The sequence below is a fragment of the Pimephales promelas genome, chromosome 15, assembly GCF_988280905.1.
Source record: "Pimephales promelas chromosome 15, fPimPro1.hap1.1, whole genome shotgun sequence".
NCBI lineage: Eukaryota > Metazoa > Chordata > Actinopteri > Cypriniformes > Leuciscidae > Pimephales > Pimephales promelas.
Genome location: NC_142783.1, coordinates 26,287,757 through 26,431,935, shown reverse-complemented (window position 1 = coordinate 26,431,935; position 144,179 = coordinate 26,287,757). Strand labels below are relative to the sequence as shown.

Below are 144,179 nucleotides of genomic sequence, written 5' to 3'. Positions count from 1 at the left end.
CTCTAAGCACCATAGCACACAAATAAACACATCAGCAGCCGGCTATAACAGCAGGGGAGGTACGAACAGCGGTGAGAGTCCCTGATAGGCTGTCACTTCGTATCAAAGCATATTTCTGCTTTGACTCCAAGGTGTTTGATTACGATGATAATTCAGCCATTTGATTAATGCCCGTGTAGCAAGTGGGAAAATTTTAGTGACTACGCCACCCCAGATTAATGGGCAAAAACAACCCAAATAAAGCACGCATGTACGTTCCAACTAGAAAGGCAAGAGGCACGGGCTTCCGTACAAAAGTCTTACATCATCACCCAGTTACTCTAAAAAACATGCTACATTTGAAAGCCCAATAAATGTTATTTTAACGCATTTTAAGAATAGACTAATGTTTAGATTGAGCACTTTAATTTACACATTAATTCGTTGTGGTGGTTAACCTTAATTGAAATAAATTTCTTGCATACAGCTCCTTTAAAGAAAGCTTATTTTTCAGGCTGGAGCAGCCAATGCACATGTCCAGCTCTAAGCACGCAAGTGGTACAGTAGGTCATCCGGGTACTCTTTTATGATTACTGTGACTTTGGACATCCTTCTTTTCATACTTCACATTCTGTTTTTCACCAATACGCTATATTAAGGAATGTGATTTTGGATGTAACATGACTGTTTTGAGAATGAATAATGGCGATTGACTCTTTTATTTAGAAGGCCAGACTTATTCCGCCATATTGCGTGTTGCACTTATTGTAATATATGAGTGCACTATCTTTATAAACTACTCCCTAGCTCCCTATGATGTGAATCATATTGTGAATACAAATGTCGGCACTATTAAGGACAATGTTTGAACTACACTGGTTGCTGTTTTAATTTCCCTAACGGATCTATGATTAATTTGTTCGTGAGTTTAGACTACACTGCACTGTATCTTTTTGATTCACTGAAAAAACTAAAGAAATAAAGAAAGTTACTAGGCATGAAGCTTTTGCCCTGACAAAATTCCCAATGGATTCCTGTTGAAATTAATGGATTTCACCCATGAATATTTACTCAACAACACTAAATCTGACTCCACCTTTAGACTAATCTTTTAGTAATTGGATTTCCAAATGAATGATTTTGGGGCCGTTCACATATCGCGCCTAAAAACGCGTAGAAAACGCTAGGCGCACGCGTTCTCCTTTTTCCAAAGAAGCGCTAGGGCGGTTGCACTCCGGAGGCGTCTGTCGACAACCATCAGCTGCGCTCTCCATTACATGAAGGAAATTTCAGCAATGGATTTCCACCACCGAAAAACCCTTGCTGTAACTCTGTTACAAGATTTATTTACTCAGAAAAGTAAAAAAAAAAAAAAAACGCCGCAGTGTTTGGGTGCACCCCATACTACAAAATCGCAAGAACCATGGGGAATTTCACCAGCTGATTCAGGAACTCCGCCTGGACAATGGGAGGTTCAAAGCCTATTTCAGAGAGGACAAGGACCAGTTTGATTATATTTTAAGAAGAGGTAACAAAAATGGCGAAGAAGCTGACTGGTTGGTTCGTGTCACGTGACCTACGGTGCGCTTGCGGCATTCTGAAAAGTTGAGATGTTTTTATCTCGATGCGGCGCGGACGCGCCTGGAAAAAACGAGCGCGTCGCACCGCGACCGCGTCGCTTCCATTATGAGCGCGCATACCGCGCGCCTACATTTGAAATAACGAACTTGAGCGCGCAAAAGACGCGATATGTGAACCGGCCCTTAGTTTGTTACTGATTCACTAAAATTAACCAGCTTAAAGGGTTAGTTCACCCAAAAATAAAAATTCTGTCAGTATTTACTCACCCTCATGATGTTGTTCCAAACCTCTGTGTGTTTATTAGTTCTGCTGAACACAAAGGAAGATATTTGGAAGAGTGTTTTAATCAAACAGATCTCATTCCCCATATGGTAGTCAATGGGGAATGAGATCTGTTTGATTAAAACATTCTTCCAAATATCTTCCTTTGTGTTCAGCAGAACAAATAAACACATAGAGGTTTGGAACAACATGAGGGTGAGTAAATACTGAGAGAATTTTCATTTTTGGGTGAACTAACCCTTTAAGAGTCATTAGTTTGGTAATTAGACTAGGTTAGTAGTAGTGTTGCAACTCTGTTAAATCTAAAATCTTTAATGGAACTGAATGTCACTGGTTCTGAATAAAACTGAGGAAGCAGATTGAGACTCACCTAGTCACATTTAAATCTGTGACACATAAGATATCAGGGGAAATGTGCTGAGGGTGGAAATAAGTCTTCCAGATATTCTCAGTTTATTTCAATAGGCTTTAAGTATTCTGAATAATTCAGTCAAATGCTGCTTTAAAAGTCTAATACTAAATCACTTGATCAGTTAATCTGCTGGAAGGGCAGATCAACACATTTAGAAGTCTCCATTCTGAGGCTCAAAACAGAAATTGACTTCCACTGATCCTTCAGTTCAAGCCAGATATTTTTGTACTTTTATTTTTGCTTCATAAACATGTCCATCTGCAAGAGGAAAAGCTTTTAAACCAAAGCTTAATGCTTTGATGCAATACAAATCAAGAATTGTAAATGCGTAATCGTCAAAGTCTTCTGTGTTGAATCTCTACATTCTTATTGTATTTACTTTTTCATTTGTTTTTTAATTCCTTTAGCTCAACTGCTAACATGTGCTATTGTAGCAATGCCAAGATAAAGGGAAAACAACAACAAAAAATATTAGGCAACCCAAACCTCAACTCAATCTTAGTTTTCTACTGTTTTTCTACAACATCTTAACATTAAATCATCAACCAATTAATTATCAGGTCCCTAATGTCACCATAGATCACCATCATCATCTCCACATTCCACCATATGCTTAGAGGACCAGGGTAATTAATGCATTTACAAGGACTAATGACCACATGTCATATTGGAGAGAAACAGTAACTGGCCGTGGTAAAAATCATGGAGTTGTTTTTTGTGAGGAAGTTCAACAGGTGTACCACAAAACAGAGCACATTCAAGGGAGGGATATCTACCAGCTGAAAAAATGTGCTTTATGCCCACAGTCTCATAATCCCTTGACAGAAGGGGGTGTGATATTTATGTAACGATTCTAGGAAAGTTGTGAATAGTGGATTTAGATCCACTTTGCATGTATGTCTTAAGTCAGCTCAGGCAGTGATTCTTTTTTTTCTTCTTTTTTTTACCAGCAGTTCATATTAAAAGGCATTTTACAGGGACTTTAAATAAGTTACATATATCCATTTGATTATTTAGGTAAAGAAACCTACACAATATTTTGATAGTGTATGCCAGAAACATTACTACAATTGCTTCTCATCAAATAGTTTTGCGGATTATAGTGACGGGGACACTATGCTTTCAAAAAGCACAGTCTTTCGGATGAGACATTAAACCGAGGTCCTGACTCTCTGTGGTCATTAAAAACTCTAGGATGTCCTTCCATCCCCGGCATCCAGACCACATTTGCCCATTGGCCTCTGTCCATCAGGTCCTCCTTTAAAGAAGACAGTGGGGCTTGACAGCCTTAGTCAAACGGGTTGGCGCGTATGGTTGGGTTGCAGAGATTGTGGTTAGGTCACATGTGAACTACGAGGAAGGAGCCCTCTGTGTCTTTCTTTCATTAATATTAATATTTTTAGATAAAAATAACCATCAATTCACCAAAATGTAGAAAAAAATTACCATTAGATTGTGTTGCTACACCTGATTCAGAGATGCTACAGATTTACAGCTCTCTTGCTTAGTGAAAGCCACGCCATTCCCACTCATTTTTTCTCTCCTTTCTTTTTTTTTTTTTTTTGTCAAAGTGTCTCCATTTCTTCAGCTCCTTTCAGTCTGTGAGTTTCTCAGTCTTCCTGTGTGGGCACCTCTCAGCCTATTCTCCACATCCCAGGGGAGCTGGCTGATTTGCTATAGCCCAGCCTGAAAGGTTTGCTCACTACTTAGAGATATACTGTAGCACTGCTCATCAGAGCACTCTGTCTCACTGTAACTCTCACAAGGGCTGATGGACCCACTGCTGTGCTGAGCCCATTCCGTATATGTCCAGGCTCATTTGTAGATGAAAAGGACTTTCCAGCAAGAAAGCTCTGAAATGTAAAATTAAATAAACCCTCTGGAGATCTCCTGTCCTTCACAGGCTTGTTTTCTCTCCCATCTTAATCCCTGGAGATCTCATTCTGAACACATTCTGCCCTGTGAGTCTTTCTTAGGTGAGGTTGGTGCCGTTCTGCCTGTTGCTGCTTCACGGTGGGAATCATTCCCAGGCAAAGGATCAGATATTAAAAGTGTACCGTTTCACCCCCCCTTCATTGCACAGCTGTAACTTGTTCATAAGTCTAGGCCTAGGGTATCTGTGATGGCTGATGACGTGGCCACACAAAAGTACGGTAACTTAGAATACACATGCATACATGCTTGATTCTTTCTGGGATGTTTACACAATATTTTTAGTATTTCATGATTAAACGTGTTGTAGATACCTTGGTTATATACATAACCTATATACATATTTCAACATTATGACAGACACAGATTTGGTTAATTTTCACTGTTTTAATTTGTTATTATTTGTTATTTGTTACTGTTTTTGTTGTTTATTTCAATTTGTTTTCTGCCAATAAATTACTAGTTTGGGTGCACACTTTCTAGTTATTATTGGTATATTGTTAATATTTATTTCTTTTGAGTTTAAGTTGTGAACAAGGTATTCCAGTTAAGGTCCGTTCTGATAAAAGACCGGGTGGTGAAGTGATGAGGCCCAGCTTAGGACCCAAGCAATCGGATTGGTTCAAAGCACATTTCATGGCTAATCGCTTTAGTGCCTGGTTACAAATCAGATATCACTTTATTATATAAGTCATTCGAATGACCATTAATGTCTTTTAACTTATATGTTTCATATACTAGTATATAACTGAATATATAGATTGTGAAATGAAACATTTCTCGTTCTTTGTGTTTTTTAGTTAGCTTAGATAGTAGCATAGCATACATCCAAAATGCTATACGAAATGAATAGAAATAAAAAAAAAATTAAAAATCGCAATCTATGATATTTTTAGATAAAAAAACTTTGATAACAAATATGATAACACAATTCTGTTTAAGAATTAATTATGACATGGCATTCTTGTAATTAAAAAATATATATGCCTTATTGTGTAACAAAAATTAATAATGTCGCAAAACATGCCTAAAAATTCTATTTCTTTCACTTTAACTACATAAATAATCAGGATAAAAATAAAATATGTAGTTTTTACACGAATTAAAGTTTGATTGATTAAATTAAGAATCGCAAGAACAGCTTTAGATCGGGCGACTCTTCTCTTCACCAGTTGCTGCCATTTTATTCTTTGGGGCTAATCCATCCATTTCTTTGTTTATTATATTTTTTTGTATGTTTTGTTGACTACATCTTTAGGTATATTACTTTGTTTATGGCACATTTCTTAATATTTCTGACATAAATTACTTTATTTATTTTAATTGTGTTAAGTGATGTTTGTTATTCCCTGTGTATGTGTAATGGACTAGTCCTTTGTAGTTCCCCATGTGTGTCATTTGGGAGGTCAGTTTTAATTTTGTTTGGCATTTAAAAAGTAATTTTCTTAGTTTGGAAATCCTGCATTCTGTGCCCTTGACTGCTCAAATAAATGTTATTTGTTGCTGTACAGTAAGAACTGACTGTGTATATTTGCCTGTGTTTGGGTTTTACTGTCCTTGTTTAGATAAATGATGAGAAGTAAACCAATACAAATTTGCATAATGTCTAGAACATACTAAATGTTTCATCCTATTTCAGTCTTTCATTATGTAACACTGCTGAGAAAGTTTTATAGTGCAGACAATTTAGCTGAGTTTTCACATAAGAGAAGAATGGGTTCACCTATCCTGTTAAGTGGGAAGCTGTGAAAGACCATTGCATTTTTGCTGACAGCTAAAGGTAAATTTAGGTCCTGTTCTCTGAGATGAACCAAAATTTAGTACAGCAATTTGCTAATTAATTATTTCTATGCAACCTCATACTTGAATGACCTTGAACTCATTCTTTGAATGCCAAATGTTGTCATTATTATAAAGGAGGTAAGTGAATCCACACAACCTTTATTGAACACACAAGCTGAAGCAGATTTTAACAGGTGAGTAGTTATAGATTGAATAAAGATATTAATGAAATGTCTCTCTTACGTGCGATTGACGAAAGGAGTGGATGGCAGACGGACTGTTGAAGCACACACCCCAGTTGGGTAGACGTGAGATATGAGCACAGGTAAGTACCACTTGGAAATCCACAAGAGAAGAATCACCAGCTGTTTGAGGAGGTGGGAGAGGAAGGCTGGGTGACATTCAGAAGATAGGTCACTGGAGACACAGGGACACTGGGTATTACCTCCCCAAACCAGTAAATTAAATCCTCCTGAAATATGTCTAAATAATAAGGCTAACTCACACACAACTGCAGGAGCGTGGACATGGCCATCCTCCAAACCCTCAAATTCCACTATAACTCCCTTTGTCCTCTCCTGTCCTCTCTTTTGAATCAGTCTTGTCGTTTGAGGCAGGCTGGTCTCCCTTGTCTGCGGTGGGCTCTAAAATAATTTCTGTTGGGTCGTTCACTGGTAGTGGATGGCTGGTCTCTGGCCGTGCTGGAGTCGGAATCGTTTTTTAGTTTTCAACATAGTTGTATTGCTCTTGTTAAGATTTGATTTGGTCTGAGAGAACACTTGGTTTCTTCTCAAATCCTCTGAATTTCTCATAGAAATATGTCTCATATGCCATCTATATAGAAAACATTGTTATTTCAATACTTGTGGTTTGGCAGATCCCATTTAAAATCATGATTGAGAATTACAACTGCACTGGAGGATTCTCTAACTTTCAGGCAGCTCGCCCATGGTGTTTTAAATAATTAAACATTTAATTTAAAGAGGTTAACTTATAAATGGCCTGCAGAAGCAGTTTGTATTGCTCTCTGCAGAGTAAAGTATAAATTAGATTGCCCATTTATTCCACTTGGTATCTGGAGGGATGGTAGGCCATCCATCCAATCAAAAGTCCATGTGTCTTTCGATGAGATAAAGTAACGGACAATCTATATGGAGTTCCTGAGCACTTTCTGATGGTTCCTACGCAGTTATGCATGTGGCATGTTGTATACAGTATTTAAAACGTAATTTAATTTTTTTGTTGCTTTACTGACTGACAATTCAGTGGGCTTAACACAGCAAAAATACTTTAAAACCAAGAAGTCAAAAGAAGCCTTCAAAAAATGCCCAAATACAGGACTAAAAAAACATTAGTGAAGCCATGCAGTAAATTAAATAATTTGTAGGAAATAATTGGCTCTTTTTTTCCTGATCATGGGTTTCTGTGGAGGTGTGTGTGCAGACTTTTGGATTTACTAAATAATTTTTACTGTCTACGACTACGGCAGGGGTCTCCAAAATCAGTTCTGGAGGGCTATTGTCCTGCAGAGTTTAGCTACAACCTCATTTAAACACTCCTAAACCAGCTAATCAGTGACTTACTAGGCCCTAGAAATCAAAATATAATATATTTGCAACAATTTGCCCTAACATCCATCCATCCATCCAAGAAACATTTCTTATTATCAATGTTGATAACAGTTGTGCTGCTTAATATCTTTGTGGAAACATTGATGAATTTTTTTTATGATTCTTTGATGAAAATAAAGTTAAAAAGAACAGCATTTATTTGAAAAATTTGTATGAATGCAAATGTATTTCACTTTTAACTGTAATTTTATTTATAGTGTTTTAACATGAGTCCATTATTGATCCTTTACCATTAAGAAATTTTAAAAAACTACAATTTGTGTTCACAGAGATCTGTCCCTTTGTCTCAAGACACTTGTATGTTGGTCACCTCTGACCTAATCATCAAGAAAATGGCGATTACAAATCAACAACCACATCTATTTCTCTCCTGTAGCTCAAACAGTAGAGCATTGGTGCTTGCAATGCCAATGTCATGGAATTCCCAGGGAAAGCAAGAACTGATAAGAATGTAAATGTCTACCTTGAAATGCAATGTAAGTCACTTTGGATGAAAGCGTCTGCCAAATGCATAAATGTAAGTGTAAATGTACATTAGCATGACCTCGTTACATGACCCATGTATGCTCTACATAAAGCGCCCTATAGTGAGAAGTCATGTCATGACTCATGACTGACTGCTCTTTTGTCAGTGGTTTGGCTAAAAAATAGATGATCTAGTTTTTCAAGTCCGCTCTGATTGAGTTGTTTAAGGAAGATCTGGCAGGTGGTGGTGCTTTGGGCATTCAGCCTGTGCATCACTGACCTTTATCATTGTTCTCGCTTTACTTTTTAACACACTTCAGAAGATTTTCACTATAGATTTTGTCAGAATGCAGGGCCGAAGATTGGTATTGTATATTGTTATGCCCCATGTATATTGTACTGGGCCCATTTTGATTTATTTGACTCATGTGTAAACTTTATTAAATTGGTTGATTTCGATATTCATTTGCTATTGATTTGTTCTAGTAGCAAACCTGTTCCTGCTCTGTGCTACAGTTTTAACACTGTTAATATGACTTAATTGCATGGCAAACTTCAATTTCATAGAAAAAAAAAATGGTTTTGTATTGTGCTCCTACACTCATTCTGGCCTCTTGAACTTCCTTTCCTTTCTTTCATGCTACAGATTTTTGTTTCCTTTTTGTCAACATGATTCACCCACTGCATTAACCTCTGTCATTTCAGTTTTTAGAATGAAAAGAAAAAGAAGAATCCTTTTTTCCTACATTAATTATACATAAACTGTTGTGAGCCGCTATTCCTTCTCACCTCTTAGCTATGGCCCTGGTGCCATCTTGTACATTCTTTCCACAAGTATCTAACGTTTAATCCAACTTCCACATTAATGGCATATGTTCCAATGTATCAGTATGACCTATGCAAGGGCCAATGATATAGATTCTTCTGTCCCCCCTCTTCTCCACCCAGAGGTTGTGACAGATGTTCATCAAATTTATGGCTGTGCAGAGACCCAGTTATTCAATTCTCCATCTGGTCATTAGGAAAATGATATAGGTAAACTATTAATAGTTTTGCCAGATGCAAAATATATATATATATATATATATATATATATATATATATATATATATATATGTTTTAATTCCACTCTCACTTTGGATCCATTTTTCTTTAACCCCAAATATCGAAGCTGGAGTCATTAATCTTTTGTGATTCTCAGTTTGTCCAGATCAAATAAAAGTGTGATGTTTTAACGTGAGGTGAATGTTAAACAACAATAATCTGGGGCCATCGGCAATCTTTGAAACTAAAGGGGTTAAAATCTGGTTCTTCTACACTCACCTTGTGAGCAAATTGCTTTTAAGATTGATTTAGTCTACTGCTTTAAAAGATAATGAAGTCAGATCAAATGGTGACAATCACTCTTATTTTTCATTGACCCAAATTCACTAAAAAATAAACTATTATCATTTGTTACACCACTGTTTTTCAGACTGTGAGAATCAGACTCTTGGCACGAAGTATAATGAGTATACTCTTCACAACAGCACCAACAGTGTGATTAGCTTGATAAGCTCTACGTGTGCCCAGTCCTGTTAAACAAATACATATTACTCTAGAGCCGTTCAGTGTCCACTGATTTCTGAATGAAATACATTCAAGTGTGGATGATATATGAGATCTCGTCACTATTCTCTTGAATAACGAGGTCAATGTCTCCTTGTTCTGACCAGTAGTAACTGATCAAAGACAGCCCTCCTTTATTCATTGCTGACAGCTGCTATGAGAACCAGTACAAGGATTCCTCACTGTTTCATCCTTTTACTGCAGCTAGCATCCTTTGACTTAATAAAGAAAGAATTGGGTGACAACTTTAAAACTTGTAGTTCTTCAACAGATGATGTATCTGGGTCCCATTTTGTCTTTGATCTATTAGGTTTTTCAAGAAACCACTCAGTCGTGACCGATTCGACTTGTTGGACAAGGGTTTGGATTAATTCATTGAGATGTTTTAGATCTAGGCTATCATGTTTTAATGGATGTGCCATTGTTTCCCCTCCATCATGTTATAAAAGAGTGATTTGAAGATGGGCTGTCTGTGATTTGATGTTGTAGTGGGGAAAAGGAACAGATCCAACCGTGTTTGAAATCCGGAAAGAAAAAAAAAATGCGCTACACAACAACCCATTTATTCTAATTGGTCTGTGTTACTGGATAATTTCTCCTCAGTTCTTATTCTTGGTACAAGCTATTTGCTCTTTCTGGGAGATTTTCCCAATATGAAAAAATAACTAAAAATAAAATCAGGGAACAAAAAAAAGAAACTTGTTTTTAATGCTTAACTACAGGCCTCTAATCTCTGCCTGTCTGTAAGCTATGTGTGAAACCTCAAAATAATATAAATCTGAAGTTCTACTGATGTCCTGTTCATTATTATTATCAACGTTCCTTCTGACAATTGTGCAAGATTATCGACTTCTTAAAATACCTCTGTAACAAAGTTTAAAGGAAAAGAAGTCAGGGTGGCTAGTAAAACAAGTTTAAGCCTATATCAGCCTACTCATCAAAATCAAGAAATTAACAAAATAAATCCCATCAGGCTCTCTGCCTCCACAGTAACAAAAACAGACACACTCAATCACATCAGGGTAATCAGTCACTCTTTCCCTGTCCCAGGTCTGCGGAGCGCTTATATCTCGTTTCCCCGCCAATCATTGGAATTAAAGACAGATGTTAGTTATTGTTCACTTTACCTCCTTATCACCGCTCATCCCCGCACTCGTTCCCCCGCAGACCTCGCTTTACCACGGCCCCCTCGCCACAACCTCCACCTTCTATTTCAAGTTCAATATAATGTTGGACTGCCTCTGAGCTGGGACAGATGGGTTCTGTAGATTAAAGCATCAAACATTGGCAGGTTGATTGATGGAGGCATTATTTTATGATTTTCACTCACTGTTTTAACTTGGAAGCATAAAGTCACATACATAATTCACTACAAATAACATTTTTATATAAAATAATATTGTGTTTTGACAAGATGTCTCTTTGACAGTATTGAAGCGAGTTCCTATAGACAAAAAAGTATCACATTGCATTCTTTAACTGCATGTCAATGCACTGCCAAAGTCCTAGTCCCAAAGTGCTAGTGCTAGCATCAGGTGTCTGTATTTGCTGCATACTGAGCATGTTGTGTTTTAATGAGTTTGTTGTGAATGTGACAGAGAACGAAGACCGGCTCTCCTCCACTGTAATTGGTTAACCTACCGCCTACCACCATTAATTTAAGGACATTCACTCTCGAAAATGGTTCTGTTGTTATTTTCTGTCTTGTTACATTAAGTTACCACCACATAAATGATAGTTCATATTTTCAATTCAAAACAATTAAATTTGACCATAAAATAAGTGGTAGGCATCACTGGATATTACTCTCAGTCATTGATCATTGTAAAAGTATATTAAATGATTAGCTACCTCATGTTCTTTTACTATTAAAACGGAAGTGTGCTTGGCTTCTGTGAACAGTCAAGGCTGCTTTCTTTTATTTGATTGGCCATCTCAATAATTTTGACTTGACTTGTTCAAACTGTGAGTCAAGGTCTAATTTTTGTTTTTCCTTAAAACGCATTTATCTGCAGTATAATCAACCTTGAACTGGTGAGGTGTAGGCTACATTATATAGCGTCATAACCTGGCTTTGTTCCCCAGGCCTTTTGTAGTGCTGAAAAATTGGCTGTAAAAGGATTCATGTCTGGGTCGGACACTTTGAGATGGAGTGCTGACTGTGTCAGATGTTAAGTAGACTGGGTTGCCAAAAGTACTACCTTGATAGCCTCAGGTAGAGTATTGATTTTAAAACAGCCACAGTGAAGATGCCAAGCTTTCAAACTTTCCATAAGGCCTGTTCTTCGGTTGCCCTCGGGGGTTTGGATGTAATCAGGGAGACCTTGACAGAAAAATAAGGAGGTATTAATGTCTATTTGTGAATATGTCTCTTTATCTCTATAAAGACCAGTCTAAAGAGTTCCCAGTGGGACTGTCATCATAGAGCATTCACCTAGACTCAGTAAAATGACTTGAAAGCACAGTGAATATTATTTTGCTGTGTATACAGCTTGTATAATTTCTGAATGGGTTCTGAGTTGTCCAATAAAAAGGCTGACAATATTTTTGTTTCACACTTTTTAGGTGTCAAACATATCGAGACATACAGATTCAAAACAATCCAATATTTTATTATTATTATTATTCATACAGTGATGTTCAAAAGTCTGAGACCACATTGGAAATCTGTATTTCAGCATTAAAATAGAAATAATGTTTTGAGATGTATATATTTTTTTAACCAACATAAACAAACACATAATTTATATTACAGTGCACTATGACTAATCAAATAAGTAAATCCTTGACATTGGCCATGTGGACTCATTTAATTTCCTTGCTTCCGATGAAGCCCACAAAATGCTCTTGGGAAAATTGTTATGCTGATAACATAATTTGTGATGGCGGAAAAGCAAAATAGCAGTATATTCACTATTGGTCTTGCACTTTTGGGCTTGATGTATGAATACGAAACGGTGTATTCAAGAGGAGAATTTTCTTCCAAATAAACCCACCGTATCCTTGCTAAGCCAATAATTATCACTGAGCTGGAATATTATAAATTATTTTAAATTGCTTATTATTTCTCTCTGTTTACAAATAGAACATTTAAATTTAATTATTGCCTTCATTCAAAACTCATGGATGGGAAGCCCTGGGTGAAGAGCTGCCTGAGTTGCTCCTGCTGGCTTTTCGCCTCGTCTGTATTTAGCTAATTAGATTGGCTCCTTTCCTTTAGTTTATCAACATGGAAAAATGTCGCCAATTCTTCCAGGTCCACCGCAGAGCCAGAGCACTTGACATTTGTTATTTGAGTATAATATTATGCAGATAGAACTGGGTAATTTCATGGAGGAATTTCAGAGGGTAAATTGCAAATATTATTCCATTATCATTTGCGGCAAGAGACAAGAGTTTGGTGTTCAGCAAATGCAGAGAATTCTGTCATTTTAATGCTGTTACATAAGTAGTTTCCACAGAAAATGCTCTTTAGACATTAGTCAAGGTGTTCCCATCAAAAAGGTGCAAGATTTTATTATTTTACCGCTGGGTATTGATATAATATGCCTCCCGCATGACACTATCAATTTCAAGCTCAAGCAGCAAGCTGAGCGATTACATTCGGTATTGTTAAAGAATTGTCTTTTATCATCTAGCCAACTGGAACATCCTTTCTTTTCATCATCAGAGAATTTCAACACTCTCCTCAGAAACAATGTTGTGCGTTTTGCCTCTCTATATTCCTCAAATGGGGCACCAGTCAGAAAGCCTGCTGCACATAGATGATTTGACATCAAACCATGTTTGAAGTGTTGGAACAAAAAAAACTTCCCAGGCTTGTCAACTGTCAGTGTAACTCCAATGTGACACCAGTAGGAATCAAACGTAGTGGCTACAATATTATTCTCTCCCATTTAGCCTAATGAAATGACCCAATCTTCCTGCTATACTATGAAGGGTAAGATGTGTCTAGTTGGTACTGGTTATTGGTAGTTAAAATTACAGCCCATTCTCACTCCCAAGGCGTCACCTAACTGACGCCTTGGGAAGCATTTGGACATGCTTCAATATCTGACGCTTTAGGCGCCTTTTAGCGTCAGTTAGATGACGCCCTAGGATCGCGTGTACCCTACCCTACCCCCACCCCACACCTAAACCTAACCGCGTCCTCTAACTGACGCTTTCCTTTAGGGCAAAGGCGTCAGGGCGCCTAAAACGTCAAATATTGAAGCATGGTCAAAGGTGACGCCTTGGGGTGAGAATGCGTTGAAAATTAATGATATTTTTCTTACAAGTAAATACACAATCATTATTTTTAAAAAAGGGTTTAAATACTTTATTATATGTTTAAAAGTATCCTGATTAATTTATTAATATTAGATTTATGGGGAATCACATGACATTTTATAACCTGGACTAACCATGCCTTGTCATAAAAAGTTCAATGTATCTGATTTTAAGAGACTTGACACACAGTCAAGCGGGTCTGCAGGGGTTTTCCTGCTTTATGTTTTTTTCTTCTGTATGACCAGACCACATGACTGTGATTCGGCTGACAAAAGTTTAGTAGTTTTAGAATAATAAAATATAATGCTAAACTACATAAGAATTTCAATTCCCTTAAAAAGGCAATTTCTGAGAAGCATTATTGATATTTAAAATCCACCCAAAAAACACACCCATCCTTCTGTGCTCTAAGCTCTCTCGAGGACCATTTCGATGTGCCTTCAACCGCACAATCAGGGTAGTATCAGCACAACAAATCTAAAAAGTCCCTTGTGTGATCCTCGAGGGAGCGTTCTCCCGTCTCCAAGAAGATCATCTTGCCTGCTGGCAAATCCATGTATTTGTTGGGTCTGGTATTCTGTCACATTCAGTGACAGGTACGTAACATGATCTGTGGCCAAGTAGTGAATACAGACGGGCAGACAGATCGGTCAAACCAAACTAAAACACAAACAAACTGAACATAAGACTGATAGTATGGTATAATCTCAGGCCTTCCCTCTTTACCTCTCCAAGGTCTCGCTGGAAAGTTTTTCTAATATTAAAGGTGGCCCTAAAGCTCTTGCCTGATCATAACCCTTCTTTTCCAGTGATATTACTCAGACCTTTTCTCTTTTAGTCTTTCTTCAAATCTCCCTCTTGTACACTCTCTCTCTTCCCCCCCAACGACAGGATAAATAAATTAGCCTTTTGTGCCTTTATGCATCTTTATTACTAATGCTGCTGTTGTGTGTTTAGCTCATTCTCAAGCTGACTTTCCACCGATGGGTTGGACAGTATGCGTGCTTCTCGAAGAGCTAATCTTTTGCCTTTAGCTCCCTGGATCACGGAAATGTTCAATGTCATACGGTAAGCACATCTTCATAGGATATTATCTCCTCTAGAGCTTGGTTCCTCCTGCCTTATAGTGGAGTGGGCAGTGTCTAAAAGCTGATTATCTGCACTTTACAGAGGTGATGTTTGGTGATTCCCATAAGACTTCATTAAAAGTACATCGGTAATTACCTCACCAGACACCATTCAGGCCACATGCAACCTAGAGTCCACATACACACCAGCCCTAAATGCCATAATTAACTCATGAGTTTAGACTCTCTCTGCACTGAGCTCTTTGATTTATGCTGTGTGACTCATGACCTGAATCCAGAAATGGCTGCTTTATTTAGCAAATCTGCAGTCATACTTTTTATCCGTAGTCCGTTTTCCTCAAAGGACAATAGGATAAGACGTGAGAAGTGAGATAAGATCTGAATATTTCTCTTTTGATTTATGTGTTTACAGGTGAAGTGGATGTTATTTTCAAAAAATTTTCTTGTGAAATAAATTTCCAGTTGTTTTTTTTTCATGCAGCTGATAATTTATTTTATCTTATACATACATAATTTATATTTAATTATTTTATTTTACATTTTATTATCCATTTTTATTAAATTGCCTTTTTATTAAGGTCATTCGTTTCAGTTTGATAATGCCAAGTTGTGCATAACTGCATGTCTTTCATTCAGTGAGCTCCACACTTGTACTTTATTATTTTTTCAAATATCTTATTTTGTGTTTCACAGTAAAAAAAATAAATTATATATATATATATATATATATATAAATTAAATCTGATGGAGACACATTTGACCATGACAATTTTCATCCTCAAATTTTCCCCTATCCTTCCTTTTCTCAAAGTGTCTAGCTGACATTTAAGGTCATAAGTGAGCACAGAGCAAGGTAAAGCATTGATGCTAACAGCATTCATATTCATTTGCTTTTGTCAGGCGCTAATAAGCTAGCGCTGATGCTACGTGGAAGCTCCACACCGCCCACTGATGAGGATTGATTTACCCCTGAATCATCACATCAGGCCTAACATCAATTACAGATGGGCGTATTATCATACTTCACCCCTCGATATTTCATGAAGAGGCTTATAAAGCCTCCCCACTTGTGTTTCATAGAGCACTTATTAAGTCAAGAGAGCTACCACAGATAACCAACCTCAAAAGTCATTAAGAATCAAAGAGAATATAGTTCATACAGGGGATATTTGTTGGCAAACACTAAGCAGTGTGTCTAAATATGTATTTGTATGCAAATTAGCCCTATGTCCCAGAGTTCATCAGGCTATTATATTGCAGTGATAAATTATCGTTGTGCAGGGTCCGTTTACACTACACTGTTTTCAAAACACTTTTATGCAAAATGGGTTGTAAATGGTTTTTTTTTTTTAACTAAACCATTATCTTCTCTGTTTACAACAAAAAGCAAATTTGTGAAAGCAGTGATGTTATGCGCATGCATATTAGGCTAGTTTCTTTACAAAGTGGCACCGCTAACTACAAAATTAAATAAGTTGAAGTTAAGTTGAAGTTAACTAAAAGTAAATTGAATAAATATTAAAATGAAACAAAAACTAATACAAATTACAGAAGCTCATAAAAAAATACTAAAACTTAAACTAACTAAACTTAAAATTAAAACTGAAAATTCAAAATTTCACCCATAATATAGCAACAAAGGGTCTATGGAAGCTTGTTTCCAACATTGGAATATGAGAATTATCTCACAATGACTTTTTTTCTCACTATTGCAGGTTTTCATCTCACAATTTTGAGTTTATGTCTCATAATTCTACCTTTTTAACCCGCAATTCTGAAAAAGAGTGTTTTTTTTTTCTCTCCGAATTGTGAGTTTGGGGGCCCTATCATACACCCGGTGCAATGCAGCGACAGGCGCGACGCAAGTGTTTTTTGCTAGTTTCAGCCCAACGAAGTTATCATTTTCATGTCCTGCACCACGTTGTTTAATTAGCAAATGCATTTGCGCTCTGAAAACGAGGTGTGTTCAGACGCATTGTTCAGCACTACACGGCAATGCCTCTAAAATATGTATTTTAAAACATGGTCTAATAAATGATCTGTGGGGTATTCTTGTAAAAGGGGGAATCCTTAAAAAGGGAAAAGTAACAGAAGAATGTTGAAGAAACACATAAGCAAATCTCACCTTCACTCGTCTGTATTGAATGAGGAAGAGAAGCGCGTTCCCACTGTAGACCCAAGGCATTACCAACAGATCAACGAATAATCGACCCATCAAACAAGGAGCAGCATTATCAGCATTCCACTTCTTACTATTATTCGTTGACTAGTTTTAAACCGTAACAAAACGTAATAAACATTAATATAGCAGACTATTGTAAATAGGCCTGAAAATGCAATATTAGTCTTCAAAATTAATAACTTAATATCAAATGGAAGACTTGGTATCAAACTGAGTTAGGAACTATACTTTCACATACCACTTGTCACAGTAGCATATCTAAAAAAAATTAAATCCATAAAGCATGTTTCAGCATCATAAGCATTTTCTAAAGAAATAACAAAGCAGATCTTTTTTTCTTCTATTTTGTCAACTGCTGGGCATGAATAATAGCGTAAAAAATGTTTTTCAGGAACAACATGTGCTAGTTCCTTCAAAGCTATCAGCCATTGGCGAGGATCTGCATTGTATTTACTCGCCAAAGCAATTTTTACGCCAATTTAATGCTTGAAGAGTGTTCATTTTAGACCCTGCTAGTGTGTGGTGAGGAATCTCTTACAGTTAATTTGAAAAGTGCACGTGGAGGCCTTGCGCCAAGTTGGTTCATTAAACTAATGCATTGTTAATTAAAGCTAACATGGGTGATTGAATAGGCCATGCTGAATGTCTCTAGCCTAAATGTGGCATACTTCATTCCATTGTTGTGTTGTCATCAGTCATTGTGTAATTTTCTATCGAAATGCTAACAGTTTCAGCTGACAGGTATAAAGAGTGAAATGAAAATAATGCATGAAATCTGATGATCTTGTTTGATATCTAATAGCTTATTTAATCTAGGCTACATATCTTAAGTAAGACTAATAGAGCTGCACTCTCCAGTCTGTTCTTTCACAACAAGACAACTCATGATGAAACAGTGGCCAGATTTGCTGATGGAAACAGCGTGCAGGCTGAGCGTGTTCTTGCTCCTGTTGTTGCTAATTTTGAAAGCCTGTCTAGACTGAAAAGAGACCAGCTGGCAACTTTGAAATGGTTTATGAATGAAAGAGACTAGCTGCTGCTGTTTTCCTCTGGCTGTGAGAAGAGTTTGATGTACCAGGTGGTGCTCTTGATTTTGCAGGAACAGTAGCTGGTGAATCTCTTGTCATTTATGACTAAAACTACAGAGACAACAGTCGCGCTGATCCAATAACTAAAACTGATCCAATATGTAAACAGACAGCCCATTCTCACCCCCAAGGCGTCACTTACTTAACTGACGCCTTGGGAAGCATTTGGACATGCTTCAATATCTGACGCTTTAGGCGCCCTTTAGCGTCAGTAAGATGACGCCCTAGGATCGCGTGTACCCTACCCCCACCCCACATCTAAACCTAACCGCGTCCTCTAACTGACGCTTTCCTTTAGCGTCAGTTAGATGACGCCGTAGGATCGCGTCATGTAAGTGACGCTAAAGGGCGCCTAAAACGTCAAATATTGAAGCATGGTCAAAGTTGACGCCTTGGGGTGAGAATGCGTTGAAACAGATCACTTCTTTCAACTATTTGCAGTCTTGGATTAATTGGACAGGAAAGGCTTTTACCTAAAATGCAAGAAAGAATCATAGCTTTCTCTTGATTGAATTTTATGTTTTAAACATTTTCGACACTGTTCTGGGTATGTATAGGCTGATGGAGCAATTTACACAATGCACCAGTAAAATCAAGATGTGTCAGAATGGGGTTTGGGATCAATTGTGTATTCCCACTCATGCATTATCCATGATTTTGCTCTTGTGATGTAAATGGTTATAGCATTATATGTCTATGTTATTATTTAAACAGCACAAACAATTGATGAACATGACATTCAGCACAGCAAATACACTTAGAAATTGTGACTCTAACACCCTTGAAACATTTATTAATTTTGCAGTTAGTTCAGCACAACTAATTTGATTGGACAAATGGTGTTCTAAGAATGCAGATTGTTACCAGCACTCGAGCATATGATGGTTTATGTTTAAAGTGGGTGTTTAAATGTGTTTGTGTGTGCACTCAACATTTAGACATTCATACAAAATAGATATATTTTGATAAATATAGATGCATTTTTGAATGCACTTCCATTTGTCTTCTAAACATAAAAACAGTCCATATTAATCCATTTATTGTTCTATAGTGCACATTAGGAGCAATAGAAAAGAGCCTGTGTGTTTGTGAGTGCTTGTTCACCAAAGCCCTGGATGAAAAGGCTTATAAATCATGCATGCAATTGTTTCTTGAAGTTTGTGTGAAGACTGATGTATTGTTCAAATCGAGATAACTCACAGGAGTTCAGTTTGACAGACAACCTTTTTCAAACAATCGTGCACAACTGTGTGAGGTCCCTCTTCACAGCAGTAAATGAAATAAAATAAATATATACATGCTAAAAAAAAAAAATGCTAAATGACAACTAGGTGTACAATCATAGAAACGTTTACACTCAAATACTGTATACTTAAAGGGAAAATATGCAAATTTTGCTGCTAGCACCACCACAAGGATATCTAAAATGGAGACTGTTTTTAAACAAATTAGTGGTTAGGATTAAATTCACATTACACATCCCAAGAAAAAAAAAACATAATATAAAAAATGTCAAGAGTCTGTGCAGGAATAGCACACATATACCTGTATGGTAGCATCATTTTTTCCCTTCTCCAATGAGTGGATATATTATTTATGACCATGCTTTTGAGCTGGATATGAATTTATGCATGCAGAGCACTGTATAACCTCTTCTCCTGTAATCATAAATTACAACTTGATCTGATATTGAGATGTATGGCCACTTCTGACTCAGAGACCTCCTTAGCCTGCAGACATTATTCTGAACTGGAAACTGTTTGAATGCTAATACAGATGCTGTGTAGATGGTTCTAGTTCTGCAATCAGTTTATTATTGAAATTCTCACAATTATTATAATTGGGCATTGCAGTTTTGTATCTTTTTCACATGGTAAATGTAGTGCTTTGGTGAGCTATGATAAATCATACTCTGTCATTTAATATACATATGAACCCCTTTGTTTAGTAACAGTGATGGTGTTGGTTTTTTTTTAAATTATCTTCTGTTCAATGTCTTTTTTTGTAAAAGGATAACCTTAAATTTACTCATATTGATGTGCTGATTTAAAATACTGTATTTTTTGTGAATAAAAAACAATTCACTTTACTTCAAGGCACATGTATAACTTTTGGCCCTCCATGCATTTTGTAGAAGAACATTGTTTTGGTTGTGTGTGCCTGTGCGGATGAAGGTTTCCTTTACATAACTAAAAAGAGAAAGAGCTTACAGTATTCAACTGCTTCTCATAAAACATTCACTACTAAGCTTAGGAGATATAACCAGTTTAGATGGAAATGATCTCAAGCTGACTAGCTGAAGAGTTAAAATAGCTTTACTAATAGACACGGTATTACTGTACTTCCTTAAAAATAAATTCCAGAACAGCGCTACAATAACCATAATGAAATGACCCTTCACAATGCTCTTCAATGAACTGTCAGAGAGCTACAAATGGCTGTTTATCTTTTCAATAAAATACCTTACTCACCTGTTGAGTAATAAAACGCCATCTTACAATTTACCCTCAGTTCTCGTCATCTCCGAAAAGCTCTTTCATGCTCTCTTTTTGACTGAAATCTCTCATCTCTTTGGCTTTTTTTTTTGTTTTAAATGTGTAAATGTGTGATTCCCTGGAGGTTGGAGATTTAGCGTGCTTCTCATTTGTTGCGACAACTATATGATCCCACACCACACACTTTTCTAATTTTTTGGGATATGATGATGAGACATGCACACTGTCAGAAAAAAATGTACGAAAGCGGTCACTGGGGCGGTACCTTTTCAAAAAGGTACACTTTTGTACCAAAAGGGTGCATATGCACCCTTTAGGTACAAAAGTGTACCATGAAGGTACCAATGTGCACCCTTTAGGTACAAAAGTGTACCTTTTGAAAAGGTACCGCCCCAGTGACAGCTTTCGTACCTTTTTTTCTGAGAGTGCATGGCCAAAAACACTTATAATAGGCTTCTCATATGAAACACATTTTGAAAGAAGGATTGATATATTAACAAAGGTGAGCAGGTGCAAAGAGGTTCAGATCTCACAACAACCTTATGTGTGTGTGTGTGCAACCCGGTCTCATCCCAAGACGTCATATAACTGACGTTTTGGGACGTCTTTTGACCATACGTCAATATTCGCCTTTTTAGGGCCCCCTTAAACGTCGGTAGATGAGGTTATGGGATCCTAACTCTACCCCAGACCTAAACTTAACCCTAAACCTAACCCGTCACCTAACTGACGTTAAAGGTAAAGCGTCAGTTGTATGACGGCCCGGGATCGCCATCTACCGACGTTTAAGGGGGCCCTAAAAAGGCGGATATTGACGTATGGTCAAAAAACGTCCCAAGACGTCAGTTATATGACTTTTTGGGATGAGACTGTGTTAGTGTGTGAGAGAGAGAGAGGTCTTCAACCTTGTCTTCTTTTAAATTCCAACTTCATCTCAGAGTCCTCCTCATACACTCTGCCACACAGTGTTCCTATAAAACACTTCTGGATTACTTTAGCATTCTAATGAGGGATGTGTACCTGTCTGCCATGTTTCAGAGGGATTACATAAACCTCTCAATTGGGCATATGCAAGTCATTTTTATCTTCAAGCACCCCATACCGAGATTGCACCTCACATATTTTCACTGTCTGGATCATCAGAATGATGTACCACAACACTGAGCTCAGACAAGCAGCCCTGCTGCATCTAAATGGCTGGCAGTTGGAAGTAATGTCACTGGTTTAATACAGTGTGTGCCCGATACCGTTTAGCATCACTCCATAAACACTGAAAGTGATGTCACTGCAGGGTTCATAATGCTTGCCACTGCTTGCCTGCTGTTCACTGTGAGAGCTGAGGTTTAATGACACAATCAGGAGTCTTGTTACATTTACATTTTATGCCTTTGCCAGATGCTTTTATCTGAAGCAAATTACACATTCAAGTTTAGTCTTTTGTATTTTTTTTTTTTTTTTTTTTTTTTGTGGGGGGGTGTGGTTGTGTAGTCTAGTAGTATAACCTATTTCGGAAATATATTTTCCAAAATAGGTTCTTTTCCGAAATAGGTTATACACTAACAATAATAATAAAAAAATTGCAGGCTCCCCAAAGATTTGAACAGAAAACACAGGAATTGCTGCCTGTCCAAAAATACAGCCCACTACTCAGTCAGTCAAGGGAATGCGGAGGTGCCATTTTGACTAAGTCAAAATACATTTATAATTGCTTTATTTATGTTTCCTATTAACTAAACTTATTGGTGTTGCTAGCGAAAACAAAACGAACTTGATTGATCACTTTACCGCTGTGACATCACATTGTGAGTAGTCTGGTGGTTGTTTAAAAAACCTATTTCACATCTTAATGTGGAAATAATATGTTGCCAAAACCCTTGTGTGTCACACTCTCTCCAAGGGTTCAATCTACTGTATTGTTCAATGAGGGAGTGATTGGAAGTTGTGTCATTTACACAAAACTTAAATGTAATTTCCTGTTGCCACTGAGTAACGTTAAAGTTTTATTATTAAATTTTTTTTAAAGCAATTTGTATGTTTTTGCATATGATTACATTACATAAATCATAACCAAATTAATTTCCAATGTTGTTCCATTTAAAACAATTTAATTGAATGGGAATTCACGCTTTTCTGTCTAGCAGGGATTATCCACAAGTGTTTGAAACCTTCTCTGGCAGTCATCTAGCATTCATTGTTTGTCTTGGTATTGAAGAGATGTTTATTTAACTGCATTTCATATTTACGAAGGTAAATTATTCTTTTTCTCAGCAGGCGTACAAGGTAACATGATCAGAAACAACCCCTTATTTTCTTGTTTCTATTCACAGCATAAATAATGAATATACTGTCTGTCGGATGTAAAACATGCTTGTGTCACATACATTTACGTCTTTTAACACCCCGCATGGTTGTTTTTGTCTTTAAGAGTCACCTTTAGCATGTATTAAACGGGTCAATGCATGGCACCTGACAGCTTAATGATGGTGAAGTTATGGCCCTCTGACAGTGACAAATAGGCTTATCTCCAGCCCAGTGGATAAGACTTAAAGATGAAATATTGGAAGAATAAAACCGAAGGTGGGTAGAAAATTTAGCTGAATCTTTAGAACACCAACTAGATATTTTATATATATGTATATTTTATGTTCTATATCTTTAATAATCTTTTATGCACCAAGCATAAAAAAAATGTATGCGTTACAGAAAAAAAATCATATTTCTGTTTTCTAAACACGATTCAAACACAAGCACCAAAAATAATCCCTGCTGAAAAGACCTGGTGAGAATAGACAAACCAGGATGGTTTATACAAGTGCAGTATGCAGTAATCCCTGCATACGTTTAATGAAATCCCAGCTGGAGTTGGAATATGAACAATATCAAACGAGGAAGAGTGCTGTAGTATTAAATCAATAACAGGACTCGACTGTCATATTGCGTTTGTACATCAGGGACTTTAGGCCTATTACAGAAACAACCCAGAATCCTATTCTATCTGTTTAGTAACTACTTTCACACCTGAGGAACCTTTTCATAGTTCCTATTGGCGGGAACTAGGAACTATTTTAGTTCTCTTTTGGAGGAATTAATTAAGCTCCTACTTCAGAGTCTAAACCTGCAAAATAGGAACTATCAGTGAATATACAGCGCAGTCTCATCCCCAGACGTCATACAACTGATGCTTTTGACCATATACGTCAACATCCGCCCTTAAACGTCGGTTAGATGACGTTATCGACAACCCTACCCCAGACCTAAACCTACCCCGTCACCTAACTGACGTTAAAGGTAAAGCGTCAGTTGGATGACACCATCTAACTGACGTTAAAGGGTACCCTAAAAAGGCGGATGTTGACGTATGGTCAAAAGCGTCAGTCATATGACGTCTTGGGATGAGATTGCACTGTAAAAAAATCTTTTCATGATTAGTAATCACAACATTTTTTTTTTTTGTCAAATCAACTTAACATAATTTATTTAGTTCAGATAACATAATTTTGAGTTTCTGATGATTAAATCATTCTCCTCCATTGTATGAACTTACTTTTTCCATTTCAATGAACTTAAAATATGAAGGCAACCAGGTTACTTACTTTTTTAAGTTAAACCAACAACATTTTTTTACAGTGTGTGTTAGAATAGCTATACTGTCTGTCAGATGTAAATCATGACGTTAGTGTTCACTGATTGGCCAAACGCACGCAAAACACCAGCAGTGCACCCGCCATTTTTTTAAATATGTAAACGCACAGATTATAGCCTATATATGAAGAGTTCAGATGCAAAAGCCTCTAAATGCCATTTGAAATTTTCTTCTAAAATGATCATTTTTTATCAAACTTGTATATTTAAGTTCAGTAATTTCACTTAAATGGCAATGATAATTACCTAATTGTTATTTAAGTGAAATTACTGAACTTAAATATACAAGTTTGATAAAAATCATCATTAAAGAAGAAAATTTCAAATGGCATTTAGAGGCTTTTGCATCTGAACTCTTCATATTTACTCCAACCAACTCTACGAACCTGGAAAACAGTGATTGATGGGCCTCTTGACCTTCATGCTGAGGAGAAATTCAAGCACAACACTGGATCTATATTGTATGCTACTAAAGTGATTCTGTGCATTGTTCAAATTTTCATGCATACAAGGCAGACACAAACTTTAGGAATGTGTTTACAGAAAAACAGTATAGGCTACAACACATTGGATCATTTCCCAAAACACAATCCACAACATAGAATCCCTCACTGTTCTCCAACTTTCCTGTAACCCAGATAAAGAAAGCAGAGGTAATTTGTGTAGCCTAGCCACTGTGTTTATACAGAGGTTCTATAGAGACACTGAAAAGATTCTCCACTGACACATCTTCATGTATCACTGTCTCCAACTGAGCACTGCTGGGAGCCTTTGCCACTCACAAGAGCCTCAGGGAAATCTGCTTCCGCCGTGTAAGGAATTGTCTCTCATCTCAGTTCGCCGTTTCATATCCCAAAAAGTTTGGGGAATTTCTGGACGCTGCTCGACTCATTATTGGCTTGGATGGCTCATTGCTCTCAGCTGGATATTTTGTCTATTATAAAAAATGTATTCGTCTCATTGTAGATGCAGAGCAGTGCTAAGTTGATCGTTTGTGCTTTTTAAATTACTGTATTTTTGCAATTATCTTTATCTTAAAATGAACCAAAGCACAAGTGTGCTTGTCATTTTGAAAAAAAAAAAAACAGGAGTCGTTTTGAATTAGAGCCTCTCTCTGTCTTGAGTTGGCTTGTACTGAGAATACTTTGACATGAAAGCATGCATGGGACATGTAGGGTATACCTCACCTAATCGTGTATCCTAGCAACCAAGTGATTTTCTAGACCTCCCAGGATATATCTCAACAAATTAATGAGCTTGCGTGTGCATGTGAGAGAGTTTGTCTGCAGATCAGATATAATCTGCATCATTTGGAAATGTGTGTCCAGCGATAGAGAGATAAAAAGAGTCTGCGCGTCTAATTATTTACATTTGACGAATATTCGTATCTGATTGCAAGGCACTGATGTCGACATTCTGCTCGTAGCAATTAGAGAGAATCATGCATGTAACAAAAACTGACATCTGGCAGACTACATTATGAGACTGAAATTAGAAAACCAAATATTTGGGGTTGACTGTTCTAGATATTTCCAGACCCCAATCAGATTTGTGCGAGCGTGAGCTGAGGGTTTGAAGTTCAAGCCATTATTAGCATGTGCTTTTTAGTCCTGCAGTTTGACAATTTGATTTTCATAAAATGTAAATGACTCAGGGAGCCACGTTTTAGCTGTAGGGGCCACCGACCGGATGTGATAAATAGCAGAGGAACCATTTGCTCTATTAATAATCTTTTGAAGCGCATTCATAATGGATAATGGCTTTGTAATGGGTGGATGTGAACGGCTGACTGGCAGGAAGATAGTTCTGATGGATGAGTCTCCTGGTGATGATAGAGGATTCTCTGGCACTGGAAGATGGTATCACCTGCTTCAATGCTGAAACAAACCTTTTGTTTTCTTTATATTGTTAATGAATAACAATTATTGAGTGATGTTTGCAGTACAGATGCTTTGTGTTGTAGGCCGCAGACAAGACAGCAATATGCAAATGATAAAATGCGACTAACAACATAATTATGCAGCCAAATTAGGCAGATACCAATGAGGACACATTGCGTAACATAACTTTATCCTCGAAAACTTTGGAAAAAGAATAAGACTTAGCCCACATAAAATATTGGTACATTTGGTAACTTTTGACCGGTAGTGTATATTAATACGAATTTGATCATTTTTCAATTATTAATCTGATTGCTGTGATCAAATAAAGGCAATTATTTTGGTTTAGAAATGGCAGCTGGCATATACTGTGCTGAACCTGAATTAATCATAATTTTGATTCATATAAACACCTTATTCAGAACATATCCATCGTAATTGAACATTAATTTATGTGTATATTCAAACATGAACACAAACATAAAACTACTAAAGACTACAAGTGTACCAAATAAATAATATTCTTGTGGAATGTCTGAAATTATTTTTGAGGAGACTGACTTTTCAAAATTATTTTTGAGGCGAGCTCAGTTTATTTCTGCCATAGAATAGTCATAAATTGACGCTGTTATGACACTTGGTTGAAATGACCTTTAGGTTTATCCCAAGCAACCTCTCAAATGTCCTCTCTTGCCGTTCTACTCTCCCTCCCTCCCTCCACTGCTTTACCCTTTCCTTCTTTGAATGCTAATAAGTAAACAGAATTTTCATTTTTCACACAGTCTTCCACACTAGTCTAGAGTCTTCTCTCTTTCAGATGGTAAAAACACAGGCTTCAATAAGTCTATTTGGACCCATCTGCTGTGTAATTGGATTTGTTATTAGTTGAACTGTCAGTAAATTAAAAATTGATCTTGGGGAACAGATCTACAAAAAAAAAGGGGGAATGACGCCCACTCTAAAGTTCGCAGTTTGAGGGGGATTGGAAATAGCTAGGCTAATGTTTAAAATTACTATTTTGAGTCCAGTACAAGTTAAGCTCAATCTACCACTTTTTGACATAATATTCATTACCACAAAAAACTAATTTCCACTTAAAAAACAACAACAACAAAAAAAACAGTGAGGCACTTATAATTAAAAAGTGAATCGGGCCAATCTCTGAACATTAACATACTCTGTTAACATACTCTGTGGATCTCAGGATCCACAATAATTAAACAATATGCGTGTTGACTTGATTTTAGCGTGAATAAAATCTCTTACAAACTTGTCATCATATTATCATGAAAGTGCTTCATTATTTGCTGCATTTCTCTGCTTTTAAAACTTCAACATTTGGCCCCATTCACTTCCAATGTTAGTGCCTCACTGTAGTTTTTTTATTTTTTTATTTTTTTAAATCACTCCACAAGTGCTGTCGATTAAGCTTAACTTGAACCTGGAATATTCCTGCCAAACATTTTAAGCAGTCCGTCAGCATGAACAGATATACAAACAAACACATTGTTTCATTGGTGCCGGTAGGGTCACTGGTGGCAGTCGCTGTGTCTTTGACCCGTGTCAGTAAATTCATTACACCACATGTGCACAGATTATCTACTAATTAGCATCTTGCTTATCATCTGTCAACAAACCGTTAAAGCACATTAAACTGCTTGAGGCCACTTACCCATGAGGATGAGCCACATAATATATACAAGCCTCCAGTCTCAGTTGCAATAGAGCTCTCGCTGTACCTTAAAATTTTATAACCTGTAAACTCTTTAGAGAAAATGACACTATGAGGGTTGACAGCACCAGTATGTTTAGTCATCTAATTAACCGCACAATGTTGTTCACCTGCATAGCGTAATTAGGAATAACAAGTGTCTGTTGCCGCTAAACCCGCTATTGCTTCCTGAAGGGTATGTACTGATGAGGCTGCTGTGATTTATGAGACCGCTAGAGATAGTGCAGAGCTGAGCGGACAAGTCTTTGCCATGTCCTCTTGTGGCCTGGATAGACAGGGTCTCCAGCGTTTCTGCTTCCAAGGGTTCTTCTCGTGGAATTTGTTATATCCACATTTCCTCACAGCAAACAGTACCATGGAAACCTGAAGATATTCAGGCTGCCATTCTGGACTCAAGTATCAATTTAGTGACTTGCAGTGACAATGCAGTGACATTCAGCATTTACATGAGTGACCTTTACAAAAAGTTTATTTAAGTGTGCTATTTGAGGAAGTCTGAGAAAGTCTAATAGACTGAATTTAGCATTTGAGGTATAAATGAGCAAGAGATTCTGCCAGGACTGGTCTTATATTGTAAGTTAAATTAATCAGATTTCTGAGACTCTTTGTCTTTAATGGCTCTGGGCACCCCTGGCTCACTTTGAATAGTTGTGCTGATTGGATTAGGATTAGTATCACTCTCACTCTAAGGGTAGGTTCCTGAATCTGTATATCTCATACATGCTTTGTTTCAGTGTGTCTCCACCTCTATGTAACCCCTCTCCCTTGAAAGGTATATCAACTACAAGGTATTTTGGCTTAGCCAGACTTGGGTAAGATTTTTGGACATTTGCAGACTTGGATGGAAAGACTACAGCAACGCAGCTTGTGTTCTCAATAAAGAATCCGGCTTAAGATACAACCAAGTCTCCTGGTCTGAGTTTTCAAACACTTTAGAAGAAAAAAGTTCACAACACTAAAAAAAAAAAAAATTTTGCACTTATCTGATATGCTTATCCCAAAACTACAGCAAAGTATATTTGGCCTATACATGTACTTAATCTTTTGATTGAGATATCCGACATGGAAGTTTAATTATAGTTATTAGAGTAGCCTCTTAATACAGGTCACAGTATTCTCCTCTAAACCAAATAAGACTGTTACTAGGCCATTAGTCACTTTAGAGAGTTCAATTTGTGCTCAAGTATGAATAAATTCAACCGGCATAACTTGAGAAACGTATCTTCCTTGTTTGTCTAGCTGAAAAGTCCAATCAAATTTTTAGCAAACATCACTAGTCTCGATAGACATGTATTTTATTTTTATTTTATTTTACCAAGGCCATGCAGTTTTGAAAATGATTTGAGAATTGTTTGTTCTTGGTTTGTTGACAGTCATACATACACTGGGGTTGAATGGGGGGTAAATTAAGCTCAGATTGTCTTAAAGTGGAGTTAAACAAAGTCTTACACTGATTTTACTTACTAAAGTATACTTGGAAAATATACTTGAACATTACTATTAAATGCAAATGTAAATGCTATGGATGTTTAAGTTAACACACCTAAATGCAAATTCTAGCTGCAATGTTTTGCAGGCATTACTTGAAGGACAATGGTGATGTTGACGAGGAAATTCCACCTAATTTGTAGGATGTATTCATCCCATTCACTACTCTGTTTCATGGTGGAAAATGTTGGCTCAGCTGGAATGAATCACTGTTGGCAGCTGAGAATTGGTTCCGCTTTTTTCTCTCTCTCTCTATTCCAGTCCAGGAAAAGCTCCCCAGATCCTAGTCTTATTTACAGAGTAAAAACTGTGTAACTTATATCAAATCAGGATGGATTGCTAAGAACATATTAAGATCCACAATGAAGTATTCTCGTTTGTGTCTAAACTACCTCTGGATAGGTTCTTTTTTGAGAGTGAAGAGATTTCTCAACCTTTATCTTGGCTGTGAATACACACACAAACGACCTCTTTTTTTATTATTTTAATATCAATATTTCAATATTTTCTGCATGTCTTTTTAATGCAATTATATACTGTAGTAGCTTAATTAGGGGTCATTAACATATTTATGTTAATTTGTAAAATGTGTGTGTGTGTGTAAAAGTTTCCTTAAACTGCGGTACAAGACTTGGCTACTTTTCCAAAACATTTTTCCTTGTTTTTTACAAAACAACAACAACAACAACAAAAAAACCTGACTGATGGTCGACCAGGGGGATCATCTATATGTGTGTGCATGTACAGAATGTGTGTGACTCCAGGTAAGGTGGTCTCTTGGTCTCATCAGGACCGAGGGAAAGCAGCTGCATGGGTCATGCTATAATGGATCAGATAGAGTGGACCTACAATACGTACACCCCTCTCATACTTTATTTACCTTCCCTTAGATGACCCACTCAACCAGGAGACCAAGCAGATGGTGCTTCCCACAACCTGTGCTTACAGCTCTGAGAGTTTCATCTGAGAGAAAAAGAATCAAATAGCCCTGGAGATAGAGAATAAAGAGAGAAAAGAACATTTTACAGTAATAGAGGAAAATTCACTCAGATAGACAGAGTAGTTAGTATAACCCCAGTATGTGTAATTTTTAACAATGTTGTGTTATGATGTTTATTTTCCCGTGTGTTTTCATAATGTTCGTGTATCCTTTTTGAATGTTGTTCTTTTGAGTTTCACATCACCGCTGATTGGGTGATCAGCGGGCAGTCCTTTTAAAACGCCTCTTCCTCTCATCAGAAGGGGGCTGTTGCGACTCCGGGTCGGTTGCACTTCAGTGTGTTTGGGCCGTTTATCCCTTTAATGAGCCCTGCTGATTTGATACTTATTTCGGTTATTTACAATACATTTATATTATAATTTATTCCATGGTCTGATGGCCCGCTGGAAACCTTTAGTCCTTCTCTTTTATTTATGGTGTCTCACCCCTTGCGGATGTAAAATAACAATGCATGTAGAATTCATTAAAGTTCAATTAAATGTGTGGGGTTTTTGTTGTTGTTGTTGTTTTTTTGTTTAAATGCAATTCTACTTTGTGTGGGATGTAGTCAATTCATTTCAAAATCAAAGTGTTTTTAGTATGAGCTGAGCTCAGTTTGTGAAAGCGTTTCTGAGGACAGTGAAACAGCATAACATCAGTAAATGAGCCAAAAGCCACGCAGAAACAGATGAGAGGAGAGCAGGCGGTAACAGGTTAGACCATCATATCCAGTTCATTGCAAATACTCTACAGCTATTAGCGGGAAAACGTTTGCCAATCTCAGAATTGGGTTTTCCTCAGCCTCTTTCCTCAATCTATATTGCTTTCTTGCGATCTCATCTTTCTCTGCCCCCTTCATCATCTCTTTCCTCTCACAGTGAGAATCCACTCTATTTTTCTTCATCTATATCTCATACATGGCTATCCACCTTTTTCACTGCAACATTCAATCTTTCGAGACTCCAAAAAAAAAAAAAAAAAAGAAAAACGATATCGCTGAGGAAACCTAAAAGCCTCATTGAGAGAACAGAGAGCTATGATGTTTTCCTCATGTTCCTGCTTTGACCTCCCTCTGGGGATTGCAGGCTGCTTGTGTTAAATGATGTGTTTGCAGGCCTGCTTGGCCTCTTTTAAAGCTCTCTCTCTCTCTCTCTGTGTGTGTGTATGTGTAAATGCATACAATTGGTAACCTTCAATGTCAGTAATAGTCTCTTGATCTCATTTCGTAATGAGTATAAGACTCATTTTATTGTTCAGGTAAAATTATTCAGTATCTGAGGTACAGTTGGATTCCAATTGTCTGTGATCACTATGAAAATCAAGTTTTTAAATTTTAACAATAAACAGCCTGCCTTCCTAATTATAATATTGGCCAAAATCCCCAACATCTCCAACTTGAATCCTTACTTCTAATTTATCAAGCTTCCTTTTTCGGCAGAGAAATCTGAGGAGCAGATGATGCGCGCGCTAATATAATATGATGACGTGAGCGTCAAGGTGGCGCGTTTGTTTCCGTGGGACTCGCGTGTGACAACTGTCTCTTAGCAATCGCGACCTGTACCACTGTAATGTTTAAAAAACATGAATGTTTGCACTCATTCATAAACATTATTAGATCCATCAGCTTGACAACAAGCCTTTGTTGTTGGAAACTGCGCCCTCCTGGGGACGAAAAAAACCTACATATTGTGCCTTTAATAAAAGTCTCTTTATCTGTGCATTCCGTATCACACATCATCATAATTGGACTTATTGGATGCAACCATGACAGTGAACTTTGTACTTTTTTTTTGTTTAAAAAAGCACATATGAGGCATGATTTTCCAATCATTCAAGAACATTTAGAACCTCTTTGAATAAATACTGTAAGTGTGCATTTTAGAGTTGGAAAAGCTCTTACGTTGGAATGCCAGTCGATAATGAAACTTGCCTTTTCTATTTTACTGGACAAATAGGATTACTTTCCACATTGTACATGGAGTGTGTATTCGCTCAATACCCACTTTATTCAGGTGGTAAAAGTACCGTCAATATGTCTTGAAATAAAGGTGTTAGCTGCTGCATTTTTTAAACTATCATTTCACTTTTTGAAGTCGTTAAATGAAATCAATGACATAAATTGTCAAGTGCTGTGATATTGTATGATGGTGTGTGTGTGTCTAAGCACTGTGCTGGTCTGCGCTGATAGTTCCACTCTGCTGCCTTCAGCTCTCACAGACCAAAGCTGCAGCTCTGCTGTTGTGCTGAGATCTACTACAGAAGAGCTCAGACAACATAATGCAGTTATCACAGCAGTCTGAAAGCCCAGGAAAACAAATCAGTCTCCAGGTACGAATCGGTCTTCCTCAATGCGCTGTTGTTTGAAGACTTTGATCTCCTTGCATGGGACCGCTCGATATCCGTTTTCATGATTCTTCATGAAGTACTTGTAAAGCATCAACACATGCATTGGTTATTTCTTTATTTTACAGGATTAGGTTGTAATCTTCATAAATCTTTAATCTGTAATGGCAAATATGCAGTTGTCAGACATTTATAATATACTGTGTAAAAACAATTGCTGAATGTTCAGAGAGAAATCCAGGCACCCATTTACTCATAAATCCCAGGATTTTGTTATTCTTCCCTAGAATTTAGTAACTGTTGCTCGCTCAGAAAAGCTTTAAAATGTCCCATAGAAATGAAGAAATGTATAAACAGCAAAGTTTGATTGCTTTATATATGGCTATATAATTCAAAACAACAATAAAACGGACAGCGTCATCTCAAAACACACAGTGTATTCTACGCCAGCCGTTTCCGTCCACTCACCACCGGAGGTCACTGGTTCACCAAAGGAAAACATCCTTATCAAGAGTGCATCGCTTGCAGCTCATGAATCCAACTTTGAACATCCTTAACCATTGTTGGCCAGTAATAACTTCTCGTCATGCGCTCCAGAGTGCACCTTTCTCCAAAATGGCCACAATGATCACGGATTGCGGAACCACCAATTGACAAATTTCTTCTGTCTCGTGGATCAAGGATGGTTCGGAACAGCAATCCTTTCTTAAGCTTGAGTTGTATAAACTGTCTAGCAAGTTTTTTTGATTCAACATTGATATCTCGCTGCTCGACCGGACTCTTGTTGGTCTTGACAGAATCTTGTTGGTCAGTACAGTAGATAGTCGTTTTACTAAGATCACACTCCAGCTACGTCCAGGTACTTTCCTTGTCACTTACACCTGTACCGATGCTTGTACTTTCTGCGGCTTTTTGGAGACTGGCCATAAACATGTACGCACTTCCTCTGAGTTAATCTTAATGAAGTCTTTATCAGAGTCCTCCTCTTTTGGCAGCGTATTCTCATCCCAAGACGTCATACAACTGACGCTTTTGACCATACGTCAACATCCGCCGTTTTAGGGTACCCTTAAACGTCGGTTAGATGACGTTATTGAATCCTAACCCTACCCCAGACCTAAACCTACCCCGTCACCTAACTGACGTTAAAGGTAAAGCGTCAGTTGGATGACACCCCAGGATCGTCATCTAACTGACGTTAAAAGGTACCCTAAAACGGCGGATGTTGGCATATGGTCAAAAGCGTCAGTTGTATGACGTCTTGGGATGAGAATTGAGAATGTGTTGGTTTTGGCTCCTCAACTGATGGGAGCCTTGACAACGCATCAGCATTTGAAAGGTTGGCTAAAATCCTGGTACGCAAGGACAGGTGGACACATTAAGGACTGCTTGAGTTTGTCGAGTGCAATCTGGCACTCAGTCGTCCAGTTAAAAGGTTCCATCATCACCATTTTACTCCCTTATGGATGAAGTGGCTGAGCCAACTGAGCAAAACCAGGAACAAACCTGCTGTAATAACTCATGAATCCCAGGACTTGTCTCAACTCCCTGACATTCTTGGGTACAGGCCATGTTTCTAATGTCCCTGTTTTTCTGGCTTCTAATCCACACTCGTATAGTTTTTTTTCCCCCTCATCAAAACTGATAGATATACAACCACTGATAAACAGAATCGGTTTTGATGAGGGGAAAAAACTGTATGAGAGAGGATTAGAAACCAGAACTTCCGACACGCTTGGCAAAAATTCTGCCACTGGACCATTACAGCACATATAACACAGGCGGATCTATGTATTTATTCACGTAAAAAATTCATGATACTAACAACACATATTCAATCTCACTGTACGACCAATTAAACCTAGCCTGACTTCGTCATACTCATATTCTTGTAGGAATATGAGTCTGAATCTGCTCCATAGAGCTTTGATTATGAGGCGTGTCTTAACCGAACCAGGAAAAAAAAAACCTCAGCACTCAATTGGGTAGTCGGTAGACCTACAACCAATCAGAGCAACGCAGTAAGTCAACTTCTTTGCATAGCGCAGTTTTCAACTATAGAACTTACTTATTTTAGAAGTAAAATAACGAGTGTTGCTTCTTTTACTTACTTCTCCATGAGTGCAACCAAAGGAGAAACCACAACGACCACAGGCTTTTCATTACGTCCCATCTTCTTAGCGACCGTCAGAGCCAGCTGATAAGTTACACTTTTCCCGAATCGGGTAGGAAGGACGGCAAAAATATCTTTCCGATCGACAAATGCATTGATTGCAGTTTTCTGTTCGTCTATTAAAATTGAATGCGCTGTCGATTTATTTTTCAAGAGACGCGACAGCATTAATGAATCTATACATCTCAATTCTCCAGCTGCAGTCATCTCTGAGGGAAACCAAGCGCTCTTTGATAACGTGATGATTACGTCCTTGCAGATCACCTGTCCATCATTGTATAAAGCCCGCCCTGGCAATTTGATTGGCGCGAACATTTTTTGCCTGATAATAATTACTCCTCAATGGATCGAGTCCAGACCGAACTTCCCGACCAAAAAATGTTGTGGGCGTAGTTCGGGCTGGCATCCAGGCTAAATTAAACCCAAAGTAATACATATGAATGATATTTAATGAGAGTTTTCATTTGTGACATGTAGCGGATTCACAAGATTCTCCAAGTAAATTCCTCCTCTAAATCCTTAAACCCAATATCCCATGACATTCACACATTGTAGATCTAATTTCCTGTGCAGATGATCAACTCCTTAGAGAGAAGAGACATGAAATTAAGTTGGCCTTTATTAGGATATTATAGTGATTACTAAGCTTAGAAAATCCACATTCAATATGTCTTTACATCAGGACCATAACTAGAGCCTTACAGGGTTTTTACACCCTTAGGGATGCATCCATCAATCATTTGTGTTAACATCAAACCTTCCCATCTAATGGGAACCGGCTTTAGCTTATTGTTCTTGTGTTTTCACGGCTCTAAGCCAGAGCTCTGGGAGTAAACCTGTTCATATGATCCCCACTGCCTATCCTTCATATAGTGAGATCTGCCCCCTAATGTCCACTTATCGACCGTGTGAAGTGGCCAGGCCCCCTTTACCCTAGTGAGTGATGGGGAAGAAAATGGACTGATTCAGGTAAACATTCCTCAGTGTCTCCACTCTAAGGTTCCCTGCTGAATGTTAAATACATATCACCAGTTTTCTAGGGTTTTCCCTTGATTATTCATTCCGTTCACCTGTCATTATATTAATTATCTCATTAGTTCCTCTGTGTATTTAAGCCCTGAGTTGTCCTTGATTTTTTTGCCCTGTATCATCCTGTTTGCGATTAGACCTGCGCCTTGTGCCTTTAGACTAGTTTTCCTCCATGAATATGAATGCTGAGTTGATGTATTTCCCCTGTGTTTCTTCTCTGCGGATAATTGTATTAAAAAGTGACATTAAGTTTAAAGTTTTAAGCGCTCTATTTACACCAGCCACTCGTCGAGACATAAATATAATGTATTTGTATTCATTTAAGTATTTTAATATTGGTAATGCAACTTGGTATGCGACATTATTTATTTATATATATTTTTGGAGTTTAAATCTGAAACGACTACCGAAATTAAAGGTATACTCCACTTTTTTTGGAAAAAGGCTCATTTTACCACTCCCCCAGAGTTAAACAGTTGAGTTTTACCGTTTTCGAATGTATTCAGCCGATTTTTTGATATTTAGAAGAATATCAGTAACCAGACAGTTTCTCATTGACTTCCATAGTATATTTTTTTCCTACTATGGAAGTCAATGAGACCAGAAACTGTCTGGTTACTGATATTCTTCTAAATATCAGAAAATTCGCTGAATGGATTTGAAAACGGTAAAACTCAACTGTTTAACTCTGGGGGAGTGGTAAAATGAGCCTATTTCCAAAAAAAGTGGAGTATCCCTTTAATGGTTCTAATGTTGGAGCACATGGTTAATACCTGACTAGTGCACCTGTGACGATCTGGACAGCGTTTCCCGAAAGCATCGTTAGCCAACTATGGTTGTAAGTTCTGTCGTTACCAATAGAGTTCAATGGAAATTGCGACCAACTTGCGAGCATAGTTGGCTAACGATGCTTTCGGGAAACGTACCCCAGGATGGATGAATTTAGTCCACAATGGTAATTTGTGGGTTAGCGTTTGCTGCGAGGGGGCTGATACTGTGGCTCTGCTCTGGAGGTCTTTTTGGATGAGTTTTGCAGCTGTCGGCCAGCAGGACTGGAAACCTCCATTCCAGTGAGAAGAGAGAGAATGATATTCAAGGAGCTGTGCTTTTCCCTCCCTGCAGATCAGTGCCATGCATTATTCATGCTTTATCTTCCAGGCTTAGACCTGCGCCTTGGGCCTTTAGACCAGTATGATCCCTCCATGAAGTACAGCAAGAAAGTTTAGATCGTTTCTTCTGTCAGGTTTTGTGGGACCAATTCTAAAGCTCTAAATCAAACCAAATTTTTTTTTTTGACCCCTGCCTTCTAGCACTTGTGGGGCACGGCGGCGTGAAATTGTACAGGCTTTAATGTCTACAGAGACTTTTAGAGGCTATTACAGCTTTGAAAGCAAAAACCAAGCTGTTAGTGGCTTACTGTAAATAAACCGAGTTAGGGTCAGATGGGAGAACGGATGGCACTATAAACATCAGTGTATGTTCCTCGCTTTCTCACATGACCTTAACCTGTCTTTTTTTCTCACTCTCTTCCATTGTGGCACAGGATAATAGAAGGACTGTGAAGGACTTTTATAGTCTCAGGCCCATATAATCACTTTCCCCGCCTGACACAAGAGGGCAGGTCTCATATGGGAAAACTGAGTTCTTAAAAAAAGAACCTGTTTAACTCTGATTCAGCATTTCAGTCCATTAGTCGCGACTCGCTAGTGTCATTATGTTTCTCGCACCCACAGTTTAATTTGTTCTCCTAGTGATTAACTCTTGTTACAAAGCAGGAGCTACAAAACTGTTGCACTCTTTTTTTTTCTTTTTCTTTTTTTTTTTTTTAGATGTATGAAAAGGGTGTAATTCATTTTGCATTTCTCAAATCAGCTACAAGTGCATTTGCCTACTCGAAAGAAATATATTTTATAATATTTAAATGCGATTTTTACCGGAACATAATTAGTGCTATTTGGCCATGATTTGGCAGGTTTTGAATAGCAATTGGCCTGGTTTAGTTATGCAAACCTAAAAAACATGACTGTACAGCATCTTAAAAAAATCAAAGAAGTTCAATTTAAAAAAAAAAAGCATCTTGAGACCCTGTTTTCTTTTTAATTATATTTTGCTGCATTTCAAAACAGAAGAATGCAATAGAATTTAAAAGCGTCAGACGTATTGCTGAGGAAAAGTAAATAGGGTTTCTCACTTTTGAGAGGCACACAGCTTCAGTAATGTAGCAATAGCAGTATAGATAATAGCATAAAAAACAGCAGAATAGAAATCTGCTGAACTGAGTATAAAAAATTACTTCAAAATAAATACATTCATGTTTTAAGCAAGCTTTTCTGCCAAAAATGTGGTCCATTGTCGATTTGTAATAATGAAGCACAAGTCACTTTCAAACCAAGTAACTTTGTGTTAGTGAACACGGCAAATTCGCATAACCATCTTGAACATCACCAACATCTCCAAGGGGAAATCTTTTACTCTCACAAGAAACTACACATCATGCAGATTCCTATTGAAATGATTGGATTTCACCTGTGAAAATCCCACAACAGACTACAAAATAGGTTATTACAAAGTGTTTTTTTCTTTCCAATAACTTTTCTGCTATACCCCTTAAATCTCCAAGCAAATCATTAAAAGGTCGCAGTAAACTGCCTTTTACAGCTGTAAACTTGATCAACAATTACCCCAATAAAGTCACTGACGGCAGATCCCCATATCTGCTCAATGAGATATAGCATTGTAAAACAGGGGAAAACAGGTTACTTGCACTTAGACTAATCATACATCACATCCTGAATGGATAACACTGCATTCCGTAGCTCAGATGGTTCATTTGGAGATCTGAACAGGCCCGTAGATGCAGAGTAAGCATTTTACAAGCATTGCACACATTAACCTTAGGCTGTAATTTACATTAAATCTCCTCAACCTTCAGTTGTCACAAGACCTTGTTAAGTCCACTGCTGAGTCTGAGTGTCCTCATAAACATTTGAAGGGTTGGGGGTACGGGCCCCGGCCGCTCACTTTTAAAGCCCACTAAGCTCAAGTCCTCTATCATTTATTAATGAGCTGTTAGGAAACCTTGAATTTTTAAAGCAGTGAGGGATGGAGATTAAAATTTAGCCCAAACCGGTTGTCGACAAGCCCATCCGGCTTTTGCCGACTCTCTCTCTCTCTCTCTCTCTCTCTCTCTCTTTCTCGTCCACTGTCTCTCTCGCAGATGTAATTACTCCTAATGCAAATGCTTAATTTATTAAAGGAACATGCTTTGAGCTACTTTGCTGTATAAAATGCTCAACTGTGTGTGAGACTGTGTTTACTGAACATTACATTTAGGCTGTTCCCTCTCGCTCCTAATCACTTTGATGGTGACCATATGGCTACACCTATAAGTGTGTTGTGTGTGTGTCAGTAATGCAGATAGACTGGGCTTCTACTGCCATTTCAAAAAGGACACAGCTTCCTTTTACAACTGCCTATTTCCTATACAAAACTGACTATGCCGCGCTAATAAACACCAGATGTTAAAATTCAGCTGAATTTATACATTTTTAATTAATTTGTACATTATTTCAAGTATAAAAAACAATATGCAGCATATTACAAAGACATGTTGTTTCCAAATTTAAATAAATGGCTTTAATTCCTCTGTTCCAAGGCCAAAACAAATTAATCTATGAAAAATGTAATCTAGAGATAATTTAATTAAAAGCAAAGTATTAATAATAATTGTAAAATGCTTTAAAATATTGTTAAACATTTAATAAGTAAAAATGTAATTAAATATAAATTATAAAGTGTTTTTTAAAGAAATACTTTTTTCTCTTTGATTTATTTAAAAACCCATGCTTCATATTATATTGAGATCTTGTTATTTTATGGTCTACAGTTATTCTATAGTCTACAGTTATTATTTTGAGGTCATGGGAGCAGGTAAGCTGGATAATTTTTCACTGCTAAATCTTGCTTTTTAAAGGCCAGGGGCGAAATATGGATTTTGTCAGACACGAGAGGCACTCAAAACATGAGTGGCTATTGGGAAGATTACAGTCACTCCATATGCTATATAAGATTTATCCTCAGCACAATACTCTTTGAAATGAGATCTGGTTATCTGTTCACTGGTAAAATTGTTTTCTGCACCATCACAATCCTATACAGCCTTTGTTGTAGTTTTGGCAAGGAAGTGCAAGAATATTTCCACGAAGTTGTCTGTAGTTATCTGTTGTCTGTCATAAAACAAATTGATAAATAATAAGACAATGAAAGCAACTTAAATCTCAAGGTTTGAGATTCTCAACACAAAAATTGTTATGGAACAAAAGTTCCAATTGTCTTTTCTTCCCTATTGTGACAATATATTCAGGAGAAACTTATAAATGCATATAGGGTGGGACTTGATTTTGTGCATGAGGAATTGATTGGATGGTTGTGGTTTGCGAATTGCTGATGTCATGTGAGTGACATGTTGTCCAGCCCTCCTACCAGTAAGCATCATCAGTTATCACAAGTTATTTTGATTAAAGATTATAAGAGGGTTTTAAAGCTACTCTGTGAGATTTTTAACCCCATCTAGCGGTGAAAAGGTATATGATCATCCAGTGAATATTAGTTCCTGTTCCTCTCAATTCCGATTTCGTTTTTAGTCCTACGGTGGCCAATGTAGTCCAAGATTATCATGGCTTCCAGTTCGACTTCGTCCATGAGTGTTAACTCAAACGTAAACGCGAAAGGCGAAGCTTGAATTAACGGGTATGTCCCTCTTTGGCTAATGTATACTTTCAAGATGGAGGGGCAACATGGCGACCGACATTAGAACACATTACCCGTATGTATTTTCAAAGGCATATTATACACTCACGAGAATACTTTATTACTTGAACGAAGTAAATATACATTAATGAGCACATATATTTTTGAAAGAACGAAGTGTAGCTTTAAAAAACAAAACAAAACAAAGATGTGAACAGATAAATCATTTCTAATAATTACGGCAATATTCCATAAAAGACCAAGAATTGTTCGTTTTGATTTTATGGTGACTTTGAGAATTAAGTAGGTTTCTGTTCTTCCATGTGCTCATTAGCTGAAGTGGCTACTGTTATCGAGACTAAAATAAGGCTGTTTGATCAGAAAATAAGAGGATGCAAAGTCTTGAGAGATTCATTTGGAGTCATTTAACTTCAATGAGTCAGCTCAGCAGAATTACATTCGGTATGTTTACATTAGTTATGTTCGTAGAGGAATATTTCTTCCCTTGAGTCAAAGTGAGTGACAGTATATTGGCAGCAGGTGTTCTACTGGAGGCCGTCCAATCACAGAGCACGTCTGTGGAGTGTGCGCCAAAGCTGAAGCCAATCAATTTTAGAGAGAAGTGTTGCAACCATCTCGTCCTCCAGCTGAGTCCTGTTCAAAGCACTATTCAATCATCTTCCAGAATTGAGTATCACCACCAGAATCCACTTTGCAAGAATCCCAAAGCAACCCACATTTCTTTGGTCTTTCTCTAAAAGAACGTTCACGGGAACAGCACAGTCGAGTCATAATACGTTGCATCAGTTTCTTTATTGTAAATGCACTGTGGGTAGAAATTGTATAAAATGTAATATTGCACAATATAAATCAATTGCACTTTCTCAGGGTATAATGATGCATCTGTGTTATGCTACAAGAATATGTTATGCCGGTACTGTGCTCCAATTAAACAAGATATTGTGAAGTGACCAACTTATTATTACTTTTAAATATATATATATAGTTATCAAAATGCCCTCCAAGTGTGAAGGTTCTAGGGCTACCAGCTAAATACAGCCTGTTGAAGACATTTTGACTTGTGAATATCTAATACAAACACTTTTTATAGCTAAATAAATGCTAAGCTTAAGCACAGATTGTATATACATAGCCCTAGTTGTTACCTGCATTATTATACTTCCCAAATTGTGTGTTGTGATCATTTCATTACAGTGCTTTGGGTGGGCAAACAAGCACAAGATTTTAGTGATTGGCTTACATCATATTCAAATTTAATTGAGGAAATGACACGTCAGCTTGAACAGAGTGGTGTGTATTATAGAGCCTGCATCTATTGTTTTGTGTTTTGAAGTTGTGCACTTTCCACCATATAACATACTTTTCCATCATGGAACATATTATGTTACCAATTTTCAGCCAATTTCTTTTATGAGTCCGACAAATATATATTTAGTGAAAACTAAATATAGCGCCATATTCCCAAGAACATATTCAGGCCTGAAACCCTGCAAATAGACATTTTTCTGTAAATCCTTTTCTCATCTCAGCCATGTTTATAGCCCATTATTTGATACAGAAATCAATATAATTTAAAGACAATTCACAGTTTGTATTTTCAAAAAATAAATTAAAACTTTTTTTTTTTTACATTTTCATTCATACATTTAAGCCTAACCATTTCTGACATACTAATTTTACATCCTCAACGTTTTTCAGGAAAAAGATCTCTACAAAGCCATCGATTATTAGTGCATGCCGTCAACTGATTCTGCTTTTACTCACTACAATTTTTTATTCATTTAGTCATAGAATGATAACCAATTTTCATTTAAAATTGAAGAGGTGAGAGACTTTGAGAAAGAAGGAAAGCAAGAATGAAAAAGACAGAGGTATATCTCAGCTATCAAATCTACTTTATAACTCTCAAAAGTTTGTGCTTTGTTGATTAGATGTCTTTGATTGATGTACGGATCCAAAGTAGCTTTGTGGCAAACTATCATTTAGCTTTGAAGTTTCTTGTCGCCTCCGCAGGTTCACTAAATACAAAAGGATAAATGTAGAAAGGAGAGAGAAAGATCAGAGTTAAACATGGGATACAACACACACACACACACATCTACGGCACAAACATCCCTGCTCTCTTACCTTGCTAACTTGTCTAAACCAAAGAATCATTGTGTAATCCCTTTGGAAAACGTGAGATCAGGTGAATTCAGCAGTTCCCAAACTCAGAGGGTTTATTTGAGGGTCATGATTAGAAAACAACTGTGTTATTCCTTATTAAAATCCAGTCACTCGATGGATCCCATGAGGCATGTTCCAAAACGGTGGCTCGCAGTGAGCATTTCTCCATGTTTATCCGTTTAGTGAAGCAGAATTCCACTAGAATTTGCTCGTTGTGGTGGCCTGATGGTTTGAGGTTCCCTGAATCCATATGTTAGAGGAACCAGAGTTTCCATCGCGCGTGCTTCTTGGTCTCAGTCTTGGACTTGCGTTTGGGTGTGGAGGTGAACACCTCGTGTGTGTAAGGCAGAGACGGGTAGCACGGCTCTTCTAAAGGACACAGTCTCTTCATTAAGGGCTGCAGTTTGTCCTCTTGAAGTTTAAAATCTAGTTCCACACTAAAAGAAAAAGGGGAACATTTTAGGTGAGGACAACGTAGAGATCATATAAATTCTGAAGTTTGAATGGGGGTCATAATAGTCAACAATAAATCAAAGTTGACTCCATTTACTTATGTTAAATGAATCTCCTTAGTCATATGGTGCCCATTTCATGATCTCAAAAACGCTATGGCTAGAGCATCAACATTTTTCAAAAACAAAGTTTGTCTTCATAATTTTTCATCAAAATGTAATTACATATGGGGGGAGTACTCTGGGTTTTCAGAGCTCGGCGTTTTATTAATAATAATTGTATTAGATGATTAGTTAATTGCATTTGATAGATTATACTTTCATACTTTTATGTTGCATTTACACTGTTTTGACCAGCAGGCGTCAGCAGCAAAAGGGTTTCAAACACTTCGAAACAGTGAACCATTTTGTGAAGCACTTAGTTGAATTCATTTGAAGCTTTGAAAAGCTTTGTTTCTCCTATCACTATTTCGAGCTTAGTTAACTTTAGTTAACAATAGATTTAAAAAAAAATAACAAAACACTCTGGAACACTGGACAGAACAGAAGCGCGCATGGAGAAAGCAAATCAAACTATACAACAACAAAAAAAGACAAAAAACAACTGAGAATGAGGGCCATGTAGACAGGTTAACTGAGGAAAACAAGGCAATAATCAATCAACTAAAGGGGACTAATCAATCAACTAAAGAATCACTATGACACAAGGATTAAAATGAAAAAAAAAAATTATTCTGACAGATTTTTTTTTCCATCACAGACTCGCTGCAATTAACGGAAATCTGTCGTAGTGACGGAGAATTTAAATCCCAGATGACAACAAATGCAAACCTACTTAGAAACCAAGAAAACAGAAAGGAAAAACACATCACAACCAAACTAAAATATTAAACCATCCATGAAACACTAAACTAAAACAAGAATGCACATTACAATAATATTACTTAAAAACATTTATTACAGTCACCTGTAATAATAATTTGTAATAATATTTCACAATATGACTGTTATTGCTGTGTTTCCAACCCAAAAGGTTTTGGAACAGTATTTTAATATCATTAGATCATTTGGTTTCACTTTATTTGGATGGTCCCTTTAACACATTCAGTTGACTATAAGTAAAGTTGAACCTGCATCTTCACTCTCAGAGTGTTAGTAGAGTATTAGCAGACTGGTACACTCTCAGAAAAAAAAAAAAGGGTACAAAAGCCGTCACTGGGGCTGTACCTTATCAAAAGGTACACGTTTGTACCCAAAGGCTGCATATTGGTACCTTAGTGGTACATATTAGCACCTAAAACGTACATATTGCCACCTAAAATGGACATATTAGCTCATGAAATGGACATATTAACACCTAAAATGTACATATTAGCACCTAAAATGTACATATTAGCACCTAAAATGTACATGTTAGCTCCTGAAATGGACATGTTAGCACCTAAAATGTACATGTTAGCACCTAAAATGTACATATTAGCACCTAAAATGGACAAAAGTTTATCTTTTGAAAAGGTACAGCCCAGTGACAGCTTTTGTACCTTTTTTCTGAGAGGTTTAGGGATAAAATAAATTAGAATAAGTCAGATTGTCTGTTGGAGGAGCATCACAATAAAGACTTAGCAGATATTAAGCAAAGCAGACAGCCTACTAATACTCTAATGAGAGCTAGTTGACATGTAGTTGCAAAGTCAACAGAATGTTCAAAAGGGACCATTAAAAATAAAGTGTTACCGATAATTTTAGCCAATCACCAAATAGCTATTTAGCCATTGTTTAACAACGTTTTTAATTATCAATTCCCCATTGATAAAATCTTTTTTTTTCCAGAAATTAGCAAAGTACATTGAGGTTCAAATGCCGTTTCATGTCCGAGTTCTGTTTGCCTTAGCAAATGTTATTTCCGGATAGCACCTCATTCCTGACCTCTAACATCATGACTAAGCTGTTTAGCTCAGTCTCAGTATATGTGTCTATGTATAGGTTTGAATGTCCTCGCACAGCCGTCTGACCTCGTCTTCTCTCTAAAGTCATAATCCCATAACAATCAGATGATTCCTGATGATTGCAGTGGCTAAACTCCCAGATTAACCGTCAGAGGCAGCTTTAATCTGATCTAAAAGAAATCATTCGCAAAGCACTGTCTGACTCACAGTGTAAAGAACAGAGACAGACAAACCAATCACTCACAACTGCCCCATTTCTCACTTCTTTTACTTTCCTGCATACAAATGGGCGTATTGGAAATCAATGCTGTTTTACTCATCAATCACATCCATTTATTTAGATTTGTGCAAAAAGAGATCACTCTGACCAAATTGCAGCATGGGAGTCAATTATTTATTATCTATGTCCTAACACTGAGGGTTTATTTGGTTTGGGGTAAGGAATGCCTTCTTATAAGACAATCAAGCCCTTTGGTTTCCATCTAAAGTTTTGTATTGGATAATTCAATTGAATTTTAACGTTTTTAAAAATAAAATAGTGCTTTATAACATATCCACATAAACAAACCCTAAAAATTAAGGACTTTTTCCCAAAACATGTGTACTGTGACAACAGAGCGTGCAAAAAAAAAAAAAAAAAAAAAAAAAAAAAAAACCAGACTAAACCCCACAGAGACAAAGCAATCTGCATATCATTTTCAAGTCTGCCCTGGATTTTCACAAATGATCAGAAAAACTTCTCTGGCATGATATATTTAGAAGCCGCAGTGTTTGGTTTGTCTATTTACAGAAGTTGTGAAAGCGCAGCGATTCTTGGCAGACCCTCTGAGGGTGAAAGAGGAACAATAGTGTGTTCCTGCTCCAGGTTGAGCTACACTCAGCAATTAATCACAGGACAAACCTGAGCAGTTACCTTGTGTACACTACCGACAGGGGGGGAATGAAACATATGGGTGCCTGGTGAACAATGCACAGTAAACAACAGAAGAATCTGCAAAACTGGCTCAAAATAAAGAGGATGTCTTATGACGGTAAAAGAGAAGCAAAACTCGAGAGCGATGTAAATTTGAGAACCTGTACAGTATATTTGTAAGTGCACGATAAAATGTATACACTCCCCTACAATATTTATTGTACAAGTTCCTGTGAAAACCTTTGAAATCCAAATCTCAGGTTGAATGTTGAGTTCACAGTTGCAGATGGTAAAATGTCATTCACAGAAATACAGGGAGACACAAACGTGTATAACTTGAAGTTTGTGTCTGTCCTTGTATTTCTGTGAATGACATTTTACACATTTGTGACGACTAGTCTGCAACTTCAAATTCAGAATACAGGTTTGTGACTATTGTCTGTGAGTATGAATTCAACATTCAACTTCAGATTTGTATTTTACAGGTTTTAACAACGGAGCTGTGAGTGTAAAATTTTGCATACAAGTACATAAAGTTTTCAAATTCACATCTACATGCTCAGGAGTTTTGCTACTCTTTTACCATCATAATATTGCATAATACATAATACAATATTATGATGTATTATATATAATACAATATTATTATATATAATACATCATAATAAGGTTGTCATGTATTCTAACAAATCATCTTTTGTTTTCTCTTGACCCAGACAAGGTTTTGCACCAAAAAAATGCTGATTATCAGTTTAATTGATACTCGATACTCATTCAAAGCACATTTTGTAATATGATATTGTTGACCAAATTGAAAATCTAACTAGAAACAAATTATGATACTCATATTATATTATATTATATTATATTCTGTTTCTACAAATGTTATGTAAAAAAATCAAATAATAATAATAATATTAATACTGTGCATATTTTTTTCAAAAAGCAATTTATACATTTTGAAAGATGTTTTGACAAAAAAAATAATAATAATTTGAAGTCTTTTAAAGGAATAATTCACCCAAAAACGTATAAAAATTTACCCTTGTCATTCCAAAACTTTATGGTGAATAATATAATAATAATAATTGAATGTTCATCAAAAAAAGCAGCAATTTATGAACTTTAATATTGACCAACAAAAAAAAAAAACAAAAAAAAAAAAAAAAAAACAGTTCAGCCAGAAAATGGTTTTGCTCTTTTTTGGAAAAGAGCATATTGAACATGTGCAAAATATTTCCTAATGTTCTCTGTAAAGACAGTTATATGGGTTTGGAACAACATGAGGTTGAGTAAATAGCCTTTTGGCTTCTAGTTAATTCACAGGAATTTTAGTAAATTCACAGGAATTTAATTTAAAATAGATTTCTAATAAACTGTGATTATGAATAGGTGAATGTTAAAATAACTCCCAGTTGTTAACATCAAATATAAGTGAACCTGGTTCTTGCTCAATTATTTGCTTCACTGCTTCTCTGTAATGCAGAAACATATACACACAAACATACAGTCAAACTCAGGGGGGCAGCTAAATATTTAATCACAGTAACACTAATGTTATCCTTTATATAGGTATACAAACATTCAGTTGTGTGCTTGAGTCAATGACAGGATACAGGCGTCAGATGCCACAAATATTACCACAGGGAAACATTTTAATAAAGTTCAATCTCGAAACACAACAATGTTAAAAAACGTTTCAGTACAAGTCAAGGTCACAATTGATTTTAGAAGGAGTTCTAAGGTTTTTATCTGAGTGAGTGGAGGCTGGATCAGTTGGATCATTTCTGAGGGTTTTACAGAAGCTAGTGGATTATTATCAAGCTTTGTCTGTAATTTTTGCTTGAGTGGCTCCGTTGTCCTTCCCTGGTGTGCACATTGCCGGATCTCTCTGCCACTTCTTATTCTAAAACTACACCGCCTTACCCTCTTGTGTCCATATCTGAATTCAGGTGGTGCTGCGTGGACAGGTCAGGCCAAGGTTGCGCTGAAGGACAGGCTCGTCATGTGACTAATGGCCAAATTGAACTTGCAGCCTTGTAAAGGCAGCCGCAGAGAGAATTTATCCAGTCCACTATGCCAGCAACAGGCATCACAATCAGCACTTCCTCACTGGCCACTCTCCCAGCTCAGGGCAGGAAATGAGATTTTTGGCAATCAGACAATCAGACTTCCTCTTGTCTTCTGTTTCCTCTCCTCTGTTTGGAAGTGAAGAACTGATCTGCTCATTAGTGCTGAGTGGAGCACGCAGTGTTCAGCACCAGTGGCACCGGCATCCAACTGCAAAAATCTTCACTCTCTTGGTCAATCCTACTATACAGTATGATTATTTTTTATCATATTTATAGCACTCCAAATTTTCTTTAAAATAAAGAAAAATAACTAATAATAATAATACAAAAGGTATGTCAAATTCTGACATTATTGTACTTTTTTCAGACCTTTCACTATAAAAGTCTCCAAATCTTTTAAAAAATATTATATTAAATATAATAAAGCAACAGGAGCATTTCTTTTACCAGACATATGGACCCCGCCATATAGCTTAATAGTTTAGAATTATTAAACACTTTTTTTTTGTCATATCACTCATCAAGTAGGTTAACATAAATATAACTCCCAAAAACTTAAAGTTCATTAAGAAATCTATGATCAACATATGTATATATATATATATATATATATATATTTCACTATGGAAATAGTAATATTGTGTTGTTGTTTTTTTCTGTATACTTCATACTGCTTAAGCCCCCTGTTGTTAAACACAATATTTGTTGGCCCCACTTCCATGTAGACTATAATATTTCCAGCATTTCTGCTGTAGTTATGGCTTTTTTGTTAACCAAAACTGGAAGAATTTATATTAAATTAACCACAATTAATTTTGTGATTCCATAAACATCCTGCGGCCCCCTTAGAAGTTTTCTGAGGCCCCCTAGTGGGTCCTCAGAATAACTATATTGAAACCCTATATTGAGTTTCTTTTTAGTAATATCATTTTAACTGACGTGCCACGTGTGGTGATGCCACCCAAAACGAGACGCAGGAATTTAGTCCAAAAATGCTTCAGTGCAACATTAAGAGGTTAATCCACAAAATCGAGTTACGCAGGAGAATCTCACACGAACACAAACCCATAGAACAATAAATACTGACAATCACCAACAGGAACTGAACAAATGAGGGAGTACTTACACAGAAGTGACAGCTGAACTCACTAAGTAACCAAGGAGACAAACTAGGAAACAATCGAGGAACTGAAGCATAAGAAACAAACACATACTATAGGAACGAAAATACAACAAAATAAAACATGAACCTCCAAGAAGTGACATCATCATGTTGGGACATCAGAACAAACATTAGTTACTAACTTACTATTAGCTTGAATTCTGTGATGTTTCTGTCATTTGTTGATTTGTGTGTGTGGGTTAGGGTTAGGGTTAGGGTTTTTTTTTAATTCCATGCTGTTTGATTAAAATATATTGATAAAAATGTCAAAAGATGATTTTTAAATGGTCCCAATTATGCTTTTTTTTCTAATATTACCATTCACGTAGTGTGTAAAGCTGTTTCTGAATGTAAAATGTCTGCAAAGTTGTATAGATCAAAGTGCATAACAAATAAAGTGTTTGTCTACTAAAGGAACAAATCGATTCTGAACTGCCAAAACGAGTCGCCATCAAATCCATGCAGTCTCTCTCTTTACGTCGATTTTGAAACAATTTGCATAATGCAAGCCATTTGGTCAACATTGGTCATTGTCTACTTTGACCTTTACCACTCAAACACTTTAGTTGGTTTGTATTGTTGACATAACGAGAAGACACTGCAAAAGCAAATTTTCTTTGTATACACTTCCAAAAGATGAGGCTGGTAAAATTATTTTGTACAATGTTACCACAGCAGTATTACTCCAAACTTTAGTTTTGTTCCATCATTTTACTGGTCTAGGTTGAATAAGGTCTTCTAATATTTTGGTAAACTCATTGTTACTGTCCTTAAACAATGTGTATAATTGCTGAGGATTGAGGAAGCTTCACAGAGCTGAAAAAGGTAAAGATCACAACAGACTGGGCCAATCGACCAATCAGTAGGCTTGTGGAATGGAAGAGTTTATAGAGACCAATCTTCGTCCAAACCATTTTAGACACTTTGAGAAATCAGGTGATTTTCAATGTGTTTTTTAACCTTGGATGCACGTAAATCCAAAAAAAATGTATGTTAGCCAGTTCGAAAATTCAATTGTCACTCTTGCTGATAACAAACTTAGTGTGAACGCGGTAATATTTATCACTCTAAAACAGCCATATTTTGCTGCTGTGTGAATCTAGCCATTGTGATTAGCTGCATTTCTCTGAGCTGCCAGGGTGTTAGGCTGAGAAATGGAGAGAAAGAACAGGGACACTTTCCTACATTGAGAAATCATCTGGAGCCTGTACAAAGCACAAGATTTACCCAGTTTATTCCTGGTTCATAAATACTTAATGGAAACCAACTCGCTGCTTATAATAAGAACTATTGCAGTCTTTGAAAGTGAGAGGAGAAAATCTGCATCACACCATCTCAATAATTGATGCACGAAAGACACTTACAGTAATCCGCTTGGAATAAAACAACGAAATATAAAACACCATGTACAGATCCAAATGGAATTAACTGTAACTGTATTTGGCACCAATAATAGGGCTTCTTCATAAGCTCATAAAGGTATTGCCAAACGTCTGTAGAAACCAACTGGGCCGCTGTGAGATGTGACACAAAATAAATGAAGTTGGAAGGGAAAAGGTGCTAAATGTGTTCTGTATGAATACCACAGGGAGTTATCTTGGACACCGCACAGAAAAACTGATGGTTGCCACTATTTCAAAACTCTAATGGTTGTTTTTTTTCTTCCTACTTCTGATGAATGAGTCATGCCTGTCTCCTGTCAACCAACGCACCCCGAGGACAGAGGCTGCGGCAGGACGACCACAGGTCGGGCTGTTTATTCTGTCGCTATCTGTCTCCCAGTATGTGTCCAACTAAAGAGACATCGCAGCAAAATCACACCATGCTGGCTTCACTACTATGACATATGAGAATGTACAAATATACAAAAGTGCATGTACCTGAATGTATAGACTTTTGAGGCACATGTGCATGCTGATACCATTTTGTCTTTACATACAGTACACAGAAGTTTGCAGAAGTGTCAATTGTGTTGCAGCTATATATTCGATTTATTGAAAATTCTTTATTTATATCTACAGAACTCGATTATTGGTTAATTATTTGTCTTCAACAGAGGAGAGAAAGCCATTCAGGTTTAGAATGACATCAGGGAGAATAAATGATGATAGAATGTTTCCTGTGATATTTCTATTAATTTTTTAGCAGTGACACCATTAACATACAGTACAGTGCAAGGCCTCATCCTGCAGGCTTGCTTTTTTAACCAATTGTGCACATGCTTTAGAGAGCATATTCAGCGAGTCATGTGGTTCAGGGAAGAAATAAGTCCCTGGATTATAAAGGCGGTGCTGTTTTTGCCATATGTTCTGGTGCATTTGGGCTTTTGATAAGACTCTTTGTAGCCGTGTTCTTTGAGATATGAGCGCCAAACAAAAGCACTAAGAATTTGAGCTTAGTTGAGCTGATGCAAACGCAGAATGAGAATCGAGCATCAAGACACAAGTAAAGTGCACTAAAGGTTCAGTTACAACTAAAAATACCCACAGTATACGATGCTTATCAACTCACAACACATATAGCAAAAAGTCAGGGTCATTCTTTTAAATTTGCTAAATGCCAGTGCTGACCGGTAATACAGTATATTCTTCATTTTTTCTAACTAGAATATCTTTTTAATATGCTATGTGCATCCTTTTTTTTAAACTTTCTTACTGAGGTTGTGTGGTTTGGACTTTTAGCTGAAGTCCATATTAGCTGAAAGGCACTTAACTGTTCATGAATATGTTATTGCTCTTGTCAATAAATTTAGCAGTGTATAAACTCAAAGATTAGCCCAGTTAACTAGTGCACAGAAAATTAATTTTAAAAAGTATATATATATATATATATATATATATATTCATTCATATTTATATATGAAGAGTTCAGATGCAAAAGCCTCTAAATGCCATTTGAAATTTTCTTCTTTAATGATGATTTTTATCAAACTTGTATATTTAAGTTCAGTAAATTACTGAACTTAAATATACAAGTTTGATAAAAATCATAATTAAAGAAGAAAATTTCAAATGGCATTTAGAGGCTTTTGCATCTGAACTCTTCATATGTCCATTGAAGTTTCTTAGTATTTTCTTCGCATAATAGAATGGAATAGAATAATTCCCACAGTCCTGATATAGAACTCCAAGACACCTGATAAGCTTTCATCAATGCAAAGGTTTGGAGGAGAAATACACATGAAATAGTTTGGATTAAGTGAATGATGTGTTGTTGTTTAATGATATAAAACAACAATGTGGCACAGTATGCTGCAGCCAGCTAGTTGGTTGTTTGCTGGGAGCATGTTGCTCTCTTACAGTGCCTTCTCTGTTGCTTTGTGAAAGTTGTGATGGAGGAACAGTGTGAGCTATCGTACATCATGCTGGCATCCATTTTAAACCCTGTACAAGTCTGTATGTTTCATGTGGAGTAAACTCAATGAGCAATAAACTTTGACCCTGTAAGCCTTATTCTCTTGTCCAGACGGAGTTGTGAGCAGTTGGATAGTGTACATGAATGTCAAAGTACCAGTACATAAGTACGAAATTTATACTAAAATAAGAAAACATGAAATGATATTGATAATGTTGCATGCCAGATGTTTAAATGTCTTTATTTGATTACATTTTAGAACTAATCTTAAAACTACATCCAATTTCTGATTGTTTAATTGAATACTATATTCTATAGCCTGGACAATCCAATTACTGACTGTCTGTTTAGATGCAGGCAGCCCTTTCTTGGGTGAACCAAAGACACCAACAACTGGTCTGACTTCCTCCACTGAGAAGACTACTCCAAGTAAACCCTTAGGGATCTGACTGGGCAGAGCAGGTGAAGTCTCCCCTCTTCGGCCATCCCATGAGGTGGAGGATGGAAGGCCTGAAGAACCACTGACCGTGCCGTACTAGACGGCACATAACCCCGTCTAGGATGTAAGATGGCCTTTACACCGGGCAAGCTGGTGTTATAGCCAGGGCCTGGAGTCCCCCCCACCCTCCTCAGAGAAGTGATGGCAAGGAGAAAGGCCACCTTGAAGGTCAGGTTCTTTGCCTCAGCCGACTCCAGTGGCTCAAAGGGGGCCTCAGCCAACCCTTCAAGAACCACCGCCAGGTCCCAAGTTGGGACTCTGGAGTGAGCCGCAGGCCTGAAACGTACAACCAAATGGTGTCCAGAGCCCCAACACCTACAGGCGAATGGAAAGCCGCAATGGCAGCCACATACACCTTAAGTGTGGATGGGGTAAGACCGGCGGAGAAACGATCTTGGAGGAACTCCAGCACTGAAGCCACTGGGCAGTTAACTGGGTCCACCAAAGAAGTCACAAACACAAATAAGTCCTGTAACTAAGTTCCCAAATAAACAGAAACCGACACAACTGAAGACGTTTGTCCTCTTTCTTTTGTGAAACCTAACAGTAATTTATTTCTGTGTGACTAATGTGACAAATAAAGAAGGCATAAATACTAATTACAATAGTTCATGTTTTTCACAGTCAGTAATTCATACTGGAACATTTGTTTGTTCGCTGTGTCAAGTTGCAGTTTGTTTGACATTACAAACCAGTTCACCAGAAGGAAAACTCAACGAAGTGCTATTAGAAGACATCCTGTCATAGCTTTTTGGTACATAGTAAAATACTAATATACTTGTTACTGTCCACTCCTTGAAATACTTGAAAGCTGCATTTAATAATTACAGTAAATAAGGCCTATTAAATAAATATGTTATAAATTAACTTTGGCCGTGGAATCGTAATTGGCACATAGACTTGTTAAATTTCACTGGTATATGCATCATACTTAAAGTGGTTCATAACAATACTATAGTGTAGAATAAAGTGCTCTGTCTGACCACAAATACACACACACACAGGCTCTGATTCACTTACCCCAACCAAAGCGGGGACCACCTTTCCCCTCTTCACCACCTCATCACTTTGGTAACTATGACAACCACATCATCCTCACCAATACATCTCTCTCTCTCTCTCTCTCTCTCTCTCTCTCTCTCTCTGTTTCTGCTCAGTATTCCTCTCATACTAATGCCACAGAGTGTCCTCATCTGTTAGGACCTTCCAATGGTGAGGTTATAGGGAATATCTGGAAAAGGCATTGAACAGCAAATTAAACCTACTATGTTGCTCATCCAAACTCACTGTCCCTTCCACTGTGAACTGTTTCTACTGGAGAACCGAAACCAATTATAGTTTTTGCAGAATCAGATCCTTCAATTTCATGGTTTGCTTAACAAACAGAAGCATCCCTAAACAGAACGGATGAATGTTCACGATAAACATACAAACAATCAAATAAACAGTTCTTTAATACAGATGTTAACAATATTATCATATCTTACTGGTGCAAAATCACAAATTTGGATTGTCACTAAGAGCCCTATTTAAACGATCTAAGCGAATGGCCTAAAGTGCACGCGCAAGTGCACTTAGTTAAAGTGCTAGTTTACCGACGGGAAAAATGGTTGTCGCGCATGGTCTAAAAGGGTTGTCTCTATTCTCTTAATGAGTAATTGGTGTGTTTTGGGTGTGACAATAAATAAACCAGCCAGAGTCTCATCTCCCATTCCCTTTAAAAGCCAGTTGCACTCGCCCCATGGCAAATTGCTATTTACATGGCGGAATTTGCAAGCGGAAAGACTGAGTGTCCTATCATACACCCGGTGCAATGCAGTGCCAAGCGTGACACAATCTTTTGCTAGTTTCAGTCTGATGCAGTTCTTATTTTCAAATAGCAAATGTATACCTATTGTACCTATTATACAATTATACCTAAATAATCTGCCAATTACTGTGTGTGCAATGCATGACAGTGTGCACTCTTTGGTGAATGTGTTTTAGCTTTTCTCTATTGTAGCATAACTCCAGCCCTCTGGGCTAGTGTTCAAAAAAGAGCTGACATGCTGATACATTATATTCATATCTGTGTGTATTTGACTTCCCTCACTGTGTAAACTGAATTGCATATTCTGATTTATTTTCTGACCCAGGTAATGAATTCCAGGTCGTCTGGTTTGCGGTGAAGTGCGGCATTTGTCTGATGATAGATGGCATGCTTTTATGTACATGTCACTGCATTTGATTTGAATGTATAAATTAATGAATACAAACATTTTTACACACAAAAAGTTTTTGCAAAACAAACATTAATGAATACATAGCCATGTGTGTGTGCGTGTGTTTGCGTGTGTGTCATTTAGGTTTGCTGCATTCTGGAATTCAAAGACAGACTACTTTGACACGACATGAGCGCGGGTAATTTTTTTTATTTTACAAAATGTTAAAATGTTCTCATAGGTCCACTTTTAATGTTAGCAAGATTTTTAAATCAAAAAACTAATTTAGATGTAATAGGCTATTTTCTATCCTTTTATTTTACCCTATTTGAAACACATTATTTTGATAGACTTGCCCCATTCAAGACTCTCAAGACTGTATCCGTCTACTGCTTATTACTGGGTAACAGATTTGCATAATAAATAATTACCAATGTTCCACAAGTAAACATGAGGAATTGTTTTAAAACTTCCAATGTTGAAAAATGTCAACCAGTGAAATTCATCTATACATAACTGAGCCAGAATCTGATGCCAAATCAGAAGACAATACATGAGGAATTAAAATGTATATTTCTTCTTTATGTATTTGTGAGGTAATATTCTCTTTTATGACCTTATATTAGTGTTGAAAAGAAGATGTGTTTATCTTACATAGTTACAATAAAGCGTCTTGATTGTGGCAAATAAAGTTTAAGTAGCAACTTGGAGTTGACAGGATAAATTTCTGTATTTGTAAACAAAATTAATTACTATTGTTTGCTCCACTGTTGTTATATTCATCATTCATCATTTTAAGTAAAGTAAATGTAAAGTGACTTTTCTGTCAAGTGAGCATACATATCAAATGAATCGTATCAGACAAAGCAATAGTGACCCATGGTAAAAACATGGTTACTCGCAATCGTGTTGCGACATTACTGTCGGATTCAAGATACTCGTCACTGTATCATCTTTTATTTTCAGTCTCCCTGTCTTGTTTTTAGAAAAAAATAATCCGCAGTAAAATAAAGCAAACACAAAATGAGTCTACTGATGCAATCTGGAACTTTGTTAAAAATACAATTCAGCCATGCTTTCTTAATGTTAGGATCACATGAAGGAAATGTAAAGACTGTTTTTCCACAACTCTCTCGTTCTTGACAAGTGCGGATTGGACAGCTAGAGAGGCAATGATAGTCATTTTGAAATAAGTCATTTTAACAGCTTGATATCAATAAAAGCTGTATTTGGACTAACAAGGAAGCTTTGAGTTCTGAAATGTACAGGATTTATGTTTTTACACTACAAGGACATCTTATAAACCAATACATCAAGGAAAATATGATTTCTCTATTCATGACCCCTTTAAATCACCCAACCCATATGTGTTCATGTTTGTGTAGCGAGAGAGAGAAAGAAAAATGTGGAATGTGGAATGAGGAAACATGCTATTTGTGTAGGAAATGAGAGCACTTAAGATGCTTTTAAAGTGCATCGTTTAAAGTCAACAGGCCCTTTAACTGCAAAACCATTTAGAGATTATTGCTTTTATAACAAGATAATTAACAGCAACCCCATTTATTTAGGAGAAATAGCTATGTTTCTGATAATTATAGAATTATAGCGATACTTAACTTGCATTTTTGTGCAACAAACAAACAAAAAAAAAGTTATGCGATTGGATTTTTCAATTGGTCTGGTAAAAATTAAATAAAACTCTTTATGCCATGACATTTTTCATTTTACCCTTGAACATTTTCATTGGTAGAAGAGCTCAGGCTAACAGCATGGATTTTATACTCAGTTCTTCAAAGCTCTACTGCAACAGAGATAAATTTGACAATATGTTTGGATACTGCAGCTGCACTTGTACAAATGTTTGTTTGGGATATCTGCACCTTAGTATGTAAATGAATCTTTGAATCAAGGATTCAGTTGCCTCTCAGTGTGAATATTATGCATGGAGCATCAAAATGTGCAAAAATAAAAAAAATTGGGCCAAGCTCAAAGATTCAGATATAATATCAGATTGAGACTCACCTGTAGATGATGCAGGCACTGTTACGACACGTGTCGCAGTTGGATGTGTCCTGCCCAGTTCGATATGACAGTCTGTGGGAAAAAAACAGTGTGCGATAAATGTACTGAAGCATAAAGAAAAAATACAACTATTAACTTAAAGGGATTAATACATTCCAGAAATGTATTAAGCATCAAATCAGCATATCTAATGATTTCTGAAGGATGAAAAATGTCTGCTGAAAATTCAGCTTTGGACCACAGAAATAATTTTACAATTTAAAATATATTAAAATAAAACAGTACTGTATTTTTAACAACTTAAATTCAGCTATAGTGATTGCTTTGTTGTTTTAATTGATTTATTGATTAATGAAACACCATCTAAATGAATTCAATAAAATGTTTTGATTAATTCACAGCCCCAATTTGTTCTTGTGCATTGATGTATTTTATTAAAGCAGGGCCTCTTGCAGATTATCGCTTTATTCTACCAGGTGCCAAGACACCGGGATTGAATTCCCTGTACCTATCCGCTGTTTACTCATAGCCCTTGGGCTTTAGCAGCATTAATGTATGTACAAGGGGATGATGGATCATGCACTAGCCTGGCATACTTGAAGTGGTTTTGATATATTATTTGTGTGCTGATGTGACACTGTGACACATGCCTTGCATTTCTACGGAGACAATAACGGGGCTGTACCCAGCAGCCATGCGGTTATGCATTTTCATTAAAGCTTAATGAAAGCCTAATTGGATCACTTTATCCCTCTGAGCGCTCAAGTGTCAGGATGGTCATTGATATTCTGCATTCAGTTCGATCTGTTGGTGCTGAGGACTTCACAGCGACAGTGGTTACACACATTATGTCCAATCGTAGAAGATCAATATTTGCTGCAGCCATGCAGCAGGAACGAACAATACCTGAACTGGGCTTTTACTTTATTTGCTTATAGACTAAAGATATACTTTTACGCATAATGATATTTTACTCTATTTAGGCTCACACTCATGATGTCATGGTACTGTAGGTCAGGATAGAGCAGTACTTAACTGGAAGAAAATCAATATGATCAATATAATCAATCAAAATGATCTGGAATAAATGGAAGTGAGATGAGATTAAAAGTTTCATCGCGATAGAAGCAGAGGAGAAGAATTATCCTATAGGTCAGGGAGGGCAAGGAATAATTGGTGGTTACAGTAATGTGGTGGTTACAGTTAAGGTGGTTACAGTAATGTGACTATGAGGTCTATGTGTCCAGGTTGGTGTGTGTTTAGGAACATAAAATTCTGTCTCAGTATTTATTTATTTTTTTGTCCATGAAAGTTAATGAGGTCCAATGTAGGCGTGAACCATAAGTATCATCTAAGATAATTTTGTAATTGTTGTTTTAAAGGAGTAGTTCACTTTAAAAATTTATGTTTTCATCAAAAACCTTCATTTCTTTTCCACTGAAGAAAGAAAGACATGGACATCTTGGATGACATGGGGGTGAGTAAATTATCAGCAAAAGTAGTTTTTTTTTTAAAAGTGAACTACTCCTTTAACCCTGTGCAAGCAGACATTATCGAGTATGTCACTCACTTTGCAAAAACGAACAAACCTGAAGTGCACACTTTCATTGTGAGCAACACACGGCGGTGTTTCAGTACAGAATGAATCTGCATTAACAAATTGTTTGAGTGAATTATTCAATAACCTATTCATAAAGACAGTCACTTGTTTCTGATAATGATTAGGTGACTCATAAGACATTTAAGAGAGATTTACATTTACATTTAAAGGGATACTTCAGGATTTAGCATTAAGCTTTGTATAAGTAGAAAACAAGTAGTATTTTCAAATCACCGTGCTTTCTACCCTCATATCCCCCAGAGAAGAAAGATTTATGTATTTTTTTGTCTGAAAAGAATCCTCCGATGAGCGGAGCATACATTTATATTATACTAAACAGTATCTTATATTTCAGTTCTTTTGAAATAAATATTGATCAGACAGTGTGTGCATGTCACTGAATCACACAAGTGCTGTGTTCGCTGCGTGCTGGCTCTCAGTTATTGCAGACATCAGCTCTGTTGAAAGACGCGCTCTGCCCTCTCTCTGGAAGTGTGCCCTGAGTCTGCAGGGAGGTGAACACTGCTACGCTCCTGGAATAATCTGTGAAAAACTGACACTGGCAGAGGAAGCACGTCTCACATTACACACTGTCTAATAGCGTGCTAATGTTTCTTTCTAACGTGAATCCACAATGGATCGGCATGTTGTTGAAATTCAGTGAATGCTATTAGGACATACCAGTATTAGCACAGGCTAATGAAATACAATATCAGTAGCAGCAGCATCTGATGACACTCATATTGAAGTCCCTTGACTTCAGACACAAATATGTGCTGGAAGTTGGTCATGGATAATTCATCTGTTGATTATCAAAGATGGACTACACAGAGAAAAAGAACCAGATTTTGATGTTTTCTAAATTAAATGTAACTGGTGCGTGCGTAGGATTGGGAAACAGGAACCGGTTGATGTTTTGATTCCCAGTATAACGGCAATCAAATGCCAATGTAGACGGAAAACCACACTAAAATATTCAGACAGCTTCCTGCAATAGTTACATAACTGCGCCGCATCACTGATACAGAAACTTCAGTGCAAAGCACACAGCTTGATAGGTAGTCAGAATCCTGAAAGAATGACTGTTATAGGTCATATTATTTCAGTGAATCAAAAATATATACGGTGCAACCAGTATAGAGTGTTTACAGAACAAATCACTCTTGTGAGTTGTTGTTTGTTTTTTTTGTTTTTCAGTGAATCAAAAATGTAAAGGGCAACCAGTGTAGTCTAACTGATAAATCGTATGAGATAAAACATATATGAATAATAACATAGGCCCCAACCAGTGTAGTCAATTTATACTGTAGATTCCTCTCTACGGATTGCCACCTCATCATAAAAGGCTTTTGCACCGAATAGTTCTGCATCCGGTGCAAATGCAGGAACTCTGAAGTGACGTAAGCCGTGCTCGTTGTGACTTATATTTTTACGGTTCAGCGCAGCGGACCTTTATATGGCGCAGAGAACGCCAGCCAGAGGCTGAGCAAATTCTCCATGTTCATTAGTTTACGATCTGTCTAACAGTCCTGTCTAATTTGTTATTAGATAGAACTATTATATGTAGAAAGTAGACAGTAGTGAAAATTAGCGTATATGCTGTGTGGTTGATGTACAGTGGTGCTAGCTGAGCAGAAATACATAATCATGTTTCGCTTAGTCCCCTCAAAGTTGGGTTGGATTTTCTCCTCAGCGTAAAGGTTAAGAGGCCCATTTATTACTGGTTTGCTTGTTCGTAGAGTTACTTTGTGGAGTAAATGTAGGCTACAATCTGTGTGTTTACATACACAGCCTTTTTAAATATGGTGGGTGCTGGTGTTTCGCATGTGATACTTGTTTGGCCAATAAGCCGGGTACACTAACGTCACAGATAGTTCCTATAGTGCAGGTTTAGACCCTACTCTGAATAGGAGCTAAATTAGCTCCTCCAAAAGGGTTCCTAGAACTAAAATAGTTCCTAGTTCCTGAGGTGCGAATGCACCAAAATCTGGGAACTTCCTCCAATAGTTCTAGGAACTATGAAAAGGCGCTTTAGTGGAGAGGCTTGTGTGGTCCTTTGATCCCGAGAGCAATGACGCCTGGAGCTATGCTCCTTGTAGGGCCATCCGTGACAGTAAGTTTAAAGGGGAGATCCCTGACAAAGACCGATCCAACCAAGACCTCAACGGTGGAACAGGCAGAGGATGATGGATGGCTAGCCTTAGAGGAGCATCCCCCCAACTGGGAAGGCAGACAAAGGCTGCAGCAGAAAAGCCCCCAGTCTTCTTGGACCCCATGCCACTGAATTCTGACCCAGATCTGTCAAAGACCGTGTGGTGGTTGTCAGTGCACCAGTCACCCCAAGCTAACAAAATCACGTACAGGCTCCTGGTCTCCAGATGGACCGGCCATGTCATCATCCGCATATCCAATACGACACATCTTCACAAATGGATTCTGTAGAAGAGAATTTCAGTTTTCAAGAAAAATGTTACAAGGACATCAAGGCCATTCTGAAGAAATGCCACATCACATCGAGCAACACAAAAACATTTATTTTCTCTCTTTTCTTTAGTAGAACATTTTACATAGAACATTTTTGAACAGTAATCGCTATTAAATAGGACTATATAATTTACTCCTGGTAAATCTAAAGTGCAGTGTTATGGAAGAACCATTTCCTGAACAAAAAGTGTTCATTTCAAAAAGAAAATTAATTTTATATTCTGACATATACTCCAGTTCTTGTTAAAACACACCAGACATGAAAATTCTGTGCATTTTGGGCTCTTTTGTGTGATATTATATTTATTTTGTCCATCAAAAGTGTGCTTTCACTTTAATTGAGCGTGAGCAGTAGCCTGGCATGCCAGACCTACATCAAGATGTTAGGTCTGGGAACTCATCATTGACAGGGCTCAATCCGAGGGGCGGGATAAGCGGTTGTCTTTCAAATTCTCTCTGCACGCAATTTGATAGCTCTACAACCAATCAGAGCAACGAAGAAGGTGACAGCTGAGTCCCATGCGTTTTCACACCAGCGGAGCAAGTTAATACATTAAACTTTTACCGTATCCAGTCGGCAAAACTCCAAACACATCACATGTATTTATTTTTTTAAACGACTGAAGTGCTATTCTTTGTTCTGGTTTCAAAGAAATGCTTAAGTTCAAATCATCCAGAGTAGCGGTCAAAGCCGAATCGAAAGACAGCTGTTCGCCAGCATCAGCCATTCTTTGTTTTCAAGTAGCAGTGAACCTTCGCAACTCTGTCGTCATTATGTTAAGCCCGCTCGCCGACTCTATACATGATGTGATTGGCCTGACCAGAGTTTGGATTTTCCAGCTAAAACGTCTATGGAGAGTTGCTAGACCACACTGGCTGCAAAATAATTTTTCCTGCCGCTAGGGTTCGTCAAGATTTCTAGGCTACCTGAGCAGTGCCGCAAAATAGACTGCACCGAAACCTGCGCTTCAATTCCATGCAGGAAGTGCTGCACATCATGAAACAGAACTCTGCCATGCCGCTGAGACAAGGCGACAGCTTAACAAGGAGAAAGACAAAAAGGCTCAACCACCACAAACGATCACCATTCTCCTCTTCCCACACTGCACCAAAGTATGTGGATTGCGGATCAGCATCTACAGACATGAAGACCCCCAAGTTGACGACCCAATGGAGAGGACAATCATTCTCACCTTGAGTGACCGCTGATGAGTCTGTTTACATAACGAATGAATCTTATCTAGTTCATTTTAGTGAATCAAAAGATTATATACACAAGCAGTGTTGTCCACTTCCCAAAGTTCCCGAACAAGTAACTCTAAACAAAGAGTAGTTAGTATTAAGGTACTAATACTACCTTTACTAAGTTACTAAGTTACCTCAGACGTCACACCCAAGTACCATTGGCTGAAATTCTGATGCATATGGCGCACAAAATTTAAAACACTTAAGGAGTTTTGAAGTCATCATCTGATTGGTTAAATTCTACAGGATTTATTTAATGCTCCACCTGGAAACAAAGCTGTCGTGATGACAAACCCCCTCATGGAAGAAGAAAGCTGTTGTGTTTACAACTGTAACAATGAAAGCTTGACAGGATAAACTAAAAGTTGGATTGCGATGGTGTTCAAAGAACTATTTAGTGTGCCTAAGCAGCACTAATAAACATCCTTGACTATTTCTTGTTTGCATCGTCATGTATTGTGAAAACTTGCACTAGAAATGCACTAGAAGTGTAAAGGAATCCAAATGCCCTCAAACCACAGAAGAGCATGCTTTGCGAAATCCCATTGTCATCCAGACACTGACACTCTGTTGCCGTCTGGATAGGCTGCGGAAGTCATTGACACACTAATGAGCCAGTCGTGATAATGATTAAAAAGCAGTTCGGGTGGCTGGATTTCCATTTGGATACATCACCCAGTCACTGTCCTTGGAAAGTACTGCATTAAAAAAGCTGCAATTATCTAATATAATGGTGAAATGAGCCTCAGTGAGAGGAAAAAATAAATGTGTTAAAGTACTTTAAATGTGTTAAAGAAAATGTTGTATTGTTGCTCATTTGAGGGATCAGAAAAGTCAGCAAAGCAACACAAAATCTTCATTTATTCCTCCTCGACAATTATCTTGCAATTGCCTCCCTAAAAAACAAGAAACTCATGCCAGCATTTGAAAAATGTTCATTGTCCAAATGTTCATTTTAGTATCTATATAGGAGTGTATCGCAGCAGGAATCATCACGTCGACAAAAAAACATTCAAAAGCTTGAGTGGAAAGTTGTTTTCCTCGTAACTGTTGATCAATTTAATGCATCTTTTCAAAGTTTAAAAGATTACATTATAGTATACGCACAACCGACACATTCGGGGACTCAACTGTCAATTTCGTTCCCACCCCTTTTTGGGAACACCCCAAAACAAACTAGACTTCCCATAGACTTCGATAGAAAATAACGACAAAAACCAACGTCTGTACACACTACACAGCCGACAGGCGTAAATAAGTTAAGAAATCACTTATATAAAACATGTCAAGTAATAATACAACCACCCTGCCTGCCATACAGCATAAAAGATACATATACAAACTTAATTTGTTGGTCAATTTAAAAACAAGTCGAACCGTTGTATAAAAGCAATACCACACTCGTAGCTGTGCAATATGGCTCTCTATATCAGCAGAGCTGTGACTGCCTACGGCACAAGGCAATCAAGCAATATTACATGGCTACTTGTGTGATATTGCTGATTTGTTTCCAGTGATATTTCACTGTTTGATATGTAGTGAATTCTTACCTACTCTGATCAGTACGCAACAAATGGCCTAAATCCTGTTAGACTGATGAATCAGTGCACAGATAATATTGTGCCATACTTTAGTATTTTTCTATTTCAAGCTACACCATGTAAAAGCTTACTAACTGGGAAAATGTACAGGTGGCGCACGTCTCTATCAGCACTAAAAGCTGGATTAACACATGAAGGCTCTACAGCGGTGTTCCAGAGACATCCATGCCAGGGCTCCCGTGTGCTGGGCATTTTAGGCTCTTCCCACCCTGGCTGTCAGCAGCATGCAGACGCTTTGTTTGCACTAAAAGCTTTGCTCTCAGACAGAGAGGAACATCAAACTCTTGGCTCGGGCTGGTTTAACCCAGGGAGACTGGCTGGGCTTTCATGTGCCCACACTGAGCCACTCATCGGTTTTGAGCTCAGCTGCTCTGATGACACCTAGCATGTGGGAGAGCAGGCGCCGAGGTCCTGCCTCTAATAATAGTCACCACACTCATTGTGGAAGATGGAAGCTACATGTACACACAAAAAACAGACGCACTTTGTCCTTTGGAAGATGAAAGGGCTGCCTGATGAGGCACTGCTAATTGAGGCTGTTTGAGTAGTGGTTTTGTGCTCTAAAAAAATACGCCTTCCTTCCCTCACTCCTGGCTTAGGAATAGAAACAAGTCCAGTGCTCCTTAGACAGTGAGTTAGGCTTGAGGGCCATTAACTGCCCAAAGCAATGCCTCAAGGACCTTAAGTGCTGAGACTAGAAGTTTTAGACCAGCTCTGAGTGGCAAATTTGACTCATTTCAAGGAATAGTTAAGGTGAGATATACACAAATCCAACCATTTGCTGCTGACAAGTCGTCTACCATACTAAATGGGTAATGGTATGGCAGGTTGACGTAAAATGCTACCATTTAGAAGAACCGGACCAAATTGACCCCTCACTGAGCCAAGCCTAAAAATGTTATGGACCGATCCTACCTTAGCAGCTGTTGGATTATCAAGTACTTTTATGTTCTCGCATGTCATTCAGAGGATCTCTGTGTTTGGATAGAGAAGGAGTAATTTCAGATAAATTATCCAGAAGTATGGTCAAATGCAGGGTCACACCTGTTAATAGGCACAAGCACCTCCCGTCCAGACTAAAACGGGAAAAACGAAGACCTAAAACGGAGAAGTTTAGAAACGCTGCAGCTCCGTTTTGTGTTTTGAATCTCCGGAGGGCGTTTTAGTGAAGACGGGACAAAACGGAGGAGTTCAGAAACGCTGACGCAGAGGCTCATGCTCGGCTCTATGATTGGGTGTCATCGGTCATGACGTATCCGTCCCTGATTAGTCAATTACTGTTTACATCGGCACGCCCATGCCCAGTGTTGGTGAATGGTCACGTGATCCGCGTTTTCAGTCGCTTTAATGTGGAGATCATTTCTAATACGCAGATAAAACGCTGGTGTGGACGGAGATCGTATTCGTTTTAATTCTCCGTTTTAAACGAAAACGCAGTAGTGTGGACGGGGCCTGAGAAGCCTTGATTTAGATTTTCAGTTTTTAAATCATGCTGCAGCTTAATTTAATAATAAAAAGAAAAGCATCAGATAAAATTATCACAATTTATTCCAGCCAATGTAAAAAAAAGTATCCAATCCAATTCATATCACATTAGACATTATTATGCATATTTTATTTTTAAAAACAATAATAATAATATATTGCAGAAATCTCTAGTTTATTTCCAGGATGTTCTGAAATAAACATTTAAAACGTTTTTTATTACCAGGATTGGGGTTTGACCCCACAAAGACATTTGTCCATTTGTCCAACGCCACAAGAACATTTTGATCACTTTTGATGAATTCAATGCAAAAAAATTAAATTTCTTTCAAAAAAAAAAAAATGTATATATATATATATATATATATATATATATACATTTTTTTTTTTGAAAGAAATTTAATTTATATATATATTACTGACCTGAATTTTTGCCTGTAATGTATATGTATAAAATACATAAAATGCCTAACATTACTTTTGAAAGTCTACCAGGGATTATGAGCTGCTAATATTTCCGGAAGCGCCTCTTATCGACCTTTCCCAAATAAACTGTCACGTCCCGTTGGCCAAAAGCTGAGGCAGGCACTTCTAAAGCTTCTAGAATCCCAACCAGAAGAGACGTCCACTTAATGGAGGGGCATTATTAAACATGAGGAGCACTGATTGTATCGAGCTCTTTCCTCTCATCGAGCAGGCCGTCACAAGTGGCAGAGAGAAAGCGAGGTATCGGCTATGTACCTGTGGAGCATCGGCTATTTGGGAATGCAGGATGACATCTGACATTGAAGTGTCCCTGTATTGTTGCGCAAGTGGCTTTCAACAGGCACCAAAGCATCTTTTCAACTCATTTGTTTTCCATATTGCAATTTCAACAGTCACCACACAAAATATAACCCTGAATTTTTGGTACTCACGAAAGATGCTGACATGAAAATGGAGCTGAAGTGCATTTAAAAGCTTTAAACACTTGTTATAAATGGATGTTCATGTTGCTCACAGTGCCGGCTAATACCTGTGAGGCACAGACAGAATACTGTGAAATTAAAATATTCAAGCTGCTGAAATTGAATACATATTCCCTGCTGACTACCTGCCTTTCATTCATAAATCAGGTATGATGGATCATTTTAGAAATGCTTTGTTTACCAGTGACCTTGTCTGCTAAATGAAGCAGGCATATAGTGCAACACAAGAGTAGCTCCAGCATAAACATTATTCTTCAAGATTTGAACAATAACTAATAGAGCCAATGACTTGACACTTCACTAAGCCCCGCATCCCTTTGCTACTGTTGCTTGACAAAACATATTATTTGTTTTTGTCAGAAAAAATGTGCACCCAAAAATGGTACATTCACCCAAAAATGATGATTATTTTCTCACCCTAAAGTTGCTCCAAAACTGTATGAATGACCAAACAGCTATTTAAAAAAAAAAAAAAAAAACATGCAAGTAAATGGGGCCCAACAAATGTTTGGTTACCAGAAATCTTCAAAATTTTCTTTTGTGTTCAGCAGGAATTCATACAAGTTTGGAACACCTTGAGGAACACTTTCATTTTTGGGTGAACTATCCCTTTAACGAATCAATAGTGATGTTGCATTTTTCCTTTATAGAAAGAATTAGATAGATATTGCAGTGATGTAATTAAAGACTAAATTCCAAATCACAATGGTGGCAGATGCTTCACAATCAACTGAAAATTGTCACATTAGATAGTAACATTAGTGTAAGTGAACAGAGCTGTTTTTAACATTTCTACAACACACTCGCTATGGTACTGTGAACTAAACACTACAATGAACTGAAACAATACATGAATTATATGACGTTACGATTAATTAACCCCAGAGCAAATGTCAGTGTTCTTACGGATGTTCAACATGTTAATTTACAAAAACGTGTCACAGTTTAATTCACTTCATGCACTTGTCAAGGTTTATTTAATGATTTGGATAAGGACAAAAACACTGCTTGGGGTCCCATCTGGAGACTTGTGTCTATTATAAATTACCCAATTTTCATAACAATTGCATTGAAACGCATAAATGCTCAGAAAGAAAAATGTCAATAACACGTGGTTTTAACTAGCCTACCTACTGTAACTTGGTACCAACACCAGGCTAAAAGGAATATTGCAGATTATTTACAACTTGTTACACTTAACATGGAAGTCTAGACAAGTGGGCCTGAGCTTTTAAAGCAAATATTGTATGTAAGGAATACATATTGTATTGTTAAAGAACTTTATTTAAACACAAAGTCTTCAGTTTAAGTTATCATAAAACTAAAATTCACCCTATTTATTTTAGAAAAGCAAGTTATTGATCTCACTGTGAAAAGAACGTCCATGCATAATTGCCACCGCTTTCTTGCAAATTGTCTGCAAGCTTACATTCAGTTCTCCCTCGATCCAAACATAACCAATTAATTTCATCAAATCCACAGTGTTTTCTTTTTTTAATTTTCAATAATCCATTTAATTAGGATGTAGCTCACAACAAATAAGAAAAGATCTGTTGATAATTAAATTTCACTGCAACAAAGGTTGTTTTTTGTTTTGTTTTTACTTGAGTTGCTAAGTTGTTTAAAGTTAAGGATGCACAAAATATCAGCACCATATTGGTCACTCTCCAATATTTAAGTTTTTTCTTCGGATATTGAATATGCTGTATATCAGTTTATGTTCCGTATATTTACATTTAAATGACCTTTGCTAAAAAAAAGTTAAAGCTAAAAAAATGAAAATCCATTTTTCATATTGTACCATGTAATGTTGTGATGACAAAAATCACTTAACCTTTAAAATGATTGATTTCAATATTTAGGTTTTTATATTTATTTTAGAGAACATCCTAGCATTCAAAAACTTTAATAATACGTTTTGAAAATTTCTCTGCTAAAATTTTCCAAATTGATGCATTCCTAGTTACAGATATATATTGTAAACACGTACATGTGATGCTGCCTTTTTCAAATTGAGAAAACAAACCTGAAACACAAAAACTGCGCAAAAACAGTTGATGAATAGTAAATGTGTTACATAAACACAGTGACTCACCCCTCTCGCTGTGCTTCTCCTCTTTCCAGTTCCTGAATGACCCCTAGCAGCACTTTGATGGTTTCTTGACTGGAGCTGATCAGAGCCTCCATGGCTTGAAGCCTGGCTTTCACATTACCATCAGCCCTGGGTAGAGCAATCATCTGCCCCCTTGTGCCCTGCCTGGTCTCTGCGGTGCCAGACTTTTGGCTACTGTGACAGTGGGCATGTACATGGGCCTGGGAAGCACAGCTCGCCGAATGAGGCAGAGCCTGAGACTGCCCCTGCAATCCGTTCAGCTGTGCGGTGTCTTTTTTGCGTTTGCAGCTCCCTGGGGGACTCTCCAGGCATTCTACTTGTGTCAAAGACGTCCATGCAATAGGGCCGGAAATCTTTGAGCAGTCACCCCTGACCTGCAGAGGTTGAGTCGGTGTGGTTGAGGAGGCACAGTTGGGCTGCCGGCCTGGCCCTGCCTCGCTCTCGCTTGATAATCCTTTGTGCTTGGCCCCAGTCCCCGGGACGTTGGCGTCTCTCCTCGAGTCGGACCGATCGGAAACCGTATCTAACGGGTCAGGGCAGAGTTTTCCATCCGAGCAGTCTGGTCCGGCGCATAAGTCCTGCGGAGTAGCGTGGAGCAACACTCGGGTCTGCTGCACCCGTCCGTCACACCTTTCCGCTTGCTCCCCACCCTTCACGTCACTGAGAAAGCCGTTGTTTTGATCCGGGTAGTTCTCCACCAGAGCGGTGTGTTTGATGACATTTCCCTTCTTGCGCTCGAAGGGGAAAGTCTGGTAGCGCTTTTTCAAGTCGGGTGAGGTTTGAACACCTGTGCTCTTGGTGACATTCGGGATGGAACGGCGTGCCGGCATGGTCATGTACCTCCGGTGGATGACCTTGCAGGAAACAGAGCGGTTCCTGGCACCTCGATGGGCGGCCTCATTCTGCGCCTCGCAGATGTCTTTAAAGCGCACCTGCAGGGCTTTGTTTCGCTTGCGTACCGAGTCTGCTCCGCTCTGTTCCAGCGAAGGCCCGCCGGACTCCGAGTCAGACTCTGAGCTTGACAGAGTGCAGCGGCCTGCCACCTTACTGACCATAACTCCTGCGAGAGAGAGAGAGAGAATGAGGGATGGCAAGATGGTTTACAGTTAATAAAATGGCAGTGATTGCAGCTCAAGCACAGATGGCCTAGTTTTGTCTTTTCCTCAGCGCACAACATCCTGGCATTCAAAGCTATATTTTTATGTTTTTTTGTGTGTGCGCGTCTGTGTTTTGTTTAGCGGTGGAAGTCACAGCTGACACAGAGCGACCTGCATTCAAGCTCTCTCATTACAGTAAGGCTTCATCTCTCTAATGAGGCTGCCAGTACATGGGAGATGATGGGTAAAGCTCTGCCAGCGAGATGAACAGGGTCTCTGAATCATCATATATGAAATGTAACTCAACACTTGATGGCAAATACAGACATAAGGAAAACATGACACCTGAATTAAGAGGAACAAAATGGTGTAAACACATCAGCAATCAAAGATGAGTGTGGAAGTGCAGGGAAAAGTGTGATGCACAGAAATTTTCACTGTTGTAGTAATTTGGGTGAGAATAAGCTGCTCGTGTACTGAAAACGCTAATGGATGGTGTGTGTGCTAAATAAAAAAAATCTGATTTACCAGTTGGTGGACTGTGAATAATTTGCCAGTTTGCGTTCAATTTCAACTATGGCTGTGTAAAACTCACTGACAGTGCTTGTGTGAGTGGTTGCCAGGGCTGTGCTAAGTGGTTTTGATGCATTGCTATGGTGTTCTCGGTGGTTTTGGGGAATTGCTGCTAGGTGGTTTCTAAGGTGTTATAGGTGGATGCCAGTGGTTGCTTGCTAGCACTAATAAAAAATAGGCAGTACTCTGATATAGTGATATAGAGGGTCGAGAACACTACTTTTGTGTAGGTTACAGCTTGCTTACTACTAAATATTTGAAGGCGGCACCATTAAAATTTAAAAGGAAAAAGTAGAAACATAACCCTGCGTATACAATAAATAAATAGTGAAGTCTACAATCAGGAGTTACAGTTAGACTAAAATGGCTAATCAAATGGATCACATCAATAAGCTCATGTTTTCCGTGACAGACTTCAATGCTTTAGATGGTGTTGACTCTGTGTGCGTGCATACATACATATACAGTATAGGGTATAAATTAAAGTAGTGGATGTTTTGAACTTATTTTTACTCACAGTAACTCTCAATGATAAGTTTCCATTGAAATAATAACAGAATATATTGAATATGCAAATAATTTTGAGAATATTTCACACCTATATGTGTGTGTGTGAACTATACATTTAAAACAGACAGAATAAACTGAAATTCACAGGGGAAAATGAACACAATGAAAAAGATTTACAGTCTTGCTCAGAAAAGTAATAGCACACATTGTTGTTCCTGCAATTAACTGTACAATTGCAAATTTAATTTACGTTAATAGTTTATTATTAAGGATTAGACACCGCATTTGAGCAATTCTAATAGCAAATCACTGGTTTAAATTACAGCTCAACCCCACAACTCTGTTTAAGATTCCTTATCTCAGATCACCAAGTTCTAATAATGTTGTACACATTCCACGTTCACACAATTTGTAACATGCCACGGCTGGGCTATACGAAGTCAAATAAATGTTTCACCATGTCGATAAATATAGTGCCGAGATACATTCTGTATCATATTCATTTCACTCAGCTGTTGTCCATCATTTACTATTAGTCATTGCAATGTCTGGCAGGTTCAGTAACAGGGAAGAATGCAAATGGACACCTTGTCATCCGTCAGGCAGCAGCAGTTTCTTTCGGTGTCTGATTTTCACTCCGTAAGCTTATCTGACTCGACAGTGATAACACTCATCCTCCTTGAGTCATTGAACTGCCCCTGCTAACGATTTAATCAGCATCTCAAAATAATGAGCCTGGTGTCCTGTCAATTTTTAGAGCTAATATGGTGGGTACTCTCAGCCAGGCTGCAGAATATGCAGTATATTTTGGCAGTGAAGGTTAAACGTACGTCGGTCTGCTTCAGTCTGAGAGAAAGCTTAGTCATAGTATTCCCTAAAAAGGTTATGTAATGTAACAGAGTTGTTATTATTAACCACATCTAAAACTGTTACTATCCAAATTGTTAATAACGGTAAAATAAAGATAAAAAAAAGGTGCCTTGGCTACTAAATTACAACATGTAAATAAATACAAACTAAAAAATTAGCAAACTTTTTTTTTAGTTTGACAAAATTACCCAAAATTAAACTAAAATTACATCTTATAACTGAAATTATAAAAAATAAAAGCTACATCAAATTATTAATAAAATATTATATCGCCGTTACGTAATAATGCACATTTTAAAATATGAACTAATGCTAAATGATATACAGTGGATTCAAACAGCAAATATTTCTAGTTTGGTATCAGTGTTGTGTGCATGTCATTTTATGCCGCTCGATATGCACTTTTGCAGAGCCCACTGAGGTGTGGACTTTATTGCGTTGGTGGACTATTACCCAGCAGGCCATGTGGAAGACCCAGAGAGTGATGCAGGTGCCATAGGTACAAGGCCAGAAAAAGTATTGAATTAAATTTTTGGTATGTTTTATCTTACCTCAACGGCATCCAAGATGTAGGTGTCTTTGTTTCCAAAGTAGTTTTAATTTTGATATTTTTAGGTCAAACCGTTCTTGTCGGTCAGTCATATAATGCAAATCTATGGTCACCAGCTCAAAAAACATGCACAGAGAAGTCCAACTTAAACACGATTTAATGACTCGTAAATTTAAGTACACATTGATGGCCTAAGACACGAAATGAGCAGTTTGTGTGAGAAAACGAACAGTATTTATACAGTTTTACCTCTTATTACCACAGCCACGTCCAAGTGATCTGAGGGCGCAGGCGCTTCGGTCTGCGCAATCGCCGGAAGTGATCTCTCACGCGTGTAAATTGGGTATTTCTGAAAACACACCACTCCCGGATGACTTTGCGTAAGCATACATAATTGTTTTCTTTAGCAACGGTTTAAAAACATCCCGGATAAGCGCAAATTAGTGTCATTTTAATCAGCCATCTTACCTACAATCTCTGTTCTGTGTAAACAATGAATGACGTACATGCGCGAGAGATCACTTGTGCGTGGCTGCTGTTACAAGAGGTAAAAAATATAAATACTGTTCGTTTTCTCATTCAAACCACTCATTTGGTGTCTTAGGCCATCAATGTGTACTTACATTTACGAGTCACCTGTGTATACTCTTTGAGGTGGTGACCATAGACCTGCATTATATGACTGACAGACAAGAACGGTTTGACCAAAAAATATCAAAATTGAAACTACTGCGTAAACAAAGACAACCTACATCTTGGATGCCCTTGAGGTAAGCTAAAACATACCAAAAATGTATTTCAAAGTGAACTATCCCTTTAATACATACAATCACTTGTCAGAATTGTATTGTCTTGCATGCCAAAATCTTGAGATCTCTCCTAGCATCTGCACTCCTACCAATCTCTGATTTATAGCACCATCTGTCCTTAAACAGATGGCGAATGCTGATTGATTCATTGATTCTGTAATTTAATTAAATCCACATGGTAGTGGCTCACCTGCGTGTCTCGTAAGTGCCAATGAATTGTGAAAATGATTAGGACTGAAAACAATCTTTGGGTCATTTGTAAGTACTCACTGTGGTGTTCTGGGAAATGATTTTGAAATATCCTGGGAAGGCATTCAAAGCCACATAGAGGCAATTATTAAAACTAATGGTGGACACTTGAGCAACTGATTCTGTTTACTCTTGTGGAAGGTGTTAATGGTCGATACCAGAGGACCCAGCAACACTTTAGTGTTGTAATCGTGTTTCTTGATGGCAGCAATTACTGTCATCATTACTGTCATCATCAATAATTTGCAGTGAATGATTCTCATCTCGAAGAGTACGTGCCAAAAATACCTTGACATTATACATATAGAGACTGGAATCTTAAGGGGATATTTTACCTAAAATATACATTCTCCCATAATTTACTCACCCTGATTATGTTTTTCCAGCCAATTACAATGAATGACACTTCAAATAGGACCCAACATCATCACCAAATTATCATTAAACAATCCATATGAACATGAATGAACCCGGTGGTTATTCACTGAAAATACTGACAACCGCTCTTGCTCTTCTTGGGGTGTTCATGAGAAAAGTAATGATGTCCATTTTAGGAAAGAATTACTTTTTGTTTTACAAAAGCTGTATGAATGATTAATTCACAAATCATCTGATTTTCAAGCTCTCAAGATCATCAGTAAAAATCAACAAAAAAATTAGCCTGACAGGCATTCAAATCTATTGTATTGACTATTGTAAGCCTTGATGTATAGTGCACAAGTCATATAGATATTTATGGTTAAAAGCCAATAGTTGCCAAACACTGTAATTGAAAAACAACTTGAAAATTCTTTCAAAATGAAGATTTTTGGTTTTAAACCACAACTCCCTCACTCTCAGGCACTTTCAGGCACACACGCAGAGAGGTCCCCCTTCGACCCTGACAATTTGGCCACCGACAACCCCAGGATTATGAGTAATGCATTGAATCTAAAATTGCAAAAGTAATCCTCTTAACTCTCCTCATGCACTTTAGCAGCATGTCAGTTCAAACAGGCCCGCTGCTCCTATTGAAAACGACTGTAAAAAAAGAAACAGACTTAACTCTATAACCATAGACATTTTTTTCTAGGTTTTCAACATATTTATTTATTAAGTTAACCCACACTTTAATCCAGCTGTGTCCATGACTGGTTATCATATACTGTAGATATGTAAAGCTTCCAATGCTCTTCCTTTGGCAGGGGAGCCAATGTCCCAAGCAATGTCTTGTTAAAAACATCATCTTACATCCCTAATCAATGTCATCATATTCCCAGATGTTTCTTTATGTTTCAGATCTCATTTATACCTTCTTCAACTTGGACCACAACCTGATATACACAACCTCTATATTCTGCATTAAAGGAGACCACAGATTTAGGCGCCAGTTCCACAAGGGAATTCATATGAAAAATCTGTCCTAATCTCATGATTTTGGGTGGATAATAAGATTGGCTGTGGATTTGTGAGCTGATATGACTTTTTTACCAGAGAGATATAATTAGTATTCCTTTTACATCGCAGTGATAACCGTACTTGCTGGTTTTATTGTTGTGTGTGCATCGGAAGCTTTATTGTGTTCTGTTGTACTCAGCAGAGTTGTGTAAAACCTACAAAAATTATTCATGTTTTGTAATGCAAATGAAGCATGATGTTTGAATGAAGCATTGTAACATTTAGCAGGGAAATGCTCTCTAATGCTTAGAGACAACATGGAGTGATTGCCTATACTATTAAAATAAAATATAAAACTGTTTTATATTTTAAAAAATATAATTTGTAATAAAATGTTTTTGATATAGTGATTATCCAAACTGCTAAATATGAATTTGAATGTATTATGGTGGAGAATGCATATTTTAGCCATGGTATTTCTAATTTCACACTGCTTCAAACCATCATTTTGAACTGAGCTGATTTGACGACTTGATTTTCTGTCTTCCTTTTTTATTTCTATGATGGTGCCTGTGAGCGAAGCAATCAGCCAACTACCAGCAAGCTTTCAACCCACTAAGAAGTCTGAGAGAGAGAGAGAGAGAGAGAGAGAGAGAGAGAGAGAGAGAGAGAGAGAGAGAGAGAGAGAGAGAGAGAGAGAGAGAGATTTTTGAGTTGATATTGTGGCTTTATATGATCAGACACTTGCATGTGCCATTATATTATTAACAATGTACCAAAATCAAGCTCATATAAGGTTTTTGAACAGTGAATGTCAGAAATACATGTTTTATTCGCATTATACTTGTATCCTGGTAGATGTTCATTACGTTTTCATCAACTAACAGGTTATAAAGTTTAATGTAGCTATTGTGGTGAACAGCACATTCCAGGGCCCAGTTTTATGACAGGGCCTCTCTCAGTACAGTGATTGGATCTTGGTGGACTAACACAAAACAACTGTCAAACAACATCAGATAAAGATGCTATGATAACAGCCAGCCACCTCTTAGAGGGCAAGTAGAAGGCCTCTGCAACCAAGACCAGGAAGGACAAGACTTCACATTGGTCCACGACGTGCATTTTTTCCCCTTTCCCCAATCTAGAGACTAATTCCTAAGATTTTAGCCTGTGACTGCCATCAAAATTCCTCAGGACCTCCGGATGCAGCAGCAGTGATGCTGCTGACGTAAACTACACACATTCATGTCATACTTACTCAGAGAAATGATTATTCTCAGTGACAGTTATTTGTAGTGCAAGATCTTACACAAATTCAGCAATAAATGAACAAATGAATGCATCTTGTTTGGACTCTATTTGTTTAGAATATTGCCAAAGGTATTCTGGTGGTGGTTTGGAAAGTGAGAAATGCATTGGTAAAACTTTAAAGACACTTAAATGTCTTCTAACTGTATGCTTTAGGCAAATGAGTTTGCAAATGAGTTTGAAGGGTTGGCCACCCTGTATGTGCCCCCTCTGATGCCACCAGCCAGTCACACCACTGGAATAGAGAAGCGCCGAATTGCAATCTCCTCCTCATAGGGAAGGGATAAATGCAACAGACACTACTTGTTCTGAATCTTGGGTTTGCGAAGGTGAGACAGAAACAGATCAACCAAGTTCTCAGTCTCCCTTCGGGGCGAGACATATCAGATACAACGGTTCGTCCAGAGAGACAACAGATTGCATAATCTGGTTCTACAGCTTGTGAGACAGCAACAGATACGACAACGTTCTGCAGCCTCCAGACTGTAAGAAAAGATACATTAACAAACACTATCTTTAAAGTCTTCGTCCACCGATACAATAACAGATAAAGCTCGTTTCAAGTCTCCATCCCAAAGAGACAAAAGAGGACTGACCAAATTTTGAGTGTCTGGCCCAGAGAGGCAAAAGACAAACAGGCATTTGCAACAAAGTTTAAGCTCAGGGGAGCAAACCTTCACTTCAAGGTTCCTTCGTCTGCGTGTTCCAAATTGTTAAGGACCTTTTGCACGTACCTCAGGGCCTCATCTACGTGTTCCAGATTTTAGGACCCTTTGGGGCTCCAGGATATCAGCATCCCACAGAGCTGTTGAAATGGAGTCCGGCTCCTTTCCCCATTGCATTGTCACGCGGCACAACCAGTGGAAGAAGTCAACGCCATCAATGCATTCTCATCCCAAGGCGTCATCTAACTGACACTTTTGACCATACGTCAACCAGTGCAGTCTCATCCCAAGACGTCATATAACTGACGTCTTGGGACATCTTTTGACCATACGTCAATATCCGTCTTTTTAGGGCCCCCTTAAACGTCGGCAGATGACGTCATCGGATCCTAACTCTACCCCAGACCTAAACCTACCCCTAAACCTACCCCGTCAACCAACCGACATTAAAGGTAAAGCATCAGTTGTATGACGGCCCGGGATCATCATCTACCGACGTTTAAGGGGGCCCTAAAAAGGCGGATATTGACGTATGGTCAAAAGACGTCCCAAGACGTCAGTTATATGACTTCTTGGGATGAGATTGTGTTACGTCAACATCCGACGCTTTAGGCACCCTTTAGCGACAGTTAGATGACGCTATCCTAGGGCGTTATCTAACTGATGCTTTATCTATAGCGTCAGTTAGATGACGAGGGTAGGTTTAGGTCTGGGGTAGGGTTAGGGTTAGACCACTACGATAGCGTCATCTAACTGACGCTAAAGGGTGCCTATATCGAAATAGTCTTCCATTGCGATTTCCCGTATATCTAAATATGTTTAGTGAAAGGTAAAACTTCCGAAATCTCCGTGTAAACAATGCGTGACGTAGACGTGCGAGAGATCACTTTCGGCGTAACGTCTAGAGACGGTTCAGTTGGACATCTGATTCAGATCAGTTCGATGGCTGTTAACAAGAGGTAAAAACTATATAAATACTGTTCGTTTTCTCACTCAAACCGCTCGTTTCGTGTCTTAGGCCATCAGTGTGTACTTACATTCACGAGTCATTAAATCATGTTTAATTTTGACTTCTCTGTGCATGCTCTTTGAGGTGGACCCTCTAAAACTGCATTATAGGACTGACAGACAAAAACGGTTTGACCAAAAAAATGTCAAAATTGAAAATGCTGTGGAAACAAAGACACCTACATCTTGGATGCCCTTGAGGTAAGCTAAAACATATCAAAAATTAATTTCAAAGTGAACTATCCCTTTAAGTGTTGACATGAGTACCAATCACTACATAATTGGGGTCTCATGGGCGAAAGTAAACTCACAACATTGGTGCTCAGTTTTTTTCTGTAATTTGTCCAAAATCTCATGTTATAAATGATGAAGAGCTACGCACAGGCTTTTTAACACAGTATTGACTATGACTCGACGACAAATGCTAGACTAAAACCATCTTCTCCATTGTAGTGAAATAATAATTTGAAAATATATATTATTTCTCCTCATTGTAATTGAGGAGACGCGCGAGCATAGGCACGTGCCTAGAATGCCTATGCATAAATCAGGCCCTGTCTGCCATAGATAAAACAGCACATGACTGACTGTCCTTCTGCATCACGCTGAGGTCTTGAGTCGTCCTTGTCTGTTGGTCTTTTGATAACACACTAAACTGACACATTTCATTAGGTCCTTTTGAAAAAAGGCTTGACCACTTTGTAATAAAAAATATTGTTCGAAATGTCACAGACGTCAAAATGCGACATTCTTTGTGAAGCATTACCGTTGATTAGCATTGGGGTTCACGTTGCTGACCTGTCTCTGTGCTGATTTGTCAGATCTTACCTTTACAAATCAGCCTTTAAAAAAACATGAACATGAGTTATTAACTTCAGTCAAAAAGAACCTGTAAATGGATTTTCAGCTATGTATTTGTCTCCTTTGGAAAACCTTGGTGTGTTTGGTATTTATAAATGTATCACTTGTTTCAAAAGCACACAAATAATACAATATCCTCCTCAGCCAGTCCAATGTTTTCCTTTTTATCCTCTCCCCCTCCTCCCTTTATCATAATCCCAAGCTGCATGTGGTGCAACAGTCATTAATATTGGGAGCGCTGTAATCTCTGTCTTTTATTCTGCAAAGGGCTTTGAGCCCTGCTTGTAGCACCAAACCTTAACGTGAAAAACAATCTAATGATTTTCCTGAGCCGCCGTTGCCTTCAGTTGTCACCACATGCTGCACAGTCTGAAACCCGAAAGCACTGACACTGCGGTACAGTGAAAAGTTATGAGTCACTGGAAGGTTGCTCCCCGGGAGGCCAAAAGTCCTCAGACTGCTGCCTAACATACTGTATATGGCACTTTCCAAATACAGGGTACAAATTAGGCCTGACAATCTTAAAAACAGTTAAAAAGATGTTCAACTTTCAGAAAAAGTCTGGCTCTTGAGAGTAAAATAAATGTCAAATAATAAATAAATATCCTAATTAGAATTAATTATTTATATATGTTATATACACCAGCTGTAGAGATTTGCTATGGGAAGTTTTAAAATATTCTTGCAGCAGCATGTCCTTTATTATTTTAACTAAAGCTGAAAAAAATATTGTACTATCCATACTCAGCAACAGTGTTGCTCTGTCGATGAAGGCACAAAGATGAGGATGAAAAGTCTCCAAGATAAATTTAATGACCAACAAGGTGATAAAATATACTAGTCCAAACTAGAGCCCGACCGATAAAGGATTTTGAAGGCCGATACCGATACAAATATTTTTTGGTTTTAAAATCCGATATTCCGATATATCGGCCGATATTTTTTTAATATTTTTTTTTATTTCAGAAACGTGCAACAAAACATTAACAGATTTCTCTAGTTATTTGTAGTTATTTATGAGTTTTAACTAAAATAATATGATAATGCATTTTTAATATTTTCACAACAGAACAGACTGATGATAGTGGCATTAGCTAGCTTTGTGGTTAGCTAGTCTATGATGAGCCATAATTTAGCAATGGATTATGTCATACTGCAAATTGTAAATCATACATTTTCAATATAACAGGCCAAGGAGAGATGTTATCTCTCATTGCTATAACTGTCGCGTGCTATTAAAGAAATACTTCAGTCACATTGTCAAAAGTTAAAAGGACAGTCAGTCAACTACACTGTAACAACGTAACGCAACTATTACTAGCTAATTCCGCTTCACTCTCTGCTTATTTAACAGCAGCAAAACTGGACATGGTAGTCACAAATTTTGTCATGCTTATTTGAGTTAAGAGAACTGATGCGGATGTTCTTTTACTTGTTATTCAAGCAATGTATGTCTCGTCACCAACTCAACGAGTGTTGCCAACAGGGACGCTGTAGAGTGCCCTCTGGTGGACAAACTATACAACTCCAACACTCATGACATGGTTCAAGCGTGTTTCGTCCGTTTTTATTTTATTTTTGAAATATTCATTTATCGGCCATTATAACTGCCGCTACCGATAATTTGGAAAATGCCTAATATCGGCCGATAATATCGGCCTGCCGATATATCGGTCTGGCTCTATTCCAAACACATACTAGACTGGACAAAGAACAACAGACAAGCAGGAATGACCAGACAAGGACAGACAGCTGTGATAATGATGATCACTGGCAGGTGTGGATAATGATGTGAGTGCAGGTGTGAGCCAGAGAGGATGATGGGACATGTAGTGTAGGTAGTGATACACGGAACTGTGACAAGCAGCAGGTCTCATGAGCCAAAATCAAGCATACTGTATATATACACATTCATTGCACCATTCCAATAAATACTGGTTAAATAATTCCGAGAGAGTAACTGTATCATGATTGAAAAGATGTTATTGTTAAGGAATTTTGCATTTTTTGTCAGTGGGAGGAAAACACAAACATTTTCATTTTGGGGGGGATATTTTGTTTTAAAAAATGATTCTTTTAAATGATTTGCACTGAAATAAACTATCAAACAAATTATGAATTTTAATTTTTTGCAATCAGCTGAGAAGGTTGAAATGTGGAACAGGCCAAAAATCACCATTTTCTCCAAACAACCTTTGGACACTGGCTGGCAGGGCCTGAAATTAACAAATGCGGGTGAATTTTCCTATTGGCGGGTAACACTGTCAATCTACCTGCCACATTGGCAGGTAGCCAATGAGAATTGAGTGATTCATTAGGATTTTTACATTTCAACTAAGTCCGCCATTGCGTTTGACATTAGCTGAAATGTGGCGGCACATTACTGGGGTAAAGAGGCCAGCTGAAACAAAACAGCCAACAAAAAGATGAGGATGAGAAAAAGAAAAGTAAAAGAAGACATTTCAATACAAAGTGGACAATTGGCGGCAATGGCAAGGTTCGTGAGCGGCTGATTTATGACCGCGACTGTTGTTTCGGAACGTTCATGCGATCAGAAGAAGACGATCGAGGCCCTTTTCCGACTACGTTTGGATGTGCGAGTATTAAACTGTTGGTGAGATGGGATGAGATAATGTAACGCTGACGTAGCCTACGTACAATGACAGTTGCACAGATGTGTGTGCATGTGCAACTGTGCATGTTGGGAGTTGGGAACTAGTGAGAAAATGTCCGGTACCTTTACCAGTAATAACAATATTAATTTAGTGCATAGTTAACGGTTCCTGAACGCTGTAACTAAAAGCTGTCAGGATCTGTCTACGTGACTAAATCAGCCATCAACCCAGCCGCGTGTGATTTGTTTACATACGAGCTGCGGTAGGTCTATCTGTTGAGTATATACTACTGTATATGTTGTGTGAGTGACAAAATCAATGAATAAAAAGATTTTAAAAAAATGTATGTTCTTAGAGATATTATTATTACTTGACAGCACTTAAATGTGTATTCTTACAAGTGAAAGAACAATGTTGTGAAATTCCCGTTTTTTTTCACCTTTATATAAACGTGAAAAAAAAAAAAAAAAAAAAACAGGAATTTCACAATATTGTTCTTTTTTACCATTTTTTGGCTGAGGCAAAATATGAGGCAAAAAAAAAAAGTGGCTGGTAAAAAGTCTCTGTGGCAGGTGAATTTTTAAATCCACCTGCCACAGTGGCCGGTGGCCGAAAAAGTTAATTTCAGGCCCTGCTGGCTGGTATAGAGAAAGTGCACTAGTTTGTAACACTGGATTTACAGACTTATCAGCAAGCCATGTAAGGAGTACAGTGGGATCAAATGACTGCTATTACCATAGCTCTGAGCATGGGGCTGTGAATGAGAAATGTGCCACTAATCCCAGTAACAAGCTAAAGTATTAAAGTGACTGAAAATGGAGGAATCCCCTTTTGGATTTGTGATGTACACTTGGGTGTCATTAAACCACAGTAAAATTAACCCTTTTGGTGCATGAAATGATTTTAATCATTCACATTTTTTTTGCTGTTCAAATTCTGAAATTCTTCCATTTAGCATTTTTCTAAATTACTTTTTTATCCATCACAAATGGTAATCAATATAATTCAGGTGGGATTGGAAAAAATTGACATTTTGCTTTACTGACAGCAGCACTCAAGCTACTGTACATGAACTCCACAAGTCTGTGTAAAACTTGAAGATCAGGTTGTTCAGCATGATTTAAAGAGCATCTTGAGTAGAAGCAAGAACGTACAGTGTCTGTAAATGTCTCAGATGTTCTTATGTTTTAGTGGCCTATAGAAATAGAGCAGATTCTGAAATATTTTAACTAATTTTATATAATAGCCTAACCTTTTTGTTAGTTTGTTTGTTTTAAATGTTTAAAAATCGTACTAAAGCCCACTTTGACACACATGTCCTCTACAGTGGACTACGACGCCATGACTGAAAGGGCTGAAAGAAAGGTGAGTGTTTAATACACTTTACATATAAAAAATCATTACTGAGATTAGGTGTGCTGAAAAAAATAAGTGAAATTTAGTTAGTTTAAAAATCCTTTAAACTATCTTTCCTTTGTTCACACATTTATAGAATTTATACTCAAAGGCTTACTTCAAAGGGGCCATCATCAGTCATGACTTGCAGAAGTGAACAAAAACTGAAGGAGGAGCAAAAAAATAAGAAAAAGAGAGTAAAGATGCTTTGGAGCGTGACAAAAAGCATTCATCCTCTGTTCAAATAGAGGCCTAAGACTTGTGCAGAGCTGGGGAAGGCGGTGGATGAAAATGGTGTACTAAATTAGATGGAAGGATGTAATATACCTCACTCGTTTCAGACCTACAGTATGGATGAAGTCTCAAAAGGTAAATCTGTATAAAAAAACAACAGCATCTAATCTTCCTGCCCGGAAAAAAATAATAAAAGAATGATGAAAACATTACTCAAAATGACTAAAAGGAGAATTTTCCATACTGGTATGTGTATAAACGACAAAAAGTTCATATCTGAAGAAAATGAGATTCTGAATCACAGTGAAGATAGCAAGTGTCATCCTATCATACAGGGTGGTCCAAGTGGAAATCTCTCTCTCTCACACACAATGTACTGTGGCACAATATCATTTGCAAGCATGCCATCATTCAAAGGCACATCCTCATGCTTTTCTGGCAGGTTGATACCTTACATAGGCTAAAAGTTCTCGAAATGATTGCTTGTCACGTCTAAAAAACAGCTTCCAATAAATGCTATTTAACTACTGGCAAACAGGTTTTACAGTAAGTGTATATGCACCATTAAAAATAATAAGTTTAACGGAAGATACACCTTATTCATAAGAGAAAAAAATCAGCAACCAACCGCAAACACATACTGGACCTCCTGAGGCGTGGGAGAGAGAAAACCTCATCCACGAAGGACAATCAAACATTCCTCAAATTGTTTTTACACCTACAAATACTGTTATTGCATTCAGGAAGTATTGTGACATGGCTTTTAACATACAATATTTTAGGCTGTAGAAAGAGCTGGAACTAAACATCCGACTTTTGCATGACAGAACCAACTATATAAAATAGCTCAAACAAACCATATAAATCTCAAATCTCACAAGCTCCATATCGTCTCCAGGGGACCGAAAAAAGTGAAATTAATTATCGTCCTCCAGTTTGTGGCACAGACACAGATGAAGTGTAATTGAAACCAAGCTCACTCAGTCACTTAGCACTAGTACAGTAAGTAACCGTCAGCCAGCCGAATTTCAACGAAGCACATTGCAATGCACAAACAAACCTTCCTGCTTTAAACCTTGATGTGAAAACGGAGCTGGACGGAGGGCACACTCACCCCAAGAGGACCATTTGCGGAGTAGAGGAAGACAGTGAAGGCGTCAGTCTCCCGTGGCACTGGGGCATATCCGCTTCTTTAGGAGCCATGCGAGGCGGACGAGTTGATCCACATTGGCTGAAGTGCAGCAGTGAGAGGGTTTACCCAACGCCGGAGCTGCAGCGAGCGGAGACGCTCGCGCGCACAAACGCGCGCGCTCACACACATGAAAGGAGAGTAGCCTATGTGAGATCGAAGATGCGCGCTACGTTTTGCGTCAAATTGAAATCCCACCTCAAGGAGGCTTAAGAGATGCGTCCCTCTTGATTTCTCACATCACTGAGAGAGGCACATGTGTGCGTGCACTGCGCACACACAAGAACACAGACAGTTGGCACGCGCGCACACGCAGACGATGTCCCTCGTCCGCTGCTGCAGACTTCGTGTGTTTGATAAGAAAAGAGAGAGAAAAATAAAAGAGAAATGATGATGTGAGGTGAGGGAAGTCCTGTTTCAGTTATGTTTAGTTGGTTATCTCGCATAAAACAGCCGTATCTTTCATCCGAGTTTACTAACAGCTTATGAAATCAGAGTGTGTTAAGGGCTTTTCGAAAGCTGAGAAGTAATAATACTGACGCATATTAATTGGCTGGCCCGTGTATTATCACACTGATTACACCTCGTTACAAGATGACATGATTTAAATGAGAAAGAGATTGAGATTGGAAGATTAGTCTACAATGTGGGTGGAAAAAAATCTGATGTAAGGAAGCGTAATTGGATTGTTAATTAACGCGAGTCATCTCTGTGTATTATTATTACCAGAATTCCTCTGGGGATCAATCAACCTTGTTGTTGCTACTTCTAACACGACTGTGTCGTCGATCATCATACATCCTCAGTAGTAGGCCTATGCCACGCTGTAAAAATCATTCCCAGATCACGTAAACCACGTTGGAAAAAAACAACAAAATATTTACTTGATTATGTTTTGTTTACTTACTATGGAGCAAAGTACAACTTGGAATTGAATAGCCTACAACAAAAAGCTTTTCTATTAGGATAATTCTGCTTTTTAAGTCAAATCAAGAAGCAGTAGACCTATATGATTTGGATGAATGCATTTTTGTTTGTTCTACCCTGAAGAATTGCTTAGTCCCATCCACTCTAGTTTACAGCATGCACTGGGACATGAATAATTAATATGGTTGTATGTTTGACCAAGGACTTACAATGCGGTTTGTGTGTTTTTTCTTGCCATGTTTAGTATCAGATTTGTTTGCTCTTCTACTCTGAATAGTTTGTTTATTATTTCATGATTGTTTTTTTTTAGTTTAGTTTATTCAACACATGTCAGTACACTGTAAGAAAATGATATGATCAATAAACCCCAGCAAGCATTAGCCACCATTTCACCATCTATAGACCCAATAGTTCGGCTATGAGAGTCCCACTTCTAGCCGAAATAACCTTGAATTTGGTTACATGACGTTTTAGCCAAAATGACTTGTGAGATGTATGATATTCCATCATGTGTAAGCAAAGTCAACAGTGATTACAGTGAAGGTGTTCATTTCTTTGACATGTTATCTGATTGGTGACTGGTCTATCTTGATCTGTTTAGATATCTATAACATTTTGACCAGGGTTAGTTCAGGTAGTTATAAAGCATTTACTAGTGGTTGTGAGCAGCTATCGTGTTTCTCTGGAGCTAATTACCCTCCCCCCTCCCCAGCTCCTCTTCTCGCACAGACAGCAGCATTTGGCATTCTGATTGCCCTTGAATCACAAATTCTCAAATTATGTTGTAATTTAAAATCTTGAATTATTGATAAATGCAATACATGTAATACAAGATGCATGAATGTACATTTGAATAGTAATGTACATTTTCTTATGGATCACTGACAACTCTGGATAACTGGTTTAAATAATGCAATACATCAGTTGCAATACTTCCCACCCTGGAACTGTATCTTAGTCTTTGCCACTGAGATGCACATGAAATACAAGCTACAGGAGTATAACACTTCATAAACCTGCTTCAGAACATTTCACTGGGGCATTAATCTAGTGTCATGTCTCTTTTACTGTACCACCACTGGAATGCAGCACAGATACTCTAACTGCTAATGATGATAATAAATTAACTCATGATCAGGGATGTGACCTTGATGTTCACTGTTCTCAAAGACAAACTGAATTGCTGCTGATGTATTTTCAATATTTTTCAACATATTAGAATGATTTCTGAAGGATGGGACTCTGAAGCCAGGAGAAATGATGCTAAAAATGCAGCTTTGATCACAGGGATAGATTACATTTTAAAATATATTCAAATAGAAAACATATATTTTGAATTGTAATAATATTTCACAATATTGTTGTTTTGTTTTCTTTCATATTATTGGTTAAATAAATGCCTTGGTAAGCATAAGCTTCCTTCAAAAACATTTGAACTGTAGTGTTTTATGGCAACAAGTAGAACATAATTATATAAGTTAGTGAACACCGTGTTTTGTTTCATTGGAAAAAAAGAAACTGCATTTGCCGTTTCATTTGCACTGACAGTTTTTGTAAAACCTGTTCAGATTTTCATCCAAAAATGCTTGATTGTTTTACAAATTCAGCTTATTTTGCAAAGAGCTAAAAGTGTTCCTGCATCAATAAATGTCCTCATATCATATTCATAAACTTCTGGGGGAAAAAAAATAAATATTCTACATACATAGTCTACAATTAAAACAGCAAAAAAAAGTCTGTTCTCATTAGAGGGTGAGATGGGGAGTTCATACACATGTAAAGTGTTCGTCTCTGCAGGTGTCTGTGAAATGGAACTTCTCTCCCTTGTGCCTCAGGCCATCGGCTGTCATTAAGCAAAAAGTAAAATAAAAGTCTTTTCTCCGCCAATTACTGAAGGAGAACATTTTTCATAATTCAGCAGGATATAGACTCCATCTGCTTGCACGTCTTAAAAACACTAAAAAGATTTATAAAACACACTTTTGGGGAGAATCTATTCACAAGAATGTAATTTTTGGGATGACATTTCCCAGAATGCACTAATAGTCAGTGAGCAAATTATACAGTGACTTTCAGCGAGGTCAAATCTTTTAAATGGAATTTCTGGCGTGTTCAGGACGTGCTGTCTTGTGCAATTCAAATTGTCTTTTGGTGCCGCCAGCATATACACATCAGCTCTTTTACAATAAAATCAGAATATGCCCAATGGCGTACGGGACACCCCTGAGGTGTGGGGGGTTATAGATACTATGCAAGGCCATCCTCATAGCATTATGAGCCAGATATATCATGGTTCAATTCGCCTGTCAGGACTGATATTTCTCTGCATAGAAGACAAAATCGAATTTAAAGGTGTCAACAACAGACATTAGAACAACATAAGGGAATCATTTTCTCTGCAGGTTGTTTTAACACTGATCTGAACATGCCCTTAGGTGTGAGTCTGGATATGAAGGAAAGAAACAGTGAGAGAGACAGCTGAGATGTTTGCTGAGAGGCAAACCACTAAGCTCTTGCCTATGTTACTGAGCAGGACAATCAGAGGAGTGAAAGGAGAGAGGAGAAAATCCTTTCTGTGCTCCCCATCTTGAGGCTGTGAGCACATCCTCCTGCTTTCTTCTCATTTTCACTGCTTGGTTCCCATTAACTCAGCTCTCACTGAAGGCCGCTGGGCTTCCTCATATTGTCACAGGAACAGATCACCTGCTGCTCATTAATTTTATAATGTTCATGCATATTTCCTCAAGACTCCCAAGGCATAGGCCTATATATTCTGATATTCTGTGCATATAGTAACAAAATAACCTCCAAGGATTTTCTCACCATCCTTTAGGTCACTTAATTTCCAGCCTTGTATAGTTCAAAGATGTAAAATGAATTAGCATTACAATTAAAATCACATCCATGGAATATTTTTTTATTTTAACGGTTAGAAGTCTAAGTTTTTGCAGAACTACGCCCCCTATGGTGACAAGCAAAACTGCAACCAGAGGTGTGCACGCTCATGGATCACACATATGCATGCTTGCACGAGGCACGAGCAGTTCATAACCAAAGGAGCATCAGCGGCACACATCTTTTGTTACGGTCATAATGAGGTGATAAAGTTATAAATCTGCAAGTCATTTAAAATATATGAAAGGAAAGGCATTTGAGTAAATTACACACTACCAAAAATATTGATAAAAAAAAAAATCATCATTAGTGCCCAGATTATGCAATAGTCACGTTTTAACAAAAATAAACACTGCCCTCTAGATAGCAACTACTAAAGTAAACTTTAAGTTGCATTTCTTGTGTAAATATGTTATTTAACAAAGTGTAGAATTATTATAAAATTATCAACTCATATGTTCGTGAATCAGAATAGCACACACTGGTCGTCCAAGAATCGATCTACTATAATATTTTTTTTCTTGAAGTGGATTACACACATTACTCATATTGTATGGTTTTTGATTCACTAGCAAAAATGCTTTTTTGTTTGTGAATCGTATTTTGCTGGTTGCGCTGTATCTTATTGTGCAATCGCTCAATAAAAAGCTGTGCTACCTGGTCATTATTTTTGTGGTTATCTCATTCAATGCAAACAGGTTAAAATACGACTTTATCTGTGGTGTGAAATATTATCAGCATTAGAATTGTTAATAAGTCGAAAAAGTTAAATTTACATTTGAATTTGGTATTTTATATTCTTTTTTGCATTTTTTAACATTTAAAAAAATATTCATTGATCTGTATAAATCGATATTTAAAGAGTTGATTGTCCGACAATTGATTAGTGGCTTGTAATTAGTGCAGAATCTTAATTATTTAGTATTCATTTCTTTACACTTACATCTTCATTCGACTATTTCAATCCTAATACTTGCCTATAGTTTAAATATCCCATATTTTCAGTGTGGTTTCAGACTAGGCCCTCTCCTTATTTATGCAAATACACTGTTGGGCTGCAACATATAATGCAAATAAGAGATTCTCCAGAGCACACTGACTGGATGAATCAACCTTGGGTGAAGGGATGTTGCACAAATGATTTAGTAATTCTACATTTTGAGGAAGAATGAGCAAAGGTTGCTATAATAGAGTAGGATGAGGTGTATACTGCATTCGTCTCATGAGTGCTATGGAGGGGAGTGGGCAGATGTTGCGGGTGCCGAGGGATTGAGGACGCTGGATGTTCTTCAGGCTTTGTGAAGCATGGAGATTGACTGTGATTAACAGCATCACTGGTGGTTGTTTAAACCTTTTCTCTGGCTTCATGGTGTCAGCACAACTCCCTTGGCAGCATGTGTGCCGGTGTCTCTATGTGCATGTGTGTATAAAAACAAAGCAGGTGGACTATTTACATATACTGAAGCGTTGCTGCCCCCTACCTTCGGTAACCTCTGTATAGTCTGTCTAACACACACACACACACACACAGATTTTTAACAGTGATAACAGAGACTGCATGCCTAGTTAAACACAGATGGTAACTGCACAATTGACCACATTTTAATCATTAACCTCCCCTTGTTATCACCAGAATGCTGCATTATTCCTTCGAGGCATTCAGGAAAGAATCCATAAAGGGCAGACCCATGCACTGTCCTCAACTGACTAGCATATATTACCAATTTAGCCCAAAAGCCCTTTGTACCCGAGTCAAAAAAGGACTCTATAGACTCTCAAATCTGTAGATTTGGCCATATGATATTTCTAGTCCTGGTAAATACATATGCTGACATACGCCATATATTTCGCAAGTCTCTTTATGGTGTAAGGAGTTAAATTTCATTGTTAACAAGGCATTGCTTGATCCTAACGGTCCTTTCTCTGTATGGCTAACATGTACTCCTATAGTTCTAATAACAGTAATGGAAGCAGAGCTAGTGAGATATTTACACTCTGGGGACTCATTTACACTTGGCAAGTGCTTGCAGCTAAACTGTAGGGCATGAGAAACGTAATATCATTGTTTTTTCTCCTTTTTTTTTTTGTAACCCTGTCCTCTTAGATGATTTATTATTTGTATTGTTGTTGTTATTGTAGGCCTACTGATTTGTATATGGATACAGATTTTCCCATTCAACTCCAAATCAATTTTAAATCATTTGGGGACATTTCTGCTATAATGTGCATTTTTTATCTCATATTTGAAATAAACTTCCTTAGCTCTAAATCATATGGTGAATCTTATTACATTAAATCAAAAAAATATCAATAGTGCCCAAACTATAGTTTAATCAACAAATATAAAACTCCCCTGCGGATACCAACTGAAGCAAGTTGCATTTCCTGTGTAAAACTCTTATAATTATAAACTCATGAAGAGAGCAGAACGTTTTTTGGAATGATTCAAAACAAGGACAGACTCAGAGACATTTGTTAAATTGATAATGAATCCGACTATGATCACGCTGTGTGTTTTTGATTAACTAAAAATAATCAAATTATTTGCTTGTGTAACTCATCAGTCGGTTATCTCATTATTTAATCCGTAACATTTAATTGCAAACAGATAAAATAGGACTTTTGTAGATTAATGTGTACAGAAACACGGGCACAGAGCCAAAAGATTGATGATGTGATTTAAAAAATGGCGAATAACTAACAAAAATCTTTTAAAAAATTTTTTTAATCTAACCGTACTAATTTGTCATTTAGTGGAATTATTCATAGCAACTCAAAGTAAAAATTCTCTTAAAATTCTCTTCTCTTAGAAAGTAAATTCTCTTGTTCAAGGGCACAGTTGAAGTGGGATTTGAACTTTTGACTAAACCAGATCTTTAACCACTAAGCTTCATCACCATCCTTCACTCTGCTTTATCTGAAATTAAAAATAATGGATTCAAATAATTACATGCAAAACCAGCAGCGAGAAGTGAGGTTGACTTCCAATGTATCCTATCTGTGCAACATCTCTGATTAGAGGGTATGTCTGGATTTAGCTGACTGACTTTTACCAAGAAAGTCATTAAACAGTATAAACTCTATCTTTAATACAGTGACGGTGACAGAAGCCGCTGACTCTGACACTGTGAAGTTGATTTTAAAAAGCAGGGACTGACCTTCCTCTATCAAAAGCAATTACAGTCACATTTAATAATGCAGTAGAGACTTTCTCCAATGTGCCTTAATGCCAAACAAAATCATCATGATTAATGTCACTTTTTCTTTGGAGAGAACAGCGATTTTTTTTTCTGCACCTTGGATGATGTAAAAGCAAAAACACTTTGATTCAAAAAGTAATCTTACTTGAGTTTTTTTATTTTTCAAGTTCTGATTCTGTCACCCCCTTCAAGATTAACCCTTAAAGGAGTAGTTCACTTTTGAAAAATACTTTTTCTGATATTTTATTCACGCCCATGTCATCCAAGATGTCCATGTCATTCTTTCTTCAGTTGAAAAGAAATTAAGGTTTTTGATGAAAACATTCCAGCATTTTTCTCCATATAATGGACTTCAGTGGGAACCAAACGGTTCAAGGTCCAAAAGACAGTTTCAGTGCAAACTGCAAACTGTTGAAAGGGCTTTAAACGATTCCAGACGATGAATAAGGGTCTTATCAAGCGAAATGATCACTCATTAAATAAATAAATAAATAATAAAGTTTTACAAGCTCAAATGCTCGCCTTGCTCTGTTCTGTGACGCACATTTGTGACTCTCCTGTTCGAACTTTTTCTATGATTTTTCTTTCAAGCGTATGATTTAGAGCTGAGAAAGTTTTATTCAAATATGAGATAAAGAAAAATGGACATTATAGCAGAAATATCCCCAAATTATTGCAAATTGATTTGGAGTTGAATGGCAAAATCTGTCTCCATATAAAAAATCAGTAGGCCTACAATAACAACAAGAATAAAAATAATAAATCATCTAAGAGGACAGGGTTGCAAAAAAAAGGAGAAAAACCAATGATATTACATTACTCATGCCCTACAGTTCATGCCCTAAAGACCGTATTTAATGTTAACATATTTAATGTTTAATTCATACAATTAAACCTAATTTTGGGGCCAGAAAAATACTGCTTTGTAATCTAATATTGCCCCCTTAAATTATTTCACTTAGCAACTTTTTGTAAGTAACTTGTGTTTTCAACAAAAAAATAAAATACATTGACGGTGATTTAACTAAATTATAAATAGCTTGTATTTTGACGTTCTACAGTTTCAAAGCAGTTTCCCAAAACAGTAAATTGTTTTGTCAGAACATCCACAGAACAGAAGCGCTGGGAACCGTGTCAACCTAGCCTTGAACATATCAAGTACATCTGTTTGACATAACTCTCTCTGTTCTGGTTGTAACTCTTTGCTTGGATCAGATAAACACAAAGCACTGAGGCGTGCTGGCAAGATATAACAGCTTTGCCATCTAACAGATCTCGCCACACGAGGAGGCTTTGCTGTAAAAGCAGGAGTCCTGGAGAGTTTCAATACTGTCAAATGTCCCTTTGTCAATACACAAAGCAAAATGCTTTGTAATGCGGTGGTGAGGTGTTAGGCCACTCTGAAAGGGCAGGACCAGATGTAATATGGCTTGAATGTTAGTGGTTACTTGCGAGTTTTGTTATTTGTTTTTGATGTGTAGATTGAATAATTTGTGGTAAAGTATGATAAATAATTGATGACCTTGTTCACTCTCATTTTTTGAATAATTGCTTGAGAGAAGAGTTTATGTTTCTTTCCTATTGAAGTCAGAATATAGCCTAAGGCACGAACAGAGTCCTACTTAATATTTGTACCAAAAAAGAATGATGAGACAGTGAAACATACTGTATAAAAAGGCATTTATTATTCTTATGGTGGATCTGTTGTATCATAATGCCATAGCAAACAATTAGGTAGACATAAAATATACAAAACGACAGCATTTGGCTACAACATGATCACATTAGCATTTAGCATTTGTAGGCTATGTAACGTGTGGTTCTGTCACACACATTTTTGCATCGACACTGAATTTTACCATATCAACATATTGGCATCACTTAATCCTTTTCCACTTATATGCAACTTTGGAAAGGGAGAAATGTTTATGAATTCATATAATCTTGAATTTATGTAATAGTTTGGTTTTATTTATAACCACTAAGGTTAATTAAAACAGTTTATTTAATGAGGTAAATGTATGCACCTCATTTTATAGAATAACGGTTTTCTGTTCTGTGCAGCTTCTCAAGAACACACACTTATTTCTATACAAGTTGAGCTTTGATGATAATTGAATTCCTCCACATAACGAAAGCAAATTAATTTATTTGAAAATAAATTGGCCACTAAAAAGGTATTTTTCCTTAAGGGCCAATGGTTTTTCATCATTTAATAATAAACAAGAAGCCTGCTGAGAAATTCTGTTTGAGTAACTTTGTCACCAGCAAAGGTTCTAGCAATTTTAGTTCCGACCAGTTGTCAGATCCATAAACATTTATAGATTTCTAAACTTTTACCCACATAAAATTATTCATTTAAAAGGGACACAATGTAACTTTTGAAAAAAAGAAAATATTTTGGTTGTTATTTGGCTCTGTGTGACTGTGCAGATGAATATGGTTATCCATACTTCTCATAAAACATTCACTATACGTTCTTAGGCCGACTAGCTGAAGACGTTACTGTAGCTTTGCACATTAATAGACACAGCGTACTGTGTATGCTCTGTTTTGATTTAGTTTTCATTGTGTTCTGTTTTCTGTTTGCCTGTTTGACCAATTGTTTCCCTGTGTGTTTGATTGATTTCCCTGTTCACCTGTTGTCTCATTAACTCTTTTGTTTGTTCTGTGTATTAAGCCCTCAGTTTGAGTTAGTTCTCTGTCCAATATTGTTTGTATTAAGTGTAGTTGTTGTTCTGTTTCTCCTGCGTGTTCTTATTGGTGATTAAAAGACTCTTCATCTCTGACTTGTGCGTATATTAAATCTCCCTGACAAGAAGGCCGTACCATCCCTAAATACACACACACCATCACCCACACACACACTTATAATAGGAATCTATGTCAATATTGGCCTAAACTACATTACAGACCAAATGGGATTCTCTACCATTTTTATAGAGCTTAGTCATCGTATTTCTCATCTAAAATGTGGCTTGAAAAAAAAAAAAAAGCCTTATCTTAGGCAATTGTGTGGAGTTATTCTTCTGCCTGGTCTGTTAGAACGTTATTATGGGTCCTTAAATTAGATTTAACGAGTGAACGAACAGCTTCATTGAGTGAGATTGAGCGTATTCCCCTGACAACGGACAGAACTGACCCTTGTGGACTGAGAGCTTCGGCTTGTCACATAATGACATCGCCAGGGACAATTTGATTTCTACAACACCAAACGCACACCCACATAAATGTCACGAGGCTCAGTAATGTGGAACCTTTCTCAGCTTTATATTACAAATTAAAGCAGCACACATGATTTTTTAATGAGCTCTTCTGCTATCAGGGGGGGGAATTGTGGTTTCAAACTAGCTTTCACATGGGGTACATTCTGAAACATGCATTTCCTTTGATGGGTGATCTGGTGTCTGTGGAACGCAAAGCCATCATTTCCATTGTGACAGAAGCTCGTTCAGCTATTGCCCACATGCCTAATTCGTGCAAAAGAATCTAAGCTTGGGGAAAAGTTATCATTGCTTTTATTATTTTAAATGAACAGCTGAAGCAGCATTGTCTCATCTAAAATTCCCCAGAAAATTAAGCAAAATGGCAGTTTGGGCTCACAATTGCATAAATACAAACAATAACACTGAAAACATGATCACAGCTAGTTATTTTGTCAATATAAGAATTTCTAGCAAAGTAGAATATTACTCTCCCTACAATATCCTTATTCTTTATAGTATAGGGTTCTTTACTCAACTCCAAAGAACCTTTTATGCTAAAAAAGTTTCTATAATGACAAGAAAGAACCCTTTTGGCACAAAGGTTCTTTATAGGCTATTATTCATTCATATATTTCATTATTCTGTAACATTTTATTGTTTATTAAACTGTTGTAGTAACTTAATATCACATTTTAATCATGCTAATTCTGGAGGAGAAAAACTGAAATGGCACTCTTCGTGTGATATTGATTAAATATAAATATTTACATTTTCTAACCCCCATATCTTGAATTTTGTGATCATTCACATGCATTCATAAATACATTTTAGGGTCTTGATGTTTGTCAATAATATGAAATATTTAATCCAGAAAGGACAAAACAAATGACAATGAATGAACCCAAAAGGTTCCATATAGAACCTTTTTCCAGGTTACAAAGAACCCTAAAGGGTTCTTATTATTGAACCCTTAAAAAGGGTTCTGTATAGAACCTTTTATGGGTTCCAAATACATAGCGCTGATAGAACCTATTAAGGTTCTATATAGAACCTTTTCTTCTAAGACTTCAGACTGTGTTGTTCTCTTGTGCTCCGCATCTCACGACAATGTTGGATAAAAAACTTTTTTTTTAAATTTGCACGCCGTTGTAGTTTACACAGTACTGGTGGGAAATGTGTATTGATATACCAGATTTTGATAGGTGAATTGTCTTTGTAGTGTTAGTAGAAGGAGAGCTATGGGAGTTGTTTTGTTTTGCACCTCCACCGTGCATGTTCTTAAGACATGTTTTTAGACATTACTGAAAACGTACCAGCGCGACATCCAACGGTTGTCCCAGATTGCATCACAATTGGTTCAGTGAATGATTCAGTGACTCACTCTCCTGCTTCCCTACTATATAGCAGGCAAAATGTCATGAGTAGTACAGTAGGTCTGAATTCATAGTATTAATAAAACAGTATTGGTGAAAAAATTCCTTGGTGACCATCTACTGTATTTCCGGTGAGATTCTGAAGTGGGCGTCTGATGGACACTTTAGAAGTTGTAAATGGCAGTGAAGTGAAGCAACTGCTTGCCATATGTCACACAACAGTGAGAACATGGTGGATATGACACGCACAGATTTCATTCATATAAACGCATCCATACTGTACAGAACCTACTCTTTTAACAATTGCAAATACTTATTCAAATAAGATTTCTGTGTTCCGTTATTTTAGTGTTTATTGAATGTTGAGTAAGCAATTCAATGAATTTGAATGTACTGACTCCTATTGGGATCAAGTAATCCAGTGAGACATGTTATAAACATCTGTAATGAGGTGTACCTGTGCTGTATACATGAGTTCTAGTTATTATAAGTATGAAATGTTTTAGAAGTTGCTTCTTGGGGCCGAGAGGAGGGTGCGTGTTTTCATCTCTTCTCTCCCTCTGTAATCTGCATCAGAGAGTTAATTAGTGCTACAGTCACAGCCGCACCTCCTTGTTATTAGTGCTCAGCAATTACAATCAGCACATTGTCACACTGAGCACAGAGGAGGACAGATACCATATTAACCTCACTGACAGTTGGCATTCATGCACTTGAACTTTTCTTTTTTTTACCATGAAGTACCGCTAGCGTTGTCATGGTACAAAGGTGTAAAGTGCCCTTGAATGTAAAGAAGAAAAGCAGTTGGTTTATGCAAAATTGTGCTTTCCATTTAAAGATGAACATATTTTTGCAGCATATGGATCCATACACCCACGTATAGTGAATGAAGAGTAATTTTTCCAAGGTATCCTGCTGTGTGAACATGGGTGACACCAGAAATGAATCACTGGTGGTGTTATGATAGCAAAATGAGGAAAGAATTAACATCTTTCATTTATAAGTCATTAACAAGAATAATAACATGCTGAACATTTTAGTAGTTTATGTATATTTAAGTATGAATATATGAAAATATATTAATCAAACGTTTATGGCATTTCTAATTACATCTTTCAGAAGTTTTAGAAAGTAAAAATACACAATTTACAACCTTCAAATATGCAAATTTATTTTTCCTTTCAGTAAACCTTTCATTCCATGTTCATCACCCATTTCTTTATAACCTATTTAACATACACAACCAACATAATGTATATTATTTATAAGTATATTTATTGAATTTCGAATCTATTTTTTATTTAAAATAAGTCCTTTATAGAAGCCATTTGGGATTTTTTCAAATAATATTTGCCACTGCATTATTTTTGTATATATACTACACACACACACACACACACACATATATATATATATATATATATATATATATACAGTATATATATATATATATACATATATATATATATACAGTATATATATATATATATACACACACACACACACACACACACATATATACACATATATACGCATATATACATACACACACACATATATATACATAAAAATATATATATATATATATATATATATATATAAATGTTATTAAAAGTCTGCTGCTGCATGTCTTTCGCTGTCATTTTTGACGTATCACTAAGCTAAGCTATTGTTAAAGTACCTGCTCTCCATTCCTCTTATTTACATTTATGCATTTAACTGACGCTTTTATCCAAAGCGACTTACAATTGCGGTCGTACGCCTCTGGAGCCACTAGGGGTTAAGTGTCTTGCTCAGGGACACATTGGTGTCTCACAGTGGATTCGAACTCAGGTCTCTCACACCAAAGGTATGTGTCTTATCCACTGCGCCATCACCACCCCGTGCTTATCAGCCAAAGACAGACTGTATGCAGGGTAAATCTTCTGTACCATAAATATCATGAAGTTCAATTAATCGCCTGGCAGGATGTGTATAAAATTGATTTCATGAGAAAGACAGCGAGTGAGTGTGAAGAATAGAGAGAAAAGTAAAGGCAAGATAGAAATGAAGTCATATACCCAAATCAGTTTGAGTGAGTCTGTCTTAAGCCTGCAGCAATACTAAATAAATCTACAAGACGGCTTCAGCTTGTAAGGTGTCAGTCTTTTCAAGGGGAATACTTTTATGACTGAACTTCACTTAACATGGAATGAATGTGCTCAGCTCAGCTAAATCACTGGTCTGGATTTGAAACTTGATTCCATTGGATTTTAAGTTGCAGTTTTAATTCAACATCTCCAGATGATTTAAAAACCTCAGACCTACGGTGTATATCTTTGAACACTGTCTACAGTATTGCTGAGAGGAAAGCCTCAAATTCTGAATTGCACTTTAATAATGTACGAGGAGTGTGTGATAGCAAACGGCACTGGGAATAAAATCCAAGGGAGTGATTTACTTAAGCAATTAGCATGTCTAATTGGCTTGTGCATGGAATGTCAGTAATGCTATTAGGGGTCCATTAGGGGCAGCTTTGTTGCATGAGACCCCAGCATCCAAAATGTCTTGCGATTTGATACCCACAAACAAGTACATGCCTGTCTTTACCTTCTATTTTAATGACATAATAGAAAGTTCACATGATCCATATTATTGCAAGAGTAGATTATTGCATTGCCATTAAAAAGAAATGTACAATAATTTCCACAATTACAATTTTTTTATTTGTCAATCATTTTGATATGATACTAAAAACTCTTTATGATTTTCTGAAGAAAATGTGATAGGACATGGCATGTGATGCCAAGGCAATGCTGCTGTAAAAAGCTATATGACACAAAAAATTCTAAAATAACTAACAAAAATTAAACCATAATAAAATCTAATTCAAAATATCAATTAATACTATAATAGTATATACATGTTAAAATAATACTGCTGTATATTAAGTTAGATGAGACACCAGTAAAAACCTGTTAGATCCAATGCAAAAAAAGAATGATAGATGCTTACAAAAACTAATCATATTAAAAAAAAGAATGTGCCAATTGCCTGCAAGTTTTGTGCATACAGATGGTTGAGCCCAGAATTGCTATTAACTTTGCTCACTGCAGACATGAACAGTCAATGGGCAATTATCTCCCCAGCACACCATAAAATGAATAAGCAGACAATATGCCTAGTGAGATCCATAAATTTACCCCAGTATGGATTACTGTCAACATGCTAAAATCATTAATGCCATGTTAGAACGATGGAGACGATCCCTGTTCATGCTAGGTGAGATTATGTGCACGGTTATTGGCAGTAAATGAACCGTGAATGCTGTGGCAGAGGCAAAGACAAACAGCTACACTGGCTTTAGAGTCTAAACTGAGTGCCAGAGGACTAGATGGATTAAATAGCAACCCAAAACTTATGTTTTGCAACTACTTTGTCATAGCAGCAGCTGTTGAGGGAATTTAGATCCTGACAAAAAAAAATAAAAAATAAAAAAGGACCTATTTTAATGGTGCTTTATAGTTACATTTATATACATATACATTTATACATACTTTATAGATTTTAGTTAATGAGTAAGGAGGGCCACACTGACCCTGAACCAACATGGTGAAATTAGGGGCAATGGCATTAAAGCAATAATTTTGATACTATCATAGCTTACTTAATTAGTTTTAATAACAGATAAAAGTAAGCACATGTTTCATTTTTAACATATTATACTAAGGTCTTGTTTCTAAGGAGTAAATTACTCACAGTGCTTCTTATAAAAATATTCATCATGACACATGTAAGTATCACTGCTCAGGTGAGTTCTGATCTGATGCTTTGTGAGTTTGGGTATGAGGGTTTCTGTGTGTTTCCTATCCCCAGGATACTAATAAAGGCAGTGGATTCAGATGCAAAATGATATGCATAATAAGAAATGGGCGCTCAGCAGGAGAGGTGTGAAGATTCATTCCTGGAATATTAAACATGGCCTTCTCTTTTTTTAGAGTAACTCGTATGAAAAGGAATGCATTTCCATCATGTTTTAGAAACTTCATTAAGGTTTTCCTTGACTTTTTTCTTTCATGTTTATTGCTTTTCACACCATATACATCATATCAGGCCTCTACCTTACTGACATTCTGAGAATAAGGCTACCCTTATGTTTATTTCCCATTGCTTTAATGAAACTAATATCAATTTAAAATATAGCTGCAAGCAGCCATTACCGGGGCCAAGCGCAAGAAGCGGCAACATATGCCAAAATGGCAAGGAGTGGCAGACCAACTGCAGCAAGGAGCAATTAAGGGCATTTTGAGAGAACTTTGGGCAAATGGCTAAGAAAATCACATAAACATTAACTTATAATATGATTTAATGGGTTATCACTTTCGAACAATAGGTGGCGCAGTTACGAAATAGATGTGATGTGGTCAGAGTGAGGTGACAATGACACATACAAAGTTTGGTGTCAAAATGTGAAGGCATTGCAGAGATAAAGCCTAAATAGTCATTTTGGCAGCATGCCTCAAATTTGATGCTGTGGTATACGAAAACGGTTTTGTCTATCGTCACGCAATCCATAACTTTTATTCGGCTCCGTCTGGAGATGATACGATTCAATTTTCGTGAAAATCGGACAAACGGTCTAGGAGGAGTTCGAAAAAGAAGGTTTTTCAAAGAAATAAAGATGGCGGACAGGAAGTTTAGCTGATTATGCAAAACCTGACATCTATGTTTTCGGCATAACCCAAGGAATCTATTAAGATCAGTTTCATTGCAATAGGCAAATTTGTTCAAAAGTTATTAGCGTTCTCAGAAATTAATTATAACTTTTGACCAACAGGTGGCGCTGTCTCAAAATCTTTTGAATACCTTCAGGGCATGCTGCTTATGGCACACACTGAGTTTCGTAATGTTAGACCAAAGCATTTGTTTAGTATAGCATTGTATTTCACAAAACTGTATTGAAGTCAATGGGAAATTCACGTTTTGTTCTATTATAGCGCCACCAAGAGGCTCAGTCCCACAATTTTTTTTATGTGTCCTCAGAGTGACCCCATACATATGTGTGTCAATTTTGGTGAAAATATCTCAATTTGCTTCCGAGTTATAAACATTTATATGAAAAAACACGTAAAAAATGACTGACACATGACTTTGTTTGAATTTTACTACCCCTTACTATCAATATTTTCGCATTTGGGCATTTGCATATAGTTAACAAGCTATGATTCCGTGTTTCTGACGGTGGTTTCGTCTCGATCGGAACAGCGGTTTTGAAGATATCGCCAAGTGTTTTTTTCGCGCTAAATCGCTACGCTACGCCATCCGTGAGACGAAACCCGACATATTTGGTATCGTTGGACTCGGCAACGATTCAGGACCTCAAAAATATGACTCCCGTGAAAATAAGTGTACCACACCCAAAGTTATAAGCGTTTGGAAAAAAAAATTCACCACTAGGTGGCGCTGTTTCGAAACTTCTCAGGCTCCTTCAGGGCATCGTACTGATGACCCATACCGAGTTTCGTAACAATTCGTTCATGCGTTCAAAAAATACAGCATTTTAGCACATAATTCAAAATGGCCGACAGCCAAAATGGCCGATCTGGGAAAATTGGATATCGGTCGACTCGGCATGATGCCCTGAATCTAACGAGACCAAGTTTTTGATTTTTGGACAAACCGTTCAGAAGTTACGAGCAAAAATAGCCATTTTTCATATCTCCGGACCACTAGGTGGCGCTGCGCCGAAACGCTGCATGTAGCCTCAGGTCATGCTTGTGATAACATGTACCAAGTTTGGTCTGAATAGGATTAAGCGTTGCGGAGATACAGCCTCACGTCTGTTTTCGCAAGCGCTTCGTAAAATTTGTTTACGCGTTTATCGAAAACGGTTCTTCGAATCATCTTGAATTCCATAACTTTTTGTCAGCACTGCCTGTAGATGATCCGGTGCGATTTTGGTGAAAATCGGACAAACCGTCTAGGACGAGTTCGCAAAAGTAGGTTTTTTGGAAAATTCAAAATGGCGGCCATTTTTTTATGACGGAAAATGACGTCATAGGGTGCGATCGAATCGGCATGAGCTCAGGAACAAGAAGAAAAAAGAATTTTGTTGATAGGCCTTACGGTTCAAAAGTTATTAGCATAATAAAAGTGCAACTTTGGACAGTTGGTGGCGCTAGAGGGAATGAGTTAGAGACACCAAAATTGGTGTATTTAAAGTTGGGACTGTCCTCTATCAGAATGTCAAACCAAAACAACTTTCCCGCAAACCGGTCTATGGGCTGTCATAGACGCCCAGTCGGAAGAAGAATAATAATAATAATAATAATAAATATAGCTGCAAGCAGCCATTACCGGGGCCAAGCGCAAGAAGCGGCAACATATGCCAAAATGGCAAGGAGTGGCAGACCAACTGCAGCAAGGAGCAATTAAGGGCATTTTGAGAGAACTTTGGGCAAATGGCTAAGAAAAATCACATAAACATTAACTTATAAGACGATTTAATGGGTTATCACTTTCTAACAATAGGTGGCGCAGTTACGAAATAGATGTGATGTGGTCAGAGTGAGGTGACAATGACACATGCAAAGTTTGGTGTCAAAATGTGAAGGCATTGCAGAGATAAAGCCTAAATAGTAATTTTGGCAGCATGCCTAAACTTTGATGTTGTGTTATACGAAAACGGTTTCGTCTATCATCGTGCAATTCATAACTTTTAGTCGGCACGGTCTGGAGATGATACCATTCAATTTTCGTGAAAATCGGACAAACGGTCTAGGAGGAGTTCGAAAAAGAAGGTTTTTCAAAGAAATAAAGATGGCGGACAGGAAGTTTAGCTGATTATGCAAAACCTGATATCTATGTTTTCAGCATAACCCAAGGAATCTATTTAGATCAGTTTCATTGCAATAGGCACATTTATTCAAACGTTATTAGCGTTTTCAGAAATTAATTATGACTTTTGACCAACAGGTGGCGCTGTCTTAAAATCTTTTGAGTACCTTCAGGGCATGCTGCTTATGGCACAAACTGAGTTTTGTAATATTACACCAATGCATTTGTTTAGTATAGCATTTTATTTCACAAAACTCTATTGAAGTCAATGGGAATTTCACGTTTTGTTCTATTATAGCGCCACCAAGAGGCTCAGTCCCACAATTTTTTTTATGTGTCCTCAGAGTGACCCCATACATATGTGTGTCAATTTTGGTGAAAATATCTCAATTCGCTTCCGAGTTATAAACATTTATATGAAAAAACACGTAAAAAATGACTGACACATGACTTTGTTTGAATTTTACTACCCCTTACTATCAATATTTTCGCATTTGGGCATGAACGTATAGTTAACAAGCTATGATTCCGTGTTTCTGGCGGTGGTTTCGTCTCGATCGGAACAGCGGTTTTGAAGATATCGCCAAGTGTTTTTTTCGCGCTAAATCGCTACGCTACACCAACCGTAACACGAAACCCAGCATGTTTAGTATCGTTGGACTCGGCAACGATTCAGGAACTCAAAAAGATGACTCCCGTGAAAATAAGTGTACCACACCCAAAGTTATAAGCGTTTGAAAAAAAAAATTCACCACTAGGTGGCGCTGTTTCGAAACTTCTCAGGCTCCTTCAGGGCATTGTACTGATGACCCATACCGAGTTTCGTAACAATTCGTTCATGCGTTCAAAAAATACAGCATTTTAGCACATAATTCAAAATGGCCGACAGCCAAAATGGCCGATCTGGGAAAATTGGATATCAGTCGACTCGGCATGATGCCCTGAATCTAACGAGATGAATTTTATGATTTTTGGACAAACCGTTCAGAAGTTACGAGCAAAAATAGCCATTTTTCATATCTCCGGACCACTAGGTGGCGCTGCGCCGAAACGCAGCACGTAGCCTCAGGTCATGCTTGTGATAACACGTACCAAGTTTGGTGTGAAAACGAGTAAGCGTTGCGGAGATACAACCTCACGTCTGTTTTCGCAAGCGCTACGTAAATTTTGTTTACGCGTTTATCGAAAACGGTTATTCGAATCATCTTGAATTCCATAACTTTTTGTCAGCACTGCCTGGAGATGATCCGGTGCGATTTTGGTGAAAATCGGACAAACCTTCTAGGACGAGTTCGCAAAAGTAGGTTTTTTGGAAAATTCAAAATGGCGGCCGTTCTTTTATGACGGAAAATGACGTCATAGGGTGCGATCGAATCGGCATGAGCTCAGGAACAAGAGGAAAAAATAATTTTGTTGATAGGCCTTACGGTTCAAAAGTTATTAGCATAATAAAAGTGAAACTTTGGACAGTTGGTGGCGCTAGAGGGAATGAGTTAGAGACACCAAAATTGGTGTATTTAAAGTTGGGACTGTCCTCTATCAGAATGTCAAACCAAAACAACTTTCCCGCAAACCGGTCTATGGGCTGCCATAGACGCCTAGTCGGAAGAAGAATAATAATAATAAATATAGCTGCAAGCAGCCATTACCGGGGCCAAGCGCAAGAAGCGGCAACATATGCCAAAATGGCTAGGAGTGGCAGACCAACTGCAGCAAGGAGCAATTAAGGGCATTTTGAGAGAACTTTGGGCAAATGGCTAAGAAAATCACATAAACATTACCTTATAAGATGATTTAATGGGTTATCACTTTCGAACAATAGGTGGCGCAGTTACGAAATAGATGTGTGGTCAGAGTGAGGTGACAATGACACATGCAAAGTTTGGTGTCAAAATGTGAAGGCATTGCAGAGATAAAGCCTAAATAGTAATTTTGGCAGCATGCCTAAATTTTGATGCTGTGGTATACAAAAACGGTTTTGTCTATCATCGTGCAATTCATAACTTTTAGTCGGCACGGTCTGGAGATGATACGATTCAATTTTCGTGAAAATCGGACAAACGGTCTAGGAGGAGTTCGAAAAAGAAGGTTTTTCAAAGAAATAAAGATGGCGAACAGAACGTTTGTCTGATTATGGAAAACCTGATATCTATGTTTTTGGCATAGCCAAAGGAATCTATTAAGATCAGTTTCATTGCAATAGGCAAATTTATTCAAAAGTTATTAGCGTTCTCAGAAATTAATTATAACTTTTGACCAACAGGTGGCGCTGTCTTAAAATCTTTTAAGTACCTTCAGGGCATGCTGCTTATGGCACACACTGAGTTTTGTAATATTACACCAATGCATTTGTTTAGTATAGCATTTTATTTCACAAAACTCTATTGAAGTCAATGGGAATTTCACGTTTTGTTCTATTATAGCGCCACCAAGAGGCTCAGTCCCACAATTTTTTTTATGTGTCCTCAGAGTGACCCCATACATATGTGTGTCAATTTTGGTGAAAATATCTCAATTCGCTTCCATGTTATAAATATTTATATGAAAAAACACGTAAAAAATGACTGACACATGACTTTGTTTGAATTTTACTACCCCTTACTATCAATATTTTCGCATTTGGGCATTAGCGTTTAGTTAACAAGCTATGATTCCGTGTTTCTGGCGGTGGTTTCGTCTCGATCGGAACAGCGGTTTTGAAGATATCGCCAAGTGTTTTTTTCGCGCTAAATCGCTACGCTACACCAACCGTAACACGAAACCCAGCATGTTTAGTATTGTTGGACTCGGCAACGATTCAGGAACTCAAAAAGATGACTCCCGTGAAAATAAGTGTACCACACCCAAAGTTATAAGCGTTTGGAAAAAAAAATTCACCACTAGGTGGCGCTGTTTCGAAACTTCTCAGTCTCCTTCAGGGCATCGTACTGATGACCCATACCGAGTTTCGTAACAATTCGTTCATGCGTTCAAAAAATACAGCATTTTAGCACATAATTCAAAATGGCCGACAGCCAAAATGGCCGATCTGGGAAAATTGGATATCGGTCGACTCGGCATGATGCCCTGAATCTAACGAGATGAAGTTTATGATTTTTGGACAAACCGTTCAGAAGTTACGAGCAAAAATAGCCATTTTTCATATCTCCGGACCACTAGGTGGCGCTGCGCCGAAACGCTGCATGTAGCCTCAGGTCATGCTTGTGATTACATGTACCAAGTTTGGTCTGAATAGGATGAAGCGTTGCGGAGATACAGCCTTACGTCTGTTTTCGCAAGCGTTACGTAAAATTAGTTTGTGCGTTTATCGAAAACCGTTAGGCGAATCATCTTGAATTCCATAACTTTTTGTCAGCACTGCCTGGAGATGATCCGGTGCGATTTTGGTGAAAATCAGACAAACCGTCTAGGACGAGTTCGCAAAAGTACGTTTTTTAGAAAATTCAAAATGGCGGCCGTTTTTTTATGACGGAAAATGACGTCATAGGGTGCGATCGAATCGGCATGAGCTCAGGAACAAGAGGAAAAAAGAATTTTGTTGATAGGCCTTACGGTTCAAAAGTTATTAGCATAATAAAAGTGAAACTTTGGACAGTTGGTGGCGCTAGAGGGAATGAGTTAGAGACACCAAAATTGGTGTATTTAAAGTTGGGACTGTCCTCTATCAGAATGTCAAACCAAAACAACTTTCCCGCAAACCGGTCTATGGGCTGCCATAGACGCCCAGTCGGAAGAAGAATAATAATAATAAATATAGCTGCAAGCAGCCATTACCGGGGCCAAGCGCAAGAAGCGGCAACATATGCCAAAATGGCTAGGAGTGGCAGACCAACTGCAGCAAGGAGCAATTAAGGGCATTTTGAGAGAACTTTGGGCAAATGGTTAAGAAAATCACATAAACATTACCTTATAAGATGATTTAATGGGTTATCACTTTCGAACAATAGGTGGCGCAGTTACGAAATAGATGTGTGGTCAGAGTGAGGTGACAATGACACATGCAAAGTTTGGTGTCAAAATGTGAAGGCATTGCAGAGATAAAGCCTAAATAGTAATTTTGGCAGCATGCCTAAATTTTGATGCTGTGGTATACAAAAACGGTTTTGTCTATCATCGTGCAATTCATAACTTTTAGTCGGCACGGTCTGGAGATGATACGATTCAATTTTCGTGAAAATCGGACAAACGGTCTAGGAGGAGTTCGAAAAAGAAGGTTTTTCAAAGAAATAAAGATGGCGAACAGAACGTTTGTCTGATTATGGAAAACCTGATATCTATGTTTTTGGCATAACCAAAGGAATCTATTAAGATCAGTTTCATTGCAATAGGCAAATTTATTCAAAAGTTATTAGCGTTCTCAGAAATTAATTATAACTTTTGACCAACAGGTGGCGCTGTCTTCAAATCTTTTAAGTACCTTCAGGGCATGCTGCTTATGGCACACACTGAGTTTTGTAATATTACACCAATGCATTTGTTTAGTATAGCATTTTATTTCACAAAACTCTATTGAAGTCAATGGGAATTTCACGTTTTGTTCTATTATAGCGCCACCAAGAGGCTCAGTCCCACAATTTTTTTTATGTGTCCTCAGAGTGACCCCATACATATGTGTGTCAATTTTGGTGAAAATATCTCAATTCGCTTCCGAGTTATAAACATTTATATGAAAAAACACGTAAAAAATGACTGACACATGACTTTGTTTGAATTTTACTACCCCTTACTATCAATATTTTCGCATTTGGGCATTAGCGTATAGTTAACAAGCTATGATTCCGTGTTTCTGACGGTGGTTTCGTCTCGATCGGAACAGCGGTTTTGAAGATATCGCCAAGTGTTTTTTTCGCGCTAAATCGCTACGCTACACCAACCGTAACACGAAACCCAGCATGTTTAGTATTGTTGGACTCGGCAACGATTCAGGAACTCAAAAAGATGACTCCCGTGAAAATAAGTGTACCACACCCAAAGTTATAAGCGTTTGGAAAAAAAAATTCACCACTAGGTGGCGCTGTTTCGAAACTTCTCAGGCTTCTTCAGGGCATCGTACTGATGACCCATACCGAGTTTCGTAACAATTCGTTCATGCGTTCAAAAAATACAGCATTTTAGCACATAATTCAAAATGGCCGACAGCCAAAATGGCCGATCTGGGAAAATTGGATATCGGTCGACTCGGCATGATGCCCTGAATCTAACGAGATGAAGTTTATGATTTTTGGACAAACCGTTCAGAAGTTACGAGCAAAAATAGCAATTTTTCATATCTCCGGACCACTAGGTGGCGCTGCGCCGAAACGCTGCATGTAGCCTCAGGTCATGCTTGTGATTACATGTACCAAGTTTGGTCTGAATAGGATGAAGCGTTGCGGAGATACAGCCTTACGTCTGTTTTCGCAAGCGTTACGTAAAATTAGTTTGTGCGTTTATCAAAAACCGTTAGGTGAATCATCTTGAATTCCATAACTTTTTGTCAGCACTGCCTGGAGATGATCCGGTGCGATTTTGGTGAAAATCAGACAAACCGTCTAGGACGAGTTCGCAAAAGTACGTTTTTTAGAAAATTCAAAATGGCGGCCGTTTTTTTATGACGGAAAATGACGTCATAGGGTGCGATCGAATCGGCATGAGCTCAGGAACAAGAGGAAAAAAGAATTTTGTTGATAGGCCTTACGGTTCAAAAGTTATTAGCATAATAAAAGTGAAACTTTGGACAGTTGGTGGCGCTAGAGGGAATGAGTTAGAGACACCAAAATTGGTGTATTTAAAGTTGGGACTGTCCTCTATCAGAATGTCAAACCAAAACAACTTTCCCGCAAACCGGTCTATGGGCTGCCATAGACGCCCAGTCGGAAGAAGAATAATAATAATAATAATAATAATAAGAACCGGAACAGATACAATAGGTGCCTCCGCACCTTCGGTGCTTGGCCCCTAAATATAGCTGCAAGCAGCCATTACCGGGGCCAAGCGCAAGAAGCGGCAACATATGCCAAAATGGCAAGGAGTGGCAGACCAACTGCAGCAAGGAGCAATTAAGGGCATTTTGAGAGAACTTTGGGCAAATGGCTAAAAAAATCACATAAACATTAACTTATAAGATGATTTAATGGGTTATCACTTTCGAACAATAGGTGGCGCAGTTACGAAATAGATGTGATGTGGTCAGAGGGAGGTGACAATGACACATGCAAAGTTTGGTGTCAAAATGTGAAGGCATTGCAGAGATAAAGCCTAAATAGTAATTTTGGCAGCATGCCTAAACTTTGATGCTGTGGTATACGAAAACGGTTTTGTCTATCATCGTGCAATTCATAACTTTTAGTCGGCACGGTCTGGAGATGATGCGATTAAATTTTCGTGAAAATCGGACAAACGGTCTAGGAGGAGTTCGAAAAAGAAGGCTTTTCAAAGAAATAAAGATGGCGGACAGGAAGTTTGGCTGATTATGCAAAACCTGATATCTATGTTTTCGGGATAACGCAAGGAATCTATTAAGATCAGTTTCATTGCAATAGGCAAATTTATTCAAACGTTATTAGCGTTCTCAGAAATTAATTATAACTTTTGACCAACAGGTGGCGCTGTCTCAAAATCTTTTGAGTACCTTCAGGGCATGCTGCTTATGGCACACACTGAGTTTCGTAATGTTAGACCAAAGCATTTGTTTAGTATAGCATTGTATTTCACAAAACTGTATTGAAGTCAATGGGAATTTCACGTTTTGTTCTATTATAGCGCCACCAAGAGGCTCAGTCCCACAATTTTTTTGTATGTGTCCTCAGAGTGACACCATAAATATGTGTGTCAATTTTGGTGCAAATATCTCAATTTACTTCCGAGTTATAAACATTTATATGAAAAAACACGTAAAAAATGACTGACACATGACTTTGTTTGAATTTTACTACCCCTTACTATCAATATTTACGCATTTGGGCATTAGTGTATAGTTAACAAGCTATGATTCCGTGTTTGTGGCGGTGGTTTCGTCTCGATCGGAACAGCGGTTTTGAAGATATCGCCAAGTGTTTTTTTCGCGCTAAATCGCTACGCTACGCCATCCGTGAGACGAAACCCGACATATTTGGCATCGTTGGACTCGGCAACGATTCAGGACCTCAAAAATATGACTCCCGTGAAAATAAGTGTACCACACCCAAAGTTATAAGCGTTTGAATAAAACAATTCACCACTAGGTGGCGCTGTTTCGAAACTTCTCAGGCTCCTTCAGGGCATCGTACTGATGACCCATAACGAGTTTCGTAACAATTCGTTCATGCGTTCAAAAAATACCGCATTTTAGCACATAATTCAAAATGGCCGACAGCCAAAATGGCCGATCTGGGAAAATTGGATATCGGTCGACTCGGCATGACGCCCTGAATCTAACGAGACCAAGTTTTTGATTTTTGGAGAAACCGTTCAGAAGTTACGAGCAAAAATAGCCATTTTTCATATCTCCGGACCACTAGGTGGCGCTGCGCCGAAACGCAGCACGTAGCCTCAGGTCATGCTTGTGATAACACGTACCAAGTTTGGTGTGAAAACGAGTAAGCGTTGCGGAGATACAACCTCACGTCTGTTTTTGCAAGCGCTACGTAAATTTTGTTTACGCGTTTATCGAAAACGGTTATTCGAATCATCTTGAATTCCATAACTTTTTGTCAGCACTGCCTGGAGATGATCCGGTGCGATTTTGGTGAAAATCGGACAAACCGTCTAGGACGAGTTCGCAAAAGTAGGTTTTTTAGAAAATTCAAAATGGCGGCCGTTTTTTTATGACGGAAAATGACGTCATAGGGTGCGATCGAATCGACATGAGCTCAGGAACAAGAGGAAAAAAGAATTTTGTTGATAGGCCTTACGGTTCAAAAGTTATTAGCATAATAAAAGTGAAACTTTGGACAGTTGGTGGCGCTAGAGGGAATGAGTTAGAGACACCAAAATTGGTGTATTTAAAGTTGGGACTGTCCTCTATCAGAATGTCAAACCAAAACAACTTTCCCGCAAACCGGTCTATGGGCTGCCATAGACGCCCAGTCGGAAGAAGAATAATAATAATAATAATAATAATAAGAACCGGCACAGATACAATAGGTGCCTCCGCACCTTCGGTGCTTGGCCCCTAAATATAGCTGCAAGCAGCCATTACCGGGGCCAAGCGCAAGAAGCGGCAACATATGCCAAAATGGCTAGGAGTGGCAGACCAACTGCAGCAAGGAGCAATTAAGGGCATTTTGAGAGAACTTTGGGCAAATGGCTAAGAAAATCACATAAACATTACCTTATAAGATGATTTAATGGGTTATCACTTTCGAACAATAGGTGGCGCAGTTACGAAATAGATGTGTGGTCAGAGTGAGGTGACAATGACACATGCAAAGTTTGGTGTCAAAATGTGAAGGCATTGCAGAGATAAAGCCTAAATAGTAATTTTGGCAGCATGCCTAAATTTTGATGCTGTGGTATACAAAAACGGTTTTGTCTATCATCGTGCAATTCATAACTTTTAGTCGGCACGGTCTGGAGATGATACGATTCAATTTTCGTGAAAATCGGACAAACGGTCTAGGAGGAGTTCGAAAAAGAAGGTTTTTCAAAGAAATAAAGATGGCGAACAGAACGTTTGTCTGATTATGGAAAACCTGATATCTATGTTTTTGGCATAACCCAAGGAATCTATTAAGATCAGTTTCATTGCAATACGCAAATTTATTCAAAAGTTATTAGCGTTCTCAGAAATTAATTATAACTTTTGACCAACAGGTGGCGCTGTCTTAAAATCTTTTAAGTACCTTCAGGGCATGCTGCTTATGGCACACACTGAGTTTTGTAATATTACACCAATGCATTTGTTTAGTATAGCATTTTATTTCACAAAACTCTATTGAAGTCAATGGGAATTTCACGTTTTGTTCTATTATAGCGCCACCAAGAGGCTCAGTCCCACAATTTTTTTTATGTGTCCTCAGAGTGACCCCATACATATGTGTGTCAATTTTGGTGAAAATATCTCAATTCGCTTCCGAGTTATAAACATTTATATGAAAAAACACGTAAAAAATGACTGACACATGACTTTGTTTGAATTTTACTACCCCTTACTATCAATATTTTCGCATTTGGGCATTAGCGTTTAGTTAACAAGCTATGATTCCGTGTTTCTGGCGGTGGTTTCGTCTCGATCGGAACAGCGGTTTTGAAGATATCGCCAAGTGTTTTTTTCGCGCTAAATCGCTACGCTACACCAACCGTAACACGAAACCCAGCATGTTTAGTATTGTTGGACTCGGCAACGATTCAGGAACTCAAAAAGATGACTCCCGTGAAAATAAGTGTACCACACCCAAAGTTATAAGCGTTTGGAAAAAAAAATTCACCACTAGGTGGCGCTGTTTCGAAACTTCTCAGGCTTCTTCAGGGCATCGTACTGATGACCCATACCGAGTTTCGTAACAATTCGTTCATGCGTTCAAAAAATACAGCATTTTAGCACATAATTCAAAATGGCCGACAGCCAAAATGGCCGATCTGGGAAAATTGGATATCGGTCGACTCGGCATGATGCCCTGAATCTAACGAGATGACGTTTATGATTTTTGGACAAACCGTTCAGAAGTTACGAGCAAAAATAGCCATTTTTCATATCTCCGGACCACTAGGTGGCGCTGCGCCGAAACGCTGCATGTAGCCTCAGGTCATGCTTGTGATTACATGTACCAAGTTTGGTCTGAATAGGATGAAGCGTTGCGGAGATACAGCCTTACGTCTGTTTTCGCAAGCGTTACGTAAAATTAGTTTGTGCGTTTATCGAAAACCGTTAGGCGAATCATCTTGAATTCCATAACTTTTTGTCAGCACTGCCTGGAGATGATCCAGTGCGATTTTGGTGAAAATCAGACAAACCGTCTAGGACGAGTTCGCAAAAGTACGTTTTTTAGAAAATTCAAAATGGCGGCCGTTTTTTTATGACGGAAAATGACGTCATAGGGTGCGATCGAATCGGCATGAGCTCAGGAACAAGAGGAAAAAAGAATTTTGTTGATAGGCCTTACGGTTCAAAAGTTATTAGCATAATAAAAGTGAAACTTTGGACAGTTGGTGGCGCTAGAGGGAATGAGTTAGAGACACCAAAATTGGTGTATTTAAAGTTGGGACTGTCCTCTATCAGAATGTCAAACCAAAACAACTTTCCCGCAAACCGGTCTATGGGCTGCCATAGACGCCCAGTCGGAAGAAGAATAATAATAATAATAATAATAATAAGAACCGGAACAGATACAATAGGTGCCTCCGCACCTTCGGTGCTTGGCCCCTAATAAATATAGCTGCAAGCAGCCATTACCGGGGCCAAGCGCAAGAAGCGGCAACATATGCCAAAATGGCAAGGAGTGGCAGACCAACTGCAGCAAGGAGCAATTAAGGGCATTTTGAGAGAACTTTGGGCAAATGGCTAAGAAAATCACATAAACATTAACTTATAAGATGATTTAATGGATTATCACTTTCGAACAATAGGTGGCACAGTTACGAAATAGATGTGATGTGGTCAGAGTGAGGTGATAATGACACATGCAAAGTTTGGTGTCAAAATGTGAAGGCATTGCAGAGATAAAGCCTAAATAGTAATTTTGGCAGCATGCCTAAATTTCGATGCTGTGGTATACGAAAACGGTTTTGTCTATCATCGTGCAATTCATAACTTTTAGTCGGCGCGGTCTGGAGATAATACGATTCAATTTTCGTGAAAATCGGACAAACGGTCTAGGAGGAGTTCGAAAAAGAAGGTTTTTTAAAGAAATAAAGATGGCGAACAGGACGTTTGTCTGATTATGGAAAACCTGATATCTATGTTTTCGGCATAACCGAAGGAATCTATTAAGATCAGTTTCATTGCAATAGGCAAATTTATTCAAAAGTTATTAGCGTTCTCAGAAATTCATTATAACTTTTGACCAACAGGTGGCGCTGTCTCAAAATCTTTTGAGTACCTTCAGGGCATGCTGCTTATGGCACACACTGAGTTTTGTAATATTACACCAATGCATTTGTTTAGTATAGCATTTTATTTCACAAAACTCTATTGAAGTCAATGGGAATTTCACGTTTTGTTCTATTATAGCGCCACCAAGAGGCTCAGTCCCACAATTTTTTTTATGTGTCCTCAGAGTGACCCCATACATATGTGTGTCAATTTTGGTGCAAATATCTCAATTCACTTCCGAGTTATAAACATTTATATGAAAAAACACGTAAAAAATGACTGACACATGACTTTGTTTGAATTTTACTACCCCTTACTATCAATATTTTCGCATTTGGGCATTTGCATATAGTTAACAAGCTATGATTCCGTGTTTCTGGCGGTGGTTTCGTCTCGATCGGAACAGCGGTTTTGAAGATATCGCCAAGTGTTTTTTTCGCGCTAAATCGCTACGCTACACCAACCGTAAGACGAAACCCAGCATGTTTAGTATCGTTGGACTCGGCAACGATTCAGGAACTCAAAAATATGACTCCCGTGAAAATAAGTGTACCACACCCAAAGTTATAAGCGTTTGAAAAAAACAATTCACCACTAGGTGGCGCTGTTTCGAAACTTCTCAGGCTTCTTCAGGGCATCGTACTGATGACCCATACCGAGTTTCGTAACAATTCGTTCATGCGTTCAAAAAATACAGCATTTTAGCACATAATTCAAAATGGCCGACAGCCAAAATGGCCGATCTGGGAAAATTGGATATCAGTCGACTCGGCATGATGCCCTGAATCTAACGAGATGAAGTTTATGATTTTTGGACAAACCGTTCAGAAGTTACGAGCAAAAATAGCCATTTTTCATATCTCCGGACCACTAGGTGGCGCTGCGCCGAAACGCAGCACGTAGCCTCAGGTCATGCTTGTGATGACACGTACAAAGTTTGGTCTGAAAACGAGTAAGCGTTGCGGAGATACAGCCTCACGTCTGTTTTCGCAAGCGCTACGTAAAATTAGTTTGCGCGCTTATCGAAAACGGTTATTCGAATCATCTTGATTTCCATAACTTTTTGTCAGCACTGCCTGGAGATGATGCGCTGCGATTTTGGTGAAAATCGGACAAACCGTCTAGGACGAGTTCGCAAAAGTACGTTTTTTAGAAAATTCAAAATGGCGGCCGTTTTTTTATGACGGAAAATGACCTCATAGGGTGCGATCGAATCGGCATGAGCTCAGGAAAAAGAGGAAAAAAGAATTTTGTTGATAGGCCTTACGGTTCAAAAGTTATTAGCATAATAAAAGTGAAACTTTGGACAGTTGGTGGCGCTAGAGGGAATGAGTTAGAGACACCAAAATTGGTGTATTTAATGTTGGGACTGTCCTCTAACAGAATGTCAAATCAAAACAACTTTCCCGCAAACCGGTCTATGGGCTGCCATAGACGCCCAGTCGGAAGAAGAATAATAATAATAAGAACCAGCACAGATACAATAGGTGCCTCCGCACCTTCGGTGCTTGGCCCCTAATAATAATAAGAACCGGCACAGATACAATAGGTGCCTCCGCACCTTCGGTGCTTGGCCCCTAATTATAACACGTGTGCAAACATTGCCATGAGCTTGCATTAATCAGAATCCTCTTATTGCACTATTCCAACAGCCACTAGCATGAAATTAATTTTACCTTCTGGAATTATAGTTTAGGACTGTTTTCCAAGACTCTATTTAAGCTTAGTCCTGGATTACACTCTGTTGTTATTTTTGATAATAGAAAAAAAACTTTCACTTTGTATTAAGGCCTTTAAAGTCAGCATGAAACTGAAGTTGCAATAGTCTTTTTGTCACAGAGTCAGCCACACCGTCACAGCCCCAATCATCACCCAATCACCAGGACCCGCCCACTCGTTTACAATCACCAGATTACTGACTCGTTGCACCTGCACACCCTCATCAACACAACCTATATCTACACTTCACCTCAGTGTCTGGTCTTGTCGCAGTTGCTGCTTACCACCAGACTTGTTATGATTCTACTTACAAATGGAGGGTCGGTCTAGAGGGTTTCATTCAGAAAGCTGTGCGCGTATCTCCCAGCGTCTATCAGCCTGTTCACTGGATCAACCCGCATCCTCCACCCACCTCACCATATGTCGTCCTTCCACCACCTGAACCCATGAGGGTCGATTCATATTTTACAATCGTGGATTCTCAAAATTTACTACACCATTTATGTCTGTATTGTGGGGGAGAGGGCCACATCATCACAAGCTGCCCGATCTTGTACCATCCAGTTCCTGCTTCAGATTGTACCCCTCACTCACACACCTGTCCAAATTCTCATCCATAAACTTCTCATTTCAGCGTAAGCACTCATCGACTCCAGATCCGCAGGGAATTTCATCTCTCATCAACTTCTCCAAAGACTCAACCTCCAGAGGAAATGCTGCTCCCAGGAATTAGCCATCCACACCATTCTGGCCCGTGGTCATATTTCACTTATGCCCTACAGAAATGCTCTGTGTCATCTGCCAGCATGAGGAAATAATTCACCCCTGGATGAACCAACATGAGCCCACCATCAATTGGAACTCTGTAGAAATTCTGCAATGGAGTGAACCCTGTTTCAAGTACGGTCTTTCATCTAAGCTCAAACCATCTACACACCATACCTGTTGACACACCTCGAAGTCTTCGTTCAATATTCAGGTGAACTCCACCGGGTGTTCCAGGATGTGTTTAACAAGCGGTTGGCGACCCGTCTAGAACCTCATCAGCCATGGGACTACGCCATCGACCTGCTGCCTGCGGCCACTTAACCGAAGGTTTACTCTCTGTCCATCCCGGGGAGCGGAAGGCAATGGAGTAGTACATTCAGGAGGCTCTCAAACAACGTTTCATCTGACCATCGACGTCCCCTTCCACTTCCAGCTTCTCCGTGGCCAAGAAGGACGGAGGCTTGCGGCTGTGCATTGACTACCAGGCACTCAACTCTCAGACTGTCAAATTTAGTTATCCTCTTTCTCTGGTCCCTGCTACGTTGGAACAGTTCTGTGGGGCTTGCATCTTCTCCAAACTGGCTCGGCAGAGCGCCTATAAATCTCATTCGAATACGCAAGGGTAATGAATGGAAGATGGGTTTCCAGGAGTACCTTCAATGCTTCATCATTAACAACATTCTGATCTACTCCTTGAACCTGGCCGAACATCGCCAACAGGTGACGCAGGTCCTCAAGAATCTGAGAGAACCTCTATTTCAAGTTGGAGAAGTGCAAGTTCCACACATCATCTGTCCAGTTCCTCTGATATACCAACGAGGTAGGGCTGGGCGATATATCGAGTTTGTACGATGTATCGTTATATTTTTTGAAACGATATGGAATGAGGCAATACCGTTTATATCGATACAGTAGTTTGATATGAGCACATCTGAAAAATAGCGGAGGTTGCAGTGTGAGCTGCTGCAGTGAAAGTAGCTAGGCTACGTAGTACAATTTGTCCTAAACATGACACAAGCTTATATTAATTGCGTCAAAATCACTTTGATATAGTTAACAAGTTTAAGGCAGCTTGCCGCCCTGTCAAATGCTCTGACAGACACTGTTGCTGACTGACAGATATACTTGCGCTGTTTAATGCGTTTGAGATGTGGTGCTTTCCTCAGTGCTCAACTTACATTTCACATATTCTCCATCTGTAAATGTTAGAAAGTAAAGCAAATATGTCCATTTCACAACAAATATGTCCATGTCAGAAGAGGACGAGCTTCTGCAAGTGAATCTCCGCTAAAATTCATGCTTCCTTGAACGAGCGCCGGCGCGCGCATGCGCGTGAATAGTACTACGTAGTACGCAATAATTCTGACTAAAATAAACATATTGCTAAAATATTTGTTGTTGGAGAAAATAAATGTGCCATATGTGGAATTTTAAACCTACAAGTATATATTTTTAATGAAAGTGAAAGTGATTATAATGGGGTAATCAAATGCAGGCTAATATAATTAGTTTGTGCTTTTGTTTTTGTTTTTATTTTCATTTTTAGTTTAGCTTTTAGTCAATATAAAAACAAAAGCTTTTTGCACATAATATATTGCATAGCCTATATTATATTTGTTTCCATATCCTTCAATATCAACATTGTTTGTAGGATATCATTGGGCCGAATGTGATATATATATATATATATATATATATATATATATATTTTTTTTTTTTATTATTTTTTTTATTTTTTTTAAATATAAAGATTTTCTTTATCTAAATAGAAAACGTAGAAAGTACCGAGATATATATCGTATATCGCCATTTGACCAAAAAATATCGAGATATGATTTTTTGGCCATATCGCCCAGCCCTACAACGAGGTATCCAAATGGACCAGAGGAAGGTGGACACCATCCTTAACTGGCCCCAAACTGTCACTATAAAGGTGTTGCACTATAAAGTCCAACACTTATTAGGCTTCGCCAACTATTTTCGAAGATTCATCCAGAATTACATTCTCCTCCGCTCACCTCACTCCTAAGAAACCGACCCAAGTCTCTGTCCTTGAATCCCTTGGCCACAGAAGCCTTGCAATGCCTGAAGAATGCCTTCATCACCGCTCCAGTCCTGGTGCACCCCAATCCAGAAATCCCTTTCGTGGTTTAAGTTGACACATTTACTTTGTTGATGCATCTACCTCAAGTTGACGTATCCCATTCGTGGTCGAAGTTGACCCATCTACTCGCATCTACTGGGTTGTAGCGGTTCTATGCCATCGGCAGGGTGAGCCTCCTCAACTATATCCCATTCGTCTTCTACTCCAAGAAGCCGTCCCTGGCTTAAGCTCACCTTAGAGGAATGGAGACACTGACTAGAAGGAGCTCCCCACCATTTTGAGGTCATAACAAATCACCGGAACCTGGAATATCTCAGAAGCCAAACGACTCAACCCAAGACTAGCCCGTTGGTACCAAGAATTGCAAGGCAGATTTTACCGTCTGTACCATCTTGAACCTGAATCCAGGGGCCAGGGCGGAGCGGGATGCACAGGCGGCAGCCACGGTGCTGAAGACCCCTTGGGCGGCCACGGCGGTAAAGACCCCTCGGTCGGCCACGGCGAGTACCTACTTCTGTCATGATGCGGTAGAAGCAAGGAGAAAGCAGGATCCACATGCAGCACATTTTATTCAATAAACTGAAAACAATATAAAGACTCGGACCAGGAACAGGACAACCAACATCAACAGTAACAACACAAGAACTCACCAGGAATGAACTGAAACACAGGGCTTAAATACAAGGGCAAACAAGCTAAACGAGAAAACAAGGGGCATGGTATAAATGAACTCAAACGAGGGGCGGGAAAAAACCAAATGCACAAAGACTGGGGGAACACAGACAGACATCACAACACCAACATTCATCCTTCTCACAACATTCTCCCCACCACAACCAAGATGGTCCCTGCCCATATCTCCCAAGTGGTCGGCTGGTCCCCTGCCTTTGTTTTTAGGTAGGAAATGCAGTTTTTGTAACCCTCTGATTATGAGCTACGGACAGGGCCTACGCCAAAGAATCTCAAAATATAACACTTTCTTGCTGGCCTGTTAATAAATGAATGCTTTGTTGTGTAATTTTGTCTCCTGAGTCTTTCTGGTAGAAATTTATGCTCTCATGCTCTCAGGTAGCTTTTTTCATAGCGAATGTTTGACCGATCCTTATTTCATGCCAACCTGATCACTGTTAGAATATACCTTATGAAGCAAAATGCTGAGTTTTGATTGAGAGATTATATCCAAGTTTGCCGATGCATGAAGCAGCCTTGAGATATGAAGATAAAGCACTAGTCTGAATTATGCAAAAGACTTCTAGAGCTATTGGTTTACTGTATTCAACTACACACAGAACCAGTTTTCAAATTTGCAGAAGCTTAGAAATATTTGCAGAGAGCTTGAATTTGATTAATTCTGTCTAAATATCCCAGAGTCAGTTCTGACTGACACTGTCTTTTGATAGGTTCCTTTGAACACTGCAGTGGTTGGCCACCTGTGAGAAACTTTGTTGTTGCTGATAGTGCTGTGATACTGTGGTGTGTGTGTGTGTGTGTGTCAACAGAGTTTTCTGTTTCTTGGTATATTGGCTTTGTTCTTGGCAGGCTCCCCCGCAAATCTCCAGTTTCATCTCTGGTCTTAACACGACCATGTGCCCACACACCTGTCATCTTCGTCTGAGGCTTCCCCGTTCTCTCCAATTTGTTCCAAAGTCGGATGTGTAGGATATTCCTACATGATCATTTTGAATAATATTAATATTTAATGTTATTATAATTATATACTCAGCTTTTTATTTTACGGTATAATATTTTTACTGATTTGTTTAATTTTTAAAATGTAAATAATAAATAAATAATTAAAATATTTTGAATATTAATAATACATATTATTATTCTCATAAAATACACAGCTGTTAATTTTACAGTGCAGTAGTATTTGAACAAATAGTATTATTGCAATAGTCTCTGTCTCCTCTCCACCAGTAAGCTGGTGTGTGGTGGGCGTTCTGACGCAATGTGGCTGCCATCGCATCAGATTGTGACAGCTTGAGATCATAATAAAACAAGAATCAACATTGGCTTGGCTTTTTGGAGATGAAGAGAACTGAGGCATTTAAAATGTTGTAAAAGCCACATTGAGGTGCCGTTTTTATTACTCAGCACTGCAGGTAAGTTATTTTTTGACAACAGAACAGATGAATTGCCATATGTAATCTCTAACAGAGATGAATCATTATCTATTGCGAAGGGTCATTTCATTCTGATTGTTGTAGCACTGTGCTGGAAATCATTTTCAAGGAAGTACCTTGTGTATTTATAGGTAGGTATAGCTATACAGTAACTCTTCAGCTAGTCAGCTTGAGATCCTTTCCTTCTTAACTGGAACTACATCCCTTGAGCCTAGTGGGGAATGTTTTGTGACCAGTAGGACAACCATATTCATCCGCGCAGTCACACAGTTGAAACATTACCAAAACAATGTTCTTCCGCAAAATGCACGCAGTTTTGTTTTTTAACCAATAGAGGACCAAAAGTTGTAAACCTTTAATTGTCCTTTAGCTGATCAAATGCCTGTATTTGCTAAATAATGTATTATCAATAAATTCTGAGTTATTTAACCATATTTATTTGCATTTTTCATCTAGAATTATTTAGTATCCTCTTCAATATCCAAGTTGTCTAGAATGGTGTTTAACCCTGCTGGTAGCAGGAGGAACAACAAGAGCAGGTGTGAGTTTCTCAAGTAGATGAGATACTGAACTGTAAAATATACAGATTTGCAAATTATGGTTCTGGATCAGCCCTAGACTACTCTGAAGAAACACAGTTACCATGGTAGGGTACGAATCGATCACCATGGAGACAGATGGTGAGGTCAAGTAAGGTTCAGCCTTCCCTGAGTTTAATTTCCTGTCAGGAGGAAAAAGGAGGCTTGGTCTAACTGTACAGTGGCAGTCAGGCAAATAAGAAGAAAGAGTAATGGCTTGTTGAGATAAGCACAGTGCCACATGTTAATAAAAAACGTATCATGCTGCAGCTACATCGCAGTAGTTTTACGAAAAGTAAAAAATGAGCTTGTGTCATCAATGACAAATACAGGCACGGTGAGAAACACAATGGGATATGGTAGTCACTGCTGGGAATTGCTTCACTGTGGTTTGATTTATTTGTTCCAGCATGTATCAATCCATCTGTGGAGGACTTAGCAAGGACTTTCATTTACAAGAGTTTAGCCATTAACACATTTTTAATAGGTTACTTATTCCTGTCATGAATACACAGTGTTCTGAAAGAATTATTGGTCTTTGATTTAATTGGAGAAGCACCTTCAGTGATGAATAAAGAGAGAATGTGTGTGCGTGTGTGTGTGGCAGCTATTTTGTGAAGCACTAAGCAGACATGATGTCCAGAATTCTCATTGCTACAGAATTGACAATATCTTTTAAGAATCTTCTTCAGGAACACTTATTCATTTTTAATAGCTCCATTTCCTTCATCTCAACCAGGCACTGGTTCACTATAAGTGCAGAGCACTCAAAGGCACAACGGTAGAGATGTAAAACTCTGTAATGACACTGAGGGCAGACTGTAGAACAAACATTTTCAGCAGCAATCATGAAGCTTTCTGAATTGAAGTGAGATCAAACAACAACAAAAAAGTCTTATTTTCTCTGGATACCATGAATCATTGATAAGATGACTTTGGTTATGATGTTCACTTTAGCGAATCTCCACTGGTCAATAAGGGCCTCAATCCTCTGTATGCAGCATATATTGACAATGAATTCAACATATATTATATGCAGCTATGTGCTTTTTTTGATCTGACCAATCAGGGAAGACTAAGATTTTCTTGAAAGATTGGTTTAAAAAAATCAGTTACTAAAACAGCGTTTCAGGCAGAGGGTAAAAAGATGCTGCAGCAATGTACAGTATGAGAAAGAAAAAAAAAACATTAATGTAATGTAGCAAACAGGCCCGGCGCCACGAGGGGGCAAAAGGGGGCATTGCCCCCTCAGATCTGATTTGTGCCCCCTCAGTTTAATTTTTGTATTCATGGTTACAAATGAAATGTTTAACCTTTTGAGCGGTACAGTCCCATAAGGGATGTATAATGTTCAGTGTCGTGACATCACTACCAGATTCGCGTTGGTTGGCACTGAGCCAGAGACGGACGGACAGCGCTGTCATATATCAAAACTATGCAGTGTTTCAACCTCATAATGTTTATTTTAGGTTTTAGACATTGAAATTCACTTAAGCACTAGTAAAACAGTACATTTGGAGTTTGTAAAATACACACGGATGTCTGTGGAAGCAGCAATAACAATCTATTCAAATATAATTTGCCAACGTGTGTTATTCATATCAGACAAACGTGGAAATGTTCTTCTCACAGTTCACCGGCCACTTTCTTACATATATCTCGGGAGAAACTGATGATGACTGACAGGACTCTCTGAACTGCCGCGCAAATAAATGTGGTGTCGTCTCACGTTATAGATAAAGATCAAGAATATTTATAAAGGTTTTAAACAACCAAACACACTCACTTACACATTTTTGACAATCGGAATATCAGACAGTTGATGACATGGTAAGCAAGTTTGTGAATATTTTAAATAAAAAAGGAAAAATTAAATAAAAGCGATACACATCTGTCATTCATTGTGGCTATGGTGTCACGTGACAAATATGACGCGTTGCCATGGAAACATTAAGGGGGAACGTTCTAAAATAAAAACTCACTCTGGGGAGTAAGTCAGAATATTTTAAACTTAAGCATGAAAGAGTTCATATATGAATAAAAAATTATGCTGGCTCATCTTTTTATTACGTGGTTGCACGGAGCGCTGTTATTTAAAAATCTGTTGTTCCAAAGCGAGGTGTGTATATTGATTGTTCATTGATGGTATAAAGTTAAGCCCCCTTAACAATTTCACATGCCCCCTCAGTCATTTCATCCTGCAGCCGGCCTGGTAGCAAACCCCAAAAATAAAAATATCTACTTTCAAACACATGCTTTTCTTTTCTCTCACTCTCTTTCTCATATATATGACCATAAATATATTCTCTAATCACATGCTGGTCCCACATGGCACCTCTCCAGTGCTGATGCCCTAGTGGCAGACAATGTATCCTACATTAAGCAAAGAGAGCAATTTGACAAGACAAATTAAGCTTGCATAGGCTAGTAAGATAACATATGAGGTCTAATAATAGTACAGTGTGTCTGGGGAGTCTTTACAATTTAATCTCTGAAGGACCCTCACTTTATTGCAGCTGTTTTATGCAGCTAGTTGTACAGGTGTTTTGCTTGTGCATAAAAAGTCTATATTATATTCAACAAAACATGTACTTTTTACAATAAAATAATATTGTTAAAATTATGATTTTGTATGTAATAGAAATCACAGAGGGCCAGAGCAGCTGTCACCTGTAGCCAAATACAAAATATTGGATTTTAATTTTTTTGAAACATGATATGTGATACAGTAGCCTACCTATTTTTACCATGGGTGGGATCATTGTTCCTCAGGTTTAGCTCTACCTTAAAGTCTGCACTCTGCATGAAATTAAAATTGATTTAATTTATTTTATAAATACAAATTGTAGGCCTTATTTCGAACAATTGAATAGTTTTCTTTAAAAACACATTGACCTCATACTGTATACTGTAATGTTTAAAAAAAGTCAAAATCCATTCAACAACTAACCATGTTCCCACCCAACCTTTTTTATCATTAATCCATACACTTGAATATACAGTACGTCAAAATACAGAAGAAAAGATCTGTTGCTACTTCCATTTTATAGCGACTTAAAGCTGCAGTCCGTAGCTTTTTTGGGGTTAAAAATTATCCAAAATACATATTTGAGAAAATACATAACCAGCCAGTGTTCAAAACTATCTGCTTGCCGTAGCTCAATTCAAAGCGGGAAGCTTGTAATAATGATTTTAATTACAGTGGTATTGGTGGATTTCCGCGGGAGATTCGAGGATGTCTTTGAGTCATTACTTCACATCTGTCTGTCTGTACAATACAGTAGGCTATATTGTGTGTGAGGATGTTGGAGGTGGAGATTTATAGCCTTTTCTCACAGCACTTGATATAATTAAACTTATCAATTTGATGGCGGATCCAGAAAGGTTCAAACAACAAAGGATACAAATCGGAAGGACCTTACATGTAGTCACGCAATGCTTTCTTACGTTGTTAACATTAACAATTCGAGAACAAAGTATAATTTGCACGGTTTTGGGTGATATGATAACTTATAAGCGATTGTTAGATTTAATCAGGGCGATTTACTGAAATGTCATATCCAGACGAGGGTGTTGAAGTACAACTCACGTAAAGTTGATAATTCCGCGAATGACAGCAATGGCAGATTTTGAACAAAGATGGCGACAAAGAGGTAAAGCCTAGTTCACACTACATGATTTTAAAATGTCGGGCTGAACTGTGCAGTTCACACTACATGACTTGCTCTCAGTGAAATCATGAGTGTTCAAGTTGTTTAGCTGTTCACACCACACAACACAACGTGATTGATCCACAACAGGAGGTAACTCACTACACGAGTTAACAACGCACTACATAGAGATACAACCACGATCGGATGATACACTCTAAAAAATGCTGGGTTATTTAATCAACCCAACCGCTGGGTTATGAAATGTTTGACCCATTATGGGTTATGTATATGGATTTTGACTCAACACATGAGTTGGAAAAAATAACCCATCTACCCAACATACACCGTTGACCCAGCACGTGGGTTGTTTGTGCTTCGAACGTCATCACATCATCACAAGAAGAGTCCACCATACCCGGATCCACCACACACCGAGCGATCTTCAAAGAGAACTTCACTTTTCATCGAGCGAGGGAAATAAACTAAGGTAGAGTACTCTACATGTCATTTCTAATATATAAGACATATATTTTAACAACTAAGTTATAAGCTGGGTTGGTCGGAAGAGGGTGAGGTAAAGATGACACGTATTGATGCAATGGCCGTGAAGTGTTTATTTATAGAAATTGCGGTAAACGGTCTAACTTAGTGTCCGGAATACAGTGAGTCTACTTTAACGTTACCTTTCTAAAGTAATATCTTTATATTGTCGAGGTTAGCCATTGAGCCGTTATCATTGAAGCACTAGCAAGCTGCTAGCTATTTTGAGCGCGCTATTTTTTCCCTGGAGCATTTAATGTGAACACAGTGTTAGACTGATTAAAGTATGTATAAACAGTGAGATAACCTGATATGCCAGACTAAATGCATGTATGTGCATTTATTTAAGTAATATGGTGACCCGCGATAGATAAGAAAACATTTCTTATATAAAATGGCGGCCTGGCTAGCAGGCTAACTTACATTATTTTAAGTTAACTGGATATAAATGAGCGCGCTTTTTTGCCCTCAAAGCTTTTAATGTGAAATGCGAAGGTATAACACAGTGTTAGACTGATTAAAGTATGTATAAACAGTGAGATAACCTGATATGCCAGACTAAATGCATGTATGTGTATTTATTTAAGTAATATGGTGACCCGCGATAGATAAGAAAACATTTCTTATATAAAATGGCGGCCTGGCTAGCAGGCTAACTTACATTATTTTAAGTTAACTGGATATAAATGAGCGCGCTTTTTTGCCCTCAAAGCTTTTAATGTGAAATGCGAAGGTATAACACAGTGTTAGACTTATTAAAGTATGTAAAAACATTGAAGTAACATAAAATGTCTGAATGTAAAATACATGTAATTTGAATTGTATAGGGAGAGAGGGTCTCTCTATATTTTGGCTGTTATCTTCACATTGGATTACATTCTGCTGCTAGTCTGCATTGCATTTGCATGGTGACATCTGAATAGTTAATACAATAGTAATTGTATATTACTTTAACCTCATTTTGTGTTTGTTTCAGATCAGGTCAGCTTTGTCATTGACACAACAGAGTGGCAGCTGACAGACCTTGTTGAAATATTTCAAGGTAAGAAATATTTGTTTTCACATCCACAGCATATCAAGTCTGCATTGCTACTCAAGCCCTTTTCAGACATTATTTCTTATGAAATATAAATTTCTTTGTGTTTTGTATTTTTTTGTCTTTTAGAGGAGGGGACTGATGAGGAGAGTTTTCTTCTTTTAGATGAGGCTACCATCAACAGTTGATCCCAAGAGCTGGCCCTGGGCTGAAGTTCTTCAAAAAATTAGAGGACTTGTAAGATCAACATTAGAGGCACACACAGTTATTATTTCTAAATATTAAAAGGGATAGTTTACTTTGAAATACATTTTCGATATGTTTTAGCTTACCTCAAGGGCATCCAAGATGTAGGTGTCTTTGTTTCCAAAGTATTTTCAATTTTGTTTTGTTTTTTCGGTTAAACCGTTGGCGTTGTTGTCTATCAGTCATACACTGGAGGTTTAGGGGGTCGGTTCACCTCAAAGAGCATGCACAGAGAAGTCAAAATTAAACATGATTTAATGACTCGTAAATGTAAGTACACATCGATGGCCTAAGACAATAAACGAGCGGTTTGTGTGAGAAAACGAACAGTATTTATATAGTTTTTTACCTCGTGTAACTCAGCCATTGGCAACTGATCTGACGGCAGAGGCGTTTCAGTCTGTGCATGCGCCGGAAGTGACGTCACTCATTGTTTACACAGAGTTTCGGAAGTTTTACCTTTCACTGTGAAGATCTAAACATATTTATATATACAGGAAATCGCAATGGAAGATTTCGATATATCTAAATGTTTAGTGAAAGGTTAAACTCCCGAAATCTCTGTGTAAACAATGAGTGACGTACACACGCAAGCGATCACTTCTGGCGCATGCACAGACTGAAGCGCCCCTGCCGTCAGATCAGTTGCCAATGGCTGAGTTACACGAGGTAAAAACGATATAAATACTGTTCGTTTTCTCACACAAACCGCTCGTTTCGTGTCTTAGGCCTTCACTGCGTACTTACATTTACGAGTCATTCAATCATGTTTAATTTGGACTTCTCTGTGCATGCTCTTTGACATGAACTGAGGGAGGACCCCCTAAACCTCCATTATATGACTGATTGACAACAATGGTTTGCCCGAAAAATATCAAAATTGAAAATACTGTGGAAACAAAGACACCTACATCTTGGATGCCCTTGAGGGAAGATAAAACATATCAAAAATTAAATTCAAAGTGAACTATCCCTTTAATAGTTTCTTTGGGAAGATACCAGAATACTAGCTAATGGCTCCCGTTGACTGTTGGCCTGTTAAATGTTCAGCCAGTTCATTCATAATTGAATGTTTTCCTACTTCAGTGATATTAACTGCAGTTCCACTAATATTGTTGATATTAAAGTAATAAAATAATTTTTCAAAGACTCCATTGTTGTTTTGTTTTTGTATTGTTTAAGTGTTTATTGCATAATCTACGCATACATCTAGCATGTATTCTGTTCTAGATTTGTAGTGTAACTGTTTTATAGTTATGAGTAGTCAATTGCCTTTCATTTTCTTAAATTGTACTGTAATGTGCTAGAATTAGTCTGGCATATGGGTTAATTTGACTCAGCATTTGGGTACACTATATAACAAATATGTAGTTGAATCAACCCAGAATTGTAATTAATTTGACCCAGCATTTGGGTACGCTATATAACAAATTTGTAGTTAAATCAACCCAGAATTTTATTTAATTTGACCCAGCATTTGAGTAGAAATGAACAACTCATCTGTTGGGTTAAAAATGACCGACCCATCTTGCTGGGTCAAATTAACTACTGTTGGGCTGGTGCAATATTGATCCAGCGGTTGGGTTATAAAATAACCCAAGTTGGGTTATTTTTAACCCATCATTTTTTAGAGTGTAAGAGCATATCATTTGTGACTCAATGAGAGCTGTTTCAGTACTATAGTACGGTCTAAATCCTGAAAATAATCAAACAAATAACGAGTTGACAACAACACGATTCTATCTGGTCTAGAAACCATGTTTTGTCACGATAAACCACACAATAAAACGAACCAGAAATGACGCGAAACTGCAGAGAAGAACACAACACGCGAATATAGACGTCAGACAGAAACTAGTGCTGCACACTGTTTGCTCGACGATCTGCTCTGAGAAAAAAATATGCAAAAAAGAAAAGAAAAAGTAAGATTTACCTGGTGTCCTCAACCCATGCGTTGCTATGATTGGCTGTACTCATGACATCACTGAGATTGAGTCGCGCGACTGCTCGAGATATCTAGCATGCTAGATATTTTTCTGAGCTCGGTGACCTGTCTGCGAGCTGTCTTTGGTGCGTTGTTGGCTCTTTCACACTAACGGATTGGCGAGCGTTAATCGTCCGCTAATCGCCCGCGATTTGCACGCGATAACACCCTGACTTGTCGGCGACTCAACGATTTGCAAATCGGGCTTAAATCGGGCTTAAAATCACGTAGTGTGAACTAGGCTTAAAACGCTGGACTGCAGCTTTAACAAAAATGCAGCAAATGCTTCCAAAAGCAGTTCAGTATTTTTTTCCTAATTTAATTTCCACCTCACCTATTTTAGAGGGGAGTGGAGGTCATGTATCTGTTCTGGCTGACTAGGCTGCTTCTTCACTGAGAAGCTGAACCTCATAAAAAGCACAATGATCAATATAGTGATGTACTGACCAGTAGCCAAGAGCATTTCTCATACCTTACTATTGATGCACTGTCAGTCTAAAATTATGTCAAGCTGTATAGCCTATGGGAGGCTCCACTTCTGGGAATCAGACCAGTTGTGATCAATGAGAACCTCTGCATTTAATGTTTATATTTTACAGTTATAGAGTATGTGCAACACACACATAGCCTGCTCACAGAGGGCATATGGGTTTCTGTGGGATACAAAAGTCTGAGACCACTACTGAAAAGCATTCGTTTCTATTTAATACTGCAAATTATATTACCAGCATAAGAGTTTATGTGGAAGATGATTTCACCAGCATGAACACTGTTCATGAATTTCTTTTCCATTTCTAAAGACAACAAATGTTGTGTAAAATCTAATAATTCATGTTGTGATGCAGAGTCAGAGTCGTGCAGATCCATTTGCCGAAACTTTATTAAAGCAGCATTATGTTATTTTTGAAATTTTGCTCTCGTGGTCCCCCTACAGTTGGGAAACAGTATTGTCTTCTACTACTGTCGTAAAATCTGTCATGGTTACACTATATAGGGAATACACGCGTGCATTTGTTGACAATCGATACCCGCGAACTCTGCAGAACATTGCGTGTGAAATGTCTTCATTCCAGGTACATTGGCATATATTTCAGCATGTCTTATGATGAATATAGTGTCATCGGCTTTATTTTTTTCAAACGTCAAAAGGCAACTGGCAAAAACATGCTGGCGGGGAAAGAGTTAAAGACTGTTTAAAGAATATTCTTTCTTCATGCATTTTGCTTACATGTGAACTGTGTTTAACTGTGAATTAAGCATTGCATTGAAATGATCTGCTATTCTATTTTGAATGGATAGTTAGCTGTATTATTCAGTATCTCAGAGGCATGGAGTTTATTACAGGAGTTGCATTGCATCTTTGTTTCAAGTAAACATGTGTGAATAAATACGCATATAGCATAGCAAAAGTAATTACCAAAATGTAAGGAACTATGACTTCATAAAAAGCCCAACCCGACCTTAAGATTAGTGAGTCAATATTTAAACTGTTACAGATAGTCCTCCTTACAATAGACATTAATTAGTGGAGTTATCTTCAGTGGCCTGGAATGCTGTGTATGAAAACCCATAGAAACTCCCTTCCAGAGCTCTTATTCTGAAATAAAATCCACTGAATAGCCATGGCTATGCGAAGACCTGACTCTCTGTGGAGATGGTTGCCAGAGCAATACTGAAGTGTTTTCAACCTCTTTTAGATATACCATAATAGCACTGGAGGATTATCGAATCGAATAGCTCATATAAAAGGGATCCTGCGAGACCTATCCAAATCTCTTTTTCCATTCTGGTTTATACACAAATATGTGGTGTTATCCACACAAACAGTTAGACGTCCCTTAACCCAAAACATGACTACTTTTAATAAACAATCTAAGCCATATAAATCTACTTAAGAACATTTTTTCATTTTATTTAACGTTGACCCTTTTATATATGTTTTTGTCCAAAATACACTTCACTGTAAAACAGTTTGCTGTAACACATGCACAGTTATTTTTATAATGTTCAGCACTGTATTATAGGATCATATTTCATGCTGAACTGTGTTACTATATAATGCTATTCATCAATGCTGCACATAACAAGTTACCTCAGTTTATGGTCATTGACTTTAGAAAGAAGCTCAGCATAATTAATGTGATCGTGCGATTCTCCTGACAACAGTAATTTCAAAGAAAGTCTCCAGATTTGGTGCTAATCAACTTTCTTTTCTTGTGCCGAGACTCTTTTGATGGTATAATGGCACAAATAATTCATATTAACATTACAGATTGACTAACAAAAGCTGGAAGGCCTGTTGGTGAGCAGTTCTTGATTTTACCCTTTTTGCATTTGTCTGGCTCCATTAAAGCAGAAATGCTCCTGTTGATTGATGATGCGCTTTGTGTGTAATCAGTGCCCTCATTAAGAGGTGCAACTTAATATTCATCTTCTTCTCCTTCATAGCAAAATATATAAACTGAGCCATTCTCATCAAGCACAAGAGGTTCATGGGCAAAAATTCCTACACATTGTGTACTCTGTTATCATGGGCCACACATGCATGGCGCAGTGAATAAGCAGAATCATGGAACTTTCTGTCATGCCCACGGATCTAATAATGTTTATGGATGAGTGAAATCATTCATGCTTTTTAACATGACTGTGGTATGAAGCAGGGCACGATTGCTTGCTAATGAGAGACTTATCCTATCCTTATCCTAGAGATTTATCCTATTATTAATATTTACGAGTACGACATTACACATTCTTATGGATCGTCAATGCCACTATAGCCTGTGGTTGTTGTTACACGTTCGGCCCACTAGAGGGACATCTAACATTACTACAATAAACATTTAGGGGATGTTTACACCTGGCCACTTCATGCGTTTTCTCAGATCGGATAGCTATCTGATTTATCAAAACAATTCCATTTACACCTGGTCACTTAAATGTGTTTTTATTATGTACATTTGCTCACCTGTCTAATAATCTTCCTCTATAATAATATTCGAATTCCATTCCTTATTTTATGTAATATTCGAATATGAAATGCTCAAATTTATCCTATTATTAATATTTACGAGTACGACATTACACATTCTTATGGATCGTCAATGCCACTATAGCCTGTGGTTGTTGTTACACGTTCGGCCCACTAGAGGGACATCTAACATTACTACAATAAACATTTAGGGGATGTTTACACCTGGCCACTTCTCAGATCGGATAGCTATCTGATTTATCAAAACAATTCCATTTACACCTGGTCACTTAAATGTGTTTTTGCAAAACTGATATAAATCATATCTTCAATTCATAATCATATCTTCTCCCACGCTATATACAGATGTAATGAAGTGCACGTCACCGAAAGCAACAGATTTGAGCTGCATTTTATTGAATATCGTCTAATTTCAAAATCAGCAAAGACAGCAATAAGGGAGTGTGTCATTTCATTCCTTTACTTTTAATGAAAATGGTAGTGTTAAGCGTCTGGGACTTACTTTCACTTTGATTTGAGATAGATTGCGGCGCGTTGGCTTGATGAATAGGGGCTCAGATCTGAGGTGATGAGATCGTGATATCGCGTCGGATGTTCCGGGAGTCTCCCGCATATTGATAGCGTCTCCCTGATGGCCGGAAATTAGTTCTCCCGGAATCCGCGCATAGCATACATAGCGCGCGGCGTGTGCATGGCAGAGAGGGAGTGAACGAGACCTTGCGAATGAGCCACGCGAAAGCTAGTCCTATTGTTAATAAGAAAGCGATAAGGGAACGTTTACACCAATACACCTGGTCACTTCGGAAGTATTTATTTTTTAATATATAAAAGCAATATTCGAATAGTAACTTTAGCATTCGAATAGTATTGATTTTTTAATATTCGAATTATATTCAAATTTCGGAATTCATTCCAACAGCCCTAAAGTACACGCAAGAGCGGCGTTCGTCATCTCGAAAACGCCATGCCGATTTTGATCCTCGTTTTAGTTCTCTTTTTGTCCCAAAGTCTGCTTGCCATGATTCGTTATGTTTGAACGAAACAAGAACATGCTGCTAAACATTAGCAGTTGTCCACATCTGTCGCCATGGTTACTAAAGCAGTACAAGCGGAAACGTACTCGTTACTAACGCAACCTCGGTTCTCTCTAGAAGAGGGAATGAGTACAGCGTAATATCTTACGCTAAGGGAAAACCTCTTTTCCACGAGATATTGAAGCTAAAAATTATCCAATTTTTTTTTTTAATTAACGTAAAACGTGTTGCGGCAGTATGCAGACATGGGCAAGAAGGCAAGAAATTTGAGCTATAAAAGAATGAGGGATCAGAATCTAATGACTGGAGAAATATTGTGTTTAATTAACAGACTTTTTTAATGAAAATACAATTATTCATACTGATTCCCACTCATTTTTAATCCCCCATTTTTCGCATTTGACATGTTGACAGAAGAAAAGAGACACAAGCCTAATAATGCTTTTTGCGCCTCTGAGTGATGTCCACCAAATGACCTAATAGTGAAGAATCACAGTCTCTCTATCTAAGCTAAACATCATTTCATCACTGCTCTTGCTTCCTCTGTCTTTCCTGCAGTGTCATCAGTCGGGGGGATTCATTCAGACAAATTGAGCCTATTATTCACTTGTGGACCAGTACTAGAGCACCCAGCTTCTGTAATTATGGGCTCTTCTGCAGAAACGGGTGGCAGCCCTCCTTTTCGAGACCTTTCACAGCAGGCCAATTGAAAGGTTATTTCAGGGCTTTCTCCAAACAGCAGGGGGCATAGAGAGAAGGATGTGTGTGTGTTTGCCAACCAGTGAGTCTCTAAATCAGTGAACTGGACCTGCTTTCACTTTGCAGAGGTAGAAGAAGCATATTGATCCCAGGGATTCTTCCCAGCCTGATAGCCAGGGCAACCAACAAACACAGACAATGTCTTCAGGGTGAATGTGCAGGTAGGCAAAGCATACAAAAGCTTGGGTTCACACCCCAAATAATCTCCTTTGTGCCGAAAAAAACTTTTCAGACATCCCTAACTATTACTCTCTTGAGCAACTAGCCTTTTCAATGTCCTTATATGTGAATCATAAAAAAAAACAGACATCAAGAGGTGGTTGGCAGTCATTAGAAAGGAATGGCTTTCATTATTATATTATTATATGGCCATCAAAGACTCCCATATGAGACTGCAGAGGTCAAAAGTAACACCCACACACAGTAAACCGCCATCATGATGCATCATATTCATAAGGTTTACAGCCAAACTGTGGTTGAGAATAACCTTGTTACTACTTCTGCAGATAACAAACAGCCTGCTCCAATACACCCTTTAGAACAACTCGATTCTTCTGGAGACATTGTGATTGTGAATGGTGCTAAACAATCATGAAAATGTATTATTTTAGAAATATTTTTATTATGTTATTATTAGTAGTAATAATAGTACTAATACTTTTATTTACATAATAATTATTATTATTATTATAAAACAATATTTTGTTATGGTTTTATTATTTTTACTGCTACTTTTAAATAGTAAAACATTAATAATAAATCATAAAAGCCAATACAGAATTATTATTAATAATTAGAGATGCACCGATAATACATTTACAAAATAATATAATGTTTGACATAGTCTGAACTATATTTAACAGATGACAGCAGTCTCTCATCCCCAAAAGAGCTCTTACACTTTGAGCTGATGAGGGCCTCCACTCTACCTGGACGCCAGCGGAGGTTTATGGACAGTGTTGATTAATAATTACATAACCACAGCTCACCCTCCCACTCAATGCGACACATAATCATACATAATTACAGACATGGCTGCTCTTCCATCTGCCCTCACCATTGGAGCAAAAGCTCCAGGCTTCCATTTACAGTGTGACACATAAAACACATGTTTGCAATAGTAATGATTATTTTGGAGCCAAATCACACCGTAAACTATTGCCATTACTGAATAATAAAGTAAATGTTAGGATATATATAAAAAACATAGAAAACATTTACAGACATCCTTCCAAGTGGACTTCACATTAGATTACAAGAATGGTAAAACTAACAAAGTACTACTCAGTAAGCTTTTGTTTTTACACAGATAACACAGAGCTTGAGTTCTGAATGATGCCCGAAAAGCTCAATAAATTGTAATGCTACTACATCAAAGCACTGACTGGAGGAAATACTGTAAAAAAAAAATTAAAAAAAAAATCACAGTCCATCCCTCTCATTACATTCAAACCGTAAGAGTAGGTTTCCTCCCCGGTACTACGTGCCCCGTTCCTCCCTCTCTTGTGTGGGCTGTGAGACGGCACAGGAACACTTCGGTTCTGACCTTGACAAGCCACTCCACTCACGCAAAAAATGAAGCACTCTTATCTCCATGGCGATGAGAGCCCTCTCCTACCCCCACGAGAGCAATGACTATCACTAGATGCCATCAGCTTGATTCATAACTGCAAAATTGTCAAAAGATTTGTCATGTAGCATGTAAGCGTTTACACAAAGGACATTTTCTCAAGCTTAGTCACTGTCAATTGTTGCACTGTAATGTTAAAGATGAAGATGTCGTTGTTGCAACAACAACTGGTTGTAATGTGGTGCAAAGGCGGTTTATCCATTTAGTGGTCAGTTTAAACTCACTGTGATTTAATAAGCATGCTACTGCATCAGACCTAAGGTTCATTACATAAACTGTAAAATATAGTGAAAAATTAATTGGATTTTTACATCAAGAGCAAATAGGGAGGCTATCTTTAGTGATGCATTTTATAAAAACAATGTTTAAACAAAAAATGAAAGCGAATATGTCAAATTTAATAAGCACTTTGTTTGTTCTCTTATATACCACCTGAAGCTATGATGAAGCATACATAAAAATCTTTCTCAACAATCATTTTAAGCAAGGGATTTTAAAAACAACAAACACAATAACATTTGAAGGCTGCATTTTCACTCATGTCAATAGTTTTGTTCAGAATTGTTTTGTTTGAATTAAGTCTGTCTGATGGATATTCTGTGCATACTGAGAGAGAACTGAAGCATTTGCATGACGGCCAGATAGCAAACTCAAGGTAAGCTTCTGTTTCAAATTGAAAAGCTGATCTTAGTAATCTTACAAGTACGGCTTTTACCCGTTGCCAAAAATAGCCAAATATATATATATATATATTAAATAAAATTGACTAAACTTTTCTTTTGCAAGTTTTTACATGAATATTTTTAAAGTAAATTTAACTAAGTTAAAAAATTAACAAAGAAAATAAGTTTCTTTAACTTGGCCAGTTAAAGTTTGCTGAGTGTTGAGTCTGGTTCAAGTATATTTTACGTAAACAATACAACACTACAATACGCCACGCTTTTAAATGTATGCTTTAAAATGGGAAATGGACTGCATTTATATAGCGGTTTCACAGACCCAATGGCCACCAAACACTTTACATATTCCCTTACATTCACCCACTCCCTCACATTCACCCACTCCCTCAAACACAGACGGCGGTGTCAGCCATCCATGCAAGGCATCATCCAGCTCACTGGGACGGGAGCAGCTTGCTCATGGACACCTCGACGCTTGGTCAGGTGGAACCGGGGATTAAACCACAAACCTTCTGATTTATAGACAACCTACATGAACCACCGAGCCACTGCCGCTTTAGAACTTCCAAGTAATGAATAGAGTAGATTGTAGATAACATATCTACAAAATAGATGGTTGAGAAAGCCTGAGACGGTAGGGAAGTCATCCCTCCCTTCCACACACCCACACACCTCCCCTCCGTGCTACCAACCTGATCCCTGACCTGTGTCACTTTTGAGTGCACGACACCGCGGAAGATTATCAACATTGCTAAGGTTTTCAGTAATTGTTATAGCAGCACACAGTGCATCTTGTTCAGATTCCGATCCGCTCGAACAAAAACCCGCAGGCATACTGAAATATATTCAAGCACTTCAACTCAAGAAATATAATTACTTTGACCCGTGATAGGCGATGCTAAACGGCTAACATTCCACTACAACAGCATGAGCAAGTTGTCAAACTGATAAAAAGCTATTTATGTAACACGACACTGCATAAAAGTATAAATAAATGTTTACCTGCTCAATAAAAAGTCAGCCATGCCCGTGTCAGCGTCGGTTTTCAGTCCCAGTCAGATCTCCCTGAAGCTTCCTTCAATTGTCAAAGTGGACGCTATATCCAACTTAGAGTCCAGCTTACATTTTTGTATCTCTGCTCTTTCCTCTACATACTTTCTCTTTCGTCCAAACTTTACAGTAGGGGCAAGCAGGGGCCGCTTGCTGCTGTCGTTTATATTTTTATCCATTGCTTAAGCCATTGCTGATCTGACGCTACTTAGCTAGCTACCATAGACGGTCTGTCAGCTGTTTGCTCGCATAAGGAGGGGGGGCGGGGTCGGGTGCGGTTGGGTTGGAGACGCGAGCGGCAGGCGAGTTTCAAGTGGAGCTGGTGATTGGATGAGAGCAGTTGACCAATGTAAGCTGTCCGCCGGACAGCTTACATTGGTCAACTTCTCTGCAGCCAATAGAGTGAATGGATTTTTTTCATTCTTTTTTTCTATTCATATTGTTAGGATTGTAAGCTACTATATAACCATAACTGGCATCTAAACGAGGATATTAATAATGAACAATCTTTGAAATCGTATACCCTAGCTTTAATATATTCCAAAGTGTCCTCAGTTAAGACCTCAGTGTCACATGATTCTCCAGAAATCATTCTAATATGCTGATTTATGACTTATGATCCATGTTGAAAACAGTTGTGTTATATGGCTATATATTGTATGCTATATATTGCGTGTATCTACTATATATATATATATATATATATAGTAGGCTATATATTGCGTGTGAGGATGTTGGAGGTGGAGATTTATAGCCTTTTCTCACAGCATTTGATAGGCTATAATTAAACTTATCAATTAGATGGCGGATCCAGAAAGGTTCAATCAACCATCACCAGTGACGACAGATTCACCCGCTGTAAAATGCAAAAAACTTCGTTCGGACTTCGGAGTAGCTACAGAAAAAAAGAGACTGCAACCGGACCCATGCGAAAACAACTATGTCAGAAGATTTAAAAAAAAAAAATCTTACCAACAGCAAACTTTTTGATGCTATGTATAAAACCATGTAAATGATTTAGCTAAAAATTATCATAAATTGATGTGAGGTAAAGTGTGTCACATGGTATGAGTTAGAATATTTCTGTTTCTTTGATATCAATAAATCTCTTTACCTAGAGGACAACTAAAATGTGGTCCATCTTACCCTGCTCTGTCAGTAATCACTGGGTAGCCACTGCAAAACTACTTTATCCATCAAGTATTTCAATAAGAGCCAATGGTTTAAATGAGAACCTTACATACAAAGCACTGGGGCTCTCTCACTTCAGTTGCTTGGGGAATTCAATTTGCTGGTTGCCTGCATTTTGGAAGGAGTCATGCCTTGAATTGCGGCAAAAGGATTTTGGATATCAGTCCTAATGCTGCCTATTAGAGCCAAACAGCTCTCACTTGATTTCTATTGAAACAGACAACAAATGATGAGCATCTGAATATTCATCAGAAACAGATGCATTGCAAAGGACTAGATATTTTTTTTTTTTTTTTTTAAATCAGATCTCCTAGGTTGTCGTAAATTGGGCTTTTATTTTAGAGGGTCTTACAGGGGCATTTTCTATCAAATTATATGCAATCTAATGAATTGATGACATTGGTGACAGCAATACACTTTATGATGATAGAATGTACCCTGGCGGTTTCATGATTTACATTTTTGATCTCACAGCATGGAGCAAATGCAATATCACATACAGTATTCGAAATATTGATCTTTTTGAGTCACACGACTGAAATAACTTTTTCTCAGAGATATAAAGGCAGACATGTTTATAGACACTGTGAGCTATGAACCCCATTGAGGCTTTTACTATTCAGATGAAAGTGTATTAAGGAGCTCACAAATGTGTAAAAACATAAGAGGAACTTGCTTACTAATGCAACAGCCTTGAGGCTGATGAATCACAGAGAACATAAGATCAGGTTGATCAATGGGCTTGTTTTAGGACTTGAGTCTGGTGATCGAAGAACTTCATATAATAAGCTAGAGAGAAGTCCCAGTCGGCCTTTGTGATGGATTCCTCATTAGATCAGAAGGGGCATTCAGATAGTTTACTTCATCAACAAAGACAGACATCCAATAAATCTGAGGCTCAGGAGACACTTATCCAATTACCATTGCAAGGGTTAAAACATATTTGAGCCATTATATGACTGATCACTTTGTGTAAATTATGAACAATTATGCATGATGATTATTTTATAATTGTCTTTATTAATGACGCATGCTTATCTTAATGGCGCGCTCAGTTATTTTTTGTTTATGTTGCTATTGAATGCTATTGCTGTTTGTATGCTATTCTGATTTTAGAAAACCATTTACACTGTAGTATTTTGAATGGGCTTTTATTTTTTTATATTTTTTATTTTTTTATATTTTATATTTAGTTTGTTTTAGTAATTTTGTTATGTACTTATATATGCAGGTTTTTTACATTTCTATTTAGATTTAATTTATTTTATTTCAGTTTTAGTAATTTAGTAGGCTACTTAAATTTAATATATATATATATATATATATATATATATATATATATGAAGAGTTCAGATGCAAAAGCCTCTAAATGCCATTTGAAATTTTCTTCTTTAATGATGATTTTTATCAAACTTGTTTATTTAAGTTCAGTAATTTCACTTAAATAACAATTAATAGGTAATTATCATTGCCATTTAAGTGAAATCACTGAACTTAAATATACAAGCTTGATAAAAATGATCATTCTAGAAGAAAATTTCAAATGGCACTTAGAGGCTTTTGCATCTGAACTCTTCATATATATATATATATATATATATATATCAACTTTATTTAAATTACCTCAAACAATTCTCTCTTTTCTAGTAAACAATAACAATACTGAAGTGCACAGACCTCACCCGAATCATCTCCAGCAGTACCAGCCTCCGAAGGACCTCTAACTCTAACTCTAACTAACTAGTAAACATTCTCTATGATAAAAAAATAGCATGGTTTTGGTGGTTATAGAGTTCTATTGATGGTGCTCAACATAGGTGTTCAACTATAACCGTTGGTTTCACGGTTATATAATAGCCTAACTGTCACACCCCTATCATTAAAAGACCATATTTTGCCATTTTTGGCTAAGAGCACAGTCGTCGCTGACCTACCATCTGCAGAATTTTATTCCATGGAGGTAGAGTCCCTTGTAAGCTGCAAAAGTGCCTAGTAATGCGCCTTGGCGAGTGTAATGCAGTTCATAATGAGATTAATCCACAGGCTGAGAGAGACAGAAAAGAGGAACACCAGCATGATTTACAAGTCTTACAGGATCAATTAGTAGAGCTGCTTAAGCGGCCAATTGCTCAGCTGAGACAAAAAACTGTGTCACAGATTTTAATGCGAAGCAATAAATCAGCAGGAGGCCGAATGATGGAGGGGCAGTACAGTTTAAGAAGGGAATGGTGACCTATAATGCTGCTCTAACGTGACAGACAAGGGTTAACCCAGAAAGAGTTGAGAAGGGAGACTTCTGCATATATTAACAATCAAAAGTTATTCATTCGTTATTATTATTTAACAGAATAGAATGGAATAGAACAAATTGAATACATTTACTTTTTATTAATTTTAATCAGTTTTAGCTTCTTTAAAGCAGCCATTCATTGACTGGATTATAGTTCTGCACCTCTCAATGCTTTTTAATAGTTTTGAATGAGTTCTCATGCATGCTCATCACTATTCCATCTGTTCCATTCAATCCATTACAAAAATACATTAACTTTTATTCTGTCAAGCAGACACAATTTATCTACAGTAAACTGCAAAAACATTGCACTTTCATTTTTCATCATAAGCCACATAAAAGATACACAGTTAAAACTTTGAACGCAAGTGTTCGCAAACAAATGATCCAACTTATTATTTTTATTAATTTTTTTTCACTATTATTCATCCAACTAATTCCAAGGTGATTTTAGTAGATACATGAGTTCACGCTTTTTTGTTTGAACATGTTGAATTAGATTTTATATTTGTATGTTCTTTTTTCATTCTAAAGATGTTGCTTTGGCAACTAGTTGAAATACAATTATATATGTTTTATTTTATATCAGTCAAAATAAAATAATATGGTATATGTATTGGTATATGGTTTTAGTTTTATTAAAATACAATAACCACACTTCACACATAAAAAACATAACCCTTGTGTTTCTTTATCATGCACAAAATGTTTTATAAAATTAAACAATGCAATGAAAGTCTGCACAGTCCAATGTAGTTTGGACTCCAACATTCTTCAAAATTATTTTGAAGTAAAACAGTTTTGCAGCAACATGAGAGATATGACAAATTTTTCTTTTTTGGGGGGTGATTATCCCTTTAAATATGACTGGCTTACTTTGCCAGCCCTTTTCACAGCCAAAAGGGCAAACAGTGAAAAACTTGAACCAGTGTCGACAACTAGCGGTATGTCACCTGATGACATGCCTGAAGCATCTGTCCTGTCGAGGGCGATAATGGCACATTCGTCTGCACAGTCCCAGATGCAGACCACGGTGAGCTGCAGATGTTCCTTTAGCCTCTTATCATATGGAAATTGGCTCAGTGAACTCTTTGCAGATAACTCACACTGAGGACACGCAACATCATTTAAACAAGGGCCAAGAACTTGCAGCTTTATTGATTTTGTAGCAGTGGGTCACTGTCAAGCCATTGATTTTATATGCCATATCGTTCATTTATTTCAAACATATGGGCCGGTTGGTTTTTAAAATCTCTTTTGGACTGAGTGGGGGTCAGGCGTGCTACTTCTGACTGCTCATTATTAAATTCCCCAACTCCCTCTTTGCATGCATCTAATTTGGGACCTATACTTCCAAGATCTTGGCTCACAAAGTAGATAACACCCTATTACTATTGCAAAGGTTCTAATTAACCGTATCTTGGGCAATATCTATCACAATGTTGGGCATTGGGCTACTCAAAAAAAAAAAATGTAGGGTTTTTTTCAGTCAGGGGATGATTTTGGTTGCAGGGGTTGCTTTTTGGTTGGAAATGAAAGTCGGGTTAACGTCAGAACCCAACGTTGGATTGACGTCAACATCCAATGTCGGACAGACGTTGGATTTTGGTTGGAAATGAAAGTTGGGTGTATGTTGGTTTCTGACGTCAACCCAATTTTCATTTTCAACCACAATACAACATCTATCCAACGTTGAGATTAATTGATCAATTAATTGATTAATTTTTGGAGCACACTAGCTTATAGATAACAGTGAGGTAACACATTTTATACATATCATATATTAACTGTGATGTCTTGTACGTCTAACACTACATTTATGAGCATTTCCACTTGTTTTCTACACAACTAGAATGAGTACATCTAAAGTAAAAGATCAAGTATAGTATACAAATTATTTTAAGTTATATGAACTCTCTTGTAAGTGTACACTACTAGATATGCACTTGTTAGTACTCCTATTTCACTTTACTCAGTTTTTTAAGTGCAATCGGTTTGCATGCTTTTTTCAAGTAAGCAAAAATGTATGTTCCTGTTTTTTTATATCTACCTGGGTCCTGGTTTTCCCATTCCTGCCTAACCCTCTGGATTTTTTTTTTTTTTTTTTTTTTGATTGGACTGATTTACTGTGCTCTGACCTTTTGCCTGTCTTACGATTGTGGATAACCCTTTCATCAAAACACTGCATTTGGATCCTCAAACTTTGTGTCTCAGTGCAGTTTGTTACATTGAGTTAGATTCTATCCCATATGATCCTAGCCTAAACCTAGCAAGGGCCTTATTTTAGTCTGGGAATTTTGTGCACTCAGTCTTCACAGGGCAAAAGCATTTGCTTACATCCTAATAGGCCCCTAATGGTGGAATGACCTGGCAGCTATTTTAAGAACCATCAACATTTCAGTCACCTTTTAGAATCCATCATTTAACCCAAAATAAAATATCATTTTAATATGATGGATGACGAAATAGAAAGCCTCAGAGAGTGTTAGATAGGCTACTTAAAAAAAAATCCTGAATATTATTTATTCACCTTTTCACAGTTTAAGTGTCCCACTTTCACAATCCATCTACAATTACCTCGTGCTGTTAGCATCCACGCAGGCCATAATCTCAAAGAATTTCATCACGAAGAGCAGGTGCCACGTCTCACTGCATGCACTTCACCTTTTCCCAGAACTTCCCAGAACAAAGGTGATGTATTTTAGTCCGACCATTACTCTGCACTCCCCCTGCTGGGGCCCATTCCTGCGTGACGAGAGAAGGATTGAGTTTAATCTGTTACAGTTCTTCCTCCTTTAGTTCATCACTGTGCATTTACATCCGCTGCAGACCTAGCGTGCTAGACAAGTAGCAGTATAAAATAAATGTTCAGTATACAATATACATGAAGAGTTCAGATGCAAAAGCCTCTAAATGCCATTTGAAATTTTCTTCTTGAATGATCATTTTTATCAAACTTGTATATTTAAGTTTAGTGATTTCACTTAAATGGCAATGATAATTACCTATTAATTGTTATTTAAGTGAAATTACTGAACTTAAATATACAAGTTTGATAAAAATCATCATTAAAGAAGAAAATTTCAAATGGCATTTAGAGGCTTTTGCATCTGAACTCTTCACATGCAGCTTGTATTTAGCAGAATATAGGGAAAATGCATTGCAAACTTGTGTAGAAGATCAATTAAATTAACGCAATGGATTAATTTTTCTTCATTAGAACAACCCATGGCTGGATGTTGAATTAAAGGCTTAACAATCTAATTATGCAGATAAATGTGAAACAAATGATGCCCTCTTCTTGGATTCAAGTAGAGGATAATGGTCAACAGTCATGAACAATCAAGAGTCTTTTATTAAATAATACTGTGTGGGCTTTTCACTGCAGCATTCATTAATCTGTTAAATGTTCATCACCTGGTAATGGAAACTGATATTGTTTTCATGGTTTTGACTGGAAGGAATTTCCTAATAAGAATACATCAGATCACACGAGTAAGAGAGCTCTGCATGTTTGTGATTGCCACAGGTTATTGCTAAACCGCAGGACATCAGTAATTGGAATGAATGTAAAAGAAAAAAAAAACCATTGAAACAAACAAAACAAAAAGCAAGATGTTAATGAGTAACTTGAATCTTTTACACAAATTGCCAGTTGAATTTAAACAATATATTAACCTCTAAATCATGCACTATATATTTCTATATAAAAGATTACAAATTTTGGAAAAAAAATATGTTTATTATTTATTTTCTATGAATTCATGTTTTAAGATAAAAATGGCATTAAAATCATGTAGGAGGCAGATGGTGTCATGGTTGGATGATTAAGGTTTTTGATGAAAACATTCCAGGATTTTCTCCATATAATGGACTTCATTGGGAACCAAACAGTTCAAGGTTCAAATGACAGATGAATAAGGGTCTTATCTAGGACCCTTCGAGTCATGACTTTGATGAACGAGTTTGAAC

General features: G+C 37.7%; 1 protein-coding gene and 2 long non-coding RNA genes across 4 annotated transcripts; 1 reads left to right on the top strand and 2 right to left on the bottom strand.

Annotated features, from left to right (window-relative positions):
- Positions 1 to 6,009: 6,009 nt before the first annotated feature.
- On the bottom strand, positions 6,010 to 12,001 carry LOC148973577 (uncharacterized). Its single transcript, XR_016146607.1, has 4 exons — positions 11,874 to 12,001; positions 10,800 to 10,934; positions 6,474 to 6,669; positions 6,010 to 6,385 (listed from the first exon to the last, which is right to left on the bottom strand). It is a non-coding gene; the product is annotated as an uncharacterized LOC148973577 (long non-coding RNA).
- Positions 12,002 to 41,609: 29,608 nt separating this feature from the next.
- On the bottom strand, positions 41,610 to 136,959 carry insyn2ab (inhibitory synaptic factor 2Ab). Of its 2 annotated transcripts, none has more exons than XM_089120436.1 (5): positions 136,679 to 136,959; positions 69,096 to 70,173; positions 57,618 to 57,689; positions 42,958 to 43,433; positions 41,610 to 42,848 (listed from the first exon to the last, which is right to left on the bottom strand). In XM_089120436.1, exons 2-4 carry the CDS (start codon positions 70,166 to 70,168, stop codon positions 43,250 to 43,252), a joined length of 1,329 nt encoding a protein of 442 aa, XP_088976562.1. In that variant the 5' UTR covers positions 70,169 to 70,173; positions 136,679 to 136,959; the 3' UTR covers positions 41,610 to 42,848; positions 42,958 to 43,249. The 2 variants fall into 2 exon arrangements, with proteins under 2 accessions (XP_088976562.1, XP_088976561.1); XM_089120435.1 differs by lacking the exon at positions 136,679 to 136,959 and adding an exon at positions 84,349 to 84,957.
- On the top strand, positions 124,990 to 127,752 carry LOC148973576 (uncharacterized). Its single transcript, XR_016146696.1, has 3 exons — positions 124,990 to 125,265; positions 126,295 to 126,360; positions 126,484 to 127,752. It is a non-coding gene; the product is annotated as an uncharacterized LOC148973576 (long non-coding RNA).
- Positions 136,960 to 144,179: the final 7,220 nt, after the last annotated feature.

Bases quoted from the DNA above. Each gene is read 5' to 3' on its own strand.
- insyn2ab (XM_089120436.1), bottom strand. From the start codon at position 70,168: ATGGTCAGTAAGGTGGCAGGCCGCTGCACTCTGTCAAGCTCAGAGTCT. The intron at 57,690-69,095 runs GTGAGTCACTGT...TTTTTCCCACAG, and splicing joins GGAGAAGCACAGCGAGAGGG to ACTGTCATATCGAACTGGGC. The intron at 43,434-57,617 runs GTGAGTCTCAAT...TTTTTCTTTTAG, and splicing joins AGTGCCTGCATCATCTACAG to TGTGGAACTAGATTTTAAAC.